General features: G+C 30.1%; 12 protein-coding genes and 3 non-coding genes across 19 annotated transcripts; 9 read left to right on the top strand and 6 right to left on the bottom strand.

The window, feature by feature from the left end:
- Positions 1-1,483: 1,483 nt before the first annotated feature.
- On the top strand, positions 1,484-1,568 carry TRNAM-CAU (transfer RNA methionine (anticodon CAU)). The gene is given in 2 exon segments: positions 1,484-1,521; positions 1,533-1,568. It is a non-coding gene; the product is annotated as a tRNA-Met (tRNA).
- Positions 1,569-7,540: 5,972 nt separating this feature from the next.
- LOC109796106 (uncharacterized) lies at positions 7,541-9,198 on the top strand. The gene has a single exon (XM_020355744.3). The coding sequence runs from the start codon at positions 7,744-7,746 to the stop codon at positions 8,947-8,949; it is 1,206 nt and encodes a 401-aa protein (XP_020211333.1). The 5' UTR covers positions 7,541-7,743; the 3' UTR covers positions 8,950-9,198.
- A 6,588-nt stretch (positions 9,199-15,786) lies between these two features.
- On the top strand, positions 15,787-31,644 carry ABCD1 (peroxisomal ABC transporter 1). The gene is made up of 26 exons (XM_083071424.1): positions 15,787-16,202; positions 17,642-17,779; positions 18,632-18,905; positions 19,293-19,517; positions 20,197-20,394; positions 20,550-21,004; positions 21,150-21,288; positions 21,379-21,457; positions 21,638-21,876; positions 21,991-22,295; positions 22,366-22,471; positions 22,560-22,718; positions 24,991-25,090; positions 25,161-25,269; positions 25,535-25,625; positions 27,941-28,065; positions 28,177-28,326; positions 28,422-28,494; positions 28,931-29,111; positions 29,192-29,350; positions 29,465-29,623; positions 29,711-29,947; positions 30,229-30,392; positions 30,564-30,616; positions 30,723-30,801; positions 31,128-31,644. The coding sequence occupies exons 2-26, from the start codon at positions 17,718-17,720 to the stop codon at positions 31,212-31,214; spliced, it is 4,008 nt and encodes a 1,335-aa protein (XP_082927550.1). The 5' UTR covers positions 15,787-16,202; positions 17,642-17,717; the 3' UTR covers positions 31,215-31,644.
- A 3,902-nt stretch (positions 31,645-35,546) lies between these two features.
- LOC109803320 (uncharacterized) lies at positions 35,547-36,574 on the top strand. The gene has a single exon (XM_020364845.3). It carries the CDS (start codon positions 35,701-35,703, stop codon positions 36,313-36,315), a length of 615 nt encoding a protein of 204 aa, XP_020220434.1. The 5' UTR covers positions 35,547-35,700; the 3' UTR covers positions 36,316-36,574.
- Positions 36,575-40,353: 3,779 nt separating this feature from the next.
- LOC109796479 (hematological/neurological-like protein) lies at positions 40,354-43,419 on the top strand. The gene is made up of 5 exons (XM_020356153.2): positions 40,354-40,512; positions 40,601-40,674; positions 41,595-41,724; positions 41,840-42,154; positions 42,780-43,419. Exons 1-5 carry the CDS (start codon positions 40,405-40,407, stop codon positions 43,050-43,052), a joined length of 900 nt encoding a protein of 299 aa, XP_020211742.1. The 5' UTR covers positions 40,354-40,404; the 3' UTR covers positions 43,053-43,419.
- A 1,978-nt stretch (positions 43,420-45,397) lies between these two features.
- On the bottom strand, positions 45,398-45,470 carry TRNAR-ACG (transfer RNA arginine (anticodon ACG)). Its single transcript has one exon. It is a non-coding gene; the product is annotated as a tRNA-Arg (tRNA).
- A 64-nt stretch (positions 45,471-45,534) lies between these two features.
- On the top strand, positions 45,535-49,344 carry LOC109796841 (uncharacterized). Its single transcript, XM_020356699.3, has 8 exons — positions 45,535-45,894; positions 46,145-46,632; positions 47,106-47,178; positions 47,548-47,628; positions 47,738-47,801; positions 48,568-48,655; positions 48,773-48,857; positions 48,937-49,344. Exons 1-8 carry the CDS (start codon positions 45,754-45,756, stop codon positions 49,018-49,020), a joined length of 1,104 nt encoding a protein of 367 aa, XP_020212288.2. The 5' UTR covers positions 45,535-45,753; the 3' UTR covers positions 49,021-49,344.
- A 995-nt stretch (positions 49,345-50,339) lies between these two features.
- Positions 50,340-56,737, bottom strand: ASN3 (asparagine synthetase 3). Of its 2 annotated transcripts, XM_020356708.3 has the most exons (14): positions 56,507-56,725; positions 56,140-56,278; positions 54,937-55,032; positions 54,698-54,839; positions 53,865-53,960; positions 53,646-53,740; positions 53,258-53,419; positions 53,086-53,166; positions 52,764-52,985; positions 52,491-52,625; positions 51,376-51,456; positions 51,210-51,296; positions 51,002-51,109; positions 50,340-50,760 (listed from the first exon to the last, which is right to left on the bottom strand). In XM_020356708.3, exons 1-14 carry the CDS (start codon positions 56,584-56,586, stop codon positions 50,575-50,577), a joined length of 1,710 nt encoding a protein of 569 aa, XP_020212297.1. In that variant the 5' UTR covers positions 56,587-56,725; the 3' UTR covers positions 50,340-50,574. The 2 variants fall into 2 exon arrangements, 1 of the variants encoding a protein (XP_020212297.1); XR_014432695.1 differs by lacking the exons at positions 50,340-50,760; positions 51,002-51,109 and having other exon boundaries at positions 51,228-51,296; positions 51,376-51,475; positions 56,507-56,737.
- A 2,670-nt stretch (positions 56,738-59,407) lies between these two features.
- LOC109799106 (Ribosomal protein L23/L15e family protein) lies at positions 59,408-60,194 on the top strand. The gene has a single exon (XM_020359618.3). It carries the CDS (start codon positions 59,470-59,472, stop codon positions 59,992-59,994), a length of 525 nt encoding a protein of 174 aa, XP_020215207.2. The 5' UTR covers positions 59,408-59,469; the 3' UTR covers positions 59,995-60,194.
- Positions 60,195-63,938: 3,744 nt separating this feature from the next.
- On the top strand, positions 63,939-68,396 carry LOC109796910 (ras-related protein RABH1e). 2 transcript variants are annotated; one of them, XM_083071425.1, is made up of 6 exons: positions 63,939-64,290; positions 65,221-65,291; positions 65,434-65,522; positions 65,888-66,017; positions 67,647-67,737; positions 67,987-68,396. In XM_083071425.1, exons 1-6 carry the CDS (start codon positions 64,174-64,176, stop codon positions 68,128-68,130), a joined length of 642 nt encoding a protein of 213 aa, XP_082927551.1. In that variant the 5' UTR covers positions 63,939-64,173; the 3' UTR covers positions 68,131-68,396. The 2 variants fall into 2 exon arrangements, with proteins under 2 accessions (XP_082927551.1, XP_020212353.1); XM_020356764.3 differs by having other exon boundaries at positions 63,951-64,290; positions 65,906-66,017.
- A 79-nt stretch (positions 68,397-68,475) lies between these two features.
- LOC109796901 (adenine deaminase) lies at positions 68,476-73,209 on the bottom strand. Its single transcript, XM_020356752.3, has 7 exons — positions 72,997-73,209; positions 72,333-72,441; positions 72,178-72,236; positions 71,243-71,527; positions 71,014-71,089; positions 70,205-70,313; positions 68,476-69,104 (listed from the first exon to the last, which is right to left on the bottom strand). Exons 1-7 carry the CDS (start codon positions 73,018-73,020, stop codon positions 69,026-69,028), a joined length of 741 nt encoding a protein of 246 aa, XP_020212341.1. The 5' UTR covers positions 73,021-73,209; the 3' UTR covers positions 68,476-69,025.
- Positions 73,210-79,921: 6,712 nt separating this feature from the next.
- LOC109798635 (ubiquitin carboxyl-terminal hydrolase 4) lies at positions 79,922-85,506 on the bottom strand. The gene is made up of 6 exons (XM_020358976.3): positions 85,151-85,506; positions 84,247-84,363; positions 83,312-83,410; positions 81,534-81,722; positions 80,913-81,094; positions 79,922-80,641 (listed from the first exon to the last, which is right to left on the bottom strand). The coding sequence occupies exons 1-6, from the start codon at positions 85,265-85,267 to the stop codon at positions 80,236-80,238; spliced, it is 1,110 nt and encodes a 369-aa protein (XP_020214565.1). The 5' UTR covers positions 85,268-85,506; the 3' UTR covers positions 79,922-80,235.
- Positions 85,507-98,613: 13,107 nt separating this feature from the next.
- On the top strand, positions 98,614-99,895 carry LOC109787656 (protein SENSITIVE TO PROTON RHIZOTOXICITY 1). Its single transcript, XM_083071426.1, has one exon. The coding sequence runs from the start codon at positions 98,719-98,721 to the stop codon at positions 99,739-99,741; it is 1,023 nt and encodes a 340-aa protein (XP_082927552.1). The 5' UTR covers positions 98,614-98,718; the 3' UTR covers positions 99,742-99,895.
- A 17,851-nt stretch (positions 99,896-117,746) lies between these two features.
- On the bottom strand, positions 117,747-124,189 carry LOC109797913 (putative LRR receptor-like serine/threonine-protein kinase At5g10290). 3 transcript variants are annotated; one of them, XM_020358095.3, is made up of 12 exons: positions 123,912-124,189; positions 123,615-123,754; positions 122,558-122,690; positions 122,336-122,407; positions 121,732-121,875; positions 121,553-121,624; positions 121,389-121,454; positions 121,116-121,186; positions 120,874-121,005; positions 119,714-120,055; positions 118,833-119,227; positions 117,747-118,211 (listed from the first exon to the last, which is right to left on the bottom strand). In XM_020358095.3, exons 2-12 carry the CDS (start codon positions 123,721-123,723, stop codon positions 117,897-117,899), a joined length of 1,851 nt encoding a protein of 616 aa, XP_020213684.1. In that variant the 5' UTR covers positions 123,724-123,754; positions 123,912-124,189; the 3' UTR covers positions 117,747-117,896. The 3 variants fall into 3 exon arrangements, with proteins under 3 accessions (XP_020213684.1, XP_020213676.1, XP_020213668.1); XM_020358087.3 differs by having other exon boundaries at positions 123,615-123,771; XM_020358079.3 differs by having other exon boundaries at positions 123,615-124,189.
- Positions 124,190-128,872: 4,683 nt separating this feature from the next.
- On the bottom strand, positions 128,873-128,963 carry TRNAY-GUA (transfer RNA tyrosine (anticodon GUA)). The gene is given in 2 exon segments: positions 128,873-128,908; positions 128,927-128,963. It is a non-coding gene; the product is annotated as a tRNA-Tyr (tRNA).
- Positions 128,964-133,870: the final 4,907 nt, after the last annotated feature.

Genomic DNA, 133,870 nt, shown 5'->3' on the forward strand with positions numbered 1-133,870 from the left:
TTTAGCGACCGAAATAGCGACCGATTTTCTAGCGACGACTTATTTTGATCGCTAAATCGGTCGCTATTTTAATTATTTATAATCGGTTGTTAAATCAGTCGCTAAATAGTGACTGATAAATTTCAGTCGCTAATTTCGGTTGCTATTTTGCAATTTTTTAGTAGTGATTATAAATATCTTTATTACACACGATATGTGGGTGATGAAGTATATTTATTTTCAACTCCTTTCTTATCTAAATTTTAGATCTCCACTTGATTTAATTTAGTAAAATCTAATACTACTTTTGGATATATCAAAGTTATGTCTCTCACCCCAATAGGGTTCCCAATAGATATTTAATCTTCATTTCTTTTAGCATTAAAGTTGTTAGTTTCCTATCATGACAATATTATCAAATCGTGAGAGTGATGACCCAGTTTAACGGAACTTTTTGGAATAGGTAAAGACACCCAAAGAAAAAAAGAAAAAAAAGAGTTTGAAGAATAGAGGGCAATAATTAAGCCTCTAAATCAGAGTCAGTGTTGCAATGAAAGCATTCTAAGCTTTAGAGGCTTTGACATTGAGATTAAAACAAAGGAATGAGGCTTGTGTGTGGGCCACATATATGGCCTACGGTCCTTTTCTCTTCCTTTCTATCATATTTTTTGGCTCATGATATATACACCTTCTTAATTTTTTTTAAAAAAATTATAAAATATTATAGTTTTTTTTATTTTCTAATTTTACACTTCCAACTTTTAGTTTGTTATTTTCTTCTTTTTTTCACACACTTTTTTTTTCTCTTTTAATTTTTACATACTACAAAAATAGGTGAATGAAAGAAAGGTAAGGGGTGCATATAAAAATTGAAAAAATGAGAGAAAATGAGTGAAAAAAAAAAGTACTACATTAAATGTTGTGAATGTAAAATTAAAATTAAATATAAAAAATAAAAAATTAACAATACTTTAGAAATTTAATTATTTTTTTTTAAAAGGAGGTATACTTATAGAAGAAAAAAAACGATGTATATATCATGAACCTATTTTTTCCTTGAATCTTGAGCCCATTTTATCAACATCATAACAAAGTAACAAACAGACTTAATGACCCACCCTTTTTGAGGGCCCATAGTTTATAAATATAGAGTGACATTAATATATGAAGGGGTCCAGCACTCTAACTCAATTAGTCCAGTAGTGTATATGAGTTATTGTAAATTTCATAGTACTCATTCTTATGAATAAAAAAACATATAATGAGAATTGTATTTCATCCAACTCAATATAAATACAATAGCATAATAATAATGTTTTTTTGACATTAATATAAATATATTTATTTAAACGTAATATATATGGATCAAATTCAAAAGGCCCAAAACGGGTCAGTCACCAAATAATTTGTCGTTAGTGGACTGTGGACCTAGTTTGGTCCAAACCTCTTCTAGCATTAACATTTTTATGGACTTGGTAAAATGATGAAGATAATTAACATTGAAGGGGTGGTGGCGCAGTTGGCTAGCGCGTAGGTCTCATAGCTTCTGAGTTATCCTGAGGTCGAGAGTTCGAGCCTCTCTCACCCCAAGTCTCGTTTTAATGTCACACTTTATATATTTTTTTTAGGTCAAGAGATGAGTTAGTCTTTATCTGGAATAATGTGAAAGTAACCATGTCCTTTCAATGTCAAACTATATTGGGAGTTGTTACGTACCCTCAAAGATTAAGGTGTTTTAATATATTTTTTTATATAAATTTATATAATATTTAAAAAAAATTAATTATAAAATAAATAATCTAAATTATACTTATAAAATAAAAAATAAGATAAAATTATATAGATTAAAATTATAAGATTTTAATAATATTATAAAATATTAAAAAAAGAAAAAAATTAATAAATAGTAGAAATAAAAATTATTAAAATTACAATATAAAAGTTCAAAAATTTAAGACAAAAAGACAAAAAATATACTTAAAAAATTATTAAAATTAAAATATAGAAATTCAAAAATTTTAAGTGAAAAGATAAAAATATACTTAAAAAATTATTAAAATTAAATTATTTAAATATATAATAATATTATTACAAATAAATTAAAATATATAAAATAAAAATAAAATGACTAAATAATTTAAAATTTGAAAGAATAAAATATCATAAATATTATTTAAATAAATTATTAAAAGTATAAAATATAAAAAACTGTACCGGTACTCTCTCAAATAAGATGGGTACCATAGAATTTCTCAACTCAAGTGACAAGTCAGTCTTTATCTTGAATAATATGAAAGTAATCATCTATTGGTTGATTTGTCTTTCCCAGCCGGTTGAATTTCGAACGAACTTGATCTTCCCTGCGTAGACTTTTGAATAGGACCAATTACGAATACAACAAAGCAAGGAAAATACTTCACAATACTAAACATTTTATGTCCAGGTTGCCATGTGATATGCATGTGTTTGGTTATAAAAGCTATTTATAGTTGAGTGGGGATAAGACTTATCACTTGTCACGTTGGTCATTCATCAAGTAGTGGTGTTCATTAACTAGTTTCAAAGTTCAAATTGAAAATAAAAAACAAAACAAAAAAAAAACTCTTCTTTTTGCAACTTAAAAAAAAATGTTAGTTTTTATCTTTGAAAATTTATATATGAAACTTCAAATTCATAGTGTAAGTACTTTGATGAAAAGGGATTTTAAGTTCCCTAGTAAATCTCAAGAGGTAAATTACATATTGAATCTTAAGTTGAAGCTTCAATTTTGAATATGATTATACAACAGATTTTACTGATATTACTTAGATGGTATTCCATCTACCGAATAAGTGTAATCACTTTAACTCTTCATTGAAACATTTTTGTATTAGGTTTTCATTTCATTTACAGTCTTCTAAAATTGGTGATTTAATTTTAAAATTTTTGGGCTAGGAAAAAGGCTAATTAAGCCTGTGAAGGATTGGGGCCACTGGGTTATCTACTTCATGTGACTTCATCAAAGAGAAATGAAAATGTGTGAAATTATTATTGACTTTGTCCCTCTAACATTGATTCTCGTTCATTTCTTTCGTTGCTTCATTATTAGCTTATCATGTATGTTTCCCACAAACCGGATCTTCCCTGTGTTTTGTTCGCATAGATTGAGCTTCAAATTCCCACTTTCTAGCAATGGTGGGGACTTGAGAGTTTTCAGAGATCAACCATCTAATTTTAAACTGTCCAATGGAGGATATTGTTTATAAAATATGTATTATTTTTACCTTGAAATGGAAATGCGGTTCTGACTCACGAAAAATACTTGGTCTATTTCTTAAATCTTATTTTAGGCTTTGATCTTGTAAAAAAATCTTCACCAACTGTTTGATGCAAGAATTAATTAATAGAGACAAAATTATTGAACTCAAAATCTTTGCTTGCCCATATTCTCATTTCTCAGTACCAAATTAGCAAATTAAATTAAGAACAATCCAATTCTATTTTGCAAGTGTACCGGAATAGGAATCTCAAATGTTTGACCTTTTGATTACGCGTTTTATATTTTAGTGTTCTTTCCTTTTAAAAAATGGTCAGCTACATTGACAGAGAGCACTATGGACTGAGATCATCTTTAACAATAAAATTTGTATCTTCTTATATTAAATAACATGGTATTTTTTGTTTTTTGCACTAAGGAACTCAACTTAAACCTGATAACAGTGAATACTTATAAATACAAGTTATATATCTATTTTCTTTTATGGCCATTATAACATGTTACTCACGCACAAGAGAAAAGAAAATCATCCAACCAAGAATTGTTCAGAAGAAGAAATAGGGTAAAAAAAAGAAAAGAATATTGGTGAGTGTGACTGGCTCGGAAATACAAGTTGATTCACAACACTTGTCTAGTCCACACTTAAGTCAAAGATCAAAAGCTGGTAGATCTCATAATGCAATATAAAATTCAATGACACGTATTTCTTTACATGTCGGTCCCAACACCTTTCCATTTTCTTTTATTGGCTCACTTTCCACTCCGGAGTCCATTTCTTTTTTCTCACTATAATATCAATCAAACGGTGAGTGTCTTCTTGATTTGTGATGGCTTTTAATGCCCATTTTATAAGCTTAATTTGAGCTGAACGACACTGCTTAAATATAATTTATTTGAGAGATTAAAAAAAATGGAGCAGAGTAGATTCTGTATAGCTTCAATAATTAGAAGAAAAATGTCAAAAATGGAGGCAAATTGGTACTCACATTTCCTATCCAAAGCTAGACGACAACACTAGCAAGAATGTATTCACTCATGTTTCACCCTATTATCACGACCAGCAAATATACAAAAAAAAAAAAAAAATCGAGATAAATTTGAAATTTTTTTTATTAATATGTTTTTTAATAATACGAGACATATCAATTTACAATAAATATCTAACACTCTGGTTACTATACAAGTTAACTGATCATATACTTGACATAACTCTCTTTAGGATCATACATACTTACCAACTACCATGATGCATGGATATGGGATTCATGAAAAAGGAATGGAGAAAATTAACGAGGAACAATATAATTTCTTGAAACAAATTGCAAAGAGGGAAGTAAATAAATATATAAAAGCATGGGAAAATAAGTATAGTGTGGAAATTGTGCAAAAAAGTCACCAATTTCAACCCCTTGGTCAGCTTGTGTCTGTCGTTGTGGGCACCATGGTACCTTACCCATCTCATACATGCACGAGTTACTTCTATTTTACCTAACAAATTTTCTATAAATCTTGGGATTTATTTCTTAAAAGTTAGTGGTATACATATTTTAAATTTATTAAATATTAAACACAATGAATTAATGTATATTTTAGTGATGTTAATGATGTAATAATGTGAGACCGGTTTCTTGCCTAATTTATGTTGTGGTCAAAGCCATTGTTTTTGTGAATGTGAGTGGCAGTGTTAGGTGGTTTTCGTGGTAATTCATGATTTGGGAAAATGCCTTAATTAGCATGCATTATCGAGATCCACACTCCGACCCACCTCTTAAATTTCACATGTCAACAGTGTGGAGTAGTTAATTTCCGCTTATCAATTTGGGACTGATATTAACCACCATTACAATTATGTTATTTTAACTATAAAAATATATATTAATACCAATGAATCTAGTTTAGTTGTTAAGTAGAGTGCATAAGCGTCGTAAAAAATTTTATATAGAAAATTTGATTCTCAAAAATAAAAATTATTTTTTCAATCACACTTTCAAGTAAGGCGTACACAGTTCTAGACCAATTTAATAATCTAATGAATCTGAGTTAAAATGAAAGAAAAAATCTAGATTCATTTAGATTAAAACATTGCAATAAATTTGAATAGTTCAGATTTTGGATTTTGATGTTAAAAAGTATTATGACATTTTTATCGGCTTAAATTTTGATAACAAACTCTTGTTAAATGTTTATACAATATTGAAATGATAATGTAATTTGCAAGCAACTCAATGTAATTTCCTATTTTTTCTTCATTTTTTTATTTTTATTTTTCATCATTTTAATAATAAAACTAATTTATTCGAACTAATTTGAATATCATTGGTTTAGTTTACTTCGGGTTGTAGACAAAAAAATGAGAAGAAAAAAAAACTATACCAATACGAACCGATTAAAGATTTAAAGTTGACCACTTTAAATAATAATATGCTCCGAAGATGATCCAATTCAATATGTATTGGCTCCTACTTTCAAGTAATTAATGCACTAATGGATATAATTGGTATGTAGGTGCATTACTAGTATTTTAGCAAGATAAGATTTTTTTTTTTTCATGTGAATTAATTTGGATAATTATTTTTTAAAAAGTGTTTATTTTCTTATCTTAAATATAAAATAAAAAAATAGAGGGGGAAGTCATTAAAATTATTTTTTATTTTATTCATATTAACACAAAATCCTTAAGTAGAAAAAAAATAGGTTAAATAATATCGGACCTTATGTTATTTAATAAAAAAAATTAAAATAGTACTATTATAATTTTTAACATACATATAAACTTGAGAAATGGTGAATTATTTGAATATGTGTTTATAAAAATTAAAACTTTTTTCTATTACAAAAGGTTTACATTATGGTAAGCATGATCTCATATAAAATTAGAATAAATCATTGACATTTTTAAGAATTTATAATAAGATTATAGATTTTCTATCTCATTTCCGATGCAACTCTATAAATTACAACGAATATAAATATTTAAATCAAAATAAAGTAGTAATATTATATATATATATATATATATATATATATATATATATATATATTATCAAATCCACAAATATTGTTATAGATCTATAAAAATACCACATCCTTAACATTAATAAATGTTACAATTCCAGCTACTTAATTAAAATTAATTTTTAAGACTATCGTTGACAAAACCGTTAAAAAACCACAATTTATTAAGTCAAGGTCCACGCATAATTATTTTTGGTACATTAAAATTTAATTTTGATTAATATTAACTAGTGAATTACAATATTATCAAAAGAAAAAATTATAAAAAAGCTATTTTTTTTTATACGGACATAATCTATGTAGTGTCTCAAAACTAACAATTAAAAATTAATTTATATTTACTAAACGTAATTTTTATTAGTCAAATATTATTTTAACGCAAACAAGAATCGAACCTAGAAGTACAAGTTAACTCTCGTATCCAAAGACAAGTCTTACAACCACTAGATAATAAAAGACTTGATTAAAAAAATTAATTAATTATATTTACAAAAAATTATTATCCATTTAATGTCTCTAAACTCTAAAGTAATATTAGTTTGATTTTTATTTGTGTTAAAATAATGTTTTATTAACAAAAACCTTTATGTCATGAATATGTATTAATCTTTAATTGTTAGTTTTAAAACATTATATACAATATTTACCTAGGAAAAAAAGACTTTAAAGTATCATAAATAACAGAAATAATAATTTTAATAAAAAAATTACAACAGATAAGTGTAATTTTTCTCTTGAGTATAGAGACACACCAATGAATGTTACTTGCGTCAAGTAATATTAATATAGGCGAAAAAAAATATTTGAATATAAAATAGAAAGAAGAAAGAAAAAAAAGAGGAGATTTTCAAATACTTTAAAGTAAACAGAGTGGAGTGATCTCTAATTCTCTATCAACATTCTAGGCTAGGCGAACAGATTCCGTTATACTACTTTATAATTTTGTCATTGTTACCAAACTCATTGAAATTATTGACTTAAGAAAGCCATTAACTAATTAACAATGAATTGTTCTTCATTGGAATATAAAATTCATTTTCACCGAGCACCACGCCGAGGAAAAAATTCCGAGATGCACAAATATTTGGTCAAAGGAAAAAAAATATATTTTTAATGGCGAATTTCATAAGTAATTCCTACGAATACCATAGTTAAAGAAAAGAAAAAAAAAATTATGGTAAAGGAAAAATGTAACGTAACTTACGTAAGTTTTTAACAGCAATACTTGAGACATAAGTGAGTTATGTTACAAGAATAATATGATTATTAATAGTGGAAACCGCGTAGTGAAGGAAGTCTTCACTTTCTGTCTCCATGCCACCTTCCCACTCGCGCAATAAATATTTCCAATCTCTCTCACTCCATTTCCTCTTCTTCTCTCACATAACCAAACAAACTATAAAACCATTTCACTAGCTTCACCCTATAACATTCCACCATCGTATATAAATTGGTCTTCATTTGATTCGAAGCTAGCCATTGTGTGTGCCCAAATGGCTCCACTCTTGTACAACCTCGGTCGCAGAAAGATGCTCCTCCTCTCTCTCCTCTTGTTCCTTTCTGTTTCTGTTTGTTCCAGTGTCTGCTCCGAACAACCTCAACCGCAATCTAGTATTAGCCGAAGAAGAACGTTGGAGTTGGAGGCAGAAAAAGAAGAAGAGTACCAACAACCCCTCAAAAAGAAATCCACCAAAAACCAAACCAAGCCCATCAACCTTTCATCCAAAACCGTCAAATCCAATAACCTTAATTCCTCCAAAAACCAAACCAAGCTGTCCAAAACCAGCGACGTTGTCATCCACAAACTCAACTCGACAACGTTGAAAACAAAAACCAAGAAGTCAAACTCCAGCGCCACCAAAACGGCGTCGTTGGATCCCGCGAAAACAAGCGGTGGCGGCAAGAACAAAACGACAAAAGGCACCGGAACGAAGGAACAAGGAAGCGAATCCAGGAAGAAACAATTAGTGCAAGGTTTGGAAGACGAGGAGGTGGAGGGGGATTTGGTTTCGGAGTTGAAAGATCTACCCGTGAAGTTCCAACAATCACTGATCCCTGACCTGGAACGAATCTCCACGACCTCCAAAGCGTACATAGCAAAAGCCAACAAAGAGATGACGAAAGGGTTCAAACCCTACGTGGGGAACAAGTACGCAGCCACCGTGGCCACGTTGCTATCGTGCGCCTTCGCTCTCGTCCCTCTCCTCCTCGTCTCGCTCCTCTTCAACAAAATCAAAGCCTACTTCTCTCTCCAGAAGCTCTTGATCTTCATCCAAGCCTACCTCGCTATCTACTTCCTAATTCTCTCTCTTTCCAATTTCGTCACGGGGCTTGAGCCTCTCAGGTTTTTCTACTCTACTTCGCGCTCCACCTATCTCTGCCTGCAGCTCCTTCAAACTCTCGCTTATGTTCTCTACCTCCTGCTCCTCCTCATGTACCTCGTTTTGGTCTTCTCCACGGACTCTGCCCTCGCCTCCAAGTTCCTGGGCCTGGCCCAAACCTTCGTGGGCTTTTCCGTCGGCTTGCATTACTACATGACGGTGTTTCACCGCGTCGTCTTGAAGCAACCTCCCAAGACCAATTGGAAGATTCACGCCATTTACGCCACGTGCTTTTTCCTCATTTCTTTTCTTGCTGGGGCCGATAGAAGGAAGAAGACCTACTTGGAAGAAGGTGGAGAAGAGGGCAAGAAAAATTGAATTACCTATATATACCCAATTTTTCCTTTTATTTTATTTTTTTTAAAATTTAAATTTGAAATTATCCAAAGAAACATTTACATACCCATGTTGTTCTATGGTAGCGTAATGCCGCAAGGCTTTGAGTCAACAAGCATTCAGATTCGTTCCTTAAATAAATTTAGGTGATTACTATATAGTTGTATTATTGTATAATGCAGCATTCTGAATCATATAGTATATCACTCTATATACCTCCTTAGTACTTAATTTCTGGACTCTTGCTTTTTTGTTCTAGCTCTGTATGATTTAATATTTAGATTTTAGAATTGTAGATTTCTCAAGCACCGACTTTAAGTGAAATTTTGGGACTGTTTTGCTGTTTGGAATATTTAAAAAATTAAGATTATTGTTACATGGACTACGCCTTTCCTTTATTTATTTTTTATGAAAAGCACAGAATCTCTTTCTGCTTTGGTGAACATGGTTTTGGTTTTCGATACCATCTTTTCTGTTTCGCCTTTCGGGTTGTTTCACTTGTTGCCGCGTTGTTCAGCGATTGGCACCTCGTTTGCTTTTCTCATAATTTCCTTTTCCAAGATCAGTGATTTACTATTACATCCAATCAGTGTTACTGACTCAAAGTTTTTTGTTTTTATATACTACTGTCTACTCCATATCTAATCATTCCTTCGATCCATCGACTTAATAGACTTCTTATTTACATACACAAATTTAAAAACAAATAAATGCACGCAGAACGAATACATCTACAGCAATTACATTATTATAAACATGGTTTTGTTAACCACACACACAGCCTTATGTATTGATTGTATACATCCTACGACTACGGCGTGAAACAGGATAGAATGCTGCAGAGGATACGATAGTAATTTAAGTTAAGCACCGACGATTTTCGATACCAATTACATGTGTCGGTGGTGTAGTGTAAAGTGGACAAGTGTCTCTACCCATTTGGAGCATAGGAGAAGCTTGATAAGCAGAAGTTGAAGCTCCCTTGGTATATATTTGTAGTCCCTTTCCTTTCTTGGCTAACAGTAACAGAGAAATGGCATCACCCTTCTTAACTTTATGAAGATGTACATCGTTTTTTGGTCCTGCGAGTGCAAATTCATTAACTTGGTTAGATGTAAGTCGCTTTCTTCAGAAGTGAGTCACTCTCATGGGTTAAGGGGGTAGGCACCTCCACAACATGAGTCAAATCTCGCGGATTATTGCTGTCTCTTTCTTAAATTGCATACCGAACACTCACAAATTTCGTAACACAATTCGTTCATTTCATACTTGCTGTGAATAATTTTGGTATTATATTTAATTCCTTAAAACGGATTAATTTGGGGGCAGTGTTTTTTGATCCGTAATTTGGGGGCTGTGTGCGTTTACCAAAACATAAATCATGTTTCTTACCAAACGTAATCACTTAAGGCGTGCTTGAATGAGTATTTACGAATTAGTTTATATATTTTTTTATCTAAAACTAACTTTACAGACATTTTACTATTTTAAATAAATTTATTATTTTTGTAGTTGTTAAGAAAAGTATTTGTCCTCTTTCAAAGTCTTACAATCCTAAAATTAGTAGTTGTCACCTTAAAAAAAAAACTCCAATATTGAAGTTAGTAGGTCTTAACGGTACATAAGTATAATTTCAAGAATGAATGTACCTTATAAAAGTTAAATGTAAGAGTATAAATAAAAGAGAAAATATTATTGTTAGTTGAAAAAACATTAAAGAACATTCAAGATTTTTTATTGCGATATAACGATAAAACATTATTATTAGCTATCATTAGTTGTGAAGGTTGGGGGATTGGTATGTCAAGTATTAGGAATAACACTTGCTTAGTTTGCCAACTAATATTCATATACGTACCTTACAAGTGAAGTACTAACTTTTCAGCTTCATGGTAAGAACTAAGATGTTTTTGGTGAAGTAGTCTAAGACATATTCGATACATAAGTCTCTCAAGTCTTCAACTCTTGCAGAAGAAGAATTCACTATCGTTTTAGTGGGAATAATTTTCATTTTTCTCCTTCGAATTTTGAAATCATAACATTTTGGATACGTCCTCATTTCGGGATATGTAATGTTAGGGTCACATCAAGTATAATGATGACATGTTAGTTAACTTACGAAGGTTATGGAGACCTAGGTGTGAAACATTGTAGGAATACGAAGAGTTGCCTTCATTTCATCCTTCAATCTTGAAGAGATCTAATGGTTCAAAGATGTGTGCCATTTCATTTCAATATCTTGGTATTGAGTTATGCAAAGATGGTGTCAATCTTAACGACATCAATAAATTGAAGCATGACTTGGAGGAGAATCGAGCAAGCCTCCAAGAGACACTAAAAACAAATGAGGAACCTACTCAAGAAGTCACCAAATTGTAAAGTCAAGCTAGTGAGCTTCACAATCGGGATTCTCATGCCCAAGACCGTCTTTGACATCTAAAGGAGGCAAACAACAAGTTAGTCATCAAGAAGAAGAGTTTGAAGAGTCAAAAGGACTATAAATCTCGCGATGAGAAGATATCCTTGAGGGAAGTTGTTGAGGCAAAGATAAGGAGACTAAGTTGTACATCTATAAGCAACATGTGATCGACTTAAACAAATCCATTCGACAAGTCATCCACTTTTATTACTTGGAGGACCTTTCTATCTTCAATATAGATAAAGATGTCTACCGAGGTGAAATGGTAGATGTGACAGACTTTTCAGATGGTTATGGGATCAAAGTTGTAGCTAACGTGTCAAATGCCCAAGTGGAGAATGCTAGGGAGGTCCATATGGAGGTGGAAAAAGAGGAGTCCGTCCAAGTCGTTGATGAGTTGGCAAATTAGTTTGTAGTAAGGGGTTGATTACTCGTATTTGTGATATATTTTTTTTACACAATTAATGAATTTTACATTTTGTTCATATGTCTCTTTATTTTACATTTTTGTGCTTAGTTTATTCAAACATGACTGAAGACTTGCACTTGGCCATAGTTTTACTCAATTGAGATCTCCTTATACCAAAATTTCATACTTGGATTTTTTATTTTACTTGATTGAGAACTTTTACTCAGTCAAGGTCTTCTCGTACTAAAATTTGATACTTGGATTTTTTTTATTTTACTTATTTAAGAGCTTTTACTCGATCAAGATCTTCTCATACCAAAATTTTATACTTGAGTTTTTTACTTTTACTTAATTGAGAGCTTTTACTCGACCAAGATTTTCTCGTACCAAAATTATATACTTAGTTTTTTTTTTATTTTACTTGGTCGAGAGCTTTTACATAGCCAAGGCCTTCATGATGTTGGAACAATACATAGAAGTAATGAATACTTTATTAATGATATTGGTGTGCCTTGTTAAAATATTTATGCCAAAACCCTTTTTTATGGGAAAAAAGATTGATGGTAAATATATGGTTAGGAGGGCATATAGAAATCTAGTTATATCCTAAACAAGCATCCTAAAAACTTAGTATCTTATGCTTGACTACCTTATCCACCAGTCTATCAATGCTAGGCAAGGGATAAGCATCATAGAGACAAACTTTGTTGAGAACCGTGTAGTCTACACACATCCCCCACTTACCATTATTTTTTTCTTTTTTAACCAAGACCACATTAGCAAGCCAAATTGTATATCAAACTTCTTAGATGAATCTGAGACTTAACAACTTGGACACCACGACCTTTACATTCGTCCTTTGTTCTTCACCCATTTTCTCTAGTTTTAGGCTACTAGTCAAACCTCTCGATAGATAGACAAATGGTGGCAATGGAAGGAAGGGTTTATGTTCGACATGTTGGATGCCGACCATGCAAACAAGTCAACATTTTCCTTCAAAGTGTTGAGTAATAAAGTTTTTTCCTCTAACTCCATTTGTGTACCAATGTTAGTACACTACCTTTCTACCTTTCCCAAACTGATATTTCTCATTTTCTGTAGTCGGTTCCATTCGAGCTTCATCACTAACCCTTGGATCCAACTCCACCAGTTTTACTTGTTTCTCCCTCATTGAGGAAGTGTAATCGAATGCTCGAATAAGTTGTTTTTTGACCTCAACTTAGCTTACTGAAAGAATCATCTTAAGTTTGGTTGCATAACATTCTTTTGTTATCTTCTAATCAGCATGGATCATTATTATCCTCCTTGTGGAAAAAGGGAACCTCATTGCCATTTGCAGTGTTGACACTATAGCACCCAACTTATTAAGGGAAGGTTACCTTGACAAAGCATTGTAGGAGGTGTTGGTATTGATCAATTATCCTAATTATCCTCCTATTCTTGTCACCATTGTCAAAGGTAGTCAACAAGTTGACGTACGTATCCTCTCATATTGTCATAATCTTTCTTATAATTATATTCCTTCACGCCTAAAATTTTGAGGAATGATATTTATTACTCTCTAATTCTATAATAAATGTCACCTTAAATTATTTTATATAGATAAAAAATCCAATAAATAAGTAAAAAAGAATAGTAATTTTATAAATTTATCTTATAATTAATCTTATTTATTAAAAATATAACACTAAAAATAATTTTTTATATAATATTATTAAGAACATAAAAAATGATAGTTAATATGTAATTAATATTACATAAAAAATGAATATACAATTATATGAGGATTGTCTTTTTCCAAATGGGACACGGACCGGGAGGGAGTACTTTGCACATCTTCAAACCTTTTTTTGGCACCCATGTATTCATAATTTGATGGTTCGAATTTTATATTTTGTTAACTTTATAAAGTATATAAAAAAATAAAAACTCAAATATGCTCTTAATCTTTATAAAATTAAGAAAAAGTGACATGTTTCTCTATTTTTTAAGTAAATTAAAATAATAAAATGAATAAATCGTGTAATAAATAATTACATGAATAATTATTTAAAGAGAATAAGAAAATTTGAGACGAGAAAGACATTAAAAGAAAAAAGTAATTTAAATTTTATGAGTAAAATAAAATAAAATAAAATAAAATAATCTATATAAAAATAAAGATTAAAGTAGTTATTGAAATAGATCTTACTTTATAAAATGGTATAGATGAGTGAATTTTAGCTCACTTGAATAAATAGGCTTAATTAAAGTTAATTTCCTTATTTTATATGGTCGTTGTGTTGTGTGATGTGATTGACTCACGAGATTGTAATGATACGTGAAAATGATCGCGTATTTAAGATAATTTCGTATAAGCATCGGAGAAACAGTACCAAGAAGAGAAAGTGGACACAGATAAGGATCATGAAGCGGAACAAAACAAGAAAGAGAACAATTGAACTGCGTATTCTACGTTTTGATAAACTTCTTCATGTCTTATGAGAGAAAAAAAGAAGGCAAAAAGCATGTGTTTGAGTTAGTGTGTAAGTTTATAACATTTAATTAAAATTGTTTATAATTAAATCATTTTCATTTTCCAGTTAATTTTATTATTAAATATCTGTCATTCTCAAATTCGTTAGTTGTTCTTAAAATTTCCAAAGCTCTATAACCTTTTACCAAAATGATTTAACTCTAAAATTAAGAAATTAATCTTTAAAAAATAAAGTATAATATTTATTATTAATTAAAAATCTAACAGTTGTTATTATAATTATTTTTAGATTTTTTTTAAAAATTTAATTTTATAACATTTTTAATTAATTATTTTTTAATCAATAATTACGAATGCACTTTATCCTTTAAAACATATTCTCTTAATTTTAAATAGTCAAATTTATTTCAAAGATGTCGCAAGAAAACAATCTATCATTAGTTGATATATATATATATATATATATATATATATATATATATATATATATATATATATATATTTATTTATTTTATTTTAGAGATTTCTTTTCGCGAACTTTGTATTTTTTTTATTTTCTATTTATTGAAAATAAAGTCAATTGTAGTATTTAATAAAGTAAAAAAAACTAGTGCCCTCAATATATGATTAAATTATAAATTTTCAATTCTTTCTTGTTATATTATGAGAAAAATACGTCAGTAGTATTTATATGTTGGATATATAAATTATATTATAATTAAAATTCATAATTCTTTTTTTTTTCTCTTAATTTTTGGAGGAGGTTAACTTATGTTTAAGTGATTAAAATATCTTATTTTGAGGAAATATTTTGTAAAAATTCTAGCATGATTATCTTGTATTCCTGACCGTGAATTTATCGTTGTCAAAATCAAATCGTTGGATTGTTATCTTGACTAATTTGATCAATAATTAATACAATTGTCCACATGTTGAATTGAAACAGTTTATTAACTTTAGACTCGGAGGATATAATAACAAATAAATAAATATATTTTTTTAAATAATTAATAATTAATATTTATATTATGATTAAAAATATTGAAATTTAATATAAAATAAAAATAAACATAAGTTAAAAAATAAAAGATTAAGAAAAAATTCTATAAACTCTCTCTTCGAAAAATAAATTAAAAATACTTTCAAAGAAAATAAATCATTCAAAGATATATTTCAAACTTTTTGCCATGTATAATACTAAAAAATTCATTATTTCATACCTTAGATTGGTTTTCATTAAGTTAACCTTTATAGTGTTTGGATATGGAATTTTATAAATTCAAAAAATTTAAAATTTTTGGTATTTAAATTACTTTTAGCTACGAAATATAAATAAAGTATCATACTTTAGTTGAAGGTACACAAATACATACATACGAATACATATTAGTACACGTAGAAAACAAAATTGTCTTCTCACTGAACGCGTGTCGTTTTGTACGCTATGATTCCTATCCAAACCCGTTAGCGTTCACTAGGTTGATACTCCGTTCCATGATCCAAAACGTTACGGAGTAAACAGAAAAAAAAAAAAAGAGGTTATAACCCAACCCGACCCGACCCGATCACGAAGCTTACCGCGGAAAGTGAAACTCATCTCTGCACATATCTTCCCAAAATCCCTCGCGATTTTTCCTCAATCTCCCAAACCACGTACTCAACTAAATTAATAGCTATCGTTATTATCACTGCGAATTTGCAATCCCGTGATGTTTTGCTGAACTCAGTGCTTAACACTCTGCAACACGCGTGAATTTGAATCTGATTGTAATTCAGGTTTTCTCCTCGTGTTTATGGAATGATGAGTGTAACTTGGTTGCTGAGTACTGGTTTTCACAAGATGGTGCCTATTCTCTAGAGAGGAATATGCTCTCTTACCATGCTTTGGACGTGGTGGAGTGGAGCATGGTTAGTGTTATCGACCTTCCAAGGTTAGTCATCTCTGTCGCCTTCATAATTAATGCTGTTGAGTTATCTCTGTTTCTACATGATTTAACGTCTACGTGGTACATTAAGCGGTGTAAATCTTTTAACTGCCTTTCTCTGTTTTGCCAATGGGTTTCATGGATGCGTGGGGCATTGTACCTGTGTCATGTTTGGATAAACTTTTCAATAAGATAATAAGAAGGGAAAATGGATTGAGTGTTTTTTAAGCTAAAATAACATACTAGTACGGTACGGGGCATGGCAAATCCCCCCTTCTGCCTAAAAAACCCAGGGTATGGATGCAACAGGTATCATATCGAAAATATCAAGATATAAACAATAAGTTATTAAATCATAAGAATTATTTTAAAAACGTTTTGGAGGAGTGTAATAGCAAACCAAACCACTTAGTGACAAAACCTGGTATTTTACATGGACTGACTTGTATTTGAAAAATAAGTGAGTAAAAGACGACTTTCCAATCTTAACCATTAAGTACTAATATTTGGTCGTATTCTGGGTTAGGCAACCGATCAGGAGGACCCGTGTTATGTTATGCATCAAAGGTTTATACTTTGAGTTTGATAAGAAAATGGGTTATTTATGCTGCTTGTTCCTCTAGTGGCATGTTTGCTTTAACCTTATTTGTGCCCTGTAATAAACAGGGTTAAGGCGTTGATTGGATGTATTATTACTAGATTCAGATTGGGACAATGTGCTGAATATAGTCATCAACCTTTTTTTCTTTTTTTACTTTTGAAATTTTTTTTTCTTTGAAAGTTTAGTACATGTTCTCCGCTCAGCTGTGGCTAATCCATAAGTACAATTAGTTAAGAGAAGACAAAACGGAATACTAGTTCAAGACTTCAAGTAAACCTTTGAAAGGGAAATGATAACATCCCTTTAATGGATTATATGACTTCCATGGTATTTGGGGATTTATATGTGATCATTAGCACTTTGTAATGGTGGATAAAATGGTTTCCCCAAAGAAATAAGCAATATAGGGGGAAAGGGGAATAAAGGTAATTCAAAAGTGAAGTTTAATTTTCAGACTTTTTTTTTGTACATCATAATCATCTCTGCTTTGCCACGTTTTCACATTTGAGAACTTTGGATGCATGAAAATGCCCTATTTTATTCGTCTCTGCCTTAAAGTCTATATAAAATGCTATTAATTTTGCTCTTGCAAAAGTTTCCTTTTTATTTCTAGTTTCAAACCTGTAATTATTTAATTAAACTTTTGATCAGTAGAGCTTGTCATTTTGTGTAACCATAGGGCCTCATGCTTTATTTTTTATACATAAACATTATTTGACATTTCTCTGGGATCCCATTTATTTGAGGAGCAAGTGTGCCTAAAGCTACTTTGCTCAAAGATTTATAATTCCTGCTATTCTGGCAGTTGATCTATTATTTCTGTATGGAATTCAATGTATGCTAGGTTTTCTTTCTCCTGACCATAAGAGAAGCAGTTACAACGTTTCATTTTTTGGTAAGGGAGAGGTTAATCTTCCACAATGTCTTCCCTTCAACTATTGCATCTAACTCGGAATGGCCAGAGTTTTCTGGCTTCAAGGAGGTACTGATCTGTATCCTTTTTTTTTTTTTTTTTTTCTGGTGCTTCTTAATCTCATATGTAGCATTGAATTTGACCCAAGTTGTTTGCTTGTTTCCTAAATATCAAATTTATAATTTTATCAGCTATTCTGTTCATTATTCCTAGGAAAGTTCTGAAGAATCCTCCCTCCTCCCTCCCAATTCTCATTATCCAAAATGAAATGCATGATGCTCAAAAACATGATAAATGTAAGGGAATTCAGGCAGTACTCAGCACTAGTGTATGTTTCATAAAAAAGGGTCAAATCAAATGAGATAATGCTTATTTTACAATTTCTACATCCCCATGGCCCATCCTGTGATCTTGAGACTTCACATGCACTTTAGTTTAAACTCTTAGAAACTATTAATTATTAATAATTTCCATAAGAAGTTGGACTGTGAAAACTTGCATTCATTAGGTATGATTTGCAATGTGAAACATAAACTTAGGAAACTTAGTTTTAAAGAGAAGAGTCCAGGAAGGAGACAACTCTTGTCTTGGCAGAAGCATTGGTGCAAATTTTCATATTTGATCCTAAATTTCTTTCTCAATGATTCCACTTCTTTTTAACTGCAATGCACTTTATGCTGGGTTGATTGCCTAAAATGGTGGAATTCTTGTTCTTGATTTTAACATTACCATTATAAAATTTATCTGAGAAGTGTTTTTTCTGCTTTGATCAAAGCACTGTTTCTATGTATCTTTTTACTCATTGTACACCATACTTTGGTTGCTGACTGATACTACTAAAATCTTTATGTTATTTAACTAATTTGCGTGTATTTTATACTGTAGTATTATTGATGCTTTCTCCATTCGGTTGAATGACAGGAAAGCTTTATTACTTACATCTGGTATCTTATTCGCTGGTGGAACAGCTGCATATATGCAATCAAGATTTAGAGCTAATAAACATGATTTATTTGACCATTGCAATGGGCACAACAATGAAAAAGACACAGAGGAGGAGGTTGTGAAGAGTGTTAATGCACCAAAAAATAAACAAAAGAAAGGGTTAAAGTCACTCCAAGTCCTTGCTGCAATTCTACTATCTAAGATGGGCAAATTAGGTGCAAGGGATCTTTTAGGTTTAGTTGCTATTGCGGTACGTCAGTTTTGCTGTGGATGATTATGCATTATACATAGCTTCAACTTTTCAAAATGAGCCATAATTTAATATATTCAAGTATTCATCATAGTTTTTGACTCCATCTATTTATCTTTAAAATTATTGAATCTAGTCCTGAGTTAGTTCCTACCATATGTAATATATATTCACTATGATCAATACAAATCAAATAGCTTGTTGCTGTCATTTATGTTTGTGGTTAAACGTGAAGTCTGCTGTTATGCACACCTTGAATGAGCAAGCTGCATGTCACTAGGTCAGAATCTGTAAGACAAAGAAATATGTTGGTTGAATGCCCTCTCCCCAAAGAAAAAAATAGCAGATATTAAAATTATTGGCTTTTAAAATTCCACGAAATTGCAGGTGCTGCGAACTGCTTTGAGCAACAGGCTAGCTAAAGTGCAAGGCTTCCTATTTCGTGCTGCTTTTCTTCGACGTGTACCATTGTTTCTTAAGCTAATTTCAGAAAATATTCTTCTGTGCTTTCTTTTGTCAACCATTCATTCTACGTCAAAGTATATAACAGGGACTTTGAGTTTGCATTTCAGAAAAATATTGACAAAGCTTATCCATTCCCACTATTTTGAGGTAATAATTGTTAAATTGCATGTCATTTATGTCTATTTTAGATTGTATGCTTTGAATTGTTTTGTTGATCAATTTATATATTCCTAGTTGCTACTCAACTGTCTTAAGTGTTTTTATCCTTCTTCACTCTGTTGTTTTTCTTATTTTTTGTTCTTTTATTTTACACGTTTATATGACAACTTTGTTTTTATCTCTACTTGCAAAGTTTAAAAATTCAATATGCATATTTTCAGAATTTGCCTGATGGTACCTTCTATTGTGTAAAGAATATGGATCATAGTTGGTTACAAACTTTTAACTTTCTTGGTACATGAATTTAAATTTATTAAAGATATAATTGAAAAAGAAAAGAGAAAAAGTGCCTGATGGTCCTGTTGGTTATTTTGCGGATCTTGGGCTGCTCCTGCCCAGGATCATTCCAGATGCTTTTCCTCATCTTCTTGCATTAAGTGGGTGTTTCTTGAGAATGTTCTTGAGCAACTGTTTGCTTCTCGAAGTAAAATAACTATTCAGTATCCATTAGGTTCTTTAAAATTCCAAGTATGCAATGCCAGACTCTAATATTTTTTGGTTGTATGATAAGGTTATTCTCAAATGGCTGAGTAAAGCCTAAAAGGTGTATTGTAACACAATTTAGTTCTTGCAATGGCTTTATGTTTATCATTCATTTTGCTTTCAGAACATGGTGTATTACAAAATATCGCATGTTGATGGTCGGATAACTAACCCAGAGCAAAGAATTGCCAGTGATGTGCCAAGGTTCTGTTCGGAGTTAAGTGAAATTGTACAGGATGATCTAACAGCAGTTACTGATGGACTTCTATACACTTGGAGGCTGTGTTCATATGCTAGCCCAAAATATGTCTTCTGGATATTGGTATGTCTTCAATTGAATTGTACTTTATATATTTGTGATTAGCAGCTTCTGTTCATACCTTTTGAGTTTTTGCTGATGTCTGGAAGCTATTAGAACTTAGATCTGATGTTAGAATCAGTATTTGTCTTCTCAATCTACTGTCATGATCTTTTCAGGCATATGTACTTGGAGCTGGTGCTGCAATCAGAAACTTCTCTCCTTCATTTGGAAAACTTATGTCCAAAGAGCAACAATTGGAAGGAGAGTATCGACAGCTTCACTCGCGATTAAGGACTCACTCAGAAAGCATAGCATTCTATGGTGGAGAGAGGAAAGAAGAATCTCATATTCAACAGAAGTTTAAAACCTTGGTTAGGCACATGCATAAAGTGCTACATGATCATTGGTGGTTTGGCATGATTCAGGACTTATTACTGAAGTACCTTGGTGCTACTGTTGCTGTTATTTTAATTATTGAACCTTTCTTTTCTGGTCATCTAAGGCCCGACAGTTCAACTTTAGGGCGTGCAAAGATGTTAAGCAATCTTAGATATCATACTAGTGTCATAATATCCTTATTTCAGTCCCTAGGAACACTTTCTATCAGTGCAAGACGGCTCAATCGTCTCAGGTCTGTTGGATCTTTCATTTCTGTCATCTATAGAAGTTGATATTAGAGGCTTTTATTGGTCACATTAGGCTTCCCGTATATGCAATTCCTTTGTAAGATTCATTTTGTCTGCCTACATGTTCTGACCTATCTGTATGTATTACAGTGGGTATGCTGATCGCATTTATGAATTAATGGCTGTCTCAAGGGATTTGAGCTTGGTGGATGAGAAATCTTCCCTGCAAAGAAAAGGAAGTAAAAATTGCATAAGTGAAGCTAACTACATTGAATTTTATGGTGTCAAGGTAAGTCAAATCTGGTCAACTATCTATCAACCTTGACTTCATAATATTGAGTTTGTAATGTTTTATTAGTGACTGTGCACCCAAATTCAGGTTGTGACCCCCACTGGCAATGTCTTGGTGGATGATCTGACTCTTAGGGTTGAACCAGGGTCTAATCTTTTGATTACAGGTGTCTGAACTCTCTTTTTAGTGGCCTTTCTTTCTATTTTTATTTATTTTTCTTGGGCTTGACTCAGCATTGAAAATTGATGTTATTTATTATCTATTTCTATGATGTAAGAGTCATTGTTAAGCTGTGATTTCTGATGGTTGATATTTTGACATGTTATTAATGCTTCTTTGGCTGAAGGTCCAAATGGCAGTGGAAAAAGCTCCCTTTTCCGGGTTCTAGGTGGTCTTTGGCCTTTGATTTCTGGATATATTGTGAAGCCTGGAATTGGCTCCGATCTTAATAAGGAGATTTTCTATGTGCCGCAAAGGCCATACACTGCTGTAGGAACACTTCGAGATCAGTTGATTTATCCTTTTACTATAGATCAGGAGGTTGAACGACTCACAGATCATGGGATGGTGGAGCTGTTAAAAAATGTAAAGTCCACATCTAATCCCATGTTTTTCTCAATTTCACACAAATGTGTAGCAGTTTATTGATAATTTAGCTGATGCTATTGTTTATGGAACTTGCATGTATATGTATCCAAGGTTGACCTTGAATACCTGTTGGATCGTTACCCGCCTGATAAGGAGGTAAACTGGGGTGATGAACTTTCATTGGGTGAGCAGCAGAGATTGGGCATGGCAAGACTTTTTTACCATAAGCCTAAATTTGCAATTCTAGATGAATGCACAAGTGCTGTCACCACTGATATGGAAGAGCGTTTTTGTGCTAAAGTTAGGGCCATGGGAACATCTTGCATTACCATATCTCATCGCCCAGCATTGGTTGCATTCCATGATGTGGTTTTATCCTTAGATGGTGAAGGAGGATGGAGTGTTCATTATAAAAGGTTTGAACTTTACTGTGCTGTTTATCATTGTTCTACTTTAGAGTATTTGAGATTAAGATTTAAACTCCAGGGAGGGCTCTTCTACTAAAATGGGTATTGATACAATGAAGGCATCAGAAACAAAACGACAGAGTGATGCAAAAGCAGTTCAAATTGCATTTTCCATGAGCAAAAAGGTTTAGATATTTTCTGATTTGATTCTTGTTGCCTTCATTGTTCTTTATTTTACATTGATTTTGAAGATTTTCACAACTTTTTCCCCAGGATTCTGCATTCTCTAGTCCAAAGGCACAGTCATATTTTGCGGAGGTGATATCATCATCTCCATCAATGAATCATATAATTTCACCATCTACTGTTCCCCAACTCCGTGGTAACACAAGGGTATTGCCATTGAGAGTAGCTGCCATGTGCAAAGTGTTGGTTAGTAAATGCTGTAACTGTGCTTTCGAGGTTTTTTTCTTGTGTGTGTGTATTAGTGTACTGTATATTCGCACAACTTTCATCATAGTGATTAATTCTAAATGCTTTTTGAGTTTATTTATGAGTTAAAAATAAAAGTAGTAAAAATGTGAAAATGGGTAATAAAAATGCAAGTCAACCTAAATATTATTAAAAATTAATCACTGAGTCATCTACTTAATGTCAAATCATGACTACAGTTGTAATTTTAACAATCAATAGATAAAAATTTAGCGAGGGGAACCTAAATTGCATATTTTATAAAATTGGTAGATTAAAATTGCAAATATGATATTATAGGGGAATCAAAAGTACAAAACCTAAATAAAAATAACTATTAAAACTAATTTTATACTTGATACATTTTTACAACTGTTTTATGATTTAATAGTTGTGTTATATTTAATTAAAACTGATTTTAAAAGTTAACACTTTTTTTTTTATTTTTAAAATCAGTTTGGTTATAACCAGTTATATAACTGGTTTCTTAAAAATTAAAACTGGTTCTACCAAACCAAAACCGGTTATAGAATATTGCTTATGGTTTAGTTATAATATCCACTTATCATATAAGGTTAATTTTTATAAAATTAATCGGTTATTATAAAATTGGTTAATTATGGTTATGGTTAACTTTTTAATGACCAGTTATTATTTGGTAAAAAATAAAACCCGGTTATTATAATCACCGCCCACTTGCAGTTATTTTCTACTACTAGTAGTCATTGATGGCAGAGTCGGTGTTAGGTTGGCTAACTTGCAGCCAATTTGGTTTTCAGGCTTTTGTTGGTTGGGAAATTAATAATTATAATCTTCTCTCAATATTGTTTTTTTACTGATTTCTGTTTGTTTATTAATCTGAAAAATGAAAAAGCTTATAGCTTTAAAATGTGGCTGAGCACCCCCACTGTTCGGACCTTCCCATTCATTACTCTGTCTTACAATTTGAATTTGAGCCTAATTCAACACCAAAAGTTAGCTCAAAAGGTTTGGATTTTCCATCACTTATATATTCTATTTTGATTATAACATTAGTTAATGTGGGATCTCCAAACACTGGTTTTTGTCAAGGATAAATGGTGGTGCTCACTGCTCACAGCATCCATACGAAATTTATAATCCCCAACTGGAAGGAAGAATATTAAGAAAAATGAAGAGAGCTGCTTTTGACTAGTTCTACTTCTCTTCCTTAATTCTATTAATTTTACCTCCCTATTTTTACTAAACTTGGTAAGACTTGAACGTTGAAATGCAATCAAGTTATAAATCACATAAATTCAAACCAAATTCAGAAGAACAGGAACAGTGCATAGGCTTAGATTATTAATTGTATTGTAATTGCATGGAGTTGGACTTTGAAATTACAATTCCAATTCTAAAAATGTTATAATTAAAAATTCCAAGCTCCAATTCCACACCAAATTCCTTGAACCAAACAAACACCGATTGTCTATTTTTAAAGCTTTCTCACGAAGTTTCACATTTTCTCCCCTAATAAGTTAAACCTGATAGGAAGCCGGATCCTATGAGTCTCGTAGCCTTATATGGGGAAGCCATTGAAGTGTACCCCTGAAGGCCCAAACACCCAGGGCCTACCCAGTTTTATCCTAGGCGGGAATAAGAGGAGGGGAAGCAATGGATTTTGTTATATAGTCACTAAAGGAATATTGTGGGGCATGCCGTTTGTTATTTTGAGATTGGAGTCTAGAGAATTATCTCTTACTTTGGAGCGTATTGCTCTAGTTTTACTTGTATTTCCTTTTTTCCCATCCAGTAATACAGATTTACAGACTTAATGATAGGATTTTCTATCACCAAACATGCATGTCGCATGTCTCTAACAAGCCCCTCACGTCCTTGAATGTGGATAATGCATATACCTACTTTGATGTTGGAATTAGTATACTAATTAAAAAATGGGTGCGTCACAGATTGAGTATTAAGCTATTAGGTGAGGTCCGTGAATAATTTATATCTTTAACAAATCAGTAAGACCAATTTAAACGAGACAGTATGTTATGACATATTTCCTTTTAAGCATGTCTTTAAGTGATGCAGTTGAAATCACACAACTCCAATGGGAGGAAACGAATCCATATACATGGTTGTTTGTACATTAGCTCCTGACAACTTACAATGACCCATTCTTATAGAATATACAGCGTACTTTGATTGATCTATAACTACAATATATTTCTGGCACTTTTTTCTTATGTGGACTGCTTCCTTTTAGGTACCCACTGTACTTGATAAACAAGGTGCACAACTGCTTGCTGTCGCTTTTCTTGTTGTTTCAAGAACATGGGTCTCAGATCGTATTGCATCACTAAATGGTATTTTCTCATCTTTTATTCATTATTCTAAGAATCCATGCTTATAATGTTAAATTTTTGTTTCCCTAAGGTACCACTGTGAAGTTTGTTTTGGAGCAGGATAAAGCTTCCTTTATTCGGTTGATTGGTTTAAGTGTTCTTCAAAGTGCTGCATCTTCTTTCATTGCTCCTTCTTTAAGGTAATTAGTACAAGTCCATCTGGGACCTTAATTTTTTCTATCTTTCACCAGTGACTTGTTTACATGTGGTTGCAGGTGAAATTTATCAAAGTTTTTTATATCATTGTTGAGTGGAAAATTTATTTTCTAAATTTTTATATATAAAATGAATAGAGTGAAAGTTAAATAGATATTTACAGCATTGAAACAGGGGGGAGGGGGTGTAAACTTGCTGGCCTTACAAATCTTTCAAATATCCAATTTGAGTAAATATCCTGTTCTTCAGGCACTTGACAGCCAGGTTGGCCCTGGGGTGGCGGATTCGTTTGACGCAACATCTGCTAAAAAACTACTTGAGAAACAATGCATTCTACAAGGTAATTGAATATGAATTGTTTGCTAATTCTTTTCCTTCCCCATTTTTTTTTTCAACATTGGAAGCATGTTCTATATTTTTGCTTCAATGATTAGTTGTTACTTGATAAATCACGATTGACTAGATTTTTACTATTTTACATGGAAATTTTTCTTGAAATAATTTTCTTTCAGTTAATTGTAGCTATGACTGTTTTACACTTCTTTGCCTTCAAATTTAACTCGGTTTTCAACTTGGTTCCTTGACTGTTTCAGTATTCTGCATTCCTGTAACTATTAAATTTATATCAATATTTTTCCTTCCCCCACAGTAAATGGGAATTTTCAAGGGAAAGTTTGATGCTATGTTAATCATGGCTGCATTCAAGAAGTTTCCATATAAGCAAGACAGTTATGTTTTGCATGACGTCTGGTAATCACACAAAGGGGCCATTAGATATAGTGAAATCTGAATTTTCCATCCTGAGCATGGGAATGACAATGACTGGAAACTGGAAAGCAGGGCTTTATTTTAATGATTTTTTGTCTTAGGAATATAAATAAGTATTCATGGGAATTTGCATGTTTATTTATAATTTTACTATTTCATCTTCATCACACATACAAATAATAAAAATGAAATTTAAATTTAATTCTTCAAGATTTAATTTTACTATTTCATCTTCGTCACACATACACACTTCAAAATAAGAAACTACAGACCACAAATAAGGGCATTCAAAAGAGATGGATGATTTTAAAGGAAATGGTATCATTTACTTTTTACCAGAGAAATACAGAGTACAGTTGCTTTGGGGCCCTCTTACTCGCAAGAGCATGTAAGGAGTGTATGAAATATTAGTTTTATGTTTTATTTTACTGTTTTTATGGGAATATGAGATGCTCATCCCATTAGGCAGGAATATTATTCTCACAAACTGGGAAAATGCCTTACCCATGAATAAACTATAAGTTAAGTTTTTGTCTTAAATAACATTTTAGTCCTTGTAATTAGAGATGAGAATAGCTTAAGTCTTAAATAGAGGTCTATAGCTTGGTCCATCTAAAGTCAGCCTAACTTATTTAATAAAAAAGTTAGATTTTGGTTTTTAGAAAAACCTGTTTATTTAAAAAGGGTAGACTTGGGTTTATAAAAAAAAACCTGTTAGATTTAATAGGCCAGTCAATTTAACTATAATAAAATTAATATACATATTGCATTATTAACAATATAATTAAATAAATAAATTTGAAATACAAAAAAATCAAATTATCTATATTTTTTACATTTCCACTATACTTAAAAGTTTTACATTCTCCATTCGTATGAAATCAAGAAATAGAAGATAGAAACTCTAACAATCGTATCTACACTTGCTCTTTTCCCTCATCTTTATAGTTAGTTATTTAGAATTTTTAAAATGAGATATTTGAGATATTTAGAAAGTTTTTTTTCAATGAAATTACACCCTTTCATCACAGCTTGTGCGTTACTGTACATGGTTATGAATGAGTTGTCTATTTTATGTTAGTTTTTTATTTTTCTTTTAAAAATAGATTTGTCGACTTATTTAAAATAAAGTTTATTGGCTTGTTAACGTAAAATAGGCTTTTAAACATGTTAATAGGCCAAATCAGTCTTTTAAAAAGGTTAGGCCAGGTCTGTAAAAAAGCCTATGATAGATAATAAGTCAGGTTTAGATTCTAATTTTATAGAACAAGCTTGGTTTATATATTCAACACCCCTACTTGTAATATACAGCCTTTTCAGCTTTAGTCCAGATTATATTTGATCCATGCTGAATGAATCCTTGTAATGTGTTGGTTATATTGATTTCAGTCCTTAAAATATGAATATAATCAACATATTGCAATGAATTATTACAAGGACCAAAATTATTATAGTCAACATATTACAAAGACTAATTTAACATAGACATAATATTACAGGGACTAAAGTCAAACAACAAGGACCAAAAACAAAAAATCCTATTTATCAAGTATTAAGACTGATAAGAATTTTTTTGTAGAGACTAAAACCAAAGAAGTGTATATGATGGGAACTAAAAGTTATCTAAGCCTAATTTTTTTAAATCCCAGGTATCCGTAAGGTCCATTTGCAAGAATCTCAAAAGCCGTCAGATATCAAAAAATAGTTCATAAGCAATAGTTTGAGATTAACTTTTTGTCATTGACTAAGTTTTAACTTGGGGATAAAAAGTATGACTTTATCTCTGCCATTATAATATGAATAATTAGAATCTTTCGTTTGGCTCTGAAACTCTTTAGGATGTCTCTTACTTGGTTTCAAATTTTTGCATGCATATTTTTTTTTTAGGTCTTTCACATGGCAAGCAAAAATATTGATGCAGATCAGAGGATAACTAACGACTTGGAGAAGTTAACAGCAGACTTGTCTGGATTGGTCACTGGAATGGTAAAGCCATCTGTGGATATTTTGTGGTGAGTGCCTCATAATTGAGTTATGTTTTACTGGTAGCGTGTATTTACTAGAACATATTTGATGCTTGTTCTTTCCTTCTACTGCTATTGCTAACTATTATTTTTGTCAAGGTTCACATGGAGAATGAAGCTGTTAACAGGTCAGAGGGGGGTTGCCATACTCTATACTTACATGTTACTTGGTCTGGGATTTCTAAGAACTGTTACTCCTGATTTTGGTGATTTGATAAGCCAAGAACAACAACTTGAAGGAACCTTTAGGTAAATCCATCAAAAAATCTATGCCTCTATGATGGAACTAAACAAATAATGCTGTTGTAATGATTCTGACCTTTTCAATTTTATGCTTCTGCTAGGTTCATGCATGAAAGACTCTGTACTCATGCTGAATCTGTTGCTTTCTTCGGTGGTGGAGCTCGAGAAAAAGCTGTGAGCATCCCATCTAAACAATATTTAATATCTTTTCTTTAAGGGTGTGCTTATTTTCAAAGGTGCAAACTTTAGAATGAAAATTGCTTTACACTTGCTTGGCACAATCAAAATGTGGAATGATTAGCAGTAGATATACCACAACATAAATCTACCATGCAACGAAGAGTGAAAACCAAACCATTCCATTCCACTATATTTTCACTCTCCTCTTAACTTCTCATCTTATTTAATGATTCTTGAACAAGCTAACTCTAAATGTACAACTTATACATGAGTTTGTGTTTTAATATTTTATTTGATGTAAGGCTCTAGAATGGGGCATGCGGTTATGCTCTGGGTTTAAAAGGAAAGTACACCTCATTTATTTTATTTATCCTACTATTTTGCATTGAATTTTACAGGCTGTAAATTTTACTATCATAACTTTGTGCAGATGGTTGAATCAAGATTCAAAGAGCTTCTCTCCCACTCGAATTACCTTTTAAAAAAGAAGTGGCTATTTGGTATACTGGATGATTTTATCACAAAGCAACTCCCTCATAATGTGACTTGGTTACTGAGCTTATTATATGCCATGGAACATAAGGGAGACCGTGCTTCAATAAGTACTCAGGGTAGGATTGTTGGACTGTTATCAGTAATTCCCTTTATCATCCTCTTGCCCCCCACTGACATAAGCTATACTATCTTACAGGTGAGCTGGCGCATGCGTTGAGGTTCTTAGCATCTGTTGTTTCTCAAAGCTTTTTAGCTTTTGGTGACATTCTTGAATTGCACAGAAAGTTTGTGGAGCTTTCTGGTGGTATTAGTCGGATTTTTGAGCTTGAAGAACTTCTTGATGCAGCACAGTCTGGTACTTCATTATTAATCGTTTTGCAAAGTATCAAATAATATCTTGTTATTTCTACAGCAATAATTCTTTATAATAGTCAGTCACCATGTATTAACCATATCTTTGATGATACAGGGGACTCCATCAATGATAGTATTACACCTTCAATGATGGATTATCATGCTAAAGATGCTATTTCGTTTTCTAAGGTTGATATTGTAACCCCTGCTCAGAAGATGTTGGCAAGGGAGTTGACATGTGACATTGAGCTTGGTAGAAGCCTGCTTGTTACGGGTATTAATGTTATTATACTTTCCTTTTCAGAAGAGGGAATTTTCTTGTGATTAGAATTTAAATCTTATGCGTGTCATATTTCAAAAGGTCCAAATGGAAGTGGAAAAAGTTCCATTTTCAGAGTTCTTAGAGGACTTTGGCCAATTGCAAGTGGAAGATTCTCCAGACCATCTGAAGATGTGGATCAAGAGGCTGGATCAGATTGTGGCATCTTCTATGTTCCTCAGCGGCCTTACACATGCTTGGGAACATTGCGGGATCAAATTATATACCCACTGTCCCGTGAAGAAGCAGAGTTTAGAGCGTTGACGATGTACGGAAAAGGTATTTAAATTGATGACACCTACTTTGTTTTATTTATCACTATTGCTGAGACAAGAATTTCACTTCTGAGCTGCCATACAGTTGTAATAATTCACAAAATAATTTAGATGTTAGTCATGTTGACAGCATTGAAGATTTATCCTTTCTAAATTTAGTGTAGAAAAAATTGTTTATTCAGTTTCCTTTTGTGAAACAATAATTTCTTGTTCTTTTTTAATCATTTTAAAGGGTTTACTTTTTTCCCATTTTAGTGCTGATCATTCTAATCTTGCCTAGTTCAGGCGAAAATCATCCTGACCCTAGAAAATTGTTGGACACGCACTTGCAAACTATCCTAGAGAATGTTCGGTTGAATTATCTTCTAGAAAGGGACAACAATGGATGGGATGCAAATCTCAACTGGGAAGACACCCTCTCTCTTGGAGAGCAGCAGAGATTAGGCATGGTATGTAAATCTAATCTATATTAATTTTAGAACGAGTTTGTTAAATTTCTTGAATATCTTTTTAAATATATTTGAGGCCTTAAAACCTCGATTCTTAAGTTGAGGAAGATATTATAATACGTTTATGATATTCTTCTATTTGGATTGTAACATTTACCTTATGTTCTTAAGGCACGTTTGTTCTTCCATAAGCCTAAATATGGTATCCTGGACGAGTGTACCAAGTATGTATGATTACTCATGCCTTTTTTTTTCTCCTGTGGAATTGTTTGCTTTTTTTTTTTTGTTAACCATTGTTTTATACTGTCTTGAAAAAAACATTGATGGCAGTGCAACTAGCGTTGATGTCGAAGAACACCTATATGGGCTTGCAAACAAAATGGGAATCACAGTGGTTACTTCCTCACAAGTAAGAATCTACAAGTATAGTACTGAAAAAAAATAAAACTTTATCATGGTAAATAACTAAATATAGAGAAATAAGAACAGTTCACTAGTTAGTCATTCTTTGTTTCATTACAATTGGGATTTGGTAAGCATTTTGAACTTGCCTATTTTGTTATGAGATTCCTTATGTGATTTCAGATCCAATACATTCCTTCTCCGCTCAAAACTTTTTGATTTTTATTTAGTCCTAGGCTTCTTCTAGCTTACCAGTTAACTTCTCCAAACTGAAAATGCATTATAACCATCCACGTCCCATCAAACTAATTGCCTTTGCTTCTGTTCTCTCAGCGTCCTGCTTTAATACCATTTCATTCCATGGAATTGCGTCTGATCGATGGTGAGGGTAATTGGGAACTTCGTTCGATCAAGCAATGATTTTTGCAAGGTACTGTTGCTGCTGGCTCTCATTATTACTATAGATGTTGCCGAGTCTTGAACATACAGACTGATTGCAAGCGGATATTAGGTTTGCCATTTTTTTTTTCTTTCATTTTTTTTTTCATTTTGGGTTTAACATATTCTCCTAGCCTCATTTTTTTTTTGGGGCTCCGTAGCCTTGTGGGGGCAACAAATAAAAATAGCATTGATAGCCAAAATGGTTAATAGCAAGTTGGAATGCACAACCTTTCCATGATCTCTGCGGTATATAATCAATCATGTACAGCGTTTTCCATTCCCTTCTATTATTAGGTAGCTGATATTTATTCATATTTTGTAACCATTGGATGTAATTATTGATATTATTTTATCAATAAAATGGTATGAAACAGGAGTAGCTCTTAGAGGTATTTTATCCCCTTCATAATTCTGTGCATTTTTGTACGCTTGAGATCCTTTGTTGTCCAGTGCTCCCGTTCCAGCTGAAATGCTTTCGTCTAACCTCTTGCGATGTGACTATTCTGTTATGCTCGTGGACTGGGTAACTTTGAGGTATCAAATTTGATCAAGAGTCTATTATTGGAAAATTCATTCAAATTTACCGTGATAGTAAAATTTTGGAGAAAGAACTGTTGTAGAACCTCAGGATTCTGTGTGTTGGATCTTTTAATATACAAAATCCGTATGTAGACTTAAATTGTTTGTTGGTAGAAGTTATATTGATCCGTATTTGTTGAAATCTGGTCATCCATAAGCACGATTACATGATTATAATATGATAATTATTCATAGTATTTCTTACCAATGTGGGAATCACATTCTCAACCTCCCTCTCGGCTGCTACAATTGTTCTTAATTAACAATAGTGGTTCGAGTTCATCCAATTTTACTAGTACACGCTTATTGGTAAAGAAATTAGTAGTTTGCATCTCGCGAGAATATAGCAAGATATGTACTAAATGAGTCCATTTGCAAATTCATGATCGCTTTACGATTGAGATGAATGATTCCACTCGTGGAATATTTAACCGATCTTTTCAGGTTTTAGCTAATAATGATAGATACCACGTGATTTTCAGGTTTTGTAACTATACATTCTTTTAGGCATATGTGGATAACTAAACCAATTGCGATGCAAAGATAGTGCTTGCATACTCGGATACTCAGCAAGGGAATTCATTACTGTCAGCTAATAGTTTACATCACCCCAACGCATTTGCGCCCATCTTTTTGTCGTTGATCCATAAACTCTTCAATTCAATAGCCAAATTGTTTTTTAAAAAAAAAAAAAACTGTGGCTGAAGTTTTCCCAGTTGTCACTTGTCTAGAGATGATAATTGGGCATAAGTCTCAAATTTGTATGGCCTCATCAAGATACTATTCTTTTTATGTTATGCAGTTAACGTGCTGATTTACAGTGTAATGATTTAATATTGATTTTTAAAAGTAAAAATAAATAAATAAATAAATAAATAAAGAAGTGGGTAAAGTTTGCCCGGTTGGCAGTTGTCTAGACATGACAAATGGGCATAATTATCAAATTTATGTGGCCGCATCAAGATGCATGGAAAAATGACAAAACCAGAAGAAGAAAGAAAAAAAAAAGTGCATGGAAAGAAAAAACCATGGCACTCTGCTACACCAGTAAAGACAACCAATAATGATGGGTAAAATCAGCAATATGAGAAGATAAAATCTTTAAATTGATTTCTCTATGAAAAAATTATTGTTGATTGCTTTCAAGAGGGGGATTGGATATCTTAAAATCAATTTTGTTAAATAATCAAACATGTATCGACCTGATTCTGGTTATCTTGAAATAGTGTCAGCTCCACACAATGTTAGATTTAAAATAAATCTTTAAGTGAAACTTTTTTAAAATCGGTTATAAGAGAATAAAAAAAAATATTTTTTAGAGACGAGTCTTAAAAAATGACAATATTTGTATATTTTTAGAATTTAACCTTTTTAAAATGAATTTTTAAGAATGCAAAAAGTGACTTTTAAATTACTTTTTAAAAAATATTAACAATTTTTTGAGAAAAAAAAAATCTAAAATGAAGATTTTATTCGCCTTATATTTGAAGCAACCTATTCAACATGAAAGTGAAACCAATCGAAGTCACAATTAAATTAGAGTAAAATTAGTAATACCAATGTTCTAGCTCAATATAAGTAAAGTAGTGTGGTTAACTTCTTGTTACATCTAATAAAATGGACAGAGAATTAGAGATCATGCTTTTTTATGCGCCTTTTATCACGGTGGTTGGCAAGACATTATTTAAACCTCTCTTTAATTAGACCACTAATAATATTTTTTTATTCTAATCTTTTTCACCCTTGGGGTTGGGGTCCCTAGTGGAAGACTGCAACTTGACTGTTTGAATTGCAACCCAACTCCGTTGCAATGTGAACTATCCCAACTAGATCAAATTATTATAAGTAATATGATAAATAAATAACAATAATTGTTAAATTAACGTTATAAAATGATGGTAATAGAATTTATTAGAATATAAAATGGAGTATTACTATAGAAAAGTGGGAAAAATTATAACTTTAATTTTCATAAATCAATCGGTCATTAAGTAATTATTATAAAGTTCATACATAATATTCTTTAAAAATATTTTTTTAATCTTTATAATTTCACTTACTTTATTTTTTTAGTCTTTATAATTTAAAATACATTTTTTTTATTTATATACTTATTTTTCAATTTTTTATTATCCTTATATATAGTTTATGATAGATTTTTTAGTTTATGTACTTGTAATTTTTTTTTTAATTTTTTTGTCATTTTTTAATATTATTTCTTTTGTATTGACATGATAAATATATTAAGGTTTAAATATGTTTTTAGTCCCTCAAATTTAAGGTAAATTTGTTTTTAGTCCCTCAAATTTAAAATTGTTATTTTTAGTCCTATAATTTTAAAAAATCTTATTTTAGTCTTTATATTCAAATTTTGTTAAGAAATTTATCAAATATTGCATAAAATCTACCTATCGATATTTTTATTAGTGAAAATATCAAATTAAATCTGGTTAATATCACATAACTGTCGTAATTAGTCATTTTCAAATATGTTATTGGTGATCTAAGGGACTAAAATAAGATTTTTGAAAATTATAGAGACTAAAAATAACAGTTTTAAATTTGAGGGTCCAAAACCAAATTTACCTTAAATTTGAGGGACTAAAAACATATTTAAGCCATATATTAATTCAAATTTGAATATCTAATGTTGAATTTATTTTTGTTAAAATTACTCTAAATTAAATCTCTTATTACTATATCAAACCATAAAGATTAAAAAAGATTGAAAAAAATAAATATAAAAATTAAAAATATTTATTTTAAATTATAAAATTTAAAAATAAACTAAATGAAACTGTAGAGATTAAAAAGTATTTTAAAAATAATTTTTTTAAAATAACATTGTAATTTTTATATATAAATTAAATTAAAATGTTATTAATTTGAGCTTCTCGATAATAATGGCTTACAGCTTACTAGTAACTAAAAATAACAATAACTGAATTAGATTAATATTATAGTGAGACGATAGTACACTAAGCGTAAAGTTAATTGAAATGAAATTACCTTAATTCAACTCATCATCAGTTTAGAATTTAAATTTCGAATATGTAATTACAATAATTACGTGAAAAATTTATAGTTTAAAATAAATTTTATCGACTTAAATAAGATTATTTCTTGTACAAATTAATATTCTTTAGAGAAAGTTATTTACCTTGAGTTCTCAATAATATTGGCTTAATGAGATTAATGTTATAATGAAATAATATCAAATGAATATTTTTGTTAATTTTTCTGGCAGTGGGAAAATTTTGTACTATTTAACAATTTCAGCTTGTTTGTTACATTGTCTAGTCAATTGGATAAACATCAGCTATTAATAGATGTCATATGTTCCTTTTAAGTCGCTGTTGAAGCCAGCAACTTAGCAACCATTTTTTAAACCTCATTTAGAACACTAACCAATATTTCTTAGTTTTTATTCTAATCTTTTCCACCTGTGGAATACTGCAACTTGACTGTTGCATTGTAACCCATGAGTCATATGCAAAATCTACCCTTTCGAGATTCTCACGGCCTTTCTTTAATAAAATAAAATCTTCCACATAATCTCAGAGTGCATGGTTTAAGATCTTAGTGGGCCTTATAATATTCATAATTCACACTGAGATTTTGGCCAGTTATAAATTATAGAATAAGTGTTTTAAGGATAAGAGAAGGATCCTCGAAAGTGGAAAGCATTATTATAAAATACACACTTGGTCATGGGCATTGGACACTATATATGTCACAACCATCCATGTCCAGAAAACATTAACTCAAACCTCAAACAAAGCCTCTAGCTCCTATACCCTTGTTACCTTCAATTCTTTCTCTTCTTTAATTTCTTGCTAAAACTCCTAACTAGTGATATTCCTCTATACTTTCCATTAATTTCTCAATGGATAAGTCCCGTAAAGTTCCTTCCTTCAGCTGTGAATTGAGAATTATACAAGCCCAAAACGTTGATTCCATCAAATCCACCAAAAACCTATTTGCTAGGTTATATCTTCCCTCAGGAAACAACAAAAGAATTCAACTCAACACCAAGAAAGTTTCCTCCAACACCAAACATGTTCCCTTTTGGAACGAGTCCTTCAGCCTAGAGTGTTCATGCCCCCAAGAATTCTTGGAAAGCCTCAAGAAGGAAAGCCTAGTGTTGGAGCTAAGGCAAAGCAAGATGTGGGGGTCATCACATGTGGTGGGGAGGGGTGAGATTCCATGGAAGGCAATTCTTGAATCACCAAACATGGAGTTCAAAGAGTGGGTGAAGATGATAGATTTGGTGAGTGGAATTAGTACTAGTGATTGTTGTGAAGATGATGCTACTTTAAGGGCACCACAAGTGCAAGTGGAGATAAAAATAAGAGTGGAGAAAGACAATAATAGGAGAAGGAGGTTGATCAAGGATAATTGGGATAAGTGTGGGTGCAAACATGGACATGATCAACATGCATGGTGCAGTGTCGATGATTATGATATATTTGCTTTGGGGGCAGTTTTGGAAGCTTTTTGATTTACACAAGAGCAAGCAATTTGATCGATGCACTAACCTTAGTTAGTTAATTAATTGTATGTTTGGATTATATGATTTCATTTGATCAGTATTGCTTAATTTTGTCTGTTTTCCTTTTCCACTCTGAAATATGTTACTTTGTGAGTCATGAGCATGGATTGTTTAATTTTTTTTTTTTTAATGTTGGAAATATTGTATATATGATCTTTAATTAATCTTCATGATCCATTTGTTAATATATACTAGTAGAATTGTGTCACAGAGCTTGCTGGGTGTTTGTCTGAAGATTTGCCTGTATAATATTGGCAGTGATAAATAAAATAAAAACGAAACTATTGTGAAAAATTGACAGGCAGGAAATACAGTTATACATATTTTTTTTTAAAAAAAAAGAAATGTTATAAAAGACAGTTAATTTAAGGACAAAATATATGTTTAGTCTCTAAAATTTTTAAATTTAATTTTAATCTCTAAAAATATTTCCTCTCTATTAATATCCTCTAATTTGATCTATTAATATCCTCTAATTTGAAATTTTGGATTGTGGTTTTCAAAATATTTTAGATGATATTTTATAATTTTTTTAAGTGGGATTATAAAGTATTATCTAAAATGGTGTATTTCTAATTTTAAAAAATTAAATTAAGGCTATTTTTTTTAAAGATTAAAACTGAACATACAAAATTTTAGAGGGACTAATTAAAATATATTAACCCTTTCTGTCAAAAAGAAAATATATTAACCTTTATTTTAATTATCAAGAAAAAAAATTAAAACCGTATTCACTTTCAAAATATACATCTGTTCACATTAATTAATTTATAAATGAAAATCGTCATTAAAATTAACCTAATAATCATGGAGAAAGAGTTAAAGTAATAGAAGTATGATAATGTAAAAGGAGTGAAATAAATTTACAAATAAGCATTTTTCAAGTGAAATTATATTTAAGTTCTTTAACTAAGATATTGAGCTTAAATCAAGTTTTCAGTTATAAGAACAAATCTGATAAATATTTATTTATCAACAATACTAAAAAAAATAATTACAGAATTTTAATATATATATATATATAAATAATTTTCTATTTTTTATACATAATTTTTAAACTATTTTACCTTCAAATTTTTAAATAATAATAAAAATATTAAAAATTAACTATTCTTACAAATTTAAAATCTTAAAAAATTTGATAATTAGATATAACACCAACAACATAAATACTTTTAAAAAAATATAGAAATAAGAAGCATCTCAACTTCACCAATATAAATAACTAACTAAAAGTCCAAAATAGAATAAAGAAACATCATAAATTAATTAAATTTGAAGTCATCTCTCATAAGTCTACAAAAAGTAAGTACGTCGCTTTAATTGAAAGCTCATGAACATACCTAAATGAGACGTTATTAATTGTATGCTTGATGTGTATTTTAAGAATTTAATTCTTCCTAATGTGGAGGAGTTAAATTATTAAAAAAAATCAAAGATGAATAAATGTGATAAAATTAAATACATATATTATAACATTTAAAATTAGTTATAAAATATATTGTTGATTTTAATCTATATTTATTTTATTTTTCTACTTTTGAATTACAAAATTATTGATTAAATTTTCATAATTAAGCAATTTTAACATTTTTAAATAATTTTGGTTTTGGAAAACTTTTTAATAGTTAAAATTTTCCAAAATCAAAATTTATCTTACATTTTTAAATGATTTGTGATTACTAGATAATGTATGTATACGAAGGAAAAATAAAATCTAACCTTTTGATATAATGTTTTTTTAACATGTCTTCATCTGAAATTATTTATTTGTTATGATTTAAATAAAAGTCAGTCAGGCAAGAGATAAATGAGATAGTTAGAACATTAGATTAGGTAAGAATTTTCTTTGGATAAATAATAAATAATCCGTGTATATGCAATAGAGAAAAAAATCTCTTTACCCCGTTATTTTCATACATTATTGTTTGGAGGAAGAATAAATATTAGAAACTAAAATTCATATGTATACTTGTCGATATTTCACATAGGTGAAAAAGTTCATAATAAAGCCATGAAATTCTCTTCAAGGGCAATGACATTGTTGTAAAGAAAAATAGATCGAAGTCATTGAGAAGACTAAAGGAATAGAATATATAAATATAATTTAAAGTAAAAATAAATAAATAATAACATATTTTAGTTATGATTTTATATCAGCGACAAAATAATGATAAAAACAAATTCTATTGTACAAAAATAGTAGATTCTAATTCTAATTGTTCATGGGTTTAGTTGTAAAATAAAGTATTTCTTTTTTATTATATTTTAGTTAGGATTTCTAATATATTTATTTTTCAAGAGCTGATAATTTGATAAATTAAAAGTAAAGGTTGAAAAAAAAACTAAAAGTTATATTACTAAAAAAAATGAGTTTAATTACAAAATAAAATATTCTTTTTTTATTACCATTTCAGTTAGAATTGAAAATATATTTTATCTTTTAAGATATGATAATTTGATAAATTAAAAATAAAGATTAACAAAAATTAAAAATCAAATATTACTAAAAAGACTTAATTAATCCATATTTTTATGTGTCATAATTGAAAAAACTAATAATATAAATTTACTAGTATATTTTTTTTATAATCACATATAAATATGTTATCATATTTCTTTATTTATATACAGATAGTAGATTATTTACAAAAAAAAATCAATTAATAATAAAATTAATGGTGGATAGAATTTATACAAAAATATAAAATTGAGAATATATTGATAATGCCTATTATTTTGACAATAAATTTATTAAAAAAATAATACAATAAAATATCACAATAAAATATATCACTTTTAAATTAAAATAAAAAATAAATGCTATAAACTTTTTTAGGTGATTGGGGACTTTAAACAATCATCTTATTGGTTGAAAGAGAATCACAATCCTATGCAGTGCACAATATTAATTTGAATAACTTTCATTTGAAATGAAAAAACTATTAAAAATGGAAGTGAACAAAATTAAAATAATTGTTAGAAAGAGAAAATTAAGAATACATAAAGAAAAAGATGTTTAGCTACATTTGTAGGTCAACTTTGGGTAATATGGAAAGATAAAATAACATGTACCAAGCTCTTTCATGATAAGAAAGGAACAGCTAAACAACCTCGTTTATTTCTATGCAACCATTTATTGTTGATGCAGGGATAAATATCACAATAATTAATTAACAGCGAATAAATTGTACCCCTCTTTACAAGTATGAATGATACATCCACTTTTTGAAGCTTCCTATCATATCATATATATGAAGCATAACCCCTTAGTACTATAAATGAAACATTTATATTTCCAGCTTACATTGCTGCACTTCACCTTAATTCATATTTATTTTATATTTTCAAGTGAACACCACATTCACCCACGAAAATGACTTCTGCTCTTGCGCACACCCGATTCCATCCACTATTTTTGAAAAAGATTAAATTAAAATATTAAAATAATTTGAAGTACACACATTCTGAATTTTTCAAAAAGAAAATTAAACACACTAAATAAACGTTGGAACAACTGTATGACAAGTGTAGCATTTTAAAAAATTGGATAAACAATTTTATATTAAATTTTATCATTATTCAACTTCAGTTAAAAATTTCATTTAAAAATAATTTACAACACAAGTGATAAGTGTCTCTCACACACATGAAAGATGCATAGGTTGTTGAGTATCCACTCAGTGCCAACTCTAGTTGGTTAATTTAAATCAGAAATCTCAACCGAAGATATCAGTCGTACTACTACTACTACTTTATATTTTGGTTATTAAATATTACTATTAACATCTTCGAATAATTTGCGTTAATTAACCGGTTAGTTAAAAATACGAGGATATAAGTTCAATTTTAGTTATAATTATCTTTGTAATCTTTTTTATTTTTATTATAAAAAAATAATTTGCGTTAATCACACGTGTGAAGCACATGGAAGGAACGAGATTGACGGTGTCCAAAAAATTTGAGAGAGGCTAAACCTCGTATTTAATGAGATTTTCAATTTGAAATGAAATATCAAATATCTATCTCCGTTCAAGAATGCAGAGAGGCACGCCCGTTAGAAAGCCAAACGCCTCCACCTCCGACCTCCTCACTTGGTCGGAAACTCCTCCGCCGGACTCCGCCTCCGCCACTCGCTCCGGCCAGGTTACTTTTATTATGTATTCGCTCTCTCGTTTTTTTTTCTTCTCTTCATTCTCTCTCTCTAACTCTTTCACTCTCTCTCACATCGCAGCCTTCAGATAGAATCAGCAAGGTTCTCCATGGCGGCCAGCTCACCGACGAAGAAGCGCAGACGCTATCCAAGAGGTACATTGCAGCATTAGATTCAGAGCTCGGATCAGATCTGCTACTGTTTTTCTTCTTTTCTTCGATCTCATTTATCACTTGTTTCTTTTTATGCATCGATCTGTTTTTTTTTTTTTTTTAATTTGAATTTTCTGTAGTCTATGTAGTTTCCTTTTATTTGCTGGAGAATAATGTGATGTGTTCAGTATCTTGCACGTTTTAAGTTGTTTAGCTTGAAATGGAATGCTTCCTTTGTGTCATAAGCGTGGTTAATTAACTGTTAGTGGTTCCACTATTTGGTTGTTAGCCTATGTTGATGATTGATTTGTTGCGTCAATTAAGCATTAATTAGTAGAAAGTGGTTTTCGTTATTCATGTGTGCTGCAGTATCCATTTCTTTAGGATCTACTTTTTTTTTTTAATGTTGAAGAATAATGTTTTGTTAAGAGTAATGATATTCATCCACCTCAATTTGGGGCGGATTGGGAGTGGAAATGAGATATATAGAGAGAAGGTAAAAAAAAGTAGAGAGAGAAAGCGATGCGATGAAAAAAAAAAAAAAAAAGAAGAGAGGTGAGAAGGAAAAAGTGGTGAAAGTGAGGTGATATGATAAATAATTTTCTTTTGTCAACACCACATACTAGTCTGAACCACAAGAGAGAAAGAAATAGAATAGGAAAGAGTGATAATATGATAGGTGAGGTGATATGATGTGAAAAGAAATAAAAATAAATAAAAAAACCTTGATGAGAGAGAGAAAAAAAATAGAGGCGTTATAAGGTGGGATAGAACTAATGTGGCAGTGATGTGGTACAGGAAGTTGCTTATAAGCTATCCCATTTATAGATGTTCTAAGTCTTTTGTGTTTATACCGGAGGCGTACTAATTAACTTTTTTAAAATATTCTTTTGTCGGAAATGTCCTCCATTTGCCACTCTCAGCAAACCGTGCTCAGGGTATAAAATGAAAGAGATGACTGGAAGTGGTATATTTTCTGCCAATGGGGAAGATTCTGCATCAGAAGCGAATGCTGCTAATTCCAGTAGCAGAACAAGCATACGCATATGTCAGGTATTTGGGGTTCAGTGCGACCTTATGAATATTTCTTAAACATCAAATCGAACCCCATTGTGACAACAATGTTCTTGTTTTGGTTTGTTTTCCCTTTGATTGCATTGCGTCTCAGCAAGCAATGAATGGAATTAGTCAGATATCCTTCAGCACTGATGAAAGTATTTCTCCTAAAAAACCTACCTCGATACCTGAGGTGGCGAAGCAGCGTGAACTGAGTGGGACAATGCAAAGTGATTCGGACTCAAAGAGTAAGAAGCAAATATCAAATGCCAAGACCAAGGAGCTCAGTGGAAATGACATATTTGGCCCTCCTCCTGAAATTGTGCCTCGTTCAGTGGCAGCTGCACGCACTTTGGAATCAAAGGAAAGTAAAGACATGGGAGAGCCTCTCCCCAGAAATGTCCGAACATCAGTGAAAGTTTCCAATGTAAGTTCTATCATTTCATACTAGATGGGTTGGCTAAAGAATTGTTTGTTACTGTATAATAATCCCTTCTTTTAAAATGGTTATCAATATGGACTGGACTAAGCTTCTGTGCTATTTGTTGGCCTGTAACATATACAGGGCTCTTCATGGTGATGAATTCTAAGCAGAATTCGAATGTAGATCAATTCTGAACTTTTCTTTTAGCAATATATTTTTTTAAAGATATAACTCAAGAGATGTACTAGAGATAATCATAATACAATTGTAGCTCCTGAGGAATAAAAATTATATATTCGGTTGGATTTTATTAAAATTTTACTTCATAATTTTGTTTCTTTTCCAAAATATGAGCCTGTCAATTTGATATGAAGATAAACAGCGCATACATTGTTGAAAAAAGTCAACAGTTTGTCTCATTGTCTTTAGAGATTCCAAAATAGTATTATTCCTTTTAGAATTTGTTTTCTGAATTTTTTTTAGCATTTACAATAAATTCAATAATGGCAAAATCTTTTTTCTGAAATAAGATGTAATGTCATTCATTCCTTTTTATTTTTTTTAACTTAATTCATTTGATTTTTGAGCTCAACTTTTCATTTTAACCTTGCTTTTCTTATATTTATAGCCTGCAGGTGGCCAAAGTAATATCTTATTTGGTGAAGCACCCGTTGAGAAGACATCAAAGAAGATACATAACCAGAAGTTTGCGGAGCTGACGGGCAATAATATTTTCCAAGGAGATGTTCCTCCAGGCTCAGCAGAAAAGCCTCTGAGCAGGGCTAAGCTGAGAGAAATGACTGGCAGTGACATATTTGCTGACGGCAAGGCCGAAATCAAAGACCCTGTGCGAGGTGCACGGAAACCCCCTGGTGGAGAGAGCAGCATTGCCTTGGTTTAAGTTATTTTAACTTACAAAAATACTATTGACACCCTCTAATACTTTTTTTTTCTTCTCACACATCTGTTGATTGAAATTCATGTGGTTGTGGGTCTTATTTACAAAATAGTGGGACTCGCGTTAATTTCGGTCAATGAGAAAAAGAAGAAAAAAAAGTAATAGAAAGTGTTTTTGCTAGTATTTCTCTATAACTTATCCCTTTTGACCGTAGGCATTCTAAAAATTCATCTGAATTCCCATGTTTTTTTCAGTAGAAGGGTCCGTGTGTTATCAGCATTGTAAGTTTCAACTTTCAATGAACGTGGCATAATCTTACTTTACATTTGAATGACGAATGAAACCGGTCCCTCCCGGACAAGGTTTTAGACTTTTAGTGTTCATTTCCCTTACCCTCCTTAAGCATGTGAAGACAACTTCAATTGTGTCATGTTTTGTTTAGTAATTAAGGAACACCATTTCTCATCCTGCTATCCGAAGTAGACTTGGAGCTATGAGCACCATACTTCAGTTTACTTTATATTAAATACTCTCGAATATTTAATCCATACATAAAATGTTATAAAAATCTTATCAATCTTGATATTTTTTGATACCTCACTATGTTTATTGGTGATACGTAGAATAAAATATTTAAAATTTTCAAATATTATAAAATATCTATTACAGTTAAATTAGACGTATAAACAGAGAAATATTATGAACTGAAAATAAAAATTATCTTTTTATATAGATAATTTTATGAAAAAAAATAAGATTGATAATATTATTCTATTTATAAATAGTAAGAAGTAATTTATGATAAAATGATTTGTAATTTATTTGTTTTCAGTAATGTGTAATAAGTATATTTTTAATTTATATTTGTAAAATTGTAATTATATATTTATATATTATTATGTTTATGAATTTTGATAAAAATTATAATTATACATTTATTATATTTCGTAAATATTAGTATATATGAAAATATGTATCTTATATGTATTTTATACATTTTAAAATAATTATATCGCATTATCAAATATGTGATTTATTATATATGTGTGGGATTCGATAAGAGTATTGCATTAGGGCATCATAGCTTTGGAGTGGAAGAATTTCCCACGCTTTATTATTATATGCAAAACACCACGGTGGTATATAATCTGATTTTGGTGCGGCATTTCAAGTCTCTACCAGTGCAAGCAGTGTGCTGCAAATTAGGCATGAGCACGGTGCGGGTTCGGACAGGTTCAAGGTTGAAAATATTTAACCTAATCCAAATTAACAAAAAAAAAATCAACTTATTTTCGTCTGTAACAGTGTTTCGTCTGTAATATAAACCAGAAAAAGAAAATATTATAAGTACAATCAAAGGAATTATTACAAAAATGATTACTTTTTGGTTCAGCATGGGCTAGTTATGTTCGATCGAGGTTGAGCCATTCGTGAACTACTTATAAGGTATCTTAATGAGTGACTGTAAATCTTTAAAATATCTAATATTCCTTTCCCCAAATTGCTAAATGTTCCACAATTTTTATTAGAACAAAATTAATACAATACTATTATATTTGAAATATAAAAGAACAAGTGTAGTAACTAGTAAGTAACGTGCTAACTGGCACTTCACTAAAAACCTAGCTACAGTTGTTAGTATACAACGCTACTTCGGCAAGAGACCTTAGAGTGGTGAAGAAATAGTTACACGTCCTGAAATCATAAAATCATGGTACATATTTTGGAGGATTGATGACATACAAAAACTTCAAAGAAAAGGATAAAAATGACAACATTGTTTATTTTTTTTAGGCCTTTTCTTTAAAGTGGCTCCATGTTTTGAAATTAGCACTCGATAAAATCATTGAAGTTGAAAATTAGTCCATCTAGCTGCTTACTTCCAAGGAAGATAATTTCTTTTAAGAAAATATAAATGTGCCATCATCCTAAGGATTAGGGAGAGGATTGCTGTCATTGATGTAGAGTCGGTTTGGTTGGAGTCACGGACTAGCCAAACTGAATTCATTAATTAGGTTAACATATTGCAATTTTAGAGGTTTAAACTTTTAAATCCAACTAGTTGCATGAGTATTTTTGAAGAAAAAAAATTGATGAAAGCACGAAAGTAATTAGAATATAATAAATAAAAAAAGGTGCAAAAGAATCTCCTTATTGCTTAAACAAATTAAATGTCTTTTTTATTCGGAACGATTAATAACTTAAAAAAAAATTTATATCCATCAAGGATCAAAATTAAATCCTTGAGTTAATATTAAAGGAAGGTAAAAATAAGTAAAAATACCAGGAAAAAAAAAATAAATCCTCGTAAACAAAATACAAATAAAAATAACAGTAAAAACTATAACCGACTCCACTGGGGATCGAACCCAGAATCTCTGGTTCCGTAGACCAGCGCCTTATCCATTGGGCCATGGAGTCCCTTGGCTTTTAGCTTTTCAATATTCTGTATTAATACATTCCAAATCAAATCGTTGATTGTTTCGACAATGCATTTGCAATTTTGTATGCCGAGGTACCAAGTCAAGGTGTATGGCGTTCGCGGTCAGCATCTGCATAGTTCGGTAACAAAAGAACCTGAAAGCTGTGGCGCACCAACAAAGAAAAACACCATCACGTAGTTACCTTACCTTGTTCCGTAAAAGCAAGAACAAAATACCATGTTTCTGAAGATACCAGGTTTCGAGCTCCATAATAAGTAGAAATGGGAAAAAGACAATCTCTGCGTAACAAAGCCACCCAATTTGTCTCTGTCCTTCTCAACCCCATCTCTGATTCCGACACTCAAAATCCCAAATCTCAACCGACACCAACACCAACACCGACACCGACACTAACTCCTTCAGTAAGTTCTCTCTCTTAACCCATGTTATCTTGTGTCTCATTTATTCATTTTTCAAAATGAATTTTAATCCTTATCCTTTTAGCTCCTACAATTCACTTTTCCGTACGAGGATCATGTCTACTTATGTTTGAATTTTTTATTTTCTCTTTCTTTTTTCAAGCAAGCTTTTATTTTTTTTTTGGCATTTTGCTTCAAGGTAAAGTTTTTAGGTTAGTTTTTAATATCTTCGGTGCATATTGTTTTCTCTCAGGGAGAAGTAGGTGAATCAGGGACAAGTGATGAAGAGGGTAACAAAAACCATGGTTTAGTGGATGAAGGACCTGACACATCATCCTTCACTGCGTTCCTCTATTCCTTATTGTCTTCCTCCGACACCGGAGATAACGCAAATTCGCACGTGCAGAGTGATGATAAAGCTGCAAACTCGAGCATGAAGGAAAATGGTGGGAGGAAAAGTTTGTTTTCAAGGAGCAAGCAATCACTGGGTAGAGCCATTCGCCAAGCTGCGAGAATGGGTGGATTTCGCCACCAAGATCGAAAGGATAATGTTGATGATGATGGGAATGGTTCTAGGGTTTCTGGAGTTGAGATGAGGCGTGTTGAGCCTCTGACTGTGCCTTTGGTTGATCTCCCTGAAATCTCTGAACCTTCAATTCTGCTTTCGGACAGTATAAGGAATGTTCTCTATGTTTCTCTTCCACCTCTAATTCACGGAAGGAAATGGCTGTTGCTATACAGGTATTATTTAATCTTACTATGGATAAATTTAGGTTTCATCAGTTTCATAAACTTTCCCTTTAGTCTTTAGAGCTAAAAACCTTCTATTTTAGTCTCTTTACCCTTTAGGCTTTTGAGTTAAAAACATTCTATTTTAGTTCCGGTACATACTATTTTTTGTTTCTTTTTTAGTAACCGACTCTAGGTAAAGTTAAAATTATAGGGTTAAAATAAAACAAAAACAATATGTATAAGAACTAAATTGAAATGTTTTTAATTTTGTTATAAGAATTAAAAGGTAAAGTTAAAACTATGAGAATTAAAATAAAACAAAAGCAATACAAATATGAACTAAATTGAAATATTTTTAATTATAAAAATTAAAAAGTAAAGTCCATGAAACTATAGGATAAAAAAAGTAATTAAACCATAACTTTATTATTGTTATTATTCTTTGTACTACTATTATTATAACCCCTATTCATTTTCTGTAGCACTTGGAGGCACGGTATATCACTCTCCACTCTTTACCGGAGAAGCATGCTTTGGCCTGGATTGAGTTTGCTGGTATAATTTTATTATTATTGAGCTGATTTTAATTTCAAGCATGCGGTTATCTGTGTCTGGTCTACATTGGAAAATAAAAGGTCAAAAGCTAAATGGTGCATGAATATCATGCGGGTAGTTTTGATGCTCTAATTAAACAGTAACATGCAGTAGTTTAAGGTGTCTACATGTTGTCCCAGCTTGTAAGTTTAATCTAGCTAATTGTACAGCCACATCTTTTTAATACCCATGCTATATTATGGATTGCGGTTTTCTTCTAGTATTTTCGGAGTTGAAATTGATGTATGCATTATTCTGTTCTTTAATCTTTTAGGAGAACTACATTTTTCAACCATGGATTAGTTCTCATTGTCATATATTGCATTCTAGGTTGTTGGAGATAAAAAAGGAGCAGTATTTGGCAGCTTGGTTGAAGCACCCCTTAAATCTTCCAGCAAGAAAAAATACCAGGTCATACCAAAAGTCATTTACCATGGATTATCAGAATCAGATGGACTGATTCTGTTCTTGCAATCGTGCTGCTTGTTATTTTATCGTGTTAACGATAGATTTTGTACAGGGAACAAACAATACTTTTGTTTTCACAAATATCTCTGGTCTTCCTGTTATATATCGTCCAACAGGTATCTACTATCAATCATGTCCCTTTGAGCATGTTGCCCTTTATCCTTATTTTGCTGTTATATTCATACTGAGTTTTGCTTGCTATCAAAATCAGAGATTATTTAATCTTCTTTAGTTTTTCTAGCTGTAGCAAATGAGAAGAGAATTTATTTGAAGTTGATTTATTGTGATGAATAGTGATGACAGTTTAATGACATAAGTTTCCTTTTCGTTTTGCGGTGCACATGTAAGAAAATATGACAATGAAATACATTTTATTTCGAAACAAACTTATAATACTATTTTTGAAATCTAGCTATATACCAGAGTCCCAGACCCCCTGTCCCTTATTTCCTATTTGAAGTTAAAAGTTTTATTTCTTGATAGTCATGAGATCACATTGACATCTAGATAACAGAATGTCATCTTTTAACCATATAGAATCAATAACCTTTGTGGAGTTCTTGATTTTACTTTCCTTTAGATAAGCCAGAATTTTGTCTGCAACATTAAATGATTAACTTGCCAATGAGATTTAATTTTAATCCCATGACGACTTCCTACTCATTTAGCACCAGAAGGAAGCTTTACTTGAGTTTCGAAATCCAAAGAAAAGTGATACTATAGCAGTCTATACGGCTAAAGTTTCACCAATATAATGTGACTCCCATCTTAGCATCTGATCCACATACTTGATTGCATGGAATGAATTTATGGTTTGGTGTGTAATTCCAAATGCTGCCTCTCTTGACTTGTTATAAACTGAACTAACCAGAATATTTGCAGGGGTAAACCGCTATTTCACACTTTGCAACACTGACTACTTAGCAATTGGCGGAGGAGGTCATTTTGCGCTTTATTTGGATGGTGATCTGTAAGGACGCTACTTTCATTGTACTATATATGTAGCTTTCCTTGTATCAATATCATCTGCCTGAATTTTGCCTTTTGTTTTCTTAATTTCTTCCAAATTTGTAACATCTACTTGAAGATTAAATGGTTCAAGTTCAGTCTCAGAAACTTATGGGAATCCTTGCCTTGCAAATTCTCAAGACTTTGAAGTGAAGGAAGTAGAGGTGCACACAGAGTTTATTGTTTGTCCAGCTACTTGGAAATTTATAAATGAAAGCTAATTGGTGTATGTCATTCATGCAGTTATGGGGCTTTGTATATGCTTCAAAATACGAGGAAGTACTTGCAATGAGCAGAACAGAAGCATCTGGGATCTGCCGATGGTAAATGTATCAGAATATTTGCCTGAAGTGGACCAAATGACTTGCAGGTGGCACATTTCATTGAATGGTCACTCTCCCTCTGGCCTCTAGTGAAGTGAGCAAACCAAAGTTAATATAAAATATAATGGAGACATTTTATGTATCCAATTATGCTATGACCAAGCAACTAACGTGTGTAAATATCTACCAAGCCTGTATATATGGAATCCCTGCACATTAATTTTTTTTTTTTTTTTGCCAATTTTGTCGAGAATAAAAGGGAGGAGAAAATTTATATATATTTTTGTATTCTTAAAGCAGATGATAAAAAAAATGAGAATTAAGAGCATCTCTAACGTGAGGTTCTTAGCTGGTTCTTGAGTTTAAACTTTCATTGCTTATAAGAAAACTAGATTGGAGCATATTGACATAGCAGTCTAAGTACTTAAAATTTAAGCACCGTTCATTATATAAGACACGGTTGCTTAAGAATAAAAAAATAATTTAATATTTGTTTTCTTGCAGATTCAGTCTACACACAAGTTATATACACACTTTTGAAGACACTTTTGAAGGAAAAAGTATATGTTACATGGTCTGGGATATTTATTTAGTGCATATTTATTATATAATTTCTTTTTTATTATCATATTTCTTTTTATTATGTAATTTTTTGTTTTTAATATTTAATATTTCTTAATGCATTATAATAATTATGTGATTTTTTTAATTTTTTTTATTCATATTTATATATTATCTATAATAATTAATTTTTTTAAAAATTTATCAAAAAATAAAGTATGAGTTGTCATAAAGTGGAGGTGCTTATAATTAACTCCCATTGGAACAAAAATTATAGAAGTATAATATAAATTACTTGTAAGTAATATGACATAATGAAACTTATTTAAAATAGTTAAGAGTTGCTTATAAACAACTCTCATTATAAATGTTTTAGCTGCCCTGTGACCTTAAGTACCGAGACTACAAAAGGAATTCCGTAGAAGAAATTATGTTTTTTTATTGGTACAATAAAGCATGTTCATAATTTGACTCTGCTATGGCCTATGGGGAGTTCTGTAACATTAACATGTGGTACATTGCGTGTAAAAAATAAAGGCTAAATAAATTTGCAAGTTCCTATGGACTATACTATTTAATAATTTTTTTTAAATGGGTCAATATACTTAAAAAGAATATAACTAACTATAAATTATTTTAATTAGATTTATAGTTACATATTCGTTGGTGTTGCACTATTAAGCATACGGAACTGGTTAATTTTAAAAAATGACAATCTATAAACAACTTTTCAACTGAGTCCTGTCTTTAACGAAATTATAATGGAAGTGTGATCAAAAGGTCCCATTATTGTTTTAAAAGTTTAAAGACTTAATTACAAACTTTAAATATAGGTATTTATTTTTTAAAAAAAATAAGAAAAGGTTCAAGACCGACATATTAATTTAACCTAAAAATAAAAACATCCCGACTTCTCATAGTTTCATCACTTAAATTTAAATTCCCACTTAAAAGTTGTTGCATACACTTTATTTTCTTGACAATCCATTATGGACCCTTAAAGGGGTCCATTTTTGTCAATTTTGGTAGCCACTGCTGCATCCTGATATGCAGCTGCATGAACACCAAGCGCGGCACGACCAGAAGGGTCAGGATTTTTTGACCACGCTGCATCCCATTCCACAGCTTTTGCAGTACTGCATGCCACACTGGGACCTCCTGGAACTGTTGTCCTTGCTGCATTCTGTTCAAATCACAAGGAGATTAGAAAGGATTTGAACTCGTAAACAATTCAATCAATTAGTGTGGACATTACAAGGCTACTTTATCTTTAGGTACATCATGGTCAAGGCTCTCATGACATAAAAAATTGAGTAAATAGTCAATGTACTAACATTGTACATGCCTTTTATGCTATAATAAAAGATTTTACTCTAATAATATATAAAAATTAAAATTGTATAGAACAAAACTATAAAATTCACCTTTGGAAAGAACTTCTCAAAAATGGCCCTGTAGAAGTATCCCTCTTTTGTAGTAGGAGTGTTTTCAGGGTAAATAAATTTAGCAGACGCCAACGTTGCGTCTGTGACCTGGTCCAATACACACAAAAAAAAGAAGTAGAATACAGTTACGAGAACATTATGGTATTACATTAAAGAATGAGGTTCAATGTCACAAGTGAACACGTACTTGTTTGTTAGCGTGATCCTTCAAGGCATCAATCCAGCTGTAACCAACCCCATCACTAAACTGTTCCTTCTGCCTGTACAATATGTGCTGAAAAAATAGGAACAAGAATTACTTCAGAAATCCTTCAAGACACAAGGATAAGCATGATGCAGTAGTTGATACAAACCTTTGGTAAATATGGATTCTTGTCATCATCAAATGCATTGCGTAATACCCACTTCTCTATCCTTCCAAGATCAGGCCTTATCTGTGCAGTTTGTCATAAACTTCACAAAGTGATTAAAAATGATATCAACAAGATTAAATTCATAATAATGCCGTAAAACCAATTTACTTATTAAAAACTTAAAACTGTCCATATTTTTATTTTGGTGTACATATTAATTTTAACAACTTTAACCCTTTATAAGAAGAGCATGAATCACACGATAATAATTAATAAAAAAAATAGAAAGATCTTTTTGTCTATACATATATATATATATATATATATATATATATATATTATTGGAATACAAACAAGTCCTACATCGATAAAATAAAATAAAAAATAACAACTTATAAAACATATTCATACTCCAGTGATAGAGAGGTCTTTTGGGTGATGACCAAAAGCAAAATCGTGAAGACTTAGACCCAAAACGGACAATATCTCATCATTATAGAGTTGTATGTGTAATAACTTTATAAAAATAACCCTCATAAAATATCTCCTTAGCTTAGACCTAAAGTAGACAATATCTCATCATTGTGGAGTTATGTGTGTAAGAAACTTATAAAATATCTCCTCAGACAAACACCATAAAATAATTCAATCATATATATATATATATATAAGAGATTCCTTATCCTAGTTTACACATTATTTTTAACAATTTAACCCTTTATAAGAAATGCAGGAATCGCATGACAATAATTAATAAAAGATGAAAAAGTTTTTTTATATAGAAGTTTTATCCTTGAAACTGCCGATAACTATACAGTACACTACCCTCACTAATATATATATGCATTCATAGAAAGACACTACGGAAACACAAAGTGACTTGTTTTCTACTAGTATATATAAATAAATAAAAATGAAGTATATTATTTTCAAGTATATTGACCTATTTTAGAAAGTTATTTTTATCTTAACTTCTGTTTAGATAAATTTTTCCATAATGTCTATTATATAAAAAAATGAAGAAAGTTTCGGGGAGTAACCAGGATCTATGCTATGCAGCAAAGATAAGAGGAAAACAAAAAAAAGTAAATGTAAAGGTGAAAAAAATAAAATACCATTTTCCACTCTGGATCTATACTCATGGCTGTGTTGATAAATTCTTTATCCAAGAATGGTACACGTGCCTCCACACCCCATGCTGCAGTGGATTTATTAGCTCTTAGGCAGTCATAAAGATGAAGAGCTTTAATCTGTCAAACCATCAAAGGCGTTAAAAAACTTGAATAAGGAATGAAGAGAATCAAGAGAGAATATAACAATTTAAGCACACGATATTTTGCAAAATAAATTAAATCAGACAGCATTACGTAACAATCATTGCACATTACTTTTCGACATGTTTCTTCATGAAACTCTTTCTTGTTAGGTGCTTTATGAAAATACAGGTAACCTCCAAATATTTCATCTGAACCTTCTCCAGAAAGAACCATTTTCACTCCCAAGGCTTTGATTTTTCTGGACATAAGAAACATTGGAGTACTTGCTCTGATAGTCGTAACATCATATGTTTCAATATGGTAAATGACTTCTTCAAGTGCATCTATACCTTCCTGATACAGTAAAAATAAAATGTTACATCTGACTATCTGAGTGGCAATAGAAAACTTAATTGAAAAACGATAAAATGAAGAGATAATGAGAGATGATCACCTGAATTGTGAAATAAAGTTCATAATGACGAGTACCAAGATAATCTGCTACCTCTCTTGCAGCTTTCAAGTCCGGAGAGCCCTGAATGGTGGAAAAGTCAGATCATGAAACATATAAAAGCTAGTATACTAGCTTCCTTGTGTTGAAGAAGGATAATACAACTCGTTCTGACCTTTAAACCAATGCAGAAAGTATGTAATTGTGATCCCCATTGACGAGCCGCTTCAGATTCAGCCAAATAACGATTGGCCACAGCAGCAACAAGAGATGAGTCCAATCCTCCAGACAAAAGAACTCCAAAAGGTACATCAGTCATCATTCTCTTAACTACAGCCTGCATGATATCACATTGAAACCAAGTGTTACAAAAAGATGTTATGATAATCAACCATGCCATCAGTCAGTGTGACTCCATCAATCACACCAGATTAAGTCTCTAAAAATAAAAAAGAACAAAAGATCATTCTGCTTCACAAACTATAACATTTCAACGAATTTTAGAAATGGGAAGCATCGTCTCTTAGTGGTGAAAGTAGACAAATATCACAATAGAAGCTTACCTTCTCAAAGGTCTCACGCAAAATCAATGGATCATACGGAGTCGATGGAACATCCTCTGAAAACCATGGTGGATTGTACCACCTTCTTAATCCTCCTGCAAAGATAACAAATTTTAACAGTATGTATAAGCGGTACAATATCTGAAATGTAAAAAACATTGGAATTGCAAGAGTCATGAACAGAGAATGCAAATTACAAATAAAAGAAATTATTGATACCCTGTTTGCTGGAATATATATGTCCGGGAGGAAAAGATATAAATCTCTCACAATCATCACTCAGGGCTTTCATTTCAGATGCAAACCATGTTGATCCTGCAAATAAAGCAGCCCTTCCATATATAATATATCTGATCCGTTCATGTGATTAAAAAAATATCACCATGCCAAAGTTACATCAAATAATCCATGTATATCCACAAAAATAAGCAAAATAGCAAATATAAATTTACTATCCAAAAGTTATTAAGTTCAGAATAAAAAAAATGAATGTGCATGTGAAGAAGAGAAAGAGATGCTTCATTTACTTGCCATGAAAAATTTAGAATATATTCCAAAATATAAGAAACAATATAACAAAGTCATACTAATGTTTATATAAAATTATAAATATGTAATGGAGAATTTAGTCATAGTGTATGACATCAACACAACGTGTCAATTTTGAGTACTTCACACACTTTAGTTAAAAAAATCCAAGTGCTATGCAAATGAGAGTAAACAACATCAAATTTCTGAATAGTATTTATTTATACTACAAAAACGATACAAAACTGTGTAAAAAAAATGTACTGAGTTGAAATTCTCAGGTTTCTGAAGGAGTTCTTACAAAAGCTAAGAGTCCAGTGGTTGGAGATTTGGTATTGCTGGGATGACTCGTATTTATCTCACGTTATTGAAAATACAGTAGCATATCCACATCCATTATGTACAAACTCCTATTAAATTTACTTAAATTGAACGATAGCTAGCACTATTTGAGAGGGTGAGATTTGAGTTTCCATCCGGATTGAAGTGAAAATGTAATAATGCAACAAGGAAAAGCCACATACCATCATGACCCCAGCCCAAGTAAAGAGGGGTAATGCCAATAGCATCACGAGCAGCAATAAAACTTTTATCACGGGTATCAAGAAGAATAAAGGCAAACATCCCATCCAGCATATCAACAAAGTCTTCTCCATATTCTTCATACTGACATGATAATTACAATAAAAATAATTTTCATAATTTATGGTAAAACATTAAACTGATTACCAAATCTAGCTGATTTTGATTCTCGAACACTTACAAGATGGGTAATCACTTCACAATCACTACCAGTTCGAAACTGATGAGAACTTAGTTTCTGTCTCAATTGCTTGTGGTTGTATATCTCCCCATTTACCTAATGCCATAGTTTCAACAGGAAAATAAGTGGCATGAAGATAAACAAAAATATTTAGAAACTAGTTCAGTATATACCATGAAAATTACATGTGTGAGAACAACAACAATGAAAAACATCCAAAAAATTAAAAAGACTGCATACTGTTACGATCTTAAAGTAATAAGAAGACGTGCATGAATACACAAAAGAGTGCATATTTTATTCAATAGTCCAATGTCCTTTTTATAGGCTAATACATCAAAAATCAGATATTACTAAACTAAAAAACTGATTCTAAACTGAGTCCTAAAATTTCACAAAGTGAAGTAGATTGAGCTACCCATAACAAACTAAAACAGCTGTTGAAATAAAGCAGATTAACTTATTCAATAACTAAATTCTGCCATCAATTCCTTCCTTTAAACTGATATTCGGTGTTACGATCTTAAAAGCTAAAGCAATAAAAAGTTGAAGAGAATTGGCATTACTTTATTCAATGGTCTGATGCCCTTTTATAGGTTAATACATCAAAAATCAGATATAACTAAATTGAAAAACTGACTCCTGAAATGAAATAAACTGAGCTATCTATGACAAACCAAAATAGCTTATGAAATAAAACATTTTGACTTAGAGCATGTTTGGATACAAGTTAAACATGTTTTTGAGTTTCTTTATTAAAAGTAATCAGTATTTTTCAATAGAAAATTTCTCCTTCTAAATTTGTATTTAAACAGATTCTTATTCAACAACACCCACACATACAAGTGCATGTTTGACATCCTGGACAGTTTAGATAAATGTTTATGGGTATGGTTGGGTAAACTTCCCGTGAAGTACTTATAGGAAAAAAAAAATATGAAAGAAACATGAAAATAAGCTTCTACAAAATTTATACAGATAAACCCTATGTTCAACCATGCAAGTACCAAGAGGGTGGGGATTTGGTCTAATTGTTTATAAGTATCTCATTTGAGGTTGTCAGGCTAAATGTAGACCAAACTATTGATCATGAGCATGTAAATTGTTAGTCCTTTCCAGAAAAGAAAAACAATGTATTTTCTAGTGAAATGAATATTCCCAAAAGGAGCACATATATAATTAAAATCACAGAAAGATACATACAGTGACAATAACAGTCTTATCTTCGTTGTAGAGAGGTTGATCCCCTGAAGTAGGGTCAACAATAGCAAGGCGTTGATGAGCAAGGTAACAATCCTCATGACAATGTATACCACTCCAATCAGGACCTCTATGCCGTAACCTATATTTTTCAAACTCATAACAATCATAGCCAAATCAGAAAAAGAAATTGTAGTCCAAAAAACTTAATGAAGAAAACAAAACTCAGCCAAACATTAAAAAATTCTTCAAGAACAGCAGCATATAATTAATAAAACTGTGAAAAAGAGATTTTTGTTTTTTGTTTTGTTGCATAAAGTGAAAGCACAAATGACAAGTAACAGAAATATAAAAATGAAATGTGGGTAACCTGCGAGACAACTCGATGATGCGAGCGCGCTTGGCCTGAGAGTTGTCGACGCAACCCAACACTGCAAGGATTCCGCACATGGCGGCTGCTGGAATACAGAGGAGAAGACACAATGGAAGGTAAAGTGATAGGTTTCAGTATTTATTTATTTACTCACGTGTATCAGAGTGTGAATTTTATTTCTTTTTCTTAATGTTATCATTTCTCGCAGGTTGTCAGAAGATTCTCTCATATATTTTCTTTCATTTTTCAGCATTTATTTTTTTTCTTTTTATAAATGACAAAGGAAAGAATCTTTTACTAGGGTTTTTGGCAGCACCAGATTCCACTCGGGATTCTAGTATTCTACTGCTTTTTAGTCCGAGTCAAATTTAGTGGGCTGAGAAAAGCGGCTAATACATAGGATGGAAGCTACTACTTTACTAGTTTTCCACTAAAAAAAATGATAAATTAACATTGGAGATAGTATATATTTTAAATGATATGATTAATATATCATTAATAAAAAATTTCTAATTTTAAAACAATGTGTTGCATTGTGAGCCCCAGACATACAAACTCCTTAGCAAGCCCAACCTAAGGCAAAAACTGCAAAGTGGGATCAAGGTTAGAGGGTGGACATATGGATTGATACCTCCTTTTGTTTTTATTTTTATTTTATGTAAATGGTCCGTTGAATTTGAATGTATCGTGTGATTAGTCTCCAATTTCTTTTTTTAAAAAAATAATAAATAAATATTTGAAATTACAAATTAACATTCACATTAATCTAAAATTAAAAAAAAATTGTGACTATAATAATAATGTTAGTAGTATATATTTAAGAAATTAAATAATAAGAAGTGAATAAATTTAGGAACTAATGTGACTAAATTTACCACATCAAGGGATTACAAGACTAATTAATTTTTTTCACCTTCTCCCTTACTTTTTTTTTTTTTTTTGAAGTTCTATTTTATTTGTCAATTTGCACTCTTTCCTCCTTTTTTTCTTTTTACTTTTCTTCTTCACTTTCCAAGTTCCCCTTCTTTTCTTCACCAACTCATTTCCTCTTCATATACGAGTCCTCTTTTATGGTCTTTCGATTTTTTTTCTTGTTGTTAATGTTATCAAAAAATAATTTTTTATTATACATAAATACACAAAAAAAAAATTGTGAAATCATAATTTGATATACAATAAAATTATTTTTTTTGTGTTTATTTAGTATTTGATATGCAATAATAAATAAGATTTTATTATTTATAAATTTTGAATGCAAAACTCAAATTAACTTTAATTGTATATCTCAATCGAAATATACACAATTTTTTTCAAGAATATTTCTATAAAAAATATATTATTTAATTAATAATATAAAAAATTGCAACAACTTTCTTCCCTCCCAAACTCCTCCTGTATTTTTTTTTGTATATAAATGTTATTATAAATAAATTGATATAAAAAATAATTAAAATAAAATAAATATATCAAAATAACTAATAAATTAATAATTATTACAAATATTTTAGGTTTCACCTTAATAATTAATAATAAAAAATTATAATGTAAATGATTACAAATAATTATTAGATATCCATTTGAAAATTATTAATTAAAATTGACTTTTTGTTCTTCAATATGACAGAGTCAATGAAATTAAAAGAATAAAAAAATATTTTAATAATTACTAGTCTTTTATTATAAAAAAAAAATCAATATTAATACTAATTACTAATTAGTTTTCCTTCAAAAATTATTCTTATATGTATTTATACTTCTATATCTTTTCCTAGACAAATATAGTTATACATTATAAATATTGTTTCTTCAAAATAAAAGATAAAAATAAATATAGATTTTATGTATAAAAAAAACTAAATTAGAATAATTGAAAAGTTTGTAAAAAAAATATTTTGAAGTATATATAAAACGAACAACTTCCAGAGTATTTTTTTCCCTAAAATCTCCTACCAAAATATTCAACATATTATATAGAATTAAAATTAAAATTAAAATTATTATTATTATTATTATTATTATTATTATTATTATTATTATTATTATTATATAACAACTCATTAATATGAAAAATTCTAACAACATCATAAAAGATTAGTTTCATTAATTATCATCGTTTAAAAGTAATTATAAATAATAAAAAAATCAAAAAATTTGATCAAAAATAATTATTACCTTGAAATTTATGTAAAATATTTATATTAATTATTAAAATTTGATTTTGATGTATATAAAATGATATATTTTTTTTCTTTAGAGAACATTTGATAGATGAGAAATTTTTTCATAACTAGAAATCATGATTATTGGGAATAACTAAAATACATTGGATTATTCATAAAAGTTCATAAAAATATTCATACATGATTTTCAAAAATTAAATATTTTCATATTTGATTACAGTAATATACTTTTGTGTTTATAAATATTTTTTATAAAAATAAACTCATTATATATTATTTACTTAAATCTTATTGTAAATATGATATTAAATTATTTTAAAAAGTTAAAAATTTATTAAAATAATTTAAATATAAAATTCAACAAAAAGAATATTAAAAAAATGTTACATTATAATTAAGAAGAATGAAAATATATTATTTTATTTTATTTAAATAAAAATAATAATAAATATTATTAAAATGTAAAAATAAAATAAATTTTAATAATATTATTAAAATTGACAAGATAAAAAATAATGAGATAAATAGAGATACAAGAGAGAGAGAAGAGAAGAGAGGGGGAGAGAGCAGCAAGGACCAAAGAAATCCAGGCCCAATAAACAAGGCATCACTCCCAGACCCCAAAACGGGCCTATGAAGCATTACAGTCTGAATATTGGGCTTTTGGACCGAAAAGCAAATTGGACAAGCAGGATTGATCAGTTGGGTATTTGACGGTAACAAACGAAAGGAAAAAGGTTTCCGCAGTGGAAGGTTGTATTGGAGTGCAGAGAGAGAAGCATGGGAAGCAGATTGGGAAGAAGAGTAGTGCAGTTCGCGAACCTACCGATAAAGCTTCTGATGCCCAACAGCTTCACCAACATCCGCGAAATCGCCCTCAAGACCATCCCTTCCGCCACCAAGATCGAGATCAAGCGCGTCCTCGAGTCCCTCTACGGCTTCGAGGTCGAGAAGGTTCGAACCCTAAACATGGACGGAAAAAAGAAGAAGCGCGGTGGCTTGTTGATCGCCAAACCCGATTACAAGAAGGCCTACGTCACCCTCAAGAGCCCGCTCTCAATCTCCACGAATCTCTACCCGATCCGAATCATTGAAGATGACAAGATGAGGATGAGCAAGCAAACCAAGTCCAGCGTCGTCGAAGAAGAGGCCCACGCCACCACTCACTGGCTCGATCATAAGAAGGAGGCCCAACAACCCTTCGGGGCCCGCAACAACCGTCCACGTTTGGGCCGCCCCGAGGCTGCTGCTACCGCTAAGTTTCCCTGGTCCAGCATCAGGTTTGCTAGTGGTTCCACTAGGTAGCTCTTTTCTTTAGGGTTTCACTGGATTCTGCCTTTTTTTTAGTGAAATAAACACATTTACTCTTTGAGGTGCTATGGTATTATGAATTATTCATGGGATGGTGTTTAACGAAATGAATATTGAAAAGTGAAGATAAACTATCCGCAACTCTGGATTTTGTTTGTTCTCAGAAGTAAAATAACTTGTTTTTTCGTTTGTGATTGTTGCTATGCATTCTTCATAACACATTTGATAATTACATATATCTCTCAGATAAAGGTAGTGGTAGAAACTTGGAGATTTAATTGCCACTGTGCTAACAGCTTATAATTCTAAATTATTAGTGAAAGCATTTAGAACTTAATATTTGCTTATTTGATTATCCCTCCTCCCTTGTTTTCAAGTTTATCTCAATGCTTGGTTATGGCAATCGGAAAAGTGAGGGCAAATATGAGTACAGTAATTTAGTACTCAATACTTTTTATTTAATTGTCCGCCCTCTCATTTTCAAGTTTATTATCTCAATGCTTGATTATAGTATTTGCAACTGAAATGGTTTTCCTTTGTCATATTATCGTTAGTTTTTACCCTGTGGCCAGTTCACCATATTCATCAAAGCTATAGTTAGGGAACTGTGTATCAGTCCACATTCGTGTTTCATTATGTTTGTGGTACGTTATGATTGAAAATTGTTTATTATATTTTTTAGTTTAAAATTTTAGATTTGGGTTTCATGGGAGCTACCTGATAAAGCTTGCCAAAGAATGAGCTAATTTGATTATACCGCTTGAATTGTTATAATGTTGTAAATCAACTAGTTGTTTAGCCGGTTGCAGAAATGAGACATACAGCTAGTCTTTTGTCTAATTCTTAGTTTTAGGAATCTTATTGGTCTCGCAAAGCTTGACAGATTTGGTTGGTCAACATTTTTCTCAATAATCTGCCCGAATTATTTGTCCAGTGTTCTTCACCAAAAAATGAACATGGACTACTTAATACATTTAGATATTTCATGTGTAGCTTCAATGCATGGGCTAATGTTAGTTCAAGAGATCCCTTGTGACATGATGGAAAGGATCATGAACTCGGGAATATTTTCAGTACTCCTGTTATATACTCCCTCCGTACCCTTTAATGCAAGACACCTGACAACAGTGGCAGGTAGCCAGGTATGGTATTTTTTATTCTTAATTTTTAGTTTTTTTAAAAATAGAAATGAGAAAAAAAGTGCTAAATAATAGAGTAGGTATTACCAAAAAAAATTCTTCAATAAACTCGGGAAATAATAGGGGCAGTGGTGTACACTTGATGTATACCTGTAGTATCTTCTACTTTCCCTTCAAAGCAAGACACCTTACTTACATCAGTGACAGGTATAGTATTTTTTTTCTTGATTATTTTAAAAAAGAAAAAAAACTGCTAAATAAAGATAACTACAAAGGAGTATATAGGAGCAGTATATTCATTTCATAGTTATTGATCGATGAATTGGGGCAGAAAATAGGAGCAGTGTATTCATTTCATAGTTATTGATCGATGAGGAACATCAGAGGACCATGACCATCAACCAATGCCTTAGGCTGCAACAATGTTAGAAGAAGTCTTGAGTGATTTGTGGGAAGGATGACAAATGTGGAGCTCAATTGGAGACAAATTGAGAGATTACAAATAAAATTTGACTGCAGAAAAGTTCTGTATTTAATCAATATTGCGCGAAGTTGTCTTGGTGGTGGCATATGGGATGATCTTTAAATTTGAACCCGAGTTGTACCTTTTGTGTCGATCATCATTTGATGAAGGAAAATGAAGCATCCTCCAAAAGAAAGATGCCGAAATTTCTTCCGAATTATTAAAAAATTAATTTAAATAATAAAATATTAAATTAAATAATTATTTTATAATATATTTATTAAAAGATAATAATATTTTAATAATTTGGCCTATGATTCGGAATATTATTCGGCCTGTGTATAGCAGTGCTCTTTGATGAAATATGCGCTCAAAGGATTTTTGATCCTCATGATATGGTCGTTTTAGAGAGACGGGAAGGGGGAAAATCACGGTGGATTCCATGAGACGAGTGCCGCAACAAAAGCTATTTTTTGTGTTTATTTTATGATTTTGTTGAATAATGTGTATAATTGAGTGCCATTAGTGATAACCTATAAGATAACGTTTTCATCTCGCTTCTCTTGCATTTGCCACTAGGTATGATGCCAACAATAAAAATGGTAGAAAATGTAATTGTTATTGAGATTCATTGAGTGCATTTGACATGATATTCCTAATCAATCAAGCATCATCTAAACTTCTGAATTGAAGTATACAAAATTACTACAATTGTGTGCACCTAACACTATATATGAAATAGGGAGGAGACCATGTCAATCCATATAAGTAACAAAAGACCACTAATATTTCAATTATCTCAAGTAATAGAGTAACAAAAGTGTATCCAGCCTAACTAAATTAAGCCGCATATGGTTAGGGATAGGGATGTGATCCATTCGTCCAGAGTGATAGAAAAATATTAAAAATTTTGTTGGATGTTGTTAACTTTTAATTATTTGGAGGGTTATTTTTTTATCTTTTGACTAGAAAAAAATTATTTTACAAGAAAAAATTAAAATAAAACTAAACTGCATGACTAGGAAATATTTTATTTTACAAAAAAATAAAATAAATTGCTTATGATAATTATTGTATCACATGATATATACATAAGTTTAAATATGTTTTTATTTTCTACAAAATAGGTGATTTTTTATTTTGATTTTTATATTTTCTGTTTTTATTTTTTTAAAAATTTATAAATATTGTTTTTAGTTCTTGAAAAATAAGTAAATTTTAATTTTGATTCATGTAATTTTTTATTTTATTTTCAATTCTCTAAATTTTATACTCATTATTTTTAGTCCTTAATAATTATTTCAAAGTAGATAAATAACGAAGGTTTATCAATTTTTTTAAAATTATTAAACATTGACATAATTATGTAACATCTAGAATGATTACTTAATTTTTTAATAAATAAAAGTTAGTTATATGTAACACTTAGAGTGATCCATAAAAGAATAGGAGATGTTCTTACCGGAGATCTGCCGTAGAGATGATCCGCCGAGTAAGATCGGTGAGCCTCCTTCACTGGTACGTTGGTGCTCCAAGATGGGGGTGATACCTACAAAAGAGACTCTGATATCAAAGTTAGGGTTTGTATGAGTATGAGTCTCGTATAAGTAATGCACGTGTCTTGATGTGAATTAGGATTGCGTTGGGCCTTGGGCCTGAGATCAGTTATGATCTGATTAGATAGCGGATCCCGTCTAAGCCAAGATCTTCCCAGCACATGTCCGAGGTCGTCCTGCGCTGTGATACCGAGCTCGAGCTCGGCATGGCGATATAGATAATTGAAAAATAATAAATTTTTTTATAAGAACTAGAATTAAAATTTGCTTAATACATTTAAATTGAGCCAAACAAAAGATCAGACGTGATATTTACGTAATTGTGTACGATAATAATTATTGCAAATATCTTATAAAAAAATATAATTCAGATCGTTCATGATCAATTAGTTACCTCACATTCTGTCAATGTTATAATACATAACTAAATGTCCGATACACATGAAACTATATATTATTATCAAAATTTAAAAATACTTTTATATAATGTTACAAATCAACATATCAAAAATGCAATTCATTTAATTAAGTTTTAATAAGAAGAATTAAAAAAAATAAGCCAAATTGTAAAAACTGTTATTTTTTCAGTTAATAAATTTTTGTTTATATTGTTGTATGATTTTTATTTGTTAATTTAATGATTTAAAATAGTTTCTCAATACCATTCGAATTTACACTGAAAATAGTGGTAGGGTGTTGATGAAAGAAGGAGGACAAAAAGGACAAGTTGAAAGAAAGTAGGGATAAAATTGGTCATATACAAAAAATGGAGTGTGGTGGTGGTCGGGGTTGGCGCTTTCTGATGGCATGTATAAAAGGCATTGCACTTTGAAATTGCAATCGGTGTTGGTCATCGTCAACTACATTTTCTCCGTCTCTTCGTTTTTGCTCTTTCTGTCTCTCTCGAGCTCTGAGAGATTCAGATTCAGATCTAGATCAGATCTGTAACTATTCCGTGTTACTCACGTTTCCGAAGAACAAAACCAAAAAAACCAAAAAAAAAAAAAGAAGAAAAATGGCGACTGTGTCCCCTCTCGCCAAGTACAAGCTCGTTTTCTTAGGCGATCAATCGGTTGGAAAAACCAGCATAATCACTCGCTTCATGTATGACAAATTCGACACTACCTATCAGGTCTATATTTCACCGATCTATACTCTTTCTAATTTTGTTATTATTCCAAGGTTTCGTTATCGATTTCAATTTGACTGATTCCACTTCAATCAAACTCTAAGGTTTTGGTTCTGATTTTGTGCGTTTATCTCTAATTTCAACGCGTTTCCATTATACGTTAGATATGTCAAGTTCGGTTTTACTTGGAATTTGGATCAAGCTGAACCTGAACTAGAGTGTTGTTGCCGTTTTGATTATGTTGTTTGCTCGTTTTTGTGATTGTTTTGTTATGTATTGAGGATAAAGGTGGAAGATTCGTGTTATAGATTGCGTTTGGTTACGTTTGGGAAATGAGAACCATTCACGATGAGCTTTGCTGTTTATCGCGCATGATTAGGATTTAGGACTTAATTAGGAGGATCAGAGGAGATAAGTAGTATTCTGCAATGTACTCTCAGATATACTCTTTATACGAATGATTTTTATTTATGTCGTCTCTAGAGTATTAACAACGGAAGTTGATCTGAATCCAAGGTGTAATGTATATATTCATTTTGATAGAGTGCAAGATTTGTTTCGGTGTGGAATTGAACAAGTTGCTCGTAAATTCATTCTCCTATTGCCCACATGTTGCTCTATGTCATCAGGTTTGAGTTAATGAAGTGCTAGAGTAGGAAGAAGAGTTTGTATTAGTGATTGTGAAATGTGAAATTACTTTCAAGGTTTGAACTATTTCAAATTTTTTAGAATAATTGAGTAGAGTTTTTTTGGTAATTATATTTATGAAAATTATGCCATCTTGTGATGATCCTTGTTTGGATTAGTCATCAACTTATCATACAAAACTAACTTCAATGAAAAACTATCTTTGTTCTGTTTTGCATTACAGTCTTTTCATTTCCCTTTTTCCTGCTAGGTTCTTGACAGATTTCTTGATCATATAAATTTCAGGCTACTATTGGTATTGACTTCTTGTCAAAAACAATGTACCTTGAAGATCGAACAGTTCGTCTACAGCTTTGGTAGGCCGTATTCCTCTTAAATTCATACAGTTCGTTTACTATTTGTATTCCAAAAGTTGTATTAAATTTCATATTGTTGTGTAGGCACTTTTCTTGCACGTTCTTTGCATGTTTTTGAGTGTACTGTATTTTAACTTCACAGGGATACTGCAGGACAAGAAAGATTTAGAAGTCTCATTCCAAGCTACATAAGAGATTCTTCTGTTGCAATTGTTGTCTATGATGTAGCCAGTGAGTAGTAGTGTTTTTCCTTTTCTTTTCTAAGTGCTGGTTTCATTATCTAATTAGCAGTGTTTATTCTGGATCTTTACAGATTTTCTCACGTCTCATAATTTTTCCAAGTTATCTTAGTTTTACTAAGAGAAAAGATTTTGTAGCATATGCACACATTCTTAGATTGTTATTTTTCTGTCTGTTTCGATCTTACTTTTCCAAATAAAGACTTATGTAGTTATGAAAACATCAGCTCATTACCTCTGTGTGTGTATTTTTTCTTGTGCTCTCTTTATGTTCTGTTTTTGTTTGCGGAACTAAATGTGCTTAGTTTCTTAAATCTATGAAACATAAAATCAAATTGTAATCATTAAATTCCTTAGCAAGCTGTTATAGTGCAGACCGACAATCATTTTTGAACACTAACAAGTGGATTGAGGAGGTGCGTACAGAACGAGGAAGTGATGTTATTATTGTCTTGGTTGGGAACAAAACTGATCTTGTTGAGAAAAGGTGAGCAATGAGTTGATAAATTTGTTCGATGCAAGTCTTTTTTGTAATGCTTATATTATTAACTAGTTTACTAACAGGATATCTTCATCATGAAATTTGTTTAGACACGTGGTTCTTTTTTTCATTAGACATTTGGATTCTATCTATTGTCAGAAGGGACTTTGCATATTGTTTGCATTAATTCCTGTTTGTTTATCCAAATTTTTGGCATTAATTCCTGTTTGTTTTTCCAAATTTTTGGCATAAAAATAATTGCTAATTTATCATATTCTAGTTGGATACTGTGATGATAGGATAACGGGACTCCTTTTGTTGCTAACAACTGCATTGGTTAATTAAATCATTTTGTTAAAAAGAAGGGAATGGCCTTATACTATCTTGAGGAGCCTTGTTTGTTTGACACAAAAAAAAAAACCTATCTCAATCACTCATGTCAAAGTAAGTATTGTCTAAAAGGAAAAAAGTTTTCATTTTTCCATTAAGGGTTAGCACGTCCTTATTTTGAAATCATCAATATTATGTTTCCATCATTGTTTTTTAAGTTAAGTGTTGATAGTCTTCAATGTGCTATTTGTGAAATTGCAAGGCTTAAAGCATATACAATTTTCTATTACAAGTGTTCGTAGATTGGATTTTAAAAAAATTCAAATTGAATCAAATAGATCTATTTTTTTTATAAAGTGGATTGGTTCGAGTTTTTAAAAATATAGATCGAATTTTTTAATATATTCATATTGATTATGGATAAGTTTTGATTTTTTCCACACCCCTAATTTTAGTTAATAAAATAAGTACATTTCCTTTCTATTTCATCCATACTCATTTACAAAATAATTTTGAACCTACTATCTTATAGGATAATTATGTGGTCTTTCAAAATGAAATAAAATCCCGAATACTTTATGACCTTTACCTCTCAATTTTTAGAAAATGAACCAGAAAATGTACGCAGACCTCGTATCTTCTCTCAAAATACTCATTTAAAAAATTCTCATCAACCCACAAAATCTTTGTTGAAAACCCAAGCAAAAAATTTCGGCCTCACCAATGTTTTTGAGGCATAAACAGATAAAAGGTGAAAACTGGCCATGGACAGAGACCGAGGCATTGAAAAAGAATAAGACATTGGAGTTAGTTACTCTACTAGAAGGAAAGAAGACAATTGGTTACAAGTTGATGAAGTATAAGGTTGAGGTGTCAATTGAGAAGGCTCAAATCATGGTTGGTAGCAAAAGGGTAGTAATTTTAGGAGAAAAGAGCTCCTTTGATGTTTATTTTGCGAACTAGCCCAGAATAGATACTCAACGCATCTTAGGAAGTAGTGATATTTTAAGTGTTCTCTTGTAATCTTGACTATAAATAATTCCGTTTTTGTTGGGTGGAAAAAACCCTCAAGCACATTCAGAAAATTTTCCTTTCTCATTTCCTTACTCTATAAATCAAAGTTGTTATTTGAAAAATCATATTTAAAGGTAAATTCGTAGCTATATAATAAAAAAATTATAGGGGTTTAGGTTTCCAGTTGGTGTTCACTTCTGATATCATATTTGCATTTCAACTATTGTAGCATTACTATCTTAAGCTCCGTTGCAACTTCAAAATTCTAATGCCATTTTGATACTTAAACAGGCAGGTTTCTATAGAGGAAGGTGATGCCAAGTCCCGTGAGAGTGGAATCATGTTCATAGAAACCAGTGCAAAAGCAGGCTTCAATATTAAGGTGAAAATTAACGAATTCTCCACGTCAGCTCATATTTTTCATTTATCAACATGCTTATGGATTCTAATTTCTGTGATCTATCATATCAATCTGGAAAAACATGGAATGACTCCCTACTGCTTTTATATAGAATATAGTCAATATACAACATCGAGGAATTTTAATTTCATGATCATCTCTCTATTTAGTAAGTTTATCTTTTGTAGAAGCTGATCATGTCCGTGTTATTATGTGAATCCAAAATTGCAGCCTTTATTTCGCAAGATTGCTGCAGCATTGCCAGGGATGGAAACTCTTTCTTCTTCGAAACAGGAAGACATGGTTGATGTAAATTTAAAACCCACCGTTAATTCATCCCAGACAGAGCAGCAAGGAGGAGGTTGCTCGTGCTAAAGAAAGCCTATTCACAAAAAGAGCCAATACAAGTCTGTTTACTTGGCACAATTATGGGATTAGCTCCTAAAATGGAAAGATACTGTTGAGGTAGACTTGGGGGAGAGGGGTTGCCAGTAATGGTTTTTTGTGTAAGATAAAAAAAATAAAAAATAAAAATAAAAAAACGTTAGTTATATGTTTCATTTTATTTATTATGCAATTAGACTCTTTATGTAAGAATGCAGGTTACAAGGTTGTATAAAAATTGTTTCTGGTTGACATGATTGAGGAATCACCAGCTTTTCATTTGCTATATGTTAGGATAAAGGACTCAAACAGGAGCTTTTAAAGAAAACAATATCATGGACAAAAAATGATATCCTTCTTAATTGCAGAAATTCGCCCTCTGAAAACTGCTAGTACAATAATGTAGATCTGTTCAATTTAGGCAAATTCGGAATTCCTATAATTTTTTGAACTATAAACATCAGATACAATTATATTATTAGACAGAATCTTGACTTTACACAATATTTCTCTGGCTTCCATAATTGACTCTGAAGGTTGACGACGAAAATAGGATCACAATCACTCCACGACGTTCATTTCCTGTTGCATCTGCACTCCATTTAAACGTCATTTTTTGGTACATTTCCACATAACGGTCTTAGTTTGGGTCTCTTGGTTTAATCATTAGATAGTGTACCGTTATATGATTTGACAGATAATCTAATCTAATAAATAGCATAGGGGGTTTTAAGACAAACAGGACTATATTTCGTGCCAAATAACATTTCCTAGATTCTATCTTCAACATCACAAGGAGCTCTATTACAATCCAAGGGGAAAGTTTAAATTAAACAACCATAAAAGCTTGGAAGTCTAAAAACAGGAGGTGGCAGAGTTAGGAACTTCAAATAAGAGCAAACCCATCAGCCCTCTGCCTGACTCTTAATGTCAAATATATCAACACCAATGTTCCGAAACTTGACCTGCAGGAATCAATTTAGCGAATGGTTAAATATAGAATGAATGAGAAAGCCCCAACTGAAAAAATAAAAAAAATAAAAAAATAAAATGACCCAAAGATAGACAATAGAAAAATTAGTATCAGTTTGGTAATTATTTTTGAAGAGGCATAAGATCTCCAGTTGGAGGTCAGCAAATGTTTAACTAAAGTAAGTTGCATATAAAAATAGCTATAGTACTACTATAGTTGTCTTAGATGTATCCTTTCCTTATAGTGAAAACATACATTACTTTCAATCATTATATGACAAAACAAAGCCTGGAAGGTTGGAAAACACAGACACACAACCAAGCCAGGCATAAACATAAAACCTATTTACGAATCCTCCCCTAATGTTTAGCTTGGACAGTAGGAGTGTTTTAAAGCTTCATAAAGGCAGAGAGGCATTGGGTTGTGTGGTGGTCATTTTCGGAGTGGGTATTGTGAATGATGATGGATATGGATGACTTTATCAAAGAGGAATTTTGAGAGGGAGGTAATCGTAGAGGAACGATTTATGTAAACATGGTTTTCCGTAAACATACAAAAGAAAGAATTAAATAGTTTGCGTTTTGTGTTTTCTTAATGAAGCACCACAGAATCACAAATATATGCAGATTTAAAACAAAAATAGATATAATATTTAACAAATTTATGTGGTTATAATCATTAAAATATTACTCACTATAATAAAATATTTATATACATATTTTACCAGGAAAAATAATAGAATACACACATGAAATAACTAAATTTTTAGTACTGAAGGACAAGTTTAGTACATAAACTTATTTCAGTCGTCATACATTAAAATTATCATTGAATTAATCTATCATAGCATATAGTTGTGTTTTATTTTATTAAAGTGTGTAACAGGCAGCATAATTTTTTTTCTTACAAAATTTCTTCTAATAAAATATTTTAGCTGGCACTAAGCTCACAGGTCTAGTTAATGTAATCCTTTAATTAATGATAATAAAGTCCGATAGACACAGTGTTTAGGACTTTGATAAATTCATACCAAAATATGAATAGCTTTAATTCTAAATATCAAGTTTTATTGTTCAATCTGCTAGAACTTACAATATTGAAAATAGAAGAGCAACTTTTCTGGAGTCAAAGGATGCAGCACGCTTATATCTTCTCCATCTGTTACTTGGTAGATCATGTAGCTTCTCAGAGACTGGTTTATCTGTTGAGTTACAAATATGAGAGTTAAAATTGCATATATATCACCTATCTACTCAATTCTAGAACACAAAAATATAAGAGTATGAGTCCAAGTATAAGGGAGTGCTTTGTAGATTGAACAAGACAAAATGGATGTAAGATGAAAGAAAAGGAAATATCAAATTGTACGCCAGATTATGAAGGCTTCTCAAAGTAATTAATCATGGAAAGCAAAAGGATTAAGCTGGACAAATTGAATTTTGAATGATATCCTTCACTTCAAGTTCAAGTCAAACATATCTATTATTAACTAGGGTATTTCACATGTTTGTTCAATTGCATATGCAATGCCTAACAAAACCCACTTATATTTTACCGCTTTGCTTTTGAGAAGACAAGCAAACCTGAAATCTCGCAGTTGATTTACATGAGCAGTCAGAATAATCAAATCGGCAAATATCGTGTTTCAATTGCGTTAAGATTTTTGAATGGCAAAGAATATAAGGCTCTCTGTTCCTTGTTACATGAGAGGACAGGACTATTTATTTCAATGTTATATGCATATATTTATCTTGTCAAGCCACCTGTTTGTAGTGGATGGGCCAATACTTCCTTCAGCTCTAAACTATTCTGATTGCTATCAGAAAATCATTATCCCCCTACCATCTTGTCAAGTAAAAGAAAACTAATTGTATTGAGGTACCCAAGAACAGAAGACAAACCTCTTGGATTGCTGACATTCACCAGATTCTGCATAAGTTTTCCCCCTTTGAAACTCGATTCTCTCCACAGTACACTCTGCAATATTGCAAAATACCAATCCTCATATCAGAAACACAAGCAAACATATGTGAGTTTATAGGGATACCTTATCAACAGTTAATTAAAGTTACATGTTATGCAATATCTTAAAAAAAACAACTGTCCAGAAGATGAGTTTATGTGACTTACCTTTGGTGAGTTTCCGGTTTTAAAACTTTCAACTGCCTCTTCATAGGATTCTGGTGAAACTGAGTTTCCATTCACACTAGGCATGTCAATTATGCACTGGGTGTACACATCCTCACTCTTCATTTGAAAATCAATGCAGTTTTGGCAATTTATGTGACCATCTATGCACATTGGGCTTTTAGCTTGATTAGGAACCTCTAAGATGCTCAAAAAAGCTAGTGGTGAAGCACAGTTTGCATTTTCATCTTCCTCCGGCAACACTGAAATACTATAAACATCTCGAGCCTGCAAGAAATGGAAAGGCATTAGTTTCTAAAATATACTTTGAGCCATTTCCAGAGAACCATTTATGGCATAACAAAGTGGTTCAAAATTCAAATAAGAAGGGCAAGTAATACATTGAAAAAACATTTGATTTGAGTTTATAGCTGTCCCTTTGCTCCTTTTCAACAGTCACAGAAAAAGGAGCTTCAGTGACTCACATTTCAAGAAACCATTTGATCCAAAATAACAAGGTGACTAAAAACCCAAAAACTAAATGAAAACTTGGTTGGGTTTTTAATCAGGATAGATGAAAGTGCCAAAATAACCAATGTGAAATATGACTACATATTCTTTGATCCGCTCTCCTCAATCTTGTGCTTCTACTTTCCAGTAACACAAACTGTTACCTGGAATGTAGAGACTAAACATGTATCTTCTGACACCCCCAGACCCCTCAACATTTAAATACCAAATGTCACGAATTGATTTGGTTTCTAAGCAACAAGATGTCAAGAAACTAAGGAGTCTTCCATGTGTTGTTTTTCTCAATTTCCACTCTCACTACGGTTACCAGTTACCACCATTCAGCCGTAAAAGATTCATTAAATCAAGGCATTATATAAAAGAGTCGTAAACACATTAGATCACTGCATGAGAAAAGAAAAACCAACATGTGAACCGTGCATTGCTGCTGGATGTGAAGTCTCCTCAAATAGAATCGGCGGAATCTCTGAAGAGAAGAAAATCAAAAGGGTAAAGAGCATAAAAACTAAAGCCATTCGTACAACATACAACATTATCAAGTGATCTAAATTAGAACATTTACCTAGAGGGAACTGTCGGTTAAGGTCAACACCACTCGGTTTATTATGCAACTTCAAACCGACAGCTACGTTTCCATTCCCGTCCACAAACTCCCGAATTTGATGTTCTTTCTGCAACCAAACCACAAGTAATGATGAAACCAAAAAAAAAAAAAGCAAAAACAGAAACAACTGAATCTCAATTAACAACGCATTGAACAATGTGACTCGTCAATGAATCGCGAGTGGGGCGAGAACTTTCAACCTAGCGCGATCTGAACAAAATAGAGCTCAATCCATGCATCTTAAGTAAGACTCTGAACGAATCAACTTGAATTCCAAACTGTAAAGTAATTATCGCAAGCTAGAACCATAATCGTGTGGTTCCAATTTTTCACGTGACTCTCGTCGAGACTTTTCCACTTTTCATTTTCTATCAAAGCTGGAAAGTAGTTCGGCATTTCGCAGAAACGTTGATTTCCTCAACTCGTTATAATAACTACTATATCAAGTAGTAACATCCAAAGCAAGTCGAAAAAAAAAAAAACACGACACAAGATGAGATTCCAGTTCATGTCGGAAAACCACTAAAGTGAACTCCGAAACAAAATGCAGCATAAAATTAGAGAGATAATTAACAGCGAGAGCGAGAATGAGGTTGAAATTGAGGAAGATTAAGAATGTTACCTGGCCGGAGGAATCGAGCGCCATTAATGGCTTTGTTTTGGAAGAGGTTTTGGGTTGTTACAAGGAAGAGGAAAAAGGGAAAATGAGAGAATGCGACAGAGTTCGAACGTTACATGGTTATATCGGAGAAGGTCTCATTTTGTAGTTGTTTTGCTTTAGTACCAACTCAACTAATACACATGTAGTTTAGTACCCTACAGTGTGCGCGATTTGCCATTAGGACTCTTGAATACGACGTCGACGATCGCGACAAACACCTTCGTTTGATGTCGTGACCATAATGACCCTCTCTTTTTCAGCTTTTTTTTTACCATTGCGATAGAATAGAATCATCATAAATGTAAAAAAGCAATAAAGTTATATTCATTTTTTTAAGACATGGTGGCCCGGTTAATAAGTTATGAGCCAAAATTAATATTGAAAATTATTTTTTTATATTATATAATGGAAAAGGGAAAAAAAATGAAAGGGCAAAGATGAATGTTTGTTGGGAAGGGGTGAAATGCATGTGAGGGAAGTTGTGAAGTGTGAAGTGAGGATAACGAGACAAATTGAGTCACGGGTTTCTTAACTGTTCCATCCTCCACCCGTGGCTCGATCTTTGATTGATCTTGTTCGTATTATTCTATATAATATTAATCAATAATTCTAAAATCTAAACTTTCAACAACATTTCCTTACTTCTTTCCATATTAAGTATTAAATGGATTTTATTTTAGTTGGGTGGAGTGGGTATGATTACTGCTCTTCTTTCATTGGATAAATATCTCTCCATTATCTATTTTCATATATTGTGCACATATTTATTAAGTGGGTAACATGTATTTTTTTTTAATATATGTGGATATTTATTAAAAAACTTTATAAATAATTAAAAATATATTTTTATAATAATTTATTTAAAATAATAGTTTAAAAATCAGAACTTAAATTATTCAAATATTAAACATAATTTTATGAATCAAGATTTTTTAATTTAAAACTTAAATTTACTTATTAAAATATTTCATTCTTACAAGTTTAAACAAATTAAATAAACTAAAATAATTCAATTTCACATGTTCAAAATAAAAAGTTAAAAAATTATTATATTTAAATTTCATCTGTCTAAATAAAAAAAAATTAAGAAATATTATTTTACTTAAAATATGATATATTAATTAAATAATTAAATAATTTTATTATAACAGAGATTTAGCGGATAATTATACAACAAGTATCTATCTCCATTTATTAATAAATACAGGTATATCTATTTAAATTATTCATAGATACTTATTTAAATATGTATTTATTATTTGTTGCGAATTTTATATGTGAATATTCACTTTTCTTTTATCCCAAATTGGAGTAATATACACATATCTTAACTTTAAATTTTAGTATCATTGTTAGGCATGGCAATCTAACCCGCCCCCGTGGATACTTGTCCGAACCCATCCTGATTTGGATTGAAAAAACCCGTGTTTATCGGGTTTGGGTTTGGGTTCGAGTTTTCCCCGATTGATAAAATCGGGGGCGGGGGCAGGGCTGGGGTTGTTAATACTCACCCCGCCTCGCCCCCATACCCGCCCTCGCCCTCATCCTGCTGAATAATATAATCAAGGACGGAGCCAAGGGGGGACCTACGGGTGCCACGGCCCCCCCAACAATTTTAATTTTTTTTTATATACATATATATTACTATATGGCACCCCCTATTTTTAATATAAACTCATATGTATAATTAAATGAATAACCCAAATTTATTTTTTTATTCAACTTTTGGACTTCTGGTACGGCCTGCTATGTGGTATCACTTTGGAATTTTTTTTTTTTTTAAAAAAATGTAGCGCCTCATTTGATCATTCCAATTCTCGGCCCCCCAGTATTGAAATCCTGGCTCCGTCCCTGAATATAATTAAAAAATTATTTATATATATATATAAACCAAAATTAGAAATATTTATATGTAAAAATTTATATTATTTTACTTTTCTTTTATTTTTTTAAAATTGTTCATATTTATTTATAAATAAAAAAAAAAAAAAGAAGAAGAAAAAATAAGAGCGGGGGCAGAGGCGAAGCGGGCAAACCTGAACTTCGCTAGGGACGAAGATGGGGACCCAGATTTTACCCCTGGCGGGTATCGGGAACGGGAACAGGAGCGGTTTAAATTTGCAGAGGCGGGAGCAGGGAACGTAAAATCCGTCCCGCCCTACCCCGTTGCCATGCCTAATCATTGTTGTGATTTTGATAGGTAAAAAGAAATGAATTTTATTTTTTGAGATTTTAAATACATTTATGTTTTATGAAAAACTTTATATTCTCTAGTCAATGTTCTTATTACTTTATAATGAAGCGCATTTAATTTTGATCGAAAAAGTAAGAGGATTGATTAATAGTTATGACACAATTAATATGGCTTAATATCCTCTTAAAAACTCACTAAGAGGATTGATTAATAGTTATGACACGATTAATATGGCTTAATATCCTCTTAAACACTCACTACTCCTACCTTCGTAGTATTTGCCTCACCTAAATTAATTTAATAGTTATGACTTACGATTTTGTGGTGCGTGTGTTGAATTATTGGTTGTTGTCGGAAAGGTTGAGATTCGTAAGAAGTTTTAAGAGGAGACAAGCGACACGACCTTTAATTTGTAAACATGGATGACGTGGCATTGCTGGCCCACTCGCAAGTCTTACAGATCCACCGCTCAGACATTTAGGCCCATTCCATAAATAGATTAACATTAAAATCTTGGCCCATTCCATTTCTGTACGATCTCATATATTTGTGCTGTAACTTGTAAAACAATAATCGAAAAAGAATAAAGAAAAAAGTAAGCAATACCTTATTTTAGTATAAATTCTCTAACAAATTCTCGTATATTTGTTGCAGTTGGAGGCACATTTACTTCTATACGAAGCGTTTCATTTAATACTTCTTTAATGATTTGGAAAAAAAAATTATCTTAAGAACATTAGTTATTTTTTTATCTATACCTATTATAAAAGAGATATATTTTAGTAAGTACTTTTTTAGTCTCCACTTTTTAATTAACCATTATATCCCTTAAAATATTAAAAAATATCTTCTTATGTTTTTTCTAAATAATTATCTATAATTTTTAATATTTGTTTATATGTAACTATTAGAGACGGTCCCACTAATATTTAATAAATAAGATTAGAAAAAAAATGGTATAGAATGATTTAAAATTACTTTAAAAGTTATTGTCTTGGTTATAACAATTGACTATAAGAAAAAATCCGTGTTAATAATTCTTCCATCCTGCCAATAAGAAAAAAAACGCAAATAATTTTCTACCGTTTTAATTTTAACATTAAATTAAAAAAAATCATTTATGAATGTTCATCAGATTAGATTAATTTGACAAATTTGAAACAATCTGAATCGAACAAATTAAATTAATTTGATTTTTTTTATTTAAATTGATTGATTCGGATATCATATTTACACATTTAAAATTTGAACCAAACTAATTAATTTATATATTATTATTTTATTTTTTATTTAATTAATAATTAATATGTATGTATCATTTTGATTGTTTTAAAGATATTTTTATGCTACAAAATGTAGATTTTTTATTCAATTTTTTAAATACTTAAAAAAATTTAAGAAAAATTATATTGTAATATATTGAGTGTCATTTTCACACTATATTGCCTTTGAAATGCTTAACTAAATTAAGAAAAAAAAATCAAGAGAAACTTTATTATAAATTTATTAATTTAGTTAATTTTTTACAATACATCAATTTAGTTAATATTGAAAAATCTATTTACTTTGAAAAAAATATCTTTTTAAAAAAAATATTGAATATCCAATGACTCAAACTAAACCAATCCAATCAACATTAGATTGATTTGATTTGGGTTAAGTAAAAAAATAATGAAATCTAAATCAAACTAAATCAGTAAATTTAATTGGTTCGAATTAAACGTTTACCAAAATTCGAACCAATCTGACTTATAAACACCTCTAAATATATTTAGTGATCGTCTTGAGCACAAGTCGAAGGGACGACCATCCAAAACCCAATCTTGTAGGAGTATCGAAAAAAAAATTTATTTAACTTATGTAAAGTAAAAAACAAAAAAAATGTATACAAAATTAAATTATATATAAAAAAAATTATTATAGAAAATAAATTAATCACAAACAGTCAATTTAATTTATATATAAGTTTTCACCCCCTCAACAAAAATCTAATTATAATTTATAAAAAAATCATTCAATAATATTAAATATAAAGAAGAAAGTCTAATAATATTATTAATTTATTTTATCTTTTTGTTTCAACATGAACTTTTATTAACATAAAATCATAAATAAAATTTGTCTTGAATTTTCTAATTTTGTCTTTATGTCTAATATCTATGACACTTTTTATTCTTTGAATCTTAGGTCTCATATTCCATTAGAATTTTAAAATTAAATTACAAATCTTCACTAGTCATTAAAAGTTTTTTTTTGGTGATATATCACTGTTATTAATTCTTTCTTTTTTCACAATACAATTATCTCTAAGAATAATTCGTGATCTTATACGAAACAAATGTATGATACGCTTAGTATTTTTTAATAAATGTGTCTAATTGTATGTTGTTTATACAATTGAGTTTGAGAATTGAAGTCTTAACCAATATTCAAATAATTTATGATGATTTTTTTTTTTTATTTGTCCAGGACATCAAATAACACAGGACCAACCCCGAGTTCATTCAAATTCTAAACTTGAACTCCCACATCATCTGTCGGTTGGCTTGACCCGCAATGCAGATTTGCAGTGATCCAGTGATAATCATAATGGGAACCGTGCCATGTTTCAAGATCTTGATTAATTTAATAATGTCAGTTTAAATTTAGTTTTTACTCATATGTTATACGAATTCACCATATTGTTTGCATTTTCCTATTAAAGTGTCTGTTACCCAAAGTACAAAAGATAAACAGTGTATTGCAATTCAAATGATATACAATTAAAACACAACATGTTGGTTTTACTTGCTTATGCATTGATGCACATTTTTTTGCAGCATATTGTCTGCTGAATCAGGAGTTTTGTTGCTTCTGACGAGAGCCTTGAGTAGTTTAGCGGAATACATAATTGAGGGGAATGCAAAAACCTTTTTGAATCATAATTATTAAAATGGTAGCGGCTTAGACAATTTTGAACATGAATAGAATTGTTCTTCATTCTCTTACATCAATATACTAGTTGTTTCAAGTTTTAATATAAAATGTTGTTATAACTTCAAGCGTGTGGTTTAGCGGTAGGAGTTGATCCACGCTTAAGCAAGTTCAGGAGTTCGAATCATGCTTTGTGTATGTAGTCGCGTTAAATCTTGGGATCAGCTATCCCATCCTTTGATGTGCCTCCAACCTAACAAAGAGATTAGTTAGTCATTGTTATTGGCTGTAGATACTCCGAAAGAATGAATTCTAAGGGTGAAGTCAACGGTTCAGTTTCCAGAGGCAGCAGAATACACATCAATACCATAAATGTTGTGACTCGGATCACAAGAAACTCAGGTATTTGACCCTCACTCTATGAAAATAATCAATCCTCTTTCAAAGCATGTTATTTTTACACGATATATCAGAAACTAGAAAATAGTTCTGCTTCTTTCTTTTGGCTGTGGTATTGATTAATTTACTCTAAACATCTCTAGAGAATCCTTTACCAACAATTTATAGAAAAATGCATATAACAGTAAAATGGCATCCTCGAGAAAAACTACTATTGTTTATGTTAAGAGTATTGTACTAGTGTACTATAACAGACTGTACACAACAGTCTAAGAAAAGTATAACATGTAGATTAAATTTTAAATAAAAAAATCAGTAGTTAAGAATACTGGTCTTGGAATACCAGTTTTGCCAATCTTACATTACAATGCAAAATAAACAGTGACAGACATTAAAACGTGCAGTGCAGATTAGTTTGATATTTACAGAACAGAATGGTTTAATGTAATAATGAAGCCAGCTGTTGGAGGGTTCGATACTCTTCTGTTCTGGACCCCAACCTCCGGCAAAAAAACAGTTAGAGAAAAAGGGTTCCGTACCCAATTTTGTACATGAGCCTCGTTAACTTGGAAAATAAGAAGAACAATATGATTTACAGCCTAGATATATAGGCATTAATAGACAGCAGTCTTGCAAATACGATGGGTTTATGATATCTTGATTGTTAACCCACTTTTTGTTAATTATTTCTTTATTGGAATTATAGTTTGTAAGTTAAGTTAAATATAACTTTTCAAACCAACTTAAAAAAGAATTATCTTTTCTAACTTTTGATCCGATTGATATGTGTTTGTAATTTACAATTAACAAAATGAGAAAAAAAAAATTATCAAACATGTAAAGCTAGCTAACTAAATTTATAAGTTTCAAACATGTAATCACACATAGCTTATTACAACAACACGGGAACCGTGACTAGAATTATTAAAGGAAAAAACCTTGTTTTAATAGGAATTTAGTTATGAAATCAAGAGTGAATTTTTTTACGTAAAAAAAAAAAAGAAATATATATATGTATATATATATATATATATATATATATACCGACACCATGATTTTGAAGAAAAAAAATCGCTTATGTATTAATTTCTTAATCAACATATTAACACGACCCTTCTTTAAATCTTTGAAATATTAAATATTGATGCCGTTCTTTAAAAACCCATCAAAGGAATTTGGAGCGAGAACACATTTTATGCAACAATAAGTAGATTGTTTACCATTGGGCTTTCAAAATAAACCGTTATACGTAATTAATATGCGTAGTTAAAGTTTAATCATAACTCTTACATTAGAATGACTATAGTTGAGAGAAGTTGATTATGGTGGCTTAGCCATACAGGCACATAACCTAACTTGTAAAAAAACAATACTGATCAGTGACTGCCATTGCACTGTGTTTCTATTGATTAAACACTTAACATAATGAATACACTGTCGGCGATGTTCTCAAACCATATACACTGCTCTTATTATTTTTTTTTTAAAAAGGGAAAAAGGACAGTGCTTCTTCCACTATCCACTGTACATGTCGACCACTAAGTATACATTCTCACAACCCGTATCCTCTCATTTGATGTATAACAACTACTCAAGCAGGTTGAATAAAACGGGAAAAAATAATTAATAATTAAACAGATGAAATAGACAAGTCCAAATGATCCAAGTACCTAAAACTCGCAAGGCTCCAACGTCTAGTTTTTGTTACCAGAGCCAATGCTCTCATAGAACAAAATGTAACCATGATCTGTATTGCTGGAATACTCTTGCGATGACCCAAAGAATGTCTGAACAGCAGACTCATCAATCATCTCAACATTTTCGTCGTCAAAAAATAACCAGTGGTTATGGCTTTTCACAAGGCTTACATAGTGCCCGTGGTTTGGCCCACTCCCAACATGGACAACTACTGCAAATAGAGAATACTCAATATCTGCATCTTCAGCAGTATCACTCAATTTCAGCTCAAGAGGGAAAACAACTCGGTAAGACAACTTCTTGTATCGACCCAGCTGTTCGATGTATTTAAACCGCTTAAGGTGAATGACCAAGATGTGAGGTGGTTTCTTTATCTTCATTCTCTTCTGAGCTTCTTGCAAACTGATAACAAAAGATTCACATCTTGTTTATCAGACTGGTAGATGGACAAGAAAAATAAAACAGAAGAGACTACATAGGTATTTTTACACACTGCACTGACAGCGATCAAAACTCATTCAGATAATAGGATAGTTCAGCTATCGCACATAATTCAAAATGGTTGAGCTGACCATTTACTTTCACAATAGATCTCAAAAAGCCAGGTAATAGCTGATGCCACAAAAGCATTAAGGTAATTATAAAATCAAAGTTAGAAGTAAACTCTATATACCTGCAGCACTTGTCACAAAAAAATTTGTCTTCAGCATTCAATGTCTCAGTCGAACTGAAGTTTTTCAAACAACTTGTAATTGAACTATTTTGTTCAATATCAAGGCTCAAATCAAAAAATGTTTCATCCCTAGCTGTTACAGTTTCACATCGCAGGCACCTAGTTTCATTGGTGAGTATTCCCTGACCAGAGCAATTTACAATAATGAGATTCCTCAAAGAAAGGGGAGAGAAAGAAAGAGAGGGACTGCAATACATTTAATCCAATACAAAGTTCAGTTTATAGTTATTCCAAGCTTTGCTGCAACCAATACAATAAGACAGTTATGTGGAGTTGTTGTACGGCAGTTATTATGTGTTAAGTAACTGTAGGACAGTAATTTGCTGTGTTGTACGACAGTTATGCATGTATTCATAGATAGGACGTGTGACAGGCTTCGGACTGGAGCTGGTTTGAAGGAGGTAACTTGTTGGTAGGGAAGAGGTCAGTGTCAATGTTCTGTATGTGTACTCTGGTTTAATTCCAGAATTCTTTCAATAAAACCTTCTAGTTTGTGTCCAAACTCTTAAATTTAACACAACATGCTAAAATAAAAACATTAAATTGGTATATCAAGGTCACCTGAAAATTTTTGTGCACCCAAGTAACTAAAGGCTCTTTTTTAGCACCATTAGCTAGACCATTCTTAGGTCCATTTGCAGCCTTTTCAGAAGGTGGCGAGGTCTCTTGATCATTTTTTGCAGTCTGGGCCTCTTTCTCCAGAATGTCAACAAGTTCATTTAACAAAAAGTTCAAGAATTCGTGGGCATCCTATGAAAAATAAGAAGATTCACAATGACTATTGTTTTTCAATCTTAAAAAGGTATGTTATTTTTTTCAAAATCAAAAAACTAGATGAATAAGAGACAACATGCAATAAACAGTACACTGAGTATAGCAAACAGAATTAACATAGCATTTATAAGTAAGGAATGGCATTAACATAAACAAATTGAGATACAAAAACCTTTTTCTGAACAAAACAAATTATCATTACTTAACTAGATCATCTACTAGAGTACAAGGTCACACTAGTTGAACCATAAGTATGTAGCTCATGCTCCCAGTTTCAAAAGACTAATACAAGTATCTAACACTTTAACAAATAAATAAATAAACACAAGTTGTCAATCACAAATTCAAAACACAACTAAACAATAAAGGTTAATACAAGATCACAATCACAATTGCAAGTTTATAATAATACTTAATAGTTAGGAGTCATATTTATACCAAATTTTGACCATCTTGATCAAATAAAGCTAAACATTGCCCTATCCGATTTCATCATGCCATTTAATTATTTTTCATTGCCCTTTATCTTTTCAGACTTTGAGCCCATTTTTCTCTCATCATAGACAAAACAATGTCATTAAAAACATATTTTGTAATGCATGAACAGACCTCATGTTTATACCATGGCAAAGGTCAAAATCACTGGTCTTTAGTGAAAACTGGACAAGTCAAACAAGTCCTTGAAAATAACTGGCCCAATATGCTTTCATGGGTTGAACTAGCTGGTCTGGTCCAAGCTTAATAACCATGATTCAACCCCAACGAAAAGGATGTTTTAGGTGAACATCTAAATGTGAGTTGCCTAATATGCCTAATTATTTTTTCACAGAAGCAGAAAGCTAACAAGACAAATCATCATTTATATAGCCCAGACAAGGGGTTGTTGACATATGGAAACATCAAAATATCACATTTCCTGGAAGGTATAATGGTTAATAAAAATCAACATTTAATATGTACATGTTCAGTTCACAAAGGGAGATATTTCTATTTTTCTACAAATAAAGGCCAAATGCACCCAAGCCCCATGGTCAATTCAACAGGCTCTCATCTTTTGACAGATTGTTGAAAATTATTTCCTGTTTATAAAACTATGTTCATAAAATGGGAAGTTGGGAACAGATTGTAACCTTAAAAATTAAAATATTGTCCATTCCAAGCAGAGGAACATGATCCCCCTATCACACATATTTAATATGGAACTGCTCTCAACATGGCAGATACTATTCAACATATTCTAATAATACATGACTGCTAATGAACATATGCTAATATGTAACTGCTCTTACTTTTTGCCAATAACTGCCCATAACTCAGTTCTCATCATTAACTTTGCCTCCAGCTTCAAGTTTTACTATAAGATCTAAAATATAAATCATTTTTGTTATCAAGAGTGGCTCAGTGACACTAAAAGTGTAGTTAAGATCATATTTAGATCAGATGAAACTCACAAGCAACTAAGTAGGGGCAGACACAAAAGACATCTGCACAAGTTATAAATTTCTAGAATAATCACTTTCTGACTTATGTGCTAATTCGTGACAGTTTAAAGTTTAAACACATACCTGGTGCATATAACTACGGAAGAGTTCATTCTGTTTTTTCAACCTCTGCACAAATCGTTTGGGAGCAATGACACCCGTTTTCTTCTTCTGGGAACTTATCTATACCAAAAGAAATACTATAGGTTAACATAAAACCATGAAAGAAAGAAATGAGCAGGTAAGTGCATTAATTGGAAATTTGAGGCAAGAAATTAGTCTAAGTGTTGAAATATAAAGTGTAGATACTCTGAAGCAGTTTATCAAGCACGGCTGCACAGGTAATACCATATGCACTCAAGCATACAACAAAACAGATTTAGACAAGCATGAATGCAATCACTGCCTCCAGTCTCTCAAATATCAAAGGAAAACAGCAAAGGAGAAGTACAACAGCTAACAGAAAGGAACATAAATGTTAACTAAGGAAACAAATTTTAGGTAAACATGAATATAGTCAGTGATGTCTTGATAAACTTAACCAGATCTTTAGATCAACACAATAAACCACACAATATTATATTAAAAGAAGAACTGAAGCAATAACATGCTAACATGCTAACATGAATATAGTCAGTGATGTCTACAAATGCATGTTTCTCCAACAACAGCAACAACCAAGCCTTTTTCATTTTTTCCACAAGGTGTGATCCGTTATATGGATCAAACGTTGCCATAATGTTATACAAATTACTTTCATGTTATAGCCAGACCAACAGAACTTGGGGAAAAAAAATTAAGATATTTGAGGTGCAAAAGGAAATTCCCTAGTGTTTAGGATTGATTTTGACTCTGGGAAGGGTAGGGGTATGGAATTTCTTTAGTAATGTTTTTATAGAGAACCATTTCGACTGTCTATGGACAGAATAAAATAATGAATTATGGGAGTTTAAGCCTCTTTCCTCTGAAGAGGTCTCACACAACAAACAGAGAATTTTCCAAATTATAAGACTCGTTACCTGTGAAAATAAGTCAGCTAAGCAAGTCAAAAGATTTTCCTCTGCATCCGCCATGCTCTTGTTATTTGCATAATACTCTAGCAATTGTTCTCGAAATGGAACGCAGAAGTATAGGGCCTGCAGAAAGATTAAAAAAAATGTGTAATTTGTTGGTGAAAAACTATAAAAATGATTAGAAGATATTTAAATTTTAAACACAATTAATCAGGATTAAAAGTATTCTTTACAGAGATGGAAGGTAAGCCAAATTCCATGAGATCTATGGCCGATAAGCTGATATTAATATTCCAGTATTTTTTTTCCAATAATAAGAAATGAAAATTAGTTCTGCTAATTATTGAGCGACCTCATTCAAGTTAAAGACAAGGAAAATAAAGTGTAAACATTAATGCAATATGAATACCCAAAGAAAATGACAAACCATTTTTGGGGTCAATGAATGCAAATTGCCCACTCAAATGGAACAAAAATTCAAGGAGGATAGGTGAAAGGGAATTTTCTAGCAGTTTATCACAAGTCCCAAACGTTTCTCTCCCTTTTTCAATTAATCTCTCCAAATTTCCTTATTTTCATTAAAAAAAAATCCCGCGGCAAGCAAATACAAGCTCCGATGTCAATGTCTGTTCTTTATACACATTCATAAATCAAGCCCATGAAAATTCAGCAAAACCGGTTAAATGAACATCCAAATCAGAAAACTTAAATAAATAAACTACAAGCAACATTGACCTTCTTTGATAGCAACATTTTCTTTCCTTACAAGCTCTCAACTCAGGGAGAACTAACCAACAATGAACTATCGAAATGACCAGCAAGAACCACAAACACAAAATCAATCAATGAATCGGCGATTTTGCAAATAATACGATAGAAATCGAAATCAAATAAAGGTATTAGCGAAGACCTGCAAAACGCTGTTGCAGTAACAAGTATTGCCGAAATTCTCAAGGCCAAAGTAACGCTCTCCTTCGGGGAATTGGTCGCCGAGAGCCTTCTCGAGCTTGGAGCCCGCAGCACCCATGAGCGCGTCAAACCGATCAGATCTTTATCCGATTCAACTCAATGAGTCGCGTGGCGCGCCATCGTCGAAGATAGCTTGGAATCGCTAGGGTTTGGGTTTGTGTTCTGAATCGAAAGAGATGGAGAAAAGAAGAAGAAAAAATGGAGAAAATGGAAATAAGAACGGCGTTTGAGAAAAATCTTCCGAAAAAAAGTGATTACGGTCATATAGCACGCGCCACTATTGCCCTCCACAATATCCGTCACAGATTGTGTAAAACCTATAAACGGTTTCACTTTCAATTTCAAGTGTGTTTTCTATTGTAAAAAAAACCATTTTTATCTATCCATACAAATTAGTAAACAATTATGGGAATGTTGGGATAATTTTGTTAATACATCTAGAACAGAGTAGAATATTGAAAGAAAGAAAGAAAAAAAGTAAAAAGAAAAAAAAATTATAAGTCGAAATTACAATAGTTTATACAAATTTTGAAATATAGTTTTATATAGTAAATTAAACTATACAATTTGGAGAGTGAGATTTCAATATCTCAAATAACATTCTCAGTATTATAGATAGGACCTCACGAAATATATCATGTCATTACAAGTAATAGTTAGATATATGTGAAGTTCAGTTATTGCTCTCACGAATAGAAGAGCGACTCTCAATTCATGAAGACAAATTTAATATCAACTATAAATAAAGAGTTTGGATTTGAACTATTTAAGGGAAATAGTAATTTAAATGAAAATAAAATAATAAAAACTATTCTTAGATCATATGCATTAATTAAAAGATAGATTAGTAAATCGATTGATCCAACATTCATGACTAGACATTTAACTTATAATGTTGATCTATAATGAGTCTATTTATTTAAACATTAAAAAAAATCTAAACAAATTTTTTAGAAGAAAAGAAATTAGTTCTTTAAGAAGTAAACATGAGTGCTTCTTTAAAAAGCAAACAACTGCTAATTTAAATAAAAAACATATAAATAAAGAAAAAAATCTACATCATTTTAATGGAAAGAGATTTTCTAAAGGAATCTTTTTATATAATTAATATTTTAGAATGTGCAATGTAATGACTCGCCTAACCGTCACACAACTCACAACACCAGCACCATACATAATAGAACATACATATATCCAAATAAAAGTATATATAATATGTCTAGCCTGGGGCTTAAAAAAATCAAAGTATAAAATACAACCCAATTACTATACTAAGTAGCTAAAATAGCAAAATATCAAAATACATCTACTGCATCTGTCAGCTACAGACCTGCCTCAAGACAACAACTTATCTCTGCTCTGCTCCCATATACAGTATGATCATTGCATCCAAACCACATGAAAACAACAAAGGATAAGCTAGTAAAAAGAATCAGCATATATAGATATATTAGTACAACAATTATAAACAACTACAACTTATTAGCACATCATCTAGTTCAGTAATCATCAGCATACAACTCATCACATATACAACTCACATCATTCAGCAAAAATAGCAGTAAACAAACAATGAGTCATCACGCATATCAGCTCGGAGATCTCCTACAACAGCTCAGTCTTACGGCCTACAACAACTCAGCCTTACTTCAGCATAAACATCTCACCACACAGCAATATCATCAATCAGCATTAACAGTCTAAATCAGCATACAATTCAGCTCGGCTCAACAACATTAATCAGCATATAACAGCATATATCGGCATACAACAGCATATATCGGCGTATAACAGCATATATAGAAAGTACATATCTGTGCCCGGCGCACTCATGGTTGCGCCCCGTGTGGCCCAACCAGAGAGCACCAAGGCTCAAACGCACCTGGCACAATTATAATTGCACCCGGCGTGCTAGGAGGCAAAGACTCTAAGGAGTCTCACACGCCCGGCGTACCAAACCCGCGCTCGGTGCAAGGAAGGCAGAGACCTCCCCAAGGTCTCAAGCCCGGCGCAATACCTATTGTGCCCGGCGAGGCATAATCACACCCGGCGCAACACCAGAAACCCAAAATCTAAGTTACTTACTGATATCGCGCTCAGCGCGGTCCAACCACGCCCGACGTGGGCCATCTAGAGGCTCTCATTCTTAAGCTCGCCCGGCACACACAACCTTGCGCCCGGCGGGCTTGCCCAATAGAGCCCTCTGATGGTCACGCACCCAGTGCCAAGAACTGCGTCCGACATGATACTAAGCAGCAACTCACCAAGTTCGAAAATCTTCATCAAAACTTGCACAAACAAACAGAAATTCCACATGCAAGCCACCCAAAATACCACATTTTTATCAAATCGTTCAAAAACCCCAGCTTTACCCACATGCAACCATCACAACATGAAAATCTCTAAATTTTCATCAAACCCCAAAAAACCTGAAAAACACATTTTCTTCAAAATAGCCCCTTCATCAGCCAATCATCAAACAATTCATGAGTTTCTAAGCTCATGTCCACACAACCAACAAGAATCTAGCTTCCCTTACTTCGGTGAGACGATTCTGAGCTCTGGGAAGAAAAAGGAAGAAAAAGATGAAGAAGAAGCTTGCACGGAGAAGTAGAGCAAGCTTGAGGAATCAGCTCACTCTCAACTATCACCTACAGCCACCAATGATCAGAGAAAATGAACAAGGTTCAGAGAATTAGGGGGAAGAAGAGAGTGTATGAGAGAAAACAAGTCAGGGAGATGAGAAAAGAAGTGAAGGGTTGCGGGGTCTCACATGTAACGCATAAACAAATTTATTATATGTAATTAAAATTTGTAATAATTATATATATATATATATATATATATATATATATATATATATATTGAATATAAATTATATTTAAAATATGTATAAATAAATATATTTATATATAAATTATATTTTAGATTTATGAAAAATAATTACTATTATAAAAAAATATTTTTATTTATTAATAATATATTTTTAAATATTAATATTTAATCTATAAATATTTAAGATAAATAAAAATTAAATTAGATAAGAATTTAAAAGAATTTTTATAAACCTTATTATTAAAAAAATTGAAAATATTTTTACACAAAATACCAATTCATATTTAACATATAAGAGTTGATGATATTATAAATATTTTTAAAAAAATAATAATTATTTGTATGAGGAATTATTTTTCAACTCCAAACTAAAATGAAAAAATATAAATAAGGGGGGAAATCTATGTTGAAATGAAAATTCAAAGCAGTTTCGAAAAATTAGGTAATGTGGGTTAGAGTTTAATGACGAAGATAAAAGAGTATTTTGAGCTGCCCTTTCATTTTTTTAAAATTAAATCTCCAAATTTTTATTTCTTATAATAAAATATAAAAAATAAATAAAATTCAAAATTGATATTAACGTTAAATAGAATATATTTTTTTACTATATTATTCTAAAACTAGTTATCTTAAAGGAAAATTTTAGATACGTAGCTTAAATCTATTTATAGTTAATAAGAAATTTTTGATAATCTAAAAGTTTATTAATTTCTTCCACTTTCGATCTTATCTCAAACTTTACTCTACGACTAAAGTGAACTGCCACGCCTGAATCACACACGTTACTCATTACAGTTAATTCTTACATTTGGTTCACCCTACAGCATTTAATTTGAGTAAACTTTTTTTGGGCATCTTTTTTGTTTTTTCTTCTAAATATCTTAAGATATGTTAATTTGTGTTCTGAACGAGTGATGTTCATGAACAAAAATTATTAGATATATTTTTTTGTTTTTTGTTTTTCAAGTTATTAGTAACTACTTAATCATTTTTCCCATTTTGCCCCTCTCCTTGTATACTTTTTGCATTATTATTTTCCATTAATACTATCTAACTAACACCTTCATTACAAATATTCTTACATCACATATTTTTAAAATAATTATATAATATATATATATATATATATATATATATATAATTAAATATAAATTTAATGGTTGTGCGCTGACCATCGTTCAATCACAAATTATTATTTATATAAATTTGTTGACTTTCACAATAAATACCTTTAAAACCAAACCAACAATGAATTTTGATTATATGAATTTTACGAGGATTAAATTATAGTAAATGTGTTTACAGTGACATGACACAATTAAGAAATATAATTCGTTGCCAGTGTAAATTTTTTTTACATGTATAGGTGATTAACTCATGATAATATCAAAGTTCTCATCACTATTAAACTTATTAAATATAAAAAATAAATTAAACTTTCTTTTAAATATAAGCAACAATCATTAGTTTTAAAGCTATTCAAATATAATTTTTTTATATCTTTAATTAATTGTTAACTTTGTTTCTTGTACATTTATTTATAACTTAAATATAATAACCACTTAAAATAAAGGATATTTTTGAAATAAAATTGAATTTATGGCTGAATTAATTTAAAACAACTAACTTAATTACTTTTATTGATTTTAATGATTTGTCTTATTTTACTTATAATTAAGATTAAAGATAGTATTAAATTTTTTATACATTAAATAATTAATTAAATATATATTATATTTATTTTCTTATATAATAAGTGTCGTCTTATATTATTTTATATAAATAAAAAAATTAATACAGAAATGAGAAATAATAATGATTATACAAATTTAATTTTATGATTGATTTTTTTATTGTAAATGATACAACACTTAAAAAACACTTTTTATAAAAACAAGACACTTATTATTGAAGTTGAGGTTTACTAATGATAGTGTACACACTTGATATGCCTGAAATATATTGTATATTTGTATGTCATTTTAAGGATTTTTTTTTTATCCTTGCAAATTTTCAATATTTGATTTTAGATCTCTTAAAATTCAAAATAAAATTTAATCCTCATAAAATTCAGAGTTTGATTTTAGTATAAGTGGAAAAATGATTCACCCCAACCTGCTTTTAACTCGTCTTAAGTGGGGTAAGGTAGATTAACTCAATAGTGGAAGTGGTTTGAAAACACACATTCCACCCATTAATTAGAAGTGTATTGAGAAGTTAACCCGCAAAAAATTTGTCAGAAAATAGAGAAATTCATGTTTGATCTATCTTTGTTTTAGATGCATATAAGAAGAACTATAACTTTTTTTTTTATTCTTAAATAAGAAATTTAAATAATTTAATAATATAGTTTAAATAAAAAAATATTAATTGATGGTTGAATTTTATGCAAATCAGTGGATATGATTATTTATTTGTTAGCTAGTGAGCACGTAAACTATTTGGGTTGAGATTGTTTGAGTTTAATCAATTTTAATATTTTTATTTTTAAATATATTTATATTAAATATTTAGAGATAGTTTTGTTACATACCGTAATTTTACTGGTTTGAGTAGAATTATCTTTCATGAAAGATATGTAATCATGTTAATATGCATGTGATTTGTAAAATAAGATATGTCTTTTTCGGTTAAATATTTTTTTAGTATTTATATTTATATTTATATTTTTTAGTCTCTATGATTTAAAATAATTTTGTTAGTTATTATATTTATCTTTTTAATTTTTTTTAGATCCTATAATTTAAAATAGATTTTTTAATTCATATATTTGTAATTTTTTAAACATATTAGTCCTTGTCAATATTTTTTGTTATAACATATCTTTTTATGTTAACATGACAGAGATATTAATTCAATTTTGTGTGTTTGATATCAAATTTATTTTGTTAAAGTTATTTTAAATTAGGTCTTTCAATGTTTTGTGTCTCTTTTATATTTTTACATGTAATGTTCATTGTTAAGACACTTTTTTCACTATCACGAAATTAAAGACATATATCACGTTAACACAAATCACACAACTTTATGAAAAACTTAGTGATAAAGACTAAAAATAATTATAAAAAAAAACTACATGTATAAGAACTAAAAATGATTAAAAAAATACTTATAGAGACTAAAATAATTTATTTTAAATTATAAAGACTAAAAAATAATGTTAATAAAATATTAAAAAAATTATTTTAACCATTTTTGTATTAATAACTAGGGTTAACTAATTAACTAGGTCTATATATATATATATATTATAATAATAATAATAATAATATAAACTGAAAAGTTAGTTGAAAGCTGAAATAAATAGAAAGAGAAAAAAAAAACTAGTGTAAGACAATGTTGTATTAATGTGAAGAGCATTATGTTGAGAATGAATAAGAAAAGCAAAAAATTTAACGACGAAAAATAAAAATTAGTATTAAAAACCAATTAGTAATGTAATGTCGTATAGAAACCAAAAAAAATTGGTCTTAAAAACCAATTAGTTTGTCATGTAGTAATGTACAATACATCATAAGTTATAACGGGTCAAAAATGCTTAAGCTTTAAGCAATAAGTTTCTTCCGTATATTTGTAAAATTGTCAATGAACTTTACCTACAAATAAAATAAATTACCAAATAAACAAATCACCTAAAAAGACAAGGATATTACGAAATAGTCAACAAGAGTAATGTAATTTAATGTCATCCTCTGAAAAAAAATATAAATTATTTTTTATTTTTTAATTAAACACAATCATAGAGTTCCGAATTCAAGTGGCTTTTGGAGTAAAGAAAGATATTAAACTTAAACACGCAGAACAAAAATAGAAGTCCTACCTTTGCGTCTCTAAGGAAAAAAAATTGACTCTTCAAAATTGGAAGGGTCATCCAAGAAAATACAGTTCTTAAAAGGGTTAAATAACCTGCAGTAAATACTCTGTTTTGTTGTATTATACGTCATATGTGTGTATATAAAGAAAAATTAACTTATGTTAGTATTAGTTATCCTAACTTTTACACTATTTAATATTTTTATTAAATAATTTTATATAAAATTTATTACTGGATTACACATTTTCATCATACAAATTATACTTATCAAATCTTATATTAATCCAAAACTATTTAATACTCTATAAATATATTTTCAAGTTGACATAATATATATTTTTAAAATTTATAAAAATAAGAATCATTTGATTATATTTTTATAATTATTTAATTTTTGTAAAAATTTGAAATTTTAATTACGATAAATATGGTTATAGTTCAACGATTAGATAAATAAAAACACATTTTATATGTTTAATATATATTTCCTCTTATCTGTATCGGTGTATGTGTGTTGATTTGACTTCTATTTTTTTTAAATTAAATTATATTTTTGTCCTTTATTTTATCTTTTTTAGATTTATTTTAATTATTTATTTGTTAAAATATTTATTTTAGTCTTTATTTTTTATATTTGAATTATATTAACCTTTTTTAAATAATAATTATTTTTAATTTTGTGATATTAAATTGAATATTTTTAATTGATTCAAGACGCAAAATTTGTATTATATTTATCTATATAAATATTATGAAATGTAATTGATATTTGAATTCAAAAAATCATAAACATAGTAAAAATTATGTGAAAAATATATATAATTAAAAAATAATATGAAATTAAATTTTTTTAAATTTTCAATTTTTACCGTATTTATTACACTTTAGGTTTGATCTTCAACTGCAAAATTCAATAGTTTTCATAATAATGAATTTTATAAAAACAAATTTTAAGTTTTGAATTAGAAAAAAAAATAATCAAAAGGAGTAAATTGACTTAAATGTAAGAGATAAAGGACTAAAATAAATATTTTAAAAAATAATATACCAAAATAAATTTAAAAAATAACATAAAAAAACTAAAAGTATTACTTAACTTCTTTTTTTATGATTACGTGTTGTTTATTGAAGATTAAAATATATTTAGTCTTTTATCTTATTTTTTATATTTAATTTTTTTTATCTTTTAAAATAATTCATTTTGATATTTTATTTTCAAAATTTAGGTCAATTTAGTAATTTTGAATATTTTTTTTACTGATTTAAGACTTGAAACTTGTCTCATAAGATTCACTTATATAAAAATTATTGAATGAATTAAAACTCAAATCAAATGCGTTTATAAACATGGTGAAAATAAAAATTTTAAAAAAAATAATTTCATAACATTTTTTAGTTGTTCATGGGATATATTTCTCATAATGTTTTCACTATATTTATATTTTTTATTTATTTAAACGTCAACTGCCTTTTATAGTGTTTTTTTATAACATGAAATTAGTAAGAATATTTATCGCTTTGCTAAAAATTAGTTTCCTCATGACTTTGATTATATTAAGATTATGTTTTTTAATGAGATTTTTTTTATCAAATTCAATACTCAAACTCAAGACCTTGAGACTTAAGAATCAACCTCAACACTAGTTGGAATAATAAACATTTGTCTTATATTTCATGATTTTTATATAGATGAATATAATATTACAAGTTTTACATATTTAATTAATAAACTCTCACTAGTAGAAAATAATTTGCATTTAATGGAGTTTTCCGCTTTCCAATTCTGAAATAAAGACAAAGATGAAAGATGAATATTGGAGGTGTATATGATTTTTCATCAAACATGTCTGAAATCAATTTAATTATATATAAATTGATCAAAATTATGTTTATAATATGTTTAATTATTGGTAAAATTGATTTAAAGATGTAAAAATTGACATTCATTTAAAAACAACTATTAGTAATTTCTTTATCAAATAAAATCAATTTTGGAGTTTTATCTACTAAAATTTATAATTATACATTCAAAATCAATTTTGCTAAGTTTTAAAATAACATTCAATGTGAAAATCAAGTCCATATCCTTGGTTATCCAAACAAAAATCATGTTACTTTTGACTCATATTTACTCAAAATCAATTATGCAAATTTACGTCAATTTAATAATAATTATATTGATTTATAATAAAATAATATTCGATCAGCGAAAATTATATCCTATGATTGCAAATTAGTTCTTAATTATCATTTTTAGAACATTGTGTGAATCATGTCCATAAAAAAATAGTTATATTAATGCATATCCAAAATTAAAAATCACTTAGAACTTAGAAGTAGAAAAACAAACACAAAAATAGTGGAAGTATCCACAAATACTTATCATTTTTGTCCATCTGATATCATATTATATTCATTAGGTTAAATTGTACTTTTCATTTTTTATTTTATTTTTAAAATTTATTTTAGTTTTTATTTTTAAAAATATTTATTTTGATAATTTTTTTCCTAATTTTGAGTTTATTTGATCTATTTAAAACAATGTTTGTTTTCACATGTGGAAGAGAGTCTTCATAGTAACATGAAAGGTTAGGAGACGTGTTCCGTTTACGATGAAACGACAATGCAAGTACTTAGAGGATGACTGAGTTCTATGAGCCACCATTGGACATACTCGTATACTGATGACTTTTGCTAAAAAAGGGGTAGAACCATGGTCCTTTATTTGAAAGAATGATTGTAGGGATGCAAACAAAGTTCCAAATCGTTTAAATCAGAGGATGAACATGTGCTTATATACACATAATTGTCTTCATTGATAGAGAGACATTTTAGGTGGTATCCATTACAGTTACCCATTACATTAAAACTAATTATCTTGAAGGAAAATTTTAGATACGTGGCTTAAATCTATTTAGAAATATTAAGAAATTTTGAGAATTTAAAATTTTATCAATTTCCTCCACTTTGGATCTTATTTCAAACTTGCCACGCCTAAATCACACACGTTACCCATTACATTTGGTTCACCCTACAATATTTAATTTGAGTAAACTTTTCTTTGGGCATCTTTTTTTGTTTTTTCTTCTAAACATCTTAAGATGTGTTTGTGTTCTGAACGAGTGATGTTCACGAGCAAAAATTATTAGATATTCTTACATCACATATTTTTTAATTAATTTCTAATATATATATATATATATATATATAATTAAATATAAATTTAATGGTTGTGCACTGACTAATTTTTTTAGAAAGAAAATCTTTTGTCTCATGGTAATCTGCTCTAGTTCCCTTACAAGACTTTCGCTATTGGGTTAGCCATACATTTTACATGTTTCTAGCGATTCACATGTGGAAAAATTCCCACTATTGCCTCTCGTAGGAGTCTGGGCCCTGTCTTAGTCCCAGTGTGGTTGATCATCCTCTCGGATCAGTTATTGATTGTCGCCTTGGTAAGCTATTGCCTTACCAACTAGCTAATCAGACGCGAATCCCTGAGATCGTAAATCCCAAGTTTGTCTATAAAGAACGGATCTAATTATATTAGTGTTTATAATGAATTTATTTTGTATAATACTAATCGATAGGGCCTCATTGGTAAGTGCTACAAGATCTCGTATATTTGAACCCATTGTTGTGGAATAAGAAGCCTTCGTATCTTAATGCATGTATTTAATTTATTTGGAGCTATTAGAGTTAAATCTATTTTTTGGGGAATATGAGTCGAAGCAATAACAAAAATATTTTTAGTGGAACATTTCACAATCCTTTGAGAAATAGTTGACTAAAAGACCGAGGGATAAGTAATTAAACTCATTCACATCCAGATCATGAATATTTGGAATCCATATTATATAAGGTGACATTGCTTTTGCTAATTCAAATTGAAAGGTAATATAAAATTGGTATATTTTTTACATCGTATCCATAATTAGTGTATTTATCATAGTTAAAAGCTTTAGCTCTGTCGTTTAATCATAAATTATTATTTATATAAATTTGTTGATTTTCACAATAAATACCTTTAAAATTATACCAACAATGATTTTTGATTATATGATAATATAAAAGTTTTTAAATTGACAATTCATCACTATTAAACTTATTAAACATACACAACAAATTAAATTTCCTTTTAAATATAAGTAACAATAATTGATTTTAAAGCTACTCTACCCTTAATTAATTGTTAACTTTATTTTTTATACATTTATTTATAACTAACATTAAATACAACAATCACTTAAAATAAAAGATATCTTTGAAATCAGATTGAATTTATTGTTGAATTAATTTAAAACAACGAACTTGAATACTTTTATTAATCTTAATGATTTGTCTTATATTACTTATAATTAAAATTAAAGATAATTCTAAATTTTTTATACATCAATAAATTAATTAAATATATATTATATATTTATTCTCTTATATAATAAGTGTCGTCTTAAATTATTTTACATAATTGATAAACTGATAGATAGATGAGAGATAATAATGATTATGCAAAGTTAATTTTACGATTGTTATAATAATACAACACTAAAAACACTTTTTATAAAACAAGCCACTTATTATCGGAGTTGAGGTTTACAAATGATACCGTACACACTTGATATACCTGAAATATTTCGTTGAATAGTGAGACTATTAACACTCAGTATCTATTCCTATATATAAATAAAAGAGGATTTTTTGATTTAATGTTGTACCGTCCAGGTAAAAATCCGATCAGATTTCTACTCGGCAAAAACTCGACTAGGTTTCCAGGCCACAAGCCCTTTCGCCTTATCGGCTCAGGGCTGGAAGGCAAGTGTACCGTATAGGTAAAAATCCGATCTGATTTCTACTCGGCAAAAACCCGACTAGGTTTTCCAGGCCACAAGCCCTTTCGCCTTATCAGCTCAGGGCTGGAAGGCAAGTGTACCGTCCAGGTCGTAGCCCGACCTGGTAGTAAAACCACCTTCTCGGCATTAACCCGACTGGGGTCCAGTACATACCTAGTCGGTCATAGCCTGACTTGACCCGTTAGACTCGGTTTCCCTTGCCTACAAGGGAGCTGCTCGGCACTTATCCTGCTCGACCCTTAGTATGGGCCCGGTCGGTCGGATTCCGATTACGCTTGTTCCCGCTAATCCCGCGCCATCGTGATAAGAACGGTTAGGGAAATCCCTCAATCCTCGGGGCTCAAGAGGCCCATGAACGACGTAATATAAAACCCAAAACCCTAGAGTTGAGAAGGCAGATTACACTTTTGAATGCTCTGGCTCGGAGGCTTGACCTAGGCAGAAACCCTAGTCCATCCCTTGGCCGGAACAAATGTATACTTTATTTGAGACAATTTAAACCTTTAAATTTTTTTTATTAAATGGAGGTCATGATAAGTTATACGAGTCTTAATGTATATTAATGTATAATAATCATGCATTATTCTATTGACTTGAGTAGTTAATCGGTCATTGGCTTCCTATTCTCTCACTAGTAGAAAATAATTTGCATTTAATGTTTTCCGCTTTCCAATTCTGAAATAAAGACAAAGATGAAAGATAAATATTGAAGGTGTATATGGTTTTTCATCAAACATGTTTGAAATGATTTCAATTATATATAAAATGATGAAAATTATGTTTATAACATGTTTAATTATTAGTAAAATTGATTTAATGATGTAAAAATTCATATTCATTTGAAAATAACTTTAGTAATTTTTTTATTAAATAAAATTAATTTTAAAGTTTTATCTACTCAAATTTATAATTATACACTCAAAATCAATTTTAATAAAAGTTTTCAAATGACATTTAATGTAAAAATCAAGTCCATATCTTTGATCATCCAAACAAAAATCATGTTACTTTTAACTTATAATTATTCAAAATTAATTATGCAATTTTATGTCAATTTAAAATTAATTATATTGATTTATATTAAAATAATATTTGATCAGCAAAAATTATGTTATATGATCGCATATTAGTTCTTAATTATTATTTTTAGAACATTGTGTGAATCATGTTCATAAAAAAATAATTATATTAATACATATGCAGAATCGATGATCACTTAAAACTTAGGAGTAAAAAAACAAACACAAAAATAGTGAAATATTCACAAATACTTATCATTTTTGTCCATTTGTTATCATATTATATTCATTAGATTAAATTGTACTTTTAATTCTTTTATTTTTTTTAAATTTATTTTAGTAATTTATCTTTAAAAATATTCATTTTGATCATTTATTTCCTAAATTTGAGTTGATTTAATCGCTTTAAAACAATGCGTTTTCAATTTTGAGACATAATTTTAATTTATTTTTTAACTAACTTAAAAATTAAAATTTGTTTCATTAGATTCAATTACATGAAAATTATATAACACAATTCAAACCAAAAAAGTGTCATAAACATGATCATTATATAACCAAAAATTAAAATTTTATAATTTTCATGCGTGTGAATCTAACAATACAAACTCCACAATTTAAATCAATTTTTATCATATTACAAAATTAAAAATAATCATTATTTTATATAGATTAAATTGACTCAAATATAAAATATAAATAATCAAAATAAATATTTTAATAAAAAAAATAAAAAAAATATAATTTAGCATGTTCATTACAATATCTACACTTTTTTTTTATTGTTTAATTTCTGTCTTGTAGTCTCTTTTTTTTTGTCTGTTTAGTGTCTTCATCATTTTTATTAAATTTGAAAGGTCAACGCAAATAGTTAATTTCAACAACCCAATACGAGCAGACTACAAGTTTCCAGGAAAACGCCACCAAAGTCCCCATTTCTCCTCTCTCTCTCTCTCTCTCTCAGTTGCCATTGAACATCGTTATCCGAACCATGTCCAACCCTAACTCCAATACAAACGAAGATCCGACCCCAACAATCCACTCGGGGGATCCGAATACCACCGCCGACCCTCAGGTTCCGCTTCGGAACCTGTCCCTGCTTCGGACCAAAATGGATTCTCTACATCACTTCCTATCCCAATCAATCAACACCAGCGCTCCCCTCACCGTCCATCAAATCGCCACGGTCTCAAACCACATCGTCAACGCCATCCACCAAACCATCGTCAACGCCGCCGCCATCGTCTCTTACTCCCGAAATTCCACCGCCGCCGTCGCTCCGTCATATCCGAAGAAACTCAACGCGGATAAACACAAACTCGAGCATCCCGAAGACGACGACGCCGCCGAAGCCTTCGACGGCGATTTCGAAATCGTGGAGCTCGACGCCGTGGAACTCCTCGCGGAACACATCCACTTCTGCGAGATCTGCGGCAAAGGCTTCCGGCGCGACGCGAACCTCCGCATGCACATGCGCGCGCACGGAGAGCGGTTCAAGACGGCGGAGGCGCTGGTCTCGCCGGACGCCGCGCGGCGCCGCGACACGCGGTTCTCGTGTCCGTTCGAAGGCTGCAACCGGAACCGCCTCCACCGGCGGTTCCGGTCGCTGAGATCGGTGGCGTGCGTGAAGAACCACTTCAAGAGGAGCCACTGCCCGAAGATGTACACCTGCGAGCTGTGCCGCACGAAGCGGTTCTCGGTGCTGGCGGATCTGAGGAGCCACGTGAAGCACTGCGGAGAGGACAGGTGGAAGTGCACGTGCGGGACCACGTTCTCGCGGAAGGACAAGCTGTTCAGCCACGTGGCACTGTTTGAGGGCCACGCGCCCGCGCTCGCGTGCGACAAAGGGAAGCAAGTGGTGGACGATCATCATCGGATGGGGATTAGTGAAAGTGATGAATTGGGCAATCGCTTTGAGGTTGAGGAGTTGCCTGAAGGGTTCTTCCAAGACTTTGGGTCCATTGATGACTATTGTTTGCGGGAAGTGTTAGGGTTTCCTAGTAACTTGACATGACTCACAACAGATTCAAACATTTTACACATGCCTCTATTTAGGAAAGTTCATATATATTCATATTGCTTGATTTGTATTTATGATATTATGTCTTTATGTACTTGAAGGATTAATTAAACCGTTTTTATAACATAATGGCTTACAAAACGACTAATTTTGTGTCTAAACAAATATTAAAATGATGAAATAAAATGATATACATGTATGACATTGAAATAGGATGGTTTTGATGCATGGTGGATTAGATGGAAATCGAAAAATTTGTTGGAGTACTTTTGTCGCATATAACAATGGAATCGGCCGGCTTCAATCTTCCATCATTTTTGGGGTCTGGCCATTTTGCAAACTCCTTTTGAAACACGATTACATAAGGGGTCTTTTCAGCACTCAAATTAGCAAAGCTAATGATACCAATCTTGCAGTTTATTGAAACCAATTTGGTAATAAAGACATGGAGTAGACTGAATGACCGATACCTCTTTGGTTCTAAGCATTTCATAAAAGAAAATAAAATGTGTATCAATAGTGTAAAATATTTTTTACATTGTCATTTAATCATATTATTATTGTTTATTGTAAGTTTATTCAATTTAATAATAATTATCTTAAAAATCATATTATTAATAAAACAACTTAAATTTATTTATTTTTATTTATCAAAGATGACTTCTAATTAATTGAAATATTATATTATGTTTTACTTAAAATTGAAATTCGCAAATTTTCTCTCCATGAATCTTTTATATCACAAATATTCTTTTAATTTTACTAAAATTTTGACTTTTGATCTTTTCATTTATTTTCTATCTTAAGTTTGTCCTAAAATGCTTCTTAACATAGTAAACAAATAAGAACTTGGGTTTTATATAAAAGAAAAAAAGGACTAAAGTTTTCAATTATAATAATTAAAATATTAAGGGGGAAAATTTGAAGAATAAATTATTAAAAAATAATTAAAACCAATTAAATTCATTTTTGATTTATCAAGGTGAAAATAATTAAAATAGTATGTACAATACATGTTCATTTTCTTTACCAATAAATTGTTAGTCTGAATGACATGGAATTTGATTATTTTAAAAAAATGTCTCATGTTTGAGTCCATTTGAATGAAAAAAATGTTGTTAGAGGAGAGAGACCTACTAAAAAAGTGAGCGATTAAGTTTTCAACGAAGATTAATTAATAACAAAATTGATAGATATTTTATATCAATAATATAATTATATAAAAAAACTTAATTATTTTCCACTTTTTCAACCTCTTTTTATAATTTACTATCATTCAAAATCATGGTACTCTATTTAAATAAATTTATCTAAAACTACTCTAAGAGAAGAAAATAAGAAAGAAAATAAATATTTTTTTATAAAATGAAATCAATTAATTTATAAGCTAATTTATAGAAAATTTTTCATATTAATTTTTTAAATAATTAATTTATGTACAAACTAATTTTAACATAATTTTTTTTTACAAGTACAAATACTTTTATTAAAATATATATTGAAACAAATAGCTCGATTGAGTGTGGACTGATGGGCTAGCCCGTTTGAAGTTCCATAAACTAAGCTTTTGGGCTTATATTTCTTCATTATAATAAGTTAATAACTTTTGGATAAAATAAAAAACTGGCTATGCTCGGGACATTATATTCATGGTGGGCGCCTCCAATGCATACTATTCTTCAGAGGGAAATTTGACGATGGCAACTATGTTCGCAATTGCATCACTAGCTCCATTACCCGTCTTGATCACTGTTCTTCGCTGACGTCACATTTCTCGTGTCACGTGATTCACCAAGTACCAACACGCTTTAACCTGAGACCGTTTTCCTATATATAGTACACTTTGTAACACAACCGTACGACCAGAACAAAAACGTTTTTCAGCAACTTAGAAATTGAGACAAGACAAACCACGTACTCTGAATAGACAAGAATTTGGTTTTCTACGATAAGCAGTGATCGACAATGTTGGTTTCTTTAGAAGCGTTGGCAATGGCTGGAGCAAGTGACGTGGAATGCGCCATGGATGTTGAAGACTGGGAACGCAGAGATTTGGAGCAGTATCCACCACCCCATTTACTAGCCGAAGAAGAAGAAGAAGAAGAAGGGAACAACAAGGAAGAACATGGTGTCACGTTCACCAATAATAATCAAGAAAAGTTGGATATAATTTTGGAAACCACATGGTCCCACTGCACGAAGTCAACAAAAATAATGGCGAGAGCACTTGCAACATTCATCATGATCTTGTGTTGGAGATTCAGGTTCTAGGAAGCAGCATTATTAATGTTTAATTAATAGTTTCGGCTATTAATTATAGAACAAATTAATATTAATTCTGCATCATTGGAACCCAATTGAGCTTTCTGCTGGTCTTGGAGAGTTGGAGTCTTGCCAATTGCCATGTAGTGTTCACATCTGCGAATTGAAAGTCGTGTTTTAGGGGATTATGATGAAAAATTCAATCTTTCCATAGTGCGTATTCTTTTCATTGTAACCAAAAATAGTGCGACACATGATTGTGTATTGTTAATTTTTAATTTTTCTTAATTTATTTCCTTTAAAGTAGAAAATAAAAACTATCAAGTTTAGGGTTATACACGGAAATGGGGTTTAATTATGTTTTATATTCGACGTTTCATTATGGTTTGGCGCCTCTCCACATCAAAAATACATAACATGCATGACGCGACATTATTTATACTGACCAAAGGAAGAAAAATAAATGAATTTACATTTGAAGAAAGAGTAAGGTGGAAGAAAATTATTTTTTAAAATTTTATTCTCTTCTTTGTCCTCTAACTAAGTAAATTTTTTTTAAGTATTACTTTTTCACTTATTTCCCTCTATAAGATTAATGAATTTGATCAGGCTAACAATTATATAGCAAAATAATTCATATTTGATGAAAATGTAAATGTATATATTAAAGTTAAAATATTTTTATCATTATAATAAAAAGTTGAAAATGTACAAGATTGTATCAAAATTTTCTTATGTTGGATTTTACCATCTTACTATAGAAATTAACTCAATAGTTATATTCACCATTATTAGTGTTAACTATATATGGTGTTAGATGATTGTAATTATTTGGTAAAATTAACTAATTAATAAACAAATGTCAAATGACATGAATTAAAAGAGATCTCAAATATATTAGTAAGGATAAAAATAAAAGTTAATTATTCATATATATATATATATATATATATATATATATATATATATATATATATATATATATAAATTAGTGGTAGGAAAGGAATAGTCACTTAATTTGTATTTACAATTTTTGATAAAAAATTAATCATTATAATTAATAAAAAAACATAATATATAAATTAGCTTATTTTCATAAGTTATTTCAACTAACTTATGAAAATAATCTACAAACTACTAAAATTAGAAGCGTAATAATTTTGCTGGATTATCTTATAAGTTAATCAAATTAACTTTTGAACTCATCTAATGTTTTGTCAAACATACTCTAATTTTTTCCTTCATTTTTATCCTCAATAATTTATTTAAAATATCTTTTGACCCAATTTGTTTGACACATAAAGTTATTTTAATTTTTTTTAACTTATTTTTATAAGTTATCTCAACTAATTTATAAAAATAAGGTAATTTAAAAGCCAGTATTTTGTTTCATTTTTATCCTTAGTATTTTTTTTTAAATGTCTTTTTTACCTATATTTTTTTTTATGTGCAAGCCTTTTTTAATAATTTCATAATTGGTATTTCGATTAACTTATAAAAATAAGGTAACTTATATGCTATATTAGTTTTTTCCCCTTCATATTATCCTTACTAATGTATTTAAAATATATTTTTCACCTCAAGTAACTAAATACATTGTTTATCATGTCATGTATTTTACATTTATCATTCCTATACGCTAGTTTTTATCATAAATCATTAAAAGTAGAGAGAAAAAATCTAATTATTAATTTATAAACTAACTTAAATTAATTCATTATTAAAATATATAAGTTGAAATAACTAAAATAAATTTGTATACCTAAACAAACTTAAATGTCATGATCATTAATTATTGAGTTCTCCAAAATCTGCCCCTGATTAATAGCATGCATCACGGGCCAGTCAAATTTACGCTTTCTAGTTAAGAATCATTCCACAGAATGGATTCTGTCGTAATTGCCTACATCATCTTTAGTGAGATATTACCATAGATTGATCAAATTACTCATCTTTTTATAGTCAAGATATCTCTGGTCAAGCAATGTTCTGTAGTACGGATGAATTATTGCCATCTCAATTGGCCGTTTGAATTTTCACTTCCCTTATAAACAAATATTGACTTTTTATGTTAAATTACAAAACAATAATACTTGCACACATATTATTTTCATGAACCTGTTACGGACTCTACGTACCAATGCAAAGTTTGTGAATAAAGTTGTAATGATAATGTCGTGTCGTAGAACCGTACTACTACTAGTCAGTTCCCAAGGTCAATAGTTTGAGTTTGACCTCCTAAGGTCAATCTTCTGAGTTTGACCTGCTTATATTATTCTCTATACAATGCATGTTTCACCCCCAATGCTTGGGCAAGGACAATGGACAATGCATTATGCCAATTATACCGTTCACACTGTCACATTTTTTGTTTCCGAAAAGGTTCGTACGGTCAGAGATTTGAAACCGAGTTAACATTTCTACTCAAATATCATTCTTCAAATGGACTATGGTGTAATATATTTTAAATTGCACAATCATACAATGATAGGATTATTTAATTTCAAGAATTTAAATTATTATTGTAAATAGAATGTTATTCTTCTATATTTTTCACTAAATAAATCTTTTTCGCTCAAGAGAAACAAAACTCAAAAGCATTATAGCTATATTGATTACTCAAATTCCTATAATGGTCAAGCATCATTCTTTAGTACGAATGAATGTTCATGTATCCTTGCTCATATAGATATTAGACGTGTACAAATGGATGTTTATTTTCTTTAAGATGCTGCCATCTGTCCCATTTAAGAGATTCCTTAAATGTTTGGATAAGACAATATACCGTTCACACTCATCATATATACCTTTTGATTTTTGTCTGATCCATCTATTATAACTCAGAACCCTGTATATATGTATAGTATAGATTAATCTAGAGATACACTATTATTTTAGCAGCAAATGTATTGTATAGAACGAGGAGATAAACATGATGAGTAGTATATATTTATCTGATACTTTAATGTTTTGGATTATGATATACTGTTAAATTTACCTGTGTGATTTACTCGTTATTCATAATTTCGGATCCAACAATTTTTGTGTAATAAATTTTGTAAAAAGACAATTTTTCTAGTCTATATTCATCGGTGGAATTCTTAAAACGCTCGTGCGGTCAGAGATTTGAATAGCTGAAATAAACGACGAAGAGTAGGTTCTTTCTACTTTTTAATTTCATGAAGAGCCCGTGCACCCTCCACCTTTTAGCAGCCAAAAAAGGAACACCACTTATGGACATTGTGGTATTTATAATGTGCCCTAGGCTTCAATGCATATGTCTTGTCCCGATAAATCATTCATCATCAATTTCTCTTGGTCTAAATAAGGCATTCCAGGTACTTTAAAACCATCCGGGTATTTAATTCAGTTACATATTTAATATTTGAATTTAAAACCATTAGTTAATAAATTAAAACTATTTTACACCCGTTGATTTACGTGTTCGGTGATAGATAATTGAATTTGTAAGGGTATAGAAATGTCAGTTGAGGCTTTTGCAATGGGTGATGTTGATTACATGGAAGAAAGCTTTAAACTGTTGCAGCCAGCAAATTTAAGTCCTGAGGCTGAGAAAAGCAAATGCAGCACCAGTTTGAGGTTGGACAATAATGGCATGGAGAAGGAGTGGGTGAAAATGAAGATGCGCGAATGGGCCAAAGCTGTTGCTTCAAACAACGTCACCAGAGTTAACCTTAGACTTTCAGAGATAGTTCTTTTAATGGATAGATAACCATTTAATTTGATTCGAGGAAAACCATATACACCTTTTCTTTCCAGTCACCTGTATGATTAATTGCTATTCGTTTATTCTTTGTGATTGTATCGTCCACATTCTATTATTATAAGCTTTGTGTGTCAATAAAATTTTGTTGTCTTTTCCTTGTGAATAGTCACACTTTCTTCAGTTAAATTGTTCAAAAGTAATAGAACAGTAATTAAACTAATAAAAAACATTTTTTTTTTCCAAATATGTAATGTATCATCTTGGGGAGACAATTATGCTTGACGCAAGACAGCACTTTAAATGTGGGATTTTTTCTAGCAGATTTCGAATATTGGTTTGCTAATTAACCGACTCTTTCTTCTAGACTCGACTCGACTCACAATGGTTCAATATAGAATTATTTAACATACAATTTTGAATAATATTTTTAAATTAAAGAAATGGTTGTTTAAAGAATTAAACTGTTAATTTAAAAAAACATTATTTTTTTTATAAAAATATATTAAGGTGACTCAAGTGAAAATAATTATTAATATGAGAATATGAGAACAACCGATAACAATCTTAAATTAAAATATATGTCAACATAATTATTTTCTTTATTATTATTGTTTTTATCATCATCATTATTATAATTATTACTACTTTCACTTTTACTGTACAAATATTATATCAATATCACTTTCATTATTATTGTCGTTACTATTATCATAACATTGTTACTATTATTGTCATTAGCGACAACAATGTAGCAATAGTGACAATAGTAAAAATGGTGATAATAATTTTGTGGCAGAACAATAAAGGGATGTTATAGTGATTACAATAACGGTGATGAAAATATTAACATAAAGAAAATTGTTAACATGATTTCCTTTTAACAAAAACTACAAAGATCACTATAAGTAATAACTTTATAATTTCTAATTTTTTAATTCAAACAAATTATTTTAATCAATTACTAAAAAAGTGTCATTTTCTAGCGAATTTTTTTAAAAAAAGTATTTGCAACTTTTTTTTTTGCGAATTTTCTTGCAATAATAATTTAACAAATTTTTTTTACGAATTTATTTGCGAAAAATAATCTATAAGAATTTTTAACAAATTTTGCTATAATTTTAATGATCATAGAAATTTTTTTCATGGTAAAAATTTGCAGAAAATATTGTAAGAAATTTATTTTTTTTCTTGCAAATTTTCTTACAAAAATAAATTCACAAGTAATGTTTATTAAATGATAGAAAAATTTCGCAGGTAACTTTTCTTGTGGATTTTCCTGCCAATTTTAATCCGCAAGAAAAATCAAAAAAATATTTAAATTTATAAGTTTAATATTTTAAAAAAACTTCAAGTCCCACATCGATTGAAAATGAAAAATTAAAGAATATATAAGTTGGGGGCAACACTTACATTACAAGTTGATTTGTATGGTTGAGTGTTAGACTTATAATCTACAATCTTAAAGTTTAAAAAATTATGTATCACATGTTGGAGGCGTGGAAACAAATGGTTCAGATAAATTCATTAGGAGCATTTGAAAGTTGAAGAATAATTAATAGAATTTGTAGTAATTTTTTTGGTAACAAATATTCTTGCAGAATTTTTTGCGAATTTTTTTTGCAAGAAATTTCACAGGAAAATTTCTTGTGAATTTTAAAATTTGCAAAAACATATTATCTACGAAGGTATTACCTACAGATAAAATTTTGTAAAAAAATTCGTAAGAATAATGTTTGCTGCGAATTTTAATACAAAATTCGCAGGAAAAGTCGCATGTAATAAGAGAAATTCTAGTAATGATCTAAGAGTATCTAGTAGTTATTTTCATGTTCTTATAATAACAACTTTTCTTACTTGAGTTGCCGCAATATATATATATATATATATATATATATATATATATATATATATAGAGAGAGAGAGAGAGAGAGAGAGAGAGCATATCAAGTGAGAGAAATTTATTATGAGAGGGTGAGAGGGTTAAAATATATCCCTTAGATTAATTTTCTCTCACTTGATTAATCTAAGGGTTATATTTTAACCCTCTCATCCTCTCATAATAAATTCCTCTCACTTGATATGCTCCCTATATATATATATATATATATATATATATATATATATATATATATATATATATATATATATATATATATATATATATATATATATATATATATATATAAAGAGAGAGAAGTGATCAAAACTCCAAAAATAAATAAAATTAGTTTACTTAATAATTAATAATATACGTTGAATTTTAACAATTAAACCGTTAAATTAAAAATTCTTAATATATAAATTAAGTCTACAAATTTTTAAAAATTCTAAAAATTATTTGATATTTCGTTTTGTTAATTCAAATTGATAGATAATCATAAAAGTATTTTATACGTTGATTTAAATCTATATAACAAAATATCATATAATTTTCAAATTTGTAAACTTTATCTATATATACATGAAGAAATTTTAATTTAATAGATTGATAGTTAAAATTCAACATACACTATGAGTTATTGAATAAAATAACTTTATATATATATATATATATATATATATATATATATATTTCAATACTTAAAACATTTCAATATTTACACAAATTTTCAATACTTAAAATTCATTTAAATTTAAATTATAAAAATATAACGAAACCTAGAGTTAGTGTTAGGCTCAATTTTGTTTTTTGTTTTTTTTAAAAGGAAAAGTCGAAACAATCATATTAAAATAATAAAAAATAACTCTTAAAATTAAAGAGTTTAATTTTAATAAAAGAAAGAGAAAAAAAAACCTCCGCGTGGTGAGACATTTAAAATTCGGATCCAAATGGAGAGTAATAGAGATTGGTGATGATCACAGGTTTAACATGTTTCTTGCATGGCGTTCAAGGCATCGAGTGATCATGAGTTATGTGTTATGACGTAGTTGCTGATCCAATCCAAGTTCCATTTGAGAGAGATCGATCACGTGTTTAGTTAAATTGCCCATGCAACATCCCTGAATCGGTTTCTTTTTAGTTTCCTAAAAGTAAAGTCGAATAACCTTTTTTTACTATGCTATATATAAATGGAATGCTACCATCCCCATAACAATTCACGTTCATGTACACTTAGCATCATCGTATATCCCTATGTCTATCGAAGCTATATATGGCAATGGAAATGGATTACAAAGAATGTGGCATCAGTTTGAAAGAGTGGGAGTGGGACCCACAGCAACATCCTTTGTATCTTCTGAGTTCTGACCCCGAGAATGGGCCAAAGCTGTTGCTTCCTGCTCCAAGCAAGAGCGTGTTACAAATGAAAAGCAGGAACGTACTTGCCTATGACTGTTAATTTTTAATGCATTCTTTATATGATTTTTCAATAAAAGCTTTTATTTTTTAATTCTTAATTTATAGATCTTTTGATATCTATCCAATTTTGTTACCACGACTAATTAAAGAATATATATATACATATAGATATGGAGAGAGATATTATAACAAATCTATAATACATAATTGATTTAATTTAAGATTTGAATTGGTTAAATTATTGATTCCTAATTCAACTAGTTCGTCTGACCAATGCTTTAAATCTCTAACGAAGGAAAGACATTGAATCCTTATTAAGTTGTACAAATTGTTTCCTTGGTTGTTTTGAGATCATAATATTTGTCAATTATTGAGGTGTGAATAAATTCTTATTTCAAGCAAGTAAAAAGTCAAAATCATCATAACACATAATTATTGTTAAAAAATTAATATAAAATTTTTATTATCACCGTGTAAATAAAGAGTCATTAATAATTTTTTTTATCCAATATATAAATAAAAAGATTTATGATGAAAAATAACTATCACTTACTTTTGAGAAAAGGTAACTATTAAAAGAGGATAAAATTCTTTCGGTAATCATCTTGAGAAAGAAATTATATGTAATTCTATTTTCATAGTAAGAATATTTTATTAGATTATGTTATATGATTTTTCTTTGTTCATATTAAAAATGTTTTTCATGTAAAGTTTGGGAGTTATAAATTTTTTACTCTTTATTATTATTTTAGTTTCTGCATAGTATCTATTTTATATTCATAAGAGTGTGAAATAGACATGTTAATTTCCAACAATTAGTTCTTGTTGCCTAAGCAAGCCACAGGTATTTTGGTATTATTTTAGTTTTGTACCGACAATACTCCAATAAAAAATAGAGGTGGAAAACTGGCCGCTAATATGGTGTGCTACAACTTGGTGCCTATGGAAACATAGAAATTCTTGTGTATTTAAAGGGAGAAATTTCGATCAAGACAAGGTCATTAAAGATGTTCTATTCTTTTTGCATGGTCATGGTTGCATACATTGCAGAAATCGTTTCATTATTCCTTCTCACAATGGGCTAGCAATCCAGGTCAATGCATTCGGGTTAGGGGTTGAAGGATACAAAAGTTAAAGAAATAACAGTGGTAGGAATTGGTTCTAGCAATGGGATTTCTTCTATGAAAAGGGGATGAGGAACCTATAAACATGTGCAATAAGTGATATACGTGGAGTGACTAACTTAGAACTTGTGCTGCAATATCAACTCTGGCTGGCTGGCTATGCCTTGGTTCATCAGTTGAGATGAAGGATTAAATTAAATCAATGAGGATGGTATTTAATTTCAGATGCAGACATAAATTATTGGAGGGGCATATCTTGTTTTTTTTGTAAACTATATATTTGATTTCAATATAGGTTAGCTTGTAATTTACTTTTGTACAAGAGTAAATTATATCTCACTTTGAGACATTTAATCTTAATTTTTTCTACCATATATATCTGGGTTTAAGGTACCCTTGTAACCTTGTTAATATATCTTATCTTTGCTGTTAAAAGAAAAAAAAAAAAAAAAAAACCTCTGTGCAAACAGGTAATTTTGTGCAGGAATCATCTACACATTCTAACTTTAGGACGAGGCAATGCTCGTTCGTATTACTTGATACAAAATGATTAATCAGTAACCTGTGAACAATATGGGATAAAATACTCAATGGAATAGTTAAGTGAATTAGACATAATGCTTTAGCCCCTAGTCCCTTTGCACGTCGATTAATGCTAAGTTCCTCGTAAATGGATGTTGTCTCAAGATGTTACTTAGAGCATCTGCAATGGGGGTTGCTTATAAGTAATTCCATGTGCCACATCAGTGCCATGTCAGCCCTGGTCCACTTTATGGGTTGCTTAAATTTTAGCAGAATTGTTTGTACAAACAATTCTGCTAAAATTTAAACAACCCATAAAGTGGACCAGGACTGACATTGCACTGATGTGACACATGGAGTTGCTTATAAGCAACCCCATTTTAGATGCTCTTAAAGGCAAGGCAATGCTCACTTTCGTCGTAACTCGTAAATTTCCCTGTTTCTCTCACCTACACCTAAGTAATTTAAGTTAGTATGATCAATATATCTGTTAAATCCGGACTTCACAATAGTCACAATAACACTTAAATATAACTATACGTCCATTATATATGTACCAACATGATGAGAAGTTATTTAGTAATTTAATTAGGACTATTAAGAATCCATGATCCAATTTGTTTTTATATTATCATATGTATTTAAGTTTTTTAATTTAGAAAAAAAACTAATAACTTGTTATATATATAAATTAGGTAAGAAACATGTGGTATATATAGCGCTAATTAATAATTTCTAAGAGCGATACTTAGTTATTGATAAAATAGTTTTTGAGTAATATTGTTGTCAAAGTCCAAACTTTATTTTTATAACTTTCTTTGCAAACTCTTGTCACTTGAATTGGTAGAGTCCGTAAAAGGTTCAGGAAAGCAAAATGTGTACAAGTATTATTATTATTATTTTGAAATTATAATATAAAAATATAAATGAAATGCAAAGAACTAACTAATAATTACATAATGTATATAAAGATAATTCTTTCTTCAAAATTATTATTTATCATAATAATTTTTTAATTATTACTTATAGTTAAGTCACGTGAAACATAAAGACGGATCATACCATATACAAATGAGTCAAATATAAGATAATATATGATAAAACTTAATTATAAATTAAATCTTCATCTTTAATTATGTTCAATGACAATTAGATGTCAAAGATAATCAATAGATTAATAATACCATATATTTACACAAATTTTTAAGAGGAGATATATGTTTACTTTAGGAGTAAGTCTATATAGGCTTATTACGTTCAATAACTCATGTTTTATACAAAATTTCAACAATTCAACAGTTGAATTTAAAGTTCTTAATGCATAGACCAAATCTAGAAAAATATGAAAATTATTTGATACTTCGTTTCATTAATTCAAATCAATGTATAAAATGATTTTATGATTATCCGCCAATTTGAATTAATGAAATGAAATATCAAATGATTTTTTTTTCAAATTTTGTAGATATGATCTATGCATTAAGAATTTTAAATTCAATGATTAGATCGTTAAAATTTAATGTAGAACATGAGTTATTGAATATAATGAGTCTAAGCAGATTTGTTTATTGAGTAAATGAATCTCTCCTTATTTTTCAATAATTATAAAACAAACATTTAAAATTTTAATCATAAAAAATAAACTAAACTCAATAGCGATTTGTAGACCAAACATATGATTAATACACCTAAAATTTGTAAATTAATTGGAGAGCATGACATTCCTGTGGTGACATTCCTCCTCAATTATTTGCACATTGGTCACATTTAAAATTCAGATCCAATGCACAGTGATAGATTACTTGCTGGTATTGGTTATGAGCACGGGTTTAACAAGTTTCTTGCATGTCGTTCAAGGCATTGGGGGATGTAGGCGTCATAAGTTATGACGTAATTAATTGCTGACCCAAGTGAACCAACAATTAATACAACTCCATTAATAGATCACATGTTGTTATAAAAGAAATCAAGTTTATAACCCATGCAACATCCGTGTCAATTGGTTTATTTTCAGTTACCTAAACGTAAAGCAGAATTAATAACCTTAATTTGTTTTCTATGGTATATATATAAATTCCACCTCAATTACAATCCCAGTAACACTTAGCATCATCCCTATTATCTCAGTAACATGTCTATTGAAGCTATGGCCATGGCAGGCATGGATTACAAAGAATGTGACATTAGTTTAGAAGAATGGGATCCTCGTTACCCACAACAACCTCCTTTGTACCTTGTGATCGAGCGTGATGAATTAGTTAACGTGGCTGAAGAGAAAATGAAAGCAAAAATCCGAGAATGGGCAAAATTCGTTGCCTCCTATTCCAGGCAAGATCGTGTCACAAATGACAATTAGTGCAAAGTTCATGTATTTAGATAGTTTTTTTTTTTTTGGTGAAATTTAGCTAGTTTCTTATAGTAACCATTAATGGTTGCCTAAGCTTAAACCAGAAATAGAATATATATGATGTTTAATTCGCTAGCGTTCATGAGTAATAGTTATGTATAGAGATCGAATGCTATGCTAATTAATGCTATTCATGTAAATTAGCGACAAATTGGACAATCTATTTTCTTATTTTATTGCTATGATCTTTGCGGATGTCATCGAAACCTGTTTGTCAGTGACATCTTTCATCTCACATACATTTTTCTATCAACAATGTTTAAACTGAAACATTGGTTAAATATTTTTACAATATTAATTTTCTATAATTATGTCTTTATCTTTACCTTATTCTTAAATATTTTAATTATTTATCATAAAAAGGGAAAATAATATTAGAAAGATCATATTATAACTTCAAATAATTTAAAAAAAAATGTTTTTTTTTACAATATTTAAAAAAAATGTGAAAAGGTGTCTTTAAGGCATTTAATAAAAAATTAAAAGTATAATTTTTATAAAAATGTAATATAAAGGCACTTCTATCATAATTTCTAATGTTTCCTTAAACTAATTTCAATAATAAATTTTTATTTATTATTATTTTTAATTTAATAAAGAGGGATACATCTAATCATGATTTCATATTCAAGTTGAATATTCTTTTAATAAACAATGATTGTGAATTGGATTAGTATGTATTTTTAAGTTTGAATATTTTTTATACCACATTATAATTTTTAAATTGATAAAAAAATTAATATACTTATATATACCACTTAATTATAAGACCCATCTTTTTTTTATATAAATAAATTAATTGCAATTTTAATTCGTGTGTGGAAAAGTCGAACAGATAAAATGAAACAATGCATGTGGTAAATCTTATGGTAGTTTATGTGTTGTTAAGTTTCTATTTGTATCGTGTTGTTTTATTGATCATGCATGCATTTCATATTGGCAACTCATTCATGACACAATTCACAATTTATATACCTAGCATTCACATCATAATGTAACGTACAATAAAATAAGTTTCTCAAATTAAAATATGTAGCTATTAATCTTTTTTTTTATTAGGGAATTTATGCCGTACAATATTCTTATCTATTGCAACATATAAACCATTCCTCTTAAAATTGATATTCTACCATACTCTTTTTTGCCCATTTGAACACTTAAATCAAAACTTTATAAAATTGAACACTTTCCAAAAAAAAAAAAATATTATAAAATCATTACAAAAAAATTATCATGCAATAACACGTACATATATTATAATCACACTCACTAAAAATTATTTTTACTTATACTATAAATATAATATATGATATGTTATTAAAAAGTATAAGCATAGTTTTAAAAACCGGACCGGTCATCGAACCGGTTAAGGTACTGGGTCAGTGGGTCAAAGGTTGAACCGGTGAGTCATTAGTTGAACCGCATGACTCGATTTTTATTTATTTTTATTACAAAAATATTTATATTAAATATATTTTATACTTATAAATTTTAATAAATTCATATCTTATTTTAAATTTTAATTTTTCTATCTTATTTAAAATTATTTTTATTTTTATTTTGTAAAAAAATACATAAAAAATTACATGTTAAACGGTATATTAATACAAATTAAAAATATAAACAATATGTACATATATAATATGCTTGCAATTAATATCACAAAATAATATATGTAATATTTACATAAATATTATATTATTAAATATATAATTTAAAATTAATAATATACTATAAAAGTTATTTAAGTTGTATATATTGCAAACAAATATATTAGAACAAGTAGTCATTGTTATATTTAATAAGACTCCTTGCTTTTCCATTAAGAGATTCAATTTTCATTATTATTTTTCGTTGTTTATGGTCCCTTAAAAAAAATTTAAAAAAAAGAAGAAAAAAAATGGTTGAATCGGTTTGACCCACCGGTTCACCGGTTGAACCGGAAAATTGACCGGTTCAATCCGGTTTGAAATGGGTCGACTGCATAACCGATCCAACTTAAGATTCGGACCGGCTGGACCACCGGTTCCCGGTCCAACCGGTCCGACCGGCCGGTTCGGTCCGGTTTTTAAATCACTGAGTATAAGTATAAATTATAGTGACATATAAAATATATTATTAAATCTCATTCAAAATTAATATTAAAAATGTTTGTAGTTATATGTTAAATAAACTTATATCTATAATGATAATTTTTGTATCTCATTATATCATTATATGTAACATTTCTTGTAATGATTATGTACATTCTAAATACTAAAAAGAATATTAACTTTGAATATATCAATATAAAATATTAAAATAGCTACCGATCAATATCATAAAAGGTATAAAATTTAGGAAGTTGATGACATCACTTGTTTTTCTCAACTTATTGTTTCTGTATCATATATGCTTCAACAGCTGGCCTCAGTCGTCAAAGATAACCAATGGAATTATGGAAATAAGTCAAATGATTAATAATCCCATTTTCACACAATTTTTCAATATTTAAAGAGACCGCTTCAAAATTAAAGCATAAAATATTTTAGAGTAAATATTTTTAATTTTTAAATAAAAATATATTTGTAGACAAAAAAAAAAATTCCAATATTCAAAGCACAGTACTAGATTAATGGTATTGGTGATGATCGAGCTCGGGTTTAACATGTTTCTTGTTGCATGCCGTTCAAGGCAGTGAGTGAGGGATACAAGTGAACCAATAATTAATCCTACTCCATTAATAGATCACATGTTGTTATAAAAGAAACCAAGTTTATAACCCATGCAACATCCGTGTCACTTGGTTTGTTTTCAGTTACCTAAACGTAAAGCAGCAACAACCTTAATTTATTTGCCATATGGTATGTATATATATAAATGCTACCTCAATTAGAATTCACACTCACTTAGCATCATTCTATATCATCGTTCCTATTACCTCAATAACATGTCTATTGAAGCTATGGCAATGGCGGGCATGGAATGCAAAGAATGTGCCATTAGTTTAGAAGAGTGGGATCCTCGTCACCCACAAAAACCTCCTTTGTACCTTCTGATCGAGTGTGATGAATTAGATAACGTGGCTAAAGAGAAAATGAAAGCAAAGATTCGGGAATGGGCAAAATTCGTTGCTTCTTGTTCCAAGCAAGAGCGTGTCACAAATGACAAGTGCAACGTACATGGAGTTTGAATTGTAATTTAGCTAGTTTCTTTATGGTAACCATATTAATGGCTGCGTAAGCTTAAGCCAGAAATAGAATATGGTGTTTAATTCGGTAGCATTAATGAGTAATAGTTATATACATCGCACACTATGCTAATTAATGCTATACATGGAGGTTGAATTGTAATTATCCAGAAATCAGACAATCTCTCTCCTTATTTTATTGCTGGGAAGTACAGTATATACGTTGGTTCTAATAATTAAATTTATTGAGGACCTGATTAGGAACTTCATTGACTATTTCTACCGGAGTTTTTTTTCTTCTTAATTATATATCTTTTTCTTTACAAGGCAAAAATTTGAAATTGTACTTAAATATATTTTATAATATTAATTTTCTATAATCATGTCTTTATTTTTTTTCCTTGTTCTTGAATATTTTATATATTCATTACAATTAAGACGAAAATAATATTAGAAACATCATATTGAGAAGTTAAATGTGATTAAGAAGACAAATCCTATTAAAGACGGTATAATTAAATTTCTTACGAATATTAATTATTGATAAAGTCGACAAATAAGCACATTAATAATAAGGTTACCCAATTAAGATAATTTTAGAAAAGGAGTTTCTTTAATGCATGTGATAAAGAATTAAAGGTAGAATTTTTTTTATAAGTAATATAAATGCACTTCTATCACAATTTCTAATTCATCCTTAAAGTAACTTTCTATTATACTTTTAACTGATATACTTATAGCGCTTAATAAGACCCATATTTTTAATACAAGTGAGTATATTAATTACAATTTTAATTTGTGTAGAACAAATAAAATGAAACAATGCATGGTAAATCTTATGGGAGTTTGGAGGTATATTATGAATTTCTCTGCCTCGTTCTGATGTTTGGCTTTGGCCAATTCTGTTTCCAAGACCAAGGAAAACCAAAGACAAAGAGTCACCTCATTTTTTGTACGTCTACACTAATTTGACATGGGCAAAGTCATGCACCTAATTCTTTTAACGTCATCATCTTGCAGTTTGACAAGTGCAAAGTCATTCATCTAGTTCTTTTAAGGTAATCATCTAGCAAGTATCTATGCAGATACCTAATAAATTTTAATGATGCATTAATTAGACTCAAACATAAACATATAAGAAATAGCAACAAATTGGCATCCAATATTCCAATTCCTACAGGAGAATAATGTCTTAGCAGAAGACCTTCACTAATGACTTATGAGTCATGTCCCTTGCTCGATGGTAGATTGGGGTGCCTGCACTGAAAGCCAATTCACAAAGTGCTTTGCTTACACCTTTGTAAAAAAAAAAATTTAAGTATCTGTTTGGATAAATCTTTCTAAAATATTTATATAAAAAATAAAATAAAACAAACCTTTTCATAACCTAAAATTTATCTATACATAAACTAATTTGTAAAAGCTACTTTAAAAACTCTTATAACAGTTTTGCCAAAAGTAAATAAATTTAATTTACACATTAGTCAATGTAACTTATAAAAAAATTTATTTCACTTTTAATTTTCTAATCAGTATTTTGAAAAAGTTTATTCAAACAGTCACTACTTACTAGTGAAATTAAGCTCTTAAGGTTAGTGTGATACAACATCAAAAGTAGTCATCTTAAGTCATGTATCTTGTTATCTTCCACCTGACAACTCAATGGGATATTGGTTATGAATCGAATCTTCTCCCCAGGTCATTCTTCTTTGTAGTCTCTCATAATCTTGCGTTGTAGCAACCTCCACATGCTGCCATTCCTCCCATTTTTCAGCTAGCCCTTCTCCCTCTAACATTCTTACAACCTCTGACATTGCTGGACGATCCTCTGGAGATGCTTGTGTGCAGAGTAATGCAATCTGTACAATCATTTCAACTTCTTCTATGTTGTAGTTTTTATTAAGGTTGCTGTCGACAAAAGCATCCAGTCTTTTCTCACGTTGCAGTTTCTTAACCTACACAAAATATTGTAAAATCAGTAACCCATAGGTATAAACAGAAAAATGCAAAGCTTATTTATGAAGATAACAAGCACAAGCACCATGTGAAGCATATCTCTTCACAAAAAATAGTTCACCTTTTGCTTATCAACAACATAAAATGTAATGCCATGTCTTAGAAAAAAAACTTGAGTTATTCCCAGCTTGATAAGCATGCAAAAGTCCAATTATAATAAACAAACTTTTAGTAGCTCATCACAAACTTTTAGGATCTGATTGAGTAAAGTTCTTCACAAACACTAATAAAAAAATAAAATAAGATGAAAAAATAAAATAAATTTCTCGATAAATTAAAATTAGTTTATATATAAGTTAATTTGCAGAAGTTATATGATATTAGTTTTTCCACAATATTTTTTAACTTATCCACAAGTTTATGAAGAAACTCATTTAATTTTTTCTTCTTATTTTCTTTTCCTAAAAGTGTTTATAATATAAAGAAACTTATCCAAACATACTCTTACTATCAATAAAATGTCATAGTATATATCATCAAAACAGAAAGAGGCATGCACAAGTTCCAAGCATGTTCATACAAATAAGAAACAGCATGATACTAAAATGAGGTTGTCTCACATGGTCAAGCAACAACACGTCATCTTCCTCTTCCAAACGTGAAAAGTCAATTGCACGTTGACCTGTGACAAGCTCCAAAAGCATAATCCCATAACCAAAAACATCTGTCCTTTCTGAAGATTTTCCAGTGGACAAGTATTCTGGAGCTATATGACCCATTGTGCCACGAACTTGAGTTGTCACGTTAGTATTTCGAACATCAACTAATTTTGCCAAACCAAAGTCACCAACAACTGCTTCAAAATCCCCATCTAGTAATATATTAGCTGCCTTCACATCCCTATGAATAATCCTAGGATTGCATTGCTCGTGAAGATATTCTAGACCACGGGCTGATCCTAGAGCCACTCGTTTTCTAGTAGGCCAATCTAAAACGGCTTCCCCAGGTTTTAGTTCTGCACCAGTGTTCAAGCAGACAAATTATTATTGAAAATAAAGGCAAATTATAAAAGCAAAACATAATACAGAGATTCAAATAGATCTAAGTACTTATAAGTTACAACAATAAGAACTCTGAAGTTTCAGGACAAATTTTGAAAATGTCAGAAGTGTCTTGAATGTTAGATTAAGCCTCTGATTACTTACGTACACAACCATATCAAGGAAATGTTAAAGTGGTTTATATGACTGAAATAAAAGAAGATATCAAGGCCGATAACTACTCAACTACACGAATAACCCCTCCAATCCCAGTAACGAAATAATTACTAATTATACTCTCTTATAAAGCAAGTTAATTTTTAATACTTGGCATGCCAATAATCTTAGAATGAAGATTTGAACTTAACTCAACTCTACAAGTCAGTTTGTAAAGTGAAGATTGCTTTCACTTATATATTTTATTTTGACTAGTAATGTTGATATGCAATGTAACTAAATACCTCGTAGACGATAGGCAACACTTAAGTTCTGCATGAAGGGATAAACTAAGAGGCGTTCAGTTGGAGTAGTACAAAAGCCAATGAGCCTTAACAGGTTCCTATGGACAGCTATGCTTATCATCTCAACTTCACGGTGGAAAGCTGTATCACCCGCAGGACTTTCGTAATCAGATAACCTTTTGACAGCAACTTTTGTGCCATCAGCTAGAATACCTTTATAAACCTTTCCAAAGCCTCCCTGTCCTAAAATATTTTTCTCGCTGAAGTTGTCTGTAGCTATCTGTAGTTCTTTCCAGGAAAATCTTTTTATTTGACCAAATGTAATTCGGCGATCAACTTCACCTGATTATACAAGAAAAAAAAAAAGAGAGAGAGAGAGAGATTAAAATAGATAGTTAGCAAGTAAAAAAATTCAAAAAAGCTAAAATAGATAGTTCAGATCTAAAAAGCTTGCTTGTTTCCTTGTTTTAATTTTTTTCAGCTCTTGAGCATACATTACCTTTGCCTTGGTGTAATTTTCTTTTGTCATCATAATACTTTTTTTTTTTAATAAAATGAATGTTATACATTATTTCAAGTGGTTGTCACAATTAAAAGCATTACAGGACAGTTCAACCAGTAAATTCTCAAATCATCTCATAAAGATTTAACCATATTTCACCTCAGTAAACATGGAAGGTTCAAACGAATGGTAGGGCTATAAAATAATTTGTGGACACTTGATCCAATGGGCCATAAGTTGTTAGGATACCAAACTGAAGAAAAATCATAAAAGAACATATTGGCAATACTAACGAGTAAGAAATTAGAAGAACTAAGCCTAATCAATAAAAATAATATTACATTAATTAACCAGATGTTCTAAAATGGAAAAAAAAATATATAACTGCAGCCATGTGCTATTGACTATCAAGGTGGATATCAGTATTTTTTTCAACAAGAAAAATGCAATTCCAATAAATAGATGGTGCATAACAAGCTACGCAATATACCATTCATAATATTTAATCTAAAATGAGGACAACGATGGTTTATATCATATTAATCCATGACTTTATAGTATTTGATCAACTGGGAACAGAATGTGTACGTAGTTTCTAATGCTATAATTACAAACAATCTACACAAACATTGTACAGACTAAAAAAACAATCTCAGACCTGGAACATCTACAAAAACTTCCCTCTTGCACCCCTTGTACCAGTAGAACAGCAGGCCACCGAGAAAAAGAATAACAACTAAACCTGCAACTATTCCAACTACGAGGCCTATTTTTGGTTTATGTGACGAGCCTGCCAAGTGAAGGAAAACTAGTTTTCAGCATGTTGCCAGTAAATGGAGGGGGGTTAAGAAAACACCTTATAGAACAGAACAGGATCAACCAAAAAAAAAAAAAAGTAACCTTGTTCTTCATTATCAGATGTGCAACGATAATGATAATTAACACCACAATTCAAATTATTTCCAGTGAAACTGCAACAAGGAACAGAGTGAAACAAAGTTGGACATAAAAAAAATCTACAAAAAACAATGAACAAAATCACATGAATCCTAAATTCAAAAGTTCTATTTCTAGGTATAGACGTATAGCCCTTGGGTCAGGGATAAAAAAATTCTCTTTATAAGGTGCTTTAAAGTTTAAATATTCAATCTAATACTAATTTACCATACATACTTGTACGTAGGAACGCTGAATAACTGCTCTGGAATCTGCCCGCTAAAATCATTTGAATCTAGCATACTGCAAAAGTGAAGTTTGAACAATCCATCAGATATGAAATAATTATGAAATGCACTTAAAAGTAAAAAATGAAAAGCATCAAAGAATAGTTTACATACACATTGACCAAGCTTGGGAGACTGGCCAGTGATTCTGGAATAGTCCCATTGAGATTGTTTTGACTTAATGTCCTAATTGAAGGACCAAAATTAGACACTTTCAGACATTATAAAAGAAAAATAGATGTTAAGACTCGTTATATATGAGTAAAACCTTGGTAAAAGAATACCATACTTACAAGAATTGAAGCTTTTTAAGATTACCGAGGGAATATGGCATTTCACCAGTTAATTTGTTGTTTTCCAAATCCAATCTGATCAAGCTTGTGAGGTTTCCAAATTCTTTTGGTATCTCACCTGTGATGTTATTCCCTTGCAAAGAACTGCATGATAAATGTGTAACATACATCACCAAAGAAAAAAGGTGACAAATATGAACAAATGAACTCATGAAGAATGGGAGTATGACTTAAAATCACAATTCACCTAAGAGCATCAAATGGTTTTTGAAACATAACCGAAGTATGCATATTTTCATTCGCACTACAGATGATATATGCATGTTGCCATATTCACTTTCTTAAATTAACAATTAGAAAGTAGGAACCTTAGTGAATGACTCAGTAATCTATTGCAGTTTATCAGATACATAGAAGATAGTACATTCAACAATAAAAGGTTTAAATCCTAAGTAAGCATATAAAATAACACAGAAATGTATCCATGTGATTTCATGAATTCACATCTTAACAAGTGTAATGAAACAAACCAAGAATGATGAGACAAGGAACTGAAACCAGAAACGGGGCAGTTTTGTGGATATTTCATGTTGAAAATACTTACAGAGTTTTAAGACTTTTTAAAGATCCTATTCTTGGTGTCAACGATCCTGTGAATCCCATAAATTCTAGTGAACTGCAATGAAGTAATATATATAATGATACATTATGAATAAAATGTTTCAGTACTCGGTACCAATGAAGGTTGAGGCTGTCAAAATCTTCTGCAAATTAAATATTTTAAAAGAAAACAGCCAGTGGAGAAAGAAGAATAAGAATATCTTACACTCTAACAACGTTGTTATTCTGGTCACATTCAACATTGGACCAAGTACAGGGGGTTACTAAATATTTGTTCCAGTTTGTAAGCTGGTTTGGAGAAGCATTCAGTGATAACTTCAATGCATACAGTGCATCTCCTGAAATGAACATAAACATTATACATCTATTAGAGTTAAGACTGAGAGTCCAATTCCACTTGCAACTTTGACAAAACTAGAAAGGCAGATAATCAGATAAGCAGATTTTGTTAACAAACATTTTAATCTATGTATTCCTCATATATGAATTGGAAACTAAACTTTGAGAAGAATATGTCTAGCTCAAACTAACCCAAAAACTAAAGAGTACATCATGTTGACTCTCTGCTATAATTAGTAATTACTACTCTTTACTTGTAATCTACTAATTTCTAATTGAGACAAGGGGCGGGTTACTTAAAGAGGGTGTTATCTAGGAACAGAAAAAACACATGTTTGCTTAAATAATAACACAATTTATAACGACGTGCAAAGGTAAAGTTTACCAACACAATTTTGTTTCCTTGGGATAATGGTTTCTCCCAATAAGTACATGATTTAAATTCCTAAGTTTAATCAATTTCCATGCACTGCTACAAAACAGTTTATTCTGTGGTTGAAAGACACCAAAATCTAATTGATTTTGCTAAAAGATACATGAAAAGGGCAAAATGATGATGGACCGAACCGACACTATCAAGTATCAATCACCCTAGTAGAAAGGATTACGAAGAAATTTAAAAAAAAAACAAAACAAAACAAAAAGCAAAAACAAAAACAAAAACAAAACAGGAGAAATTACAGCACAATCAATTCCCTCCGAAGCAAAATAGCAGAGTTAGTGATCAATGTTGAGGTAGAACAAAAGTACAAGTGAATCTAAATATGAATGAAACTACAGTTTTCTATTAAGTTTAGTTGAAACCCAGAACCTAACACAGAGAAGGGAATTGAATTAAACAAAAACTGCAGTTAAATTTTTCATAGCTTTAACTTAGCATTGAATAAGTTTGAGTTTCAGAAAAAGAGAACAGAAGATTGAACCTTGTGAATCAAGCTCAGCCAGCCCAAAAGAGCACACGCCAGTTAATAGCAAAAGAACAGATGCCAAATCCATTTTTCCAGTGACATCAACCAGTGGCACAACGTGCATTATGCTCAAGTACCATGTGAAAAATCTTCATCTATAGTGTAGAATCCACTAAGTTACAATCAGTAAAGAAAAACGGTAAACGTCATTGGTCATATAAAGATAAAAGAAATAATGAAGGATTTGATATGATACGTGTTAAATGATTAACCGTGAATTTTCAACCATCTATGAAAAAGCTTAAATACTACCAGATAGGGGTCAACCACTAGAAGAGAGAGAGAGAGAGAAAACAAATATAATCGAGACCAGAAGTGGGATCATGAACATCGTAGAAGACAAAAGTGAAAGATTATTTGAACTGGTCAAAGTCTTTTTTTTTTTTCTTTTTCACTTTTTGGTGGTAAAATAAATAAATAAATGAATAAATGAGTATCTGGGTAGAAGTGAAGAGAACAGAATGATAGCAGCGGAGTTGAGAGAAAAACAGGACATAGCAGATTTGAACTGAAGCTTCTGAAACATGTTTCTAAAAAAGATTCTGATTTAACTTTTACATACTTATATACTAATAATAGCAATGTAGGCAAGATTAAAACCAATTAACCTAAGGAGATTAAATTGAAAAAAGAAGGCGTAAGATATTTTAACCTCTTTTTGATTATAGATTCCTAGATTGGTGAAGGTAGCATCTAATGTTTAATTGCAATTCAATGTGCTGTCCACTAGTACTTTGAAAATAAAGACCAATCATTGTCGGCCAATCTCTATCATTTGATGGATGGTTTTTCATTTCTTTTCTCTCTCTCTCTCTCTCTTAAGTAAATACTAAGCTCGTTCCATAAAAAATATAGGATTTAATTTACTTCTGAAAAATACCAAATTATTTTCTAAAATTATAACTAAAAATGTATACAATTTAATTCTTCTTTCATTTCGGTTAATAGTTTTAAGAATTATTTTTGGTTGCAATTTAATTTAAATATATAGAGAACATTAAAATTCCTTTAAATTGTCATTCAATTACATATTGACATGATAAAAATGTTGATTTTTTAAATAATTAAATCTAAAATCAACTTCTATATATTAAATACAAATAAATATTTTGTGTAAAAGCATTTTCTAAGATTTGATAAGAAAATTTGTAAAAATTTCTTTTAACTATATATTTAATTAGTTTTTATTTATAATAACTATTTATGAAATAAATTATTAATAATTAAAAATAACTTTACGTCATAATATAAATTATTTATTGTAAAATTAAAATATTTATTTATCTAAAATTTAAATATATTTTATATATTTAAATATAATATTTATTTATATATAATTTATTATAAATTTTAATTATATATAATAAATATTTATCTTGCACATTACCCATACTATGATGCTAAAATTCTTGTTTACTAAGACTGCAAAATTATTTACATCTACACTACATAAAAAAAAATAAAAAAAAACCCCTAAATTATTATTATTTTTTCAATAATTAAGTTAATGTATATATTTTTATGAATTTATTATATATTAAAAAAGACTAAAAAAACTAAAGTGCTTCATATTTGTAATTTGGAGAAAATATATGGATACATTTTTTTTATTTAAAAACTAAATAAAATTTAGTAATTGTTTAGGAACCAAAATATATCGTATGTTAATTACACATTAGAAGAATTTTATCGTGGATAATCGCCGTGTTTAACTCTAAATTTTCCTTTATATATATAAAGGTATAAAATCTGATCTAGAGACATTGCATTTGGGGCTTTCGCCCCTAGATAGTTAGATTAGATGCTCTAATTCGCCATTTAATATTTTGTCCTTCTCAAAAGTCAAAAGTAAAATAAAAATAATTAAATTAAAAATTAAAAAAACTACTGTCCCAGAAGTATTCCTGTCCGGGGGCCCTTTTAAAAATTGTTTTATTTAATATTTTAATTAATTTATAATTTTCAATGATGTAATATGATAAGATTCTTGTATTTTTTAATGATTACATTGATGCAATGCAACATGTTAAGTATTTCATTTGAAAACTATCTAATTTTTAATATAATTTTAACATCCCACGCACTAAAATTCATAAAATTTTTGTAACATGAAAATGACATATCTAACCTTTTTTATGTGATTTTTTAAGCCATTAGAAAATATTACACTAATAATAAGCGAATATAAGTTTTTATATATCTACAACTTATCCCAACCTTTTACTAGTAGAGCAACTCAAGTGATTTATTCGATGTGAATTTGTGAAAGGAGTTGAATTTATTATGTTTTGTTTATACATAAAAATATAACTCTCTATTGTTAGCTCATTTAAAAATAAAGTATATATTTAATCACGACTTCGTACTCAAATTAAACATCACTTAATTTTTAGTTAAGAAAAACACCCACATATATTTAATTGTTTGTGCTAATTATAACTTTCTCTATATAAACTTAATAATTACATACGTAAACCATTTTATATTATTGAAATTATTAAAAATGTTGACCATCACGGTAGTTACTTATAAGTTTTAATAAATTTTTAATATATCCTTAGATGATTATGTATAAAATTATTAACGATGAAAAATTAAATTTAATTGGGTATATTATATTTAAATTTTGGTATATTACATTTAATTCATGCAACTTTATAGCTTTTCTTAATAAAGAAGTTCAATATTAAATTTTTAGTCTATATAAAAACACTATAATTATCTATAAGTTAAACTTATAAAAACACTATAATTATGTAAATAAGTAGAGCAATCCTTTTTCAACTTTGTTGTTTGTATTTTGGATTCAACTGTTTGTTATGTATTTTATTGTTTTTGCTGCTGTGTAAGACATGTAAGACAGAAGGCGCAACTTGTGGTCATAAAGAATGCATGGCATGCAATAAATGTAGAGAAACACCATGAGCTGTACAAGCTAGAATTTAAAACCTTTCCTCATTGATTGATCCCTTAACTCTATCTAAGCAAAAAAAAAAAAAAAACCCCCTTTTTTTTTTTTCTTTTTTAATGGATTACATATTACGGTGCGAATTGCAAATGTTGAGGGTGTAGTGTGCTTGTTTTCCGGATGATTTTTTTTTTTTCAATACCACTTTGTTTACATAATCACTGAAAAATAGTATTGATAAAAATTATTGGAAAGATGACTAGTGATTCTTTTATTAGATTTTTTTTGTTGTGCTTAATTTTTTTTTATGGATGAAACAAGTTTTAAAAAATTAAAATTAGTGAGATTTCTTTGGAAGAAAGATAAGTAAAAGGTGTTAATCTTGACACAATGAAAAATTTCTTGATAAAAAATCTTATGTAGAGATTTTTCTAAGTAAAAAAACTATGACTTTTAGAAGAGAAAACTCAAAGGTTCATTCTTATATACTTTCAAAAGTGATCAATCATATACAAAGATAAACTATATATAAAGTTTGGTTGACTTATAATGCAAGTTAGAACTTGTCAAATTCAGTCCATAAATCAACTCGACCCATCTTGAAAACAAATTGGATTGAGCCAAAATAATGAAAAACTTCATAATGAGTGAAAAAATCCAACCCAATCAACTTTTGACTTGGCTTGTACAGGCTGAACCCATAGTGGGTCGAGTTGCCCACCTAATCCACTTATACCCCATCAACCTGATCCAATAACAACCCACTTAACCATTTATTATTATATATGTATTATTTTAACAAGATGTCATTTTTTTGTAGATAAAGATAAAATTGATGTTAAATAACATGAAATTGCTAAAAATTTATCTACTAAAGTCTCCAATGAAATTTAATATTATGGATAATCACTTTAATAAAAAGGATTTTTTTATTTTGATTATTTAAAATTGTACATATTTTTAATTAAGTTTAATGTTATATTTATGATACTTAGTTTGACAACTTTTATTTTAGATTGAATGTTATTTTAGATTGAAATTTATTTTAAATTATAATTTTTTTTGAAAAAAAATTAGATAGGTAGGTGGATCTACCAATTTAGCCCACTAATCTATGATGAGTCAAGCCGGGTTAGAAAATTTTGAACAATAAAACTAGTGAGTTGAGTCGACCAACGCATTTATAAAGTGGGCTGAGGTGGGTTGGGCCAAATGGATCAGGTTGGTCCATTTTAACAGTCCTAGTATAAACTAGACTAATCATGGTTAAGTATAATCAAGATTAACTATCTTGTACTTAAGTTAACCAACTTTAGTTAATTGTCTAAAAACTTATGAAGGAAACTAAGCTAATCTTAATTTAAGAATAATCCATATTAGCTTAAATTAATTTCAACTACCTAATATAATCATTACGACTAACAAGCTAACGATTAATAAAATAAGTTGTTGAGATGTCACTATCAAAACCTATGTCACAAGTTGGCCACTAGGATGGCCAAGTGGACATGATTTGGATGTCCAAACTACTTGCACAATCAAGTGGACGTCCAAGCCCATGGTTCAATAAAAAAATTGGCACATCCAAGTCTAATAAGTTCAACATAATTTTAGCTAGTTACACCTTCTTTAAACCATTAATTACACCCTCAAAGAAAAATAATATAAGAGCAAAATTTCTTATACTACTTGAAAAAAATACAATTTTAAAATAAAGGAAATATTTACAAGGAAAAATAAACACATAGAAAAGAAAACAAACCACTAAAGTTATCCAAAATGTAATAAAAGTTTGGACTTTCTTCCTTCAAGCCTAATTCACTCTTCTTGATTCTTCTTGGATTTGGCTCCTAGGCATAATATCATCAAGTATTCAATGTAGATAATTGTGCCACTTTTTAATCTCTCAATGATCATACTTTAAAGTTTTTACATAAAAATTAAGACAATGATAAATGTATCACTTTTTTAAAAAAATTTATTAAAATAATTCACTATCAATAAATATATTACTTTTTATTGAAGTAGTTGAATAATTTATAAGGAGACAAACTTGAAAAAAAAATTAATACTGCATTAAAAATAAAAAATAAAAATTATTTATTTTAAAATATTTAAACCACGACCAAAATGATAAGATAATAATTAATCATTCCATGGTGAAAACTATAAAAAGATGGTAAACTTGTTTTAATAAATTCCAAAATTTTAATAAAAAATAATTAATCGTGAAAACTATATAAAGATGGTAAAGTTGTTTTGATAAAAGGAAAAAAAAATAATAAAACAATTTTAATAAAAAAACTCCGACCTGCCGGATTCGAACCAGCGACCTAAGGATAACAGCTAGGAAAGCCCACTACAGTCCTCCGCTCTACCAACTGAGCTAAGGTCGGTTGTTAACAATATTATTTTATCAAATTATATGATCTTATATATTTATGATAACATTACAAATAATTTCATCGCCTTTAAATGAAAATAAATATTGTGTTTGCTGTAGAGTTACTAAAGGAACATTACCAGATTACCACTATTCTGCCCTCGTCTTTTTCAGATTTTTGCAACTTGGCTGGCGAGCTTGTAATTTGCAACTTGTTGCAAGTGTGAAAAACAATATTTTTTATTAATACATCTTAAAAATTTAAATTTTTTATTTTCAAATAAGTTTACATAAACAAGTTACTAAAATTTAATAATTTGTTATAATTTTTTTGGCTTTATTTAGTTAAAAATATATTTTGTCAATATCAGTCTTTAAAAATCTCTTAACAAGCTCCGGTCTTTAAATAATAAAAAATGATTTTTTAAAATAAAATGTTAATTAAAATGTAAATAAAAATTATCCTATTTCTCAATAAAAAAAAATATTTTTTTTAATTTCTTAAAATCAATAACCTTCAAATAAATGTTGACAGAACTCTTTTCTTATTTTTCAATATTTTCGTATTTGAGTTTGGCACCTCTTTCATACATTTCTTTTAGCTGATAAAAAAAATGTTGAGGAACAGTTAACTTAAGTACAGCAGTTGCAAGTTTTTAGTTTCTTATTCTTAAATTTAAATTTTAAATAATACGTGTTTGGTTAAAAAGAGATTAAATTGATTTTTAATTTAATTTAAAATTATTGTCACTATTATTATCCATAATTATTATTGTTATTATTAAGCAATTAGTCACAATCTTTACCATTAATTATAATTTTTTATTTTTATTATCATTGTTACTATTATAATGATGATTATTATTGATTATTAGGTTACCAACTTATAATCATTGTGATATTATAAATAGATATTATTATAATTGTCATCATCACTTTTTGTTATTTTTTATTTTTATTATTGTCATTGTAATCATTACTAAAAATTAATTTTTTCATTATTGTTATTATTATTTTAATTATCACTACTATTAATTGTCATTATCATCATATTCGTTGATGTTATTGTTGTTCAACTTCAAATGATATCATTATAATCATAATTGTTGTAGTTATCATTATCACCATAAATAGATGTGTAAAAAATTTGCCTAGTCCAACAATTAAGAATAACCATAAAAGTAAGTTTTATTTGGTCTCAATACTCTTTTAAATATATTTTTTCTTTAAAATCTAAATTGCATATGAAATAATATATTAATAAAAAGAAGTGACCTAATTTGACTAGGTTTAATATATCAATTGACCAGGTTAGACGAAAAAAAATATGGAGTTGTGTCAATTTAGGCTAAGTGTAACAACTTGCCAATTTTCTATATTTTACATCTCAACATCTAGTAGTGAAAAATATAAGTCTAATTACATAGGATGAACATGCAAACATTCATTAGAGATACACACACAGTAATCCAAATTGGAAAAAAACATAAATCTTAAGTTATCGATCAAACAATCATTATACATAGTTGTCTCAAAATAGACGTCGCCATCTCTAACATAACCCTTAAAACTTAGCTCGCCTCCCACTTAATCTTGTCTTACTCCTATATAAACATGATTATCTCAGTCTAATAATAAGAAAAATGCAAAGGTAAGCTCGTAATAGGAAAACAACATAACATAGAAGTAAAAGTTATTATATAAACAACTTCACCAAAGCACACACAACAACAACCAAAGCTTTACTCAATAACACATGTCAATGTATCAACAATCATAGATTTCATCTTTCAACATAGATTATTAATTCATCATCTTAACAACAAAGCGACTTAAACAACATTGCAACACAACAACATAATGCATTATCGCACATTTCAACTAATAAATCTCTTATAACATAGGTGAACAGTCTAAGTAACTTGATTCTACTGAACCAACTTACCAACATGATCATTTTGGGTTTGCTAGATTAACGACAAGTTTGGATATCAATTTACAACACAATATGATTTATCAACTTTCCCCACTTAAATTAGGAAAGTCTAATATCCCTACTATGAATAGAACAACTTGGGTGTAAGCTTTAACATGCATAACTAAGCCTATATATGGAACTAGCCTGTTGACTACCCTCAAAATATTGCCTCTTTTTTTTTTTTATAGTAATTAGTTTGGGATTTTGGCCCCAACCTTATACTTTACTCGGTTGGTCACTTTTAAACTAGTATGTCTTGACCTTGGCCTTATACATATCAACTAAAGACCTATAGGATACTCAACAATCCACTTCAAAAGAAACTATACTCAATATGGGTTTTTCAACAAATAAACTCTTAGAACATCACAACAACATATGCTCACAACCGGATATTTATCTTTCTTAAAACAACACTTCTCCCCTAATCCTAAGTAAACAACACAACAAAATTACATGCACCAAGCATTTATAACACAACTCCATTCAACAATATACAACTGATCTTATCAACATATCACTCTACCTCATATAATCTTAAATTAGAATCAACTCTCAACTATATCAACTTAGAGCATCACAATATATCATCAAAGATCAATAAATTATAAACTATATTAAATCATCATCTATATAAGATATATTATCATCATACTTCAACCTTGAAATCAACTAAGTTATAATTTACTTTCCCCAGGACCACGCCCGACGTCATTCAACTTGCACTTAACATTGGTGAGGCAAAAAACCTTTGATGATTCTCCCACACATGGCCTTATTCCACTTGCGTTCGACATGAATGATATAAGGAGTCTATAAGTGCACCACACTTAACATAACAGAATCCACGTTTAGTGTTATTTAGGCAAATAATCTCTATCTAACCCACGTCTAGTGCCACAAAATGTACACTCGAAATAGCCCAAATAGAGAGTCGCTAACTTAATCATGTTTGGCACCACTCAATTAGGGCCTAGTGTCACCAAGTCATAGATCTTTCAGGGCAATCACATATAACGTGACCAAGTCATAAAGTCTCCTCTAACTTACACCCACGCTACCAATCATATGTCCGACATCAATGAGGTAGATAGTCTTTGACCTACATCATGTCTAATGTCATGAAGTTGCAATTGGTGCAATGGTGATTTTTGCACTTGGTATAATCACGATCTTGACTCAAAACCTACACAAATCAACTCCCAACCAACATGTAACAAGTAAAGCAACACATAGACTTATAAGATGACTCAAAATCACAAAAGTATACAATATGCAACAGACTAAGAATTCACCCAATTCTTCTTTAAAGACCAACAAAATCCAAACAATAAGAAAATCTCTTCTCAAATCAATCAACATAGCCACAAAAGATGAATTTCAAGTTAAATTCAATATATTCAACACAATAATCAATCTATAAGCTTCATTTACCTCAAAATCTCTAAAAAATAAGTAAAAAAAAGGATGAAAGTTTGAGAATATCGAGTTCCTATACGACAACTTCTCACTTCGATTCTTAACTCCAAAAGTTTTGCATATTATGCCTCAACATGACTTCTCAATCTTACGTAGGGAATAATCTACAACACTTTTGGAAAATCAGAAGAAGAAGAAGAATAAAGTAATTCTGACTCTAAAATTCTTCTCTATAACTTTCTTAAGAAAATGAACTTATAAAATTTATGTCTTAAGAAAATATTGTATACCTTTTCTTAATCTTGATCAAGTTTAACTTCAACTAAAAACAACTCTTAGTTAACTAAACTCATAAGAATTTTTTTAAATCCCTAGAATTTTACAACAACTAAATAACAAAACATTCAATCACGCAATGAATAAAATTAGCTAAATAATTAAATTTTTTAATATTATAATAAGTAAACCTAATTACATGCTTTAAATTATCTAACTGAGCAAAACCATCCCGTTTTAATAGCACTAATCATAATTATAACTGTCATCAACTAGTATTATACCCACCTTCACTAATAATCAATTTAACCAAAATTGTCTTTATGATCTTCATTTCCTTTTCTGTCGGTCCTATTATTATTACCACTTCACTAATAACCAATTTAACCAAAATTTTCATTGTGATCTTCATTTCTCCTCCAATCAATCAGCCCTATTATTATCATTGCATTAGTCATCACCAAATACATCCAAATAAAAATACAACATCCATTGCATCTGCGAGCAACAGAGGGGTCATTTTTGAGTTACACCTACCTTTCATCTTGGTTAGACAATTAATACACCAGTTTCCTTCTTGCAAAATATGCATCAAGAAGCTCGTCGAGTGATCTTTTGTTAAGTAACCAAACTCGTTTGTCTTGTGTTTCTCAATGCACCACCATTAGAATTAAGTGTTACAATTGTTTTTACGACACCTGAAAACCTATCTCACATGAAACTTTTGATGATTGAAATTATTAAGTTAGTTAACATTTACAAAAATAACAAATAAATTTTTATTTAATGATAGTTAACAACTATTTTATTATATTTAAAATGAACTAAACCTTTTAATATTAATTAAAATAATTTAAAAATAATTTAATTAATTATTAAATTGATTTAATATATAAATTCACGACGTATACATCACAAAATAAGAAAAAAAAAGCATGAATCTATGAAAACAATACATGTAAAATTGTTTATTTTTAGAATAAAAGCTTAAATTTATATTAGGAAAATATATTGAAGAAATTTAAATATTAATTAAAATAATTATGAAAATTGAAAAACTTTCTTTAATTAAATGTTGATTTGTTTTGAACCGGTGGGTCACTAGTTGAACCGCATGACTCGATTTTTATTTATTTTTATTAAAAAATATTCATATTAAATATATTTTATACTTATAAATTTTAATAAATTCATATCTTATTTTAAATTTTAATTTTTCTATCTTATTTAAAATTATTTTTATTTTT

The sequence above is a fragment of the Cajanus cajan genome, chromosome 3 (assembly GCF_000230855.2).
Source record: "Cajanus cajan strain Asha chromosome 3, NIPB_CcT2T_4, whole genome shotgun sequence".
Lineage (NCBI taxonomy): Eukaryota > Viridiplantae > Streptophyta > Magnoliopsida > Fabales > Fabaceae > Cajanus > Cajanus cajan.

Excerpts from the sequence above, each read along its gene's own strand:
- LOC109796841 (XM_020356699.3), top strand. The coding sequence starts at position 45,754 with ATGGGAAAAAGACAATCTCTGCGTAACAAAGCCACCCAATTTGTCTCT. Across the intron at positions 46,633-47,105 it reads AAATGGCTGTTGCTATACAG|CACTTGGAGGCACGGTATAT; the intron begins GTATTATTTAAT and ends CATTTTCTGTAG. Across the intron at positions 47,629-47,737 it reads CCAGCAAGAAAAAATACCAG|GGAACAAACAATACTTTTGT; the intron begins GTCATACCAAAA and ends GATTTTGTACAG.
- LOC109796910 (XM_083071425.1), top strand. The coding sequence starts at position 64,174 with ATGGCGACTGTGTCCCCTCTCGCCAAGTACAAGCTCGTTTTCTTAGGC. Across the intron at positions 66,018-67,646 it reads ACTGATCTTGTTGAGAAAAG|GCAGGTTTCTATAGAGGAAG; the intron begins GTGAGCAATGAG and ends ATACTTAAACAG. Across the intron at positions 67,738-67,986 it reads AAGCAGGCTTCAATATTAAG|CCTTTATTTCGCAAGATTGC; the intron begins GTGAAAATTAAC and ends CCAAAATTGCAG.
- LOC109796479 (XM_020356153.2), top strand. The coding sequence starts at position 40,405 with ATGCAGAGAGGCACGCCCGTTAGAAAGCCAAACGCCTCCACCTCCGAC. Across the intron at positions 40,513-40,600 it reads CCGCCACTCGCTCCGGCCAG|CCTTCAGATAGAATCAGCAA; the intron begins GTTACTTTTATT and ends CTCACATCGCAG. Across the intron at positions 40,675-41,594 it reads GCGCAGACGCTATCCAAGAG|CAAACCGTGCTCAGGGTATA; the intron begins GTACATTGCAGC and ends TGCCACTCTCAG.
- ABCD1 (XM_083071424.1), top strand. The coding sequence starts at position 17,718 with ATGTCTTCCCTTCAACTATTGCATCTAACTCGGAATGGCCAGAGTTTT. Across the intron at positions 21,005-21,149 it reads AGACGGCTCAATCGTCTCAG|TGGGTATGCTGATCGCATTT; the intron begins GTCTGTTGGATC and ends TATGTATTACAG. Across the intron at positions 25,270-25,534 it reads TTCATTGCTCCTTCTTTAAG|GCACTTGACAGCCAGGTTGG; the intron begins GTAATTAGTACA and ends CCTGTTCTTCAG.
- LOC109796901 (XM_020356752.3), bottom strand. The coding sequence starts at position 73,020 with ATGGCGCTCGATTCCTCCGGCCAG. Across the intron at positions 70,314-71,013 it reads GAATGTCAGCAATCCAAGAG|ATAAACCAGTCTCTGAGAAG; the intron begins GTTTGTCTTCTG and ends GTAACTCAACAG. Across the intron at positions 69,105-70,204 it reads GCTCTTCTATTTTCAATATT|GTCAAGTTTCGGAACATTGG; the intron begins GTAAGTTCTAGC and ends TGATTCCTGCAG.
- LOC109799106 (XM_020359618.3), top strand. The coding sequence starts at position 59,470 with ATGGGAAGCAGATTGGGAAGAAGAGTAGTGCAGTTCGCGAACCTACCG.
- LOC109798635 (XM_020358976.3), bottom strand. The coding sequence starts at position 85,267 with ATGGGTGCTGCGGGCTCCAAGCTCGAGAAGGCTCTCGGCGACCAATTC. Across the intron at positions 83,411-84,246 it reads TAGCTGACTTATTTTCACAG|ATAAGTTCCCAGAAGAAGAA; the intron begins GTAACGAGTCTT and ends CTTTTGGTATAG. Across the intron at positions 81,095-81,533 it reads GGGTGCACAAAAATTTTCAG|GGAATACTCACCAATGAAAC; the intron begins GTGACCTTGATA and ends TGCTCTGGTCAG.
- LOC109797913 (XM_020358095.3), bottom strand. The coding sequence starts at position 123,723 with ATGCACGTTGTGCCACTGGTTGATGTCACTGGAAAAATGGATTTGGCA. Across the intron at positions 122,691-123,614 it reads GGCTGAGCTTGATTCACAAG|GAGATGCACTGTATGCATTG; the intron begins GTTCAATCTTCT and ends TGTTCATTTCAG. Across the intron at positions 120,056-120,873 it reads AGTTTTTGTAGATGTTCCAG|GTGAAGTTGATCGCCGAATT; the intron begins GTCTGAGATTGT and ends TTGTATAATCAG.
- ASN3 (XM_020356708.3), bottom strand. The coding sequence starts at position 56,586 with ATGTGCGGAATCCTTGCAGTGTTGGGTTGCGTCGACAACTCTCAGGCC. Across the intron at positions 56,279-56,506 it reads ATCATCGAGTTGTCTCGCAG|GTTACGGCATAGAGGTCCTG; the intron begins GTTACCCACATT and ends TGAAAAATATAG. Across the intron at positions 51,457-52,490 it reads TAGATCCAGAGTGGAAAATG|ATAAGGCCTGATCTTGGAAG; the intron begins GTATTTTATTTT and ends CAAACTGCACAG.
- LOC109796106 (XM_020355744.3), top strand. The coding sequence starts at position 7,744 with ATGGCTCCACTCTTGTACAACCTCGGTCGCAGAAAGATGCTCCTCCTC.
- LOC109787656 (XM_083071426.1), top strand. The coding sequence starts at position 98,719 with ATGTCCAACCCTAACTCCAATACAAACGAAGATCCGACCCCAACAATC.
- LOC109803320 (XM_020364845.3), top strand. The coding sequence starts at position 35,701 with ATGGATAAGTCCCGTAAAGTTCCTTCCTTCAGCTGTGAATTGAGAATT.